This window comes from Schistosoma mansoni, chromosome 7 (genome assembly GCF_000237925.1).
Source record: "Schistosoma mansoni strain Puerto Rico chromosome 7, complete genome".
Classification (NCBI taxonomy): domain Eukaryota; kingdom Metazoa; phylum Platyhelminthes; class Trematoda; order Strigeidida; family Schistosomatidae; genus Schistosoma; species Schistosoma mansoni.
Window position 1 is genome coordinate 2104970 of NC_031501.1, and position 123041 is coordinate 2228010.

Genomic DNA, 123041 nt, shown 5'->3' on the forward strand with positions numbered 1-123041 from the left:
ATACCCATTCTACAACTGACCAACGGCATGGACCCAGTATCAAAATGGATAACGCTTTGTACATTCAATCCGAAAGGTATTGGGTTAGAACACCAAAGCGAACAACAACTCAAATACATCTCAATAGTATGTAACGAGTGTCATGTGTTCTACTGCTGTCTATGTCCCGTGTACTCTGTATATAAAACTAAGAAGATAAGTATACTTCTTTTATTAACAGGTTTTTTTATTGCTATCTGTGGACAGGTTTCCACATTTCAAAGTTGATATAGATTATAAGCAAGAACGTAACTTTGTTATCAGTTCACATGGGGGATTAGTTGATCAGTAAACACTTCAGTTTAATTCATCTAACAACAACAGATGAGACTGTACTCGAACTTGAAGCCTAGTGGATGACTGCCAAATCACATAACCATTAATCAATTGATCATTATAAATGAAAACATTATTATTATTACATTTTTCTAGCCTTCTTATTATTACTCAGTCTCTGTTAATGGTCTCCTTTATTGAATTCTTTAATTTACTTTTAAGATAGTTATTATCAGAGAAATTCCATACAAACGTCTCGTCATGGTTGGGACTTGTCAGTTGAATGTACCAATATTCTATTGCTGATGTTGATAGTAAAATTTGAATTCAATAGAAACATCAACATATTATCTATCTACGGAGTTTGTGAAGATTGTTGAATTTCATAGTTTATATCACTAACTGACTTTGGTGCGATAATCATCAAAAACTAGGTAGCATTGAAAAGCTACTTTGTCCTAGTATGGGACTTACCATTGAGCTCTAACTTCAGAAATGTAGAACTCGTCGAGAGCGCCTAACATTTAGACTATTTTATCAGCATCCAATCGATCGAAGATCTCATCCAGTCATCTTCTAGTATGATAGATGCATGATTGCCTCATACTCAACATGGTTGAATTCCACTGATTACACTAAAATAACTGGGATTACTTCTCGAAATTTTTTATTAGTGAACTCATGATTATCATCAGCACAATAGTGGATGTGTATCGTCTCAGTGATCTAAAGATCAAATCCTTATCACAATACCTGAAGGACTTCAATGTGATTCCTAGTGAATACACACCTCTGAAAAGTTTCGTACTAGGACTAAACAGTTTTCCAGTTCCCTCAGATATTCAGTGATCGCTTAACTAAGATCGATCCATGGTTTAACCTATGACACTATCAGTATTGTTATATATATGAATATCACTGTTTATTTCTCTACTCCTACAATGCATTCGATAATAATGGATCTTAGAATAGAACTAGTTGAATGCTATATCGAATCATTCAACACTTTTGTCGACAGATCTAATCCATATTCATAATAGATATAATCATCTTTCAAACTGCAGCATATAAACAAATTAATACTAATTCATATATTTAGTTCCCTTGTCAAGTATAAATAAAACAATTTTATTCGATTTCAATACTTTTCATCATTTACAAACAACTAAATCATGAGTCAATTGAAGCTAGACCACCATGGAAGACCTGGAAGCACTGGACGGCCGTTTCGTCCTATTGTGGGACTCCTTAGCAATGAACACCCACGATCCCGCTTCGCGAGATTCCAACCCAGGACCTATCATTCTCGTGCGCGAGCGCTTAAACTCTAGACCACTGAGCTGACATCCAACGGTGTTATTGTCTAACTTCAACCAATCCACGAAATTGAGCAACCATTCACCATTTGTCTTCAGTGAGTTGATATATTCTAACTGCTTCAATTGACTCATGATCACAACCATTTTAAAAAAATCTCCACAAAACCCCCTTCTGATAAAAACAGCTAAATATCACAAAGATTAATATGATTATAATGTAAAGCTAATGAATTTGAGATGTATATAGAAAATAAAAACTGAATTTCATAATAGAGGGGATAGAACACAAAAAGGTATGAATCAGTCACATTATGATTGATATGTATTGATAATGTTGATATGAAAAGCCATTCAGATGTGGAGAAGATGAGGTTACAGTTACTACTACTACTACTACTACTACTACTACTACTACTACTACTAATACTAATACTAATACTAATACTAATACTAATACTACTAATACTAATACCAATACTAATACTAATACTACTGCTACTACTACTAATAATAATAATAATAGTCATAATAATAAGTTGCGTAATCATAATGAAACAGATAAATGATTACATAATTAATTTACATAATTAAAGCCATAATCAGATAAAGCTTATGTAAGAGATAAGAAACAGTATTCATTCAAGTTACATCAAGGATATAAGTATATTAAGTAAAGCATAGATCCTTAGTGATTTATTTAACTTCATGTAAACAGTTAGTAGACAAATCTATGCAAGAATCATGATATGAAAATGAAATATGAACGAATATACATTAGTGAGTTTAAAGATCTCTAGGTTAATCTCCAGTATCATTTAAACCATGGATCGATATAAGTTAGAAAACTATTAAGAATCTACAAGGATCGGATTGTTATTTACTCCTAGTATAGAATTCTTCAATTCTGTAAATCCATGATCCGACAACCAGGAATCGAACTTGAATGATTAATGATCATTTGATGTCTTAAACGGCGTTTGAAGCGAAAGGTAATGGGTTTGAGTCCCAAAGTGATTCAAACTATGTAAACTAGACAAAGCTTAATAATCTTTATTAGAAAAATGAATAAAACAATGCGTACAACATTGTCTATTGAGTGCGGACAAATGAAAATAGGTGATGACTTTCTCTCCCTCCCCCCTCTCTCCCTCACTCTCTCTCTCTATATATGTACTACTGAACGATGATTCAATATACGGGATGACAAACTGACTCCAACCTGGACATAAGGATAGTAGATAACTCATTTACCCGCTTGTTAACATTATTATGAAAGAGGTTTAATGAAGAAGTTTTTGAATTGTTAAGCAAATAACTTCGAAGTATACCCCTGAACAATTTGAGATCAAAGATATGTTTATGTGGAAAACATATATTGAATACGAAACTAAATATAGTTAGGAAGATATAGAAACTGTAGATTATTCATTCTCTAATGGAATTACTAATGAACCATTAAGTATCATTTGTGCCATTTCATATATATTTAACCTGAGGAGACATGATGTATCTATTCATCTGTAAACTTTGATAAACTTTTAATTTTAGAAAGAAAGAAAAAATTGAACTTTTAATTAACAACAACAGTTTTTTAAAACAGTTTAATCCTATTGGAAACTAGGGACTATCGAAAGTTAGATATGTGAAGCATTTGACTCCGAATCTATTGCAGGAACGAAACGCGCGTCCTAGATTCCACTGCTAGCCACTATCCATCTTTGCTTATAATGCTTGTGAATTAAGGCGATATTGAGGCAATACGCACAGTATGCACATATGCCAATAAGAGACTGACCAGTTGCAGTCCTAAACATCAATGGGAAGATTCAAACAAACAATACTAAGTAAATTTAAACTTCACCTCATCGCACAAACAAGTGGCTATCAGGACTCAGTGGCTGAGTGTATAACGCAATGGCGTTTGAAGCCAAAGATACTGGGTTCGAGTCTCAGAGTGAACATCAACTCTGAGATGCAGATAAATCCAGCTGACGAGTCCCAAATAGGACGAAACGCGCCTTGTCCTGGATTCCACTGCTGGCCACTATCCATTTTTGCTTATAAAGTTCTGTTTTCAGTGGGTTCGTGAATGGGCACTGCCATTAAGGGATCTCATACTTGAAAGAAACAGCTGTTCAGTGTTTCTAGGCTTTCAATGATCACCTATCGAAGGTTACTATATGATTTATAAACTAATAACTTAATAAGAGTATAATGTACTGTTGTTTATTATATTCTTTATAACGATGACAAACTTCTACCCGAAGTTTGTGGTGATGATGTCGTTCAGAAGGACGATGAAAGCTCCACGACCAAATCATCCAGCTCAGAGAATAAAACTCCATTAAAAAGTATGATCACTACAAAGTGTATCCCTGAATTGGTATTCGTTGTTTATACATATAAATAAAGACAATATTTAAGAATAACATTTTCAATGAACTGTAATCAGTATTAAACCACCACTGAAAACGTGGAAGCACTGGACGACCATTTCGTCCTAGTATAAAACTTCTGAGGTACGATAAAATGGCTGTCCAGTGCTTCCATGTTTTCAATGGTAGTTTAAGATTGATTTATTCATGATCTCAATCAAAACTCTACAATCTTTACAAACTTATACTGACAAGGAATCTAATCAATTGTTGATAAAGTATTTGAACTCTGCTGATTTTGATTAGTTGTGGTTTTTCATTACTTGTAAGAAAGTCGTTTATCATTGTTTTTTACATTTTCAAATAGGGGTGTCTAATTATTCATCTATATTTTTAACAAAAGAAAAGATTCGTAGTTTATGTGGATACTCCTGGTATTGCTAAATTCTTCAAGCTAGTTGATTTAATTGTGAAGTTTACGTTGTTATTACAGTGAACAAAATGGCGTTAGGTGGTTGAAGCTAGGCAACAGAAAACTATGTTCGACTTGTTGATCGTGTTAGTTGAAAGTCATTAGAAAGGGAATACCTACAATCTTCAGAAAAGTAATTCTTTATGTGAGACTCCAACCCGAATCACTGAGTATCACAGTTTGAGATTTGGTCGTTATTCAAGACGCAATTGACCCACTATAGGACTGTGATATTTGTAATCGATTGATCACTCAATAATAACCTATATCATACTTGTTCAGTCCTTCGGTGATGATCGAATTCAACCAATCAAGTTGTCTTATGACTTCTAATCCTAAAGATGTAATTTGTAGGAAATCTTTAGCATCGCTTTCGTTCTAGTTTGCCTATGTCAGTAAGGTGTACGTATACTTCTGAGGGAATTAAGACTGTAACTATAATTGAAGAACATTTTGAGGCAAACGAAAGCTTTTAAAAGAAACTATACGGATATAAAACCATTAGTAACAACTAATTAAATACATGTGGAATAATTAGAAAGTTTAATTCTTGTTGCCTAAAACAATAATAAAAGCTTCATGACTAAATCACTCAACCGGGTCTGTTGTGAGTTCGTAACTCACGAAAGATAATGGTGGACGATTGCTCAATTTCGTGGATTAGTTGAAGATAGACATTAACACCGTTGGATTCCGCCTCAGTGGTCTAGAGGTTGAGCGTTCGCGCGCGAAACTGATATGTTCTTGGTACGAATCTCGCGAGTCGGGATCGTGAATGCACACTTCTGAGGAGTCCCACGGTAGGACGAAACGGCTATCCAGTTCTTCCTAGTTTTCCACGACGGTCTAACTTCAATCGGCTTAAAATTCAACTATAAAATGACTAAAATCTCCACAAAACCCCCCTTCCGATTAATCGTTCAGCCAAACGAATTTAAAATTACCAAACAAAATACTATAATGTAGTTTATTTATTATTTATTTATTTAAACACATAAATATTGGTACAAAGGGGAGCCTCACAAATCTCATTTGATTTGTGTGAGGGCTATGATACTGCCCAAATTGAAGCAGGTGGTTTTCTCAAGGGGCCACATCTGGAGCCTTTGACCTAAAGGTCGTGAGGAGATGCAATCTCATGGTAGCCGGTGACCAACGATTGATTCATACGTCATTTGTTCCCTCAGGATCCTGGAGCCCATGTGCACCATTGGTTTGGAATGAGGGTTTTCCAACTCTCCTAGGTGGATACTCCATGTTCACCAACCCGGTTAAATTGCCAGACATTCGCTTTCGTCCTCTCAATTTCGTAAACAACACCCACGCCACGAGAAGGCAATGAGTAGGACTTCCCTGTTAGAGGCTGTATACGCGTGGCCATGTGAGAGCATTTGAAGAGGGAGAGCGGACTCTCCACACTCTCAGCCGTACCAGGGCATTTGGGGACATAATGTAGTTACATGTACCCTATTCACTTTTTTAACATGTAAAAGAAAGTTACCTTACAATACCAGCAATCATTGGAAAGAAAACCCAGCATTCTTAAACAAACAAGTCACACCGTCGAAAAACCAAAAAAAAAAGAAAAAAATAACCCGAAAATTAACCAGAAAGAAAAGAAACGGGAACATAAAGTTAACTGTTGATACTTTCTCTTTCTCTTTTTCTTACTCTCTCACACACACACACAATGGTAAATGGGATTTCAAGTTTTTGTTCTCAATCATTTAGTAATAATAATCTTAATATTAAGATGTGACCTTTCATTTAAGCTTATATTAATAATAATATTATAGATATATATAATGTCCTTAGAAGGTTACTCAATCTGTTCCAGATAAATAAGATATATATTACTATTATTATTATTATTATTATTATTATTACACAACTGTATACCCTTTCATTATAAAATAGAATGTAATTAACTTATTCCACCCGGTACTCACATCCCCCCTACATACATACATACATACATACACACACAACTCCTTGTCTTTTAATATGTAACCGGTTAAAAAAAATATTCAATGGCGGCAACAAGAAAACTCTTTAAAAGGTAGTAAGTTATACGGTTGGATAAGTTTAATAATAGTATCAATATAAATACTACTACTACTACTAATAATAATAATAATAATAATAGTAGTAGTAGTAGTAGTAGTAGTAATGGCAATAATGATCATAGTAACAGCATGAAATATAAAGCAACACGATATAAGCTGAAAAACTAAAGAGAAACTTCCCTTAGATTTATGTTTTTTAAGTTAATTTTCTTTTAAGTCAAAGTTTATTTCCTTTTTAGTCTTATCGTACTAGATATAAATGAATAATTATAGAATAGATGAGTGATAAGGAAACAATAGAATGTGATATGTATGTTTCATCTTAATTATGATTCATCAGATGAGTGTATCTACAACACTTCAATATTACTTACTTACTTACTTGCTTACGCCTGTTACTCCTCGTGAAGGAGCATAGGCCGAACCCCGGCATTCTCCATAAAACCCTGTCCTGGGGCAATACTTTGCAGTTCTTTCCAGTTAACATTCATTCTTTTTCATATATCTACTTCTATTTTCCGGCGTCATGTGTTCTTTGGCCTTTCTCTTTTCCACTTCCCTTCCGGATTCCAAGTTAAGGCTTATCTCATGATGTTAATATTAAGAAATTTGGATTCGGACCTGGTATTGTTCACTTAGAACATCAACATGTTATTCACTAAGCTAATGAGTCTAGATTGTCGTTAACTTTTTTCAGTTACGATATATTGATTTATGTTGTATAAGTAAGGGTTTGATGAAATCAAACAACATACCTATTGAACAAATAAGTAGCTATCTGAACTCGATAGTTCAGTGGGCAATGTATTGGTTACTTAGAATTAAATATATTAGGTCCAAGGTTCAATATGGATATCAACAGCAATGTTGCAGGTGAATCTGTAGTGAACAAAACACTAGTTGGGGACAATCGAATGTATTTAAGAACAAATTACAGACTATCTCGCTATAATCTGATAACCATACAGTCAATAGTTAATTTGCAATCTATCAATCAACTGTCTCAATCTTAACTGTTCCTTCTTCAAATATCAGTCCATCTTCTCTGATTTCATTGTTCATGCGTTTTCGTACAGATTGCGCTTCATTTCTGTTTGTTCCTTATCGATCTTGTGCCAAAATACATTCTATGTCTGACCCTCACCATATGCTACTTATATGGATATAAATAGACCACACCACACATCCAATTGATTAGCACTAAATTCAATTAACTGCTATCCGCAGTCATTCTATTCTATAAAACTCATGACAAAAGGTTTATATTTAGGCAGTCCATAAAGTATGCACACATGTCAACAAATGCTGACCAGATTTCGGTCTTGAATATCAATAATGGGATAATTCAAACCCAAACTTCTAATGATATCAACAAAGTACATTACGTGATAGGAATTCACATCAACAAAAAATAAATAGATGTATTGTTAGTCTACTTGTAAGTAGTTGAACGTATTGTGCGAAAGTATTTCGTGACCTTGATGTAATGTACTTCCTTGCATATTTTCTAAGAATGAAATTTCTTTCTCCTTTTCAGATAAACCATTCAAAGTTTCTAACTTTTAAGAATTTGAGTCAGGGGGTTAAAATAGAGGCAGAGGTTGCATTATTTACAAAATAATATTTTTTGTAAGAGCAGTGAAGTTTCATCCTTGTGAATAAAAAGATTACTGTAGATCAAGGTGACTTCAATACAGTTATAGGGTACATTTGAAAATATTGGCGGTAAGCCATGACAGTCGACTATCAGATATCACTTCAGTCATGATAGTTTTACACCATTCAATTGAAATTTCATGGTTCATGTTTCTAAAAACACTCAATTCGTTAAGTGTCATGATGATCAGTCGATGGCATTGATCATAATAGATATAGTCATAATAAAATCAAGGGTCATTTGAAATATTCCTGTATTTTTATCGATTCACAAGAAGCAGTACTCACTTCAGTAGTCAGTGAAATACATTTTTCAGGATTGACGACCCAAAGTTTGAGACCGCTGATCTACTTGATCAAATCAATCTACATTTAAGCCCAATCACCAACTAGAATCATTATACGTCACAGTCTCAAACCAAATAGCATTCTCCACCATCAGTTATGACTTCTGATAAAAAAGAACTCTAAAAATGTTTCATGAACTTGGTCACCAATATACACATCACACGTATTCAAATAAAATTTTATTAAAGGCTATTCACAGATGAATTCAATATTTGAAAGACTGAAATTGGCTAATTAAATAAACCTACTATACCATGTTTATTTAAGGGTGTTGTGAAGATGACTGAATTTCATGACAGAGTTTTCATCGTTTGATATTAATTGGTTAGCCATTAGAAATTAAGAAACCCTGAACATCTTTATCTTCTCAGTATAGAATTTTTCACAGAGAGAGAGAGTGCATATCAAGGATCACTCTAAGGATCAAAATCAAGATATTCAAGTGTCTTAACGATCATTTATCCTTTAAAACATTAGCTTAATAATCACACTTCAGCTGGGTGATGAATATACATTCTCACCGACAAGTCCCGTACTAGAACAGAACAACTATCTAGCACTTGCCAGTTTTTAATTGAGTTTATTTTTCAAAATTAAAATCAATTTCAATAGTTGAGATCATGAGTTAATTGAAGCTAGACTACCATGGAAAACCTCATGATCTTAACTATTTAAAGTACTATAATATCCACAAAAACCCCTTCTAATATTATTCAACATATGCTCACTAGTGACTAGCTTCAAAAGGTATTTCCTGGAGTTCTAGTGCGAAGCACTGAACAGTGGAGTTCAACTGGGTCTGTGCCCCCAAATTCCCTGGTACGGTCGAGAGTGGAGAGAGTCCGCTCTCCCTCTCCGAATGCTCCAACACGGCCACGTGTATATAGCCTCTAACAGGGAAGTCCTACTCACTGCCTTCTCATGGCATTATTGTTGTTTGCGAAATTGAGAGGACGGAAAGCGAATATCCGGTGCTTTAACCGGGTTGGTGGACACGGAAAGTTCACCTAGGAGAGTTGGAAAACCCTCATTCCAAACCAATGGTGCACATGGGCTCCAGGATCCTGAGGGAACAAATGACGTATGAATTAATTGTTGATCACCGGCTATTACAGGACTGCGTCTCCTCACGATGCTCCACTGCCTTGTGGACTAGACCTTCAGGTCAAAGGCTCCGAGTGTGGCCCCCTAAGGAAACCAACTGCTTCAGTTTGGGCACCTGGGCAGTATCACAGCCCTCACACAAATCAAATGAGATTTGTGCGGCGCATATTTATCTGGTGCTTCCTTATACCAATATTTATGTGTTCAAATAATAATGATAAAAAACCGGGTCTGTTGTGAGTTAGTAACTCACTGAAGACAATAGTGGATATGTCGCTCAATTTCGTGGATTATTTATTTGAAATCAGACATTAACGCCGTTGGATGATGGCCATCTCAGTATTTCTATAGGTTAAGTGTTCGCTCACGAGTCCGATAGTTTCTGTTTTGATATCTTGTGAGGCAGGATCGTGAATGCACAATGCTGACAAGTTCACAATAGGATGAAATGACCGTCTAGCATTTCCAGGTTTTCCATAGTAGTCTACCTTCAATTGACTCATGATCTCAACTATATAAAATTATTATAATCTCCAAAAAAACCCCCTTCTAATATTAAAATCAATTCTTCATATAAACCATAATATTTTATTCGAATTAAAAAAAAAATAAATCATCCATACAATATATATATTACTTAATAAGGTCATATGTTCAATAGTGCATTTATTCATTCATTTATTCAATGTTCAATAATAATTATACTTATGTATACAGATAAAAAGAGAAAAACGGAAAACCGTAAAACAGGGGGGGGAGGGACAAAATGTGAAAAACTTTTTATTAAAACTAACAAAATTAATGACAATCAAAAATTTCTACATTTTAATCTAAAAAAAAAAAAAAAAACTCAATTCAACTAAAAAAAAGAAAAAAAGAAAAAAAAGAAAAGAAAAAACGAAAAAACTTTATGTATGTTTGTGTTTTTAATCATGTTCAAATTTACCGCTTTCTTTCTTTTGTTTTTGTTTTTTTCAAAAATATTGGCCTACATCAAACCATAACTCATTACGCAATCATCATCATCATCATCATCATCATTATACACTTCAATAAGCAAATTGTCTATTTGGTTAAAAAATTTTTTTCGTTTTACAAAATCTAATTTTATTATTCAGTGTAAAATTTCACCTTTTGATTATTTCTAGTTGATTTAATTTGAAATGATTTCTCTTTTTATTCTATAATTGAAATGTAAAATTGTAAATGTTTCAATGTTGATTTATCTTAATAGTTGAGATTATGAATCAATTGAAGCTGGAGTACCATGAGAAACCTCGAAGCACTGGATGACCGTTTCATCCTCATATGGGACTTCTCAACAGTGAGCATCCATGATCTCACCCATTGCGAGATTCGAACTAAGAACCTATCAGTCTCGTGAGCGAATGCTTAATCTCTAGATCACTGAGATGGCCATCATCCAACAGTGGTAATATCTAGCTTCTACTAATCCACGAAATTAAGCAACACATCCACCATTGTCTTCAGTCAGTTACTATCTCACAACAGATCTGGTTGAACTTCAATGGTCACTGATTCTTACTAGAACTTCAGGAAATACCTCTTGAATCCAGTCATTAGTGATCATATGTTGATTATTATCAGAAGGGGCTTTTGTAGATACTAAAGTAATTTCAATAGTTGAGATCATCAGTTTATTTATTAAGCTATTTGACTTTCATTTTTTTCGGGGTTATACAACTAGCTAAGAGCATTATGCAAAGTTTCTATATTAACAGTGTGATTATTTTAAAATTTTCAAAGTGAAGTATTTGTTGATATCAGTCATTTGCTATATTGAAACCTGTAAGATAAGGACCAATGTAGTGAATGACAACACTAATTGAGTCACTGATTTAGAACCTAATGGTTAACATTTTGAAAATCATTCAACTTATAACATTGAAGAACAATTATTCAATACCATCAGTGCTAAATCCTAACATCGTTAAATTCTAATTCTTACCCTGTAGGGTTAGTCAAAGTCAGTCAATTAGGTGATGATATTATCAATCATCTAAGTGACTAAATATTTTAATTCACTTCAATGCGATGTTAAGCTACTGGAGACAATATAACTGAACCCTGACTTGATAAATGATTTCATTCAATAATGCATATTTCCAATATTAACTTGACCAACGCTTAGTGTAGGATTCGAACTTGCATCATGTATTGGATATGAATAACCACCATCTATACTGTGGTGTTATTTTTACTGTCGTAAAATTAAGCTGAGAGAAAACTAGGGACATCTAATCCAAGAAATAGCATTAGTCCATGAAGTCATTGACTATTGGATTAAACCAAGATGATAGATGTAGACTATTTGGTTAGGGTTAGCGTGAGACATTGAGTAACGCACCTTAGAACAGCTCACAATGATAGTGACGAGTTTACTTTCTACCTGAACTTCAAATTCTGAGTTTAAAATTTCTCATACTTTTCAATTTCATTTGCAAAATACCCATTAATTGTCACCAATCATTCTCTGTTTTCGTTCTCTTCTCTTCGATTATCTCAACTTTCTGCCTCCAGGTACTCCACTTTCGATTGGTGATGCATACTACTTGTATCTATCGACCTCAGGAGCATACACCACAGTATTAGTATAAAAATATGTGTATAGAGGATTTGTAGGGATAGTTGGGTCTTATTTTCAATTTGTTCACCATATTAACAAACATTTTGCAGCGCATTCAGTGACTAATTGACTGACACTATATGATTAAATTCCACTGTTCATGGTTATAATTAGTGAATTTAGGTAGGCAAACCGTTGAATACCAGATCAGTGGTCTCGTGGTTAAGTGCTTGCAACGCGATTTAAAGCTTCTGAGCTCTATAATTTGGTAGGATTATAGATGTACACTAGTGAGGAATCCCATACTAGGGCTAAATATCTGTCAACTGTTTTCTGGATTTTAATGAATGTTTGACTAACGTCAGTTCATGTTGTTAATAATTGTAAAATTGTCATGAAATACACTAATATAAACTCTGCCTTATACATATTTAGATGTCAACGATATGTTTAAACAGACAGTATACCAACACTGGAATTCGTTAACTAACAAACTGTCAACTATCACGACACCTTTCCTTACACTCCCCTAACTAAGTCATTTTGGCAAGTTCAAAGATCATAATTATTCTATACGTTATAGATTGAACTTGCAGAGTATTAAAGACATTTATTAGCTGGTTAAATCTTCTAATTTCGTATCTCGTTGAAAGTATCAACTATTACCTGACAACATCATTAGAGTAGTTCAAATATTTTAATTGCCGTAACAACTAAATTTATTTTGAAAAATAATAATAATTGAAAGCATGAGTCAGTTGAAGCTAGACCACCAAAGAAAGCCTGGAAGCATTGGACGACCGTTTCATCCTATTGTGGGACTCCTCAGCAGTGCACATCCACGACCTCGCCTCGCGGGATTCAAATCCAGAACCTACCAGTCTCGCGCCAGAGCACTTAACCGATAGACCAATGAGCTGTCATCCGATGGTGTTTATGTCTAACTTCAACCAATGATAATAACAAAAACGAATATACTCACAAAACATCTTAAAGTTTACAAAAACAAAAGCGACAACACCAACAACAAAGAAAGAGAACAACGGAACAGAATCAATCATAAGAATCTCAAGATGACAAATGAGTTACATGTTAAATGTATGAGGAAGAATAAAACAAAAATGAAATGTAGCCTAGTGAATTATTATTTCAACTTGTCATAGTTCCTAACTAATGATAAACAGATCATTTATTTATTGTTCAAGGGGGCACCAGATATATACGCGCCACATAAAAATTGTCGTTTCATTTAATTGTGTAAGATCTAGGATACTGTTGGGGTGCCCAAACCGAACTAGGTGTTTTTCCTAGAACGCCACTCCACGAGCCTTTGACCTAAGGATCTGATCCACAAGGCAGTGGAGCATCGTGAGGAGATGCAGTCTCATGGTAGCCGGTGACAAACAATGAGTTCATACGCCATTTGTTTCCTCAGGATACTGGAACCCATGTGCACCATTGGTTTGGAATCAGGGTTTTCCAACTCCCCTAGGTGGATCCTTCATATCCACCAACCTCGCTTAAAGTGCCAGACATTCGCTTTCATCCTCTCAATTTCGTAAACGACACCCGTGGTGCAAAAAGGCAGTGAGTAGGACTTCCTTGGCAGAGACTGTATACGCATAGCCATGTGAGAGCATTTCGAGAGAGAGAGAGAGAGGGCTCTTTCCACTCTCGACCTTACCAGGGCATTTGGGGGCAAAGTGGCTGCCACCTCCGGATAATCTAATGTAGATAGAATTTAAACTGGGAAACAAGAAAGATACACATTAAAGAGATTGGTAATAAAATAAGACATTTTTTATTTTTACTCTACGTCGATTAGTAGCTAAAAGCTGAATCTAGGATGTACATATCCTACTGTATCTGGATTCGTCAACTGCATTTACCTGGATCTGAATATTGATTTTACATCATGACTTGAGCCTACTACATTTCACTTCAAATGTTCAATGAGCTATTCATTTATCTGCTGAGTCTAAATAGCATCTAGCTTATATAATGGGGGTTTCAGTACATTCGGCTGAAGATTCATAAAAAGGAAGAAAAGCGAGTCCTGGATCCCACTGCTAGCCATTATTCAAACTTACTAATACTAATAAAATGTATAAATAACAATCGCACACTGGCCTCCGTTTCTACCTGTTGTAAGTGAAATCAGAAAAAAACTGAGGAAGGAAATAAACCAACTACTGACTGAAGAAGAAATTAGAAAAAAAAAGTTGGAAGTGGATAGGACATACATTATAGAAATCATTAAACCGCATTACGAAACAAGCTCTAACTTAGAATCTTGAAGGTAAACAGAAAAGATGAAGGTCAAAGAACACACTGAGTTGAGAATTGGAAGTAAACATGAAAAGAATGAATAGCAACTGTAAAGGATTGCCCTGGACGGAGTTGGATGGAGAATGCTGGTAGGAGGCCTATGCTCCTCCACGAGGGGTAACAGGAGTAAGTAATTAGTCAATAACATACATACTAACTCAATACATGTATCCGTTATTAGATTTTTTTATGAAAGAAAAAGGAATAACGAAGCACATATGTCTCTTGTAACTATGCATTAGATAAACATCACGTCTTCTTTTTTTTCAAATGAACGCAATGAACCGCATATCTTAAGTGGTTTTTCCTTTATACTTTCTAATTTAAGAAGGAGAAAAAAGGAGAAAATAATATTTTCTTCATTTTATCAAGGTTATTATTATTTTTGTTTAAATATTCGTCAAGGTTACTTTGGTGATTTTGCCAAAATTTCAAAAATACAAAAACCAGTAGTGAATGATGATCATTTTTACTACGTGAATATTCTTTTCATCTTTTATTATGGAAAGAAGAAACAATTTGACCGGTCGATGTGTTGAAATTTATGCCAAAAAATTAGTTATATTTGATCAATTGTGATGTGGTCTACTTATATCCATATAAGTAGTATATGTTGAGGGTCAGGCATTGAATGTATTTTGGCAGAAGATAGGGGACAACCGAGTGTATTTGAACACAACATTAGAGAATCTCTAGGTAAAATCTGAGAACCATAAATTAAACTCTACACTTGCAAAATATTCATCAACTGCCTCACACTTTGTTGTTCCTTTGTTTCCATACCAATCACACCCTGTTGTCGTTCACTTCTCTTCGATTATATCAATCTTCTACCTCCAGGAACTCCAGTTTGGATTGGTGATACATACTGCTAAAATCTGTCGATATCGGTGGCACACATCACACTTCTACTATTCTGGAATTTTCCATGGCAATGTCATTTAGCTGTACTGGCATTATGTAGCATTTTGAACTGATACTTATATGTATCACGAACTATGTAACTTTTGTCTGATATTGTTTATTTTTTCAATCACAATAATTCATGTTACAACAGAACCGTATGTGAGTAACTGTCCTACACTCGACAAGATTGATCTCCACTAATCACAGCTTCTCACTAGAACTTCAGGGACTGAACCTTAAATCTAATAACTTATGAGCACAGGATCACTGTAAGTATAGAAGACAGAAATTCTTGGGTTTGATGCCCTTCACTGAGGTCAAGGATGTGCATCGCCACTGTGGAGTCCCATATTAGAACAAAAAGCCGTCCACTGTTTCCAGCTTTTCAATGATGATCTAGCTAAAATTGGTTCATCTTGTAAATTATCAGATTTCTATAAAATCTACATAAACCCCTTTAAAATTGGTTTTCCTCAAAAACAGTAATGATTCTTAATTAAATCTAATAGAAAATTATTATTTAAATCTATTAAAAATAACTAGAATAGAGGATGAAAAAGAAAACGAGAACGAAACAATAGAGTTAAATTTTATGAGTGTTTGCTAAATTAATTATTTCTATGAATCCGGTGTTCATCTTGTTGTGCTAACGAGGTATGACAACTTGGACCAATGCATAAATGTGCCTGGTCCAAAGTTGTAGCTGACTAACTGACTGAGTGTTTCCTACCTATACTTTACAGATGACCTGGCTCTTCTATCTCATACACACCAACATATACAGATGAAGACAGACAGTGTAGAAGCAGCAGCAGCAGCAGCAGCTTCTGCATCAGTAGACCTCAACATACACAAGGGAAAAAGCAAGATCCTCAAATACAACATGGAGAACAATACAAGAGAAATTCTCGAAGAGGTGGATAGTTTCATGTACGTGCACAGCATCATCGATGAAGAAGGAGGATCTGATGCAGACGTAAATGCAAGGATTGGCAAAACAAGGACAGCATTCCTGCAGTTGAAGAATACATGGAACTCAAAACAACTATCTGTCAACCAACATCAAAGTCACAATCTTCAATACGAACGTCAAGACAGTTAGTTCTGTTGTACGGAGCTGAAACTTCAAGAATTACAACAACCGTCATCAAAAATGTACAGATATTTATAGACAGCTGTCTATGCAAGACACCCCAGACCCATTGACGAGATACCATCAGCAACAGTCTACTGTGGGAGAGAACAAATATAGCTTCGAACTAAAGATGAAATTATGAAAAAACGATGGAAGTGGATAGGATATACATTACGGAAATCATCAAACTCCATCTCTAGGCAAGCGCTAACTTGGAATGCTGAAGCGAAATGGAAAGGAGAAAGACCAAAGAACACACTGTGTTGAGAATTGGGAGTAGACATGAAAAGCATGAAAAGCAACTGTAAAGAACTGTAAAGGATTGTTCAGGACAGAGTTGAATGGAGAATGCTGGTTTTGGTCTGGATACCCGGGCAGTATCACAGCCCACACACAAATCAAGTCACTTGTGTGGCGCATATTTATTCGGTCCCACTTTGTATCAATATTTATGTGTTCAAATAAGTAATAATAATTGCTCATGAAATGAAACCGTGGTTCAATTAAATTACTACATACACACCTACTATTTGACCAACCCAACTGTGCACAACAGACTGTGCATGAGGCTAAATCTTCAAGAAGTCTAACTATGTCAAATGCGTATTTATAAGTTGCTGGACTGACTAAAACAGACATATGTGTGTCCTTAGCTAGGTTAATACATCTGTACATACAAATATATACCTGTAACCAAGTTATCATTCACTTCGAAATATTATATGATATATCCTGTTTTACCCTATATGTTTCGCCGAATGTCATAGATTGAACATCCTTAAAAGTAGTGTTTAATTTCTGTTGAATAAGCATTCAGATACAATTACTTCCGCATGCTTTTGCCACTGAATCTTAACTTAATATATTTCATTGCACCTTGACAACTAAGCACCAATATTAACATCCCTAGTTCAACTTATATCATATCGATAGGTTTGAATCCATAAAAAACTCTTTATGACTATCATGAGTTGTAAAGGTTGGTATTATAATGTTGTTGTTAATATTCAAGACGAAATTGATCAGTCATTGTCAGTCAGTCATAATCAACGTAAAACCTCATATTCTTGTATATCAACTCAAGTTGCTACACCCTATCAGTATAGTGAGATAAAAATCATAGTAACAGAAGTAACATCAGTACCAGTAAAAAGAAGTAGGTATAGACAATATGATTCGATGTTTATGAGTGAATTCGAGGAGTCCAAGGTGCAAAATGAAGATCTGAAGGAGGTTTAAGAGTGAATATATCTACTGTAGTCAGCTATGAACAGCATCATTCAACGTCTCCAACCACTGATCATAGTAAACACGATAACCTCAACAAGACAGTTTATAACTATTATCATGACTCAAATCAAACATCACATGACCACGCGTATATAGCCTCTGCCAATGAAGTCCTACTCACTGACTTCTCGCACCACGGGTGTTCTTTGCGAAATTTAGAGGACGAAAAGTGAATGTCCGGTGCTTTGACCGGGTTGGTGGACACGGAAAGTTCACCTAGGGGAGTTGGAAAACACTGATTCCAAACCAATGGTGCACATGGGCTGACTCCAGTATCCTGAGGGAATAAATGGCGTATGAATCAATCGTTGGTCACCGGCTACCATGGGACTACATCTCCTCACGATGCTCCACTGCCTTGTTGATCAGACCTTTAGGTCAAAGGCTGTGGATGTGGTCCCCTATGAAAACCACCTGCTTCGGTTTGGGCACCTGGACAGTATCACAACCCTCACGCAAATCAAATGAGATTTGTGTGGCGCATATATATCTGGTGACCCCTTGTACCAATATTTATCTGTTTAAATAAATAAATACGAATCCATTAAACAGACATGAATTCATTTTATTTTTCATTTGTAGCTAACAATAGGATGTAAAACGTTTGTCTCCTTTTATTTCAAATTCTGCAACTGGATAAACTAACATCCGATTGTTATTATTTACACGGAGATTTGAGCCCAGTAACCTATCGCTTCACAAATATCAGGAATTTATTGTTTCATTCATTAATATCGTAGTGAACGAAAACACCAGTAGGAACAACCGAAAACATTGGAGAACAAAATTACATAACCTCTTAGTAAAATTTGAGATTCATACATTATTTTATTTAAACGCATAAATATTGGTACAAGGAGGCACTAGATATATATGCGCCACACAAATCTCATTTGATTTGTGTGAGGGCTGTGATACTGCTCAGGTGCTCAAACTGAAACAGGTGGTTTTCTCAGGGGGCCACATCCACAGCCTTTGACCTAAAGGTCTGATCAACAAGGCAGTGGAGCATCGTGAGGAGATGTAGTCCCATGGTGACAAACAATAAGTTCATACACCATCTGTTCCCTCAGGATATTGCAGCCTATGTACACCATTGGTTTGGAATGAGGGTTTTCCAACTCCTCTAGGTGGACTCACCGTGTCCACCAACCCGGTCAAAGCACCGGATATTCGCTTTTCGTCCTCCCAATTTCGTTAACAACACCCCCGCCACGAGAAGGCAGTGAGTAGGACTTCATTGGCAGAGGCTATATACGCTTGGCCATGTGAGAGCATTTCGAGAGGGTGGGCCCTCCCCACTCTTGGCCGTAACAGGGCATTTGGGAACAACAGATTCACACAGTAAATACTTCATTTGTAAAATATCAATCAATCGTCTCAGACTTCATTGTTCTTTCGTTTCCACACCAATCATTCTCTGTTCTCGTTCCCTTTTCTTTGATCTTGTTAATCTTCGATTGATGATATATACTACTTATATCTGTTGAAATCAGTAGCATACACCACAATATATATATTACAGTAAAATAAACAACTTAATTAGTATTAATGTTGGCATTAATTTTCATATGAAACAAAATTTTCACGCTTAAATAATCATCCATTTGAATCAGTCATAGTAACATAGAATTCCTTTCTTATCCCATCTCTCCCTTACTCTTGCACTCTCTCACCCTCACTTTCAATTTTTCCATACTTCATTAATAATACTTTTAGTTATAATCATAAATTTTAATTAGAATGCGATAAAATCGTTTGAATTAAAGAAAAGATCTTAATATTTAGATGAACCTTTCTGTTTCTTCAAGAAAGAGAGAAAGGGTAGGGTAGCAAAGAAAACAGCAGATCAATTTGATATATCTCGTACTTAGATTTCTTAGTCTATCTCATAATACTTGAGCAATCGAACGCTAGAACCCTCTCAAGTCACAAATCAGAAGACAGAAGACAAATAGAAGGAATGTTATTCCAAACAGTGTCGATTATGGTACAAAATTGTCAGATATTTATAGTTTTTAGTAGAAACAAAATCATCGTTATAGTTATCCAATCCGCACACAGGGAGTTATCAGCATTGTCCAATAGGGAAGCTACATGTAGTGATTCTAGAATATTCCTTCCAAAGCTGATTGGATGGAATATGTCGGGCTCCTTCTGGGCTTCTTAGAGCTTGCTCGACTTCACCTGTGGACCATCCTCACACAATTAAATATAGTTTATTAAATAAATTGATTATTAATCAGTTTTAATTAGTCGATAGAAAAATTGTAGAACAAGATTTCATGCTAGTTGATCCCGATCAGTAAAATGTACTTGTATCCAAGTCATAGAAGAACTAATACTGATCCATAGGTTAGTTATTTTTTGAAATTTTAATTTGTCATTTAAGATGGTTCCCATTTTATCAATGTAATAGTTTTTATTGAGAAGAACCACTCCTGAACCTTTGTCAGGTTTCGTAATCAATAACGTCTCATCCTTTAGGAGTACGTTAATAGCTTCCTTATGCCTTTTTGTAAGAATATACTAGCTGATATATTTCTAGCTAAACTAGAGAACGGTCCTCTAAAAAAGATTATTCAAGAATTCAAATTTTACTGCAGATATATGGACGACACATTCATCCTGTGTAAAGATAATATTTCACAACAAGATGTGCTTAGGCAGTTTAACGAAGTGCATCCAGCCATCCAGTTTACATCGGAGGAAGAGAGTGATGGCCGATTAGCCTTTTTAGACGTCCTCTTAACTAAGAGATCTGATGGATCGTTAAGAAGAAACATGAACAGAAAAAGTACTTGGACTGGACAGTATACACACTTCCTTAGCTTTGTACCTCTACAGTACAAACGAAACCTAATCAAAACCCTTAGCTATCGAATACGCACTATATGTTCGGCGGATGTAGTTGACAATGAGCTAAACACATTGCATAATGCTCTAAGGGAGAACGGGTATCCCAGAAAATTTATAATTAAATATATGATCTTTAAAGTGAAAATAGGCGAATTCCAAACGGTCAAGAAAAAGTCCTTGTTCATGCACCTACAATTCAGGGGGGATGCCGCTGGCGAAATACTTGCTCAGAGATTACGCAGATCTATCCAAAAATCTTTCAACGCAGGTGAACTACGTTTGGTGTTTTCTACGCGTCCAATGGTGACACCGAGGCTTAAAGATGAAGTTCCTAGAATGACCACTTCATTTTGTATTTATCAGTTCGACTGCTCCTGTGGAGCAAGTTATATTGGTCGAAGTTCTAGGAATTTACATTTTCGTGCTCGTGAACACCTCCCAGCGTGGCTAAGCAAAGGTCTGATGAGGAAAGTAAACAGCTCGATTTTGGCCCATTTAGTACAAACTGGTCATAGTGCCAGTATAAACCAATCTTTTTCAATTATTTATAGGGTCAGTAACTTTTTGCCTAAGCTTGTCAAGCTTAAAGTCCTTCAAACGGCGGAGGCAGTAGCCATCAGAATGAAGAAACCTGAACTACGTGTACAGAAGAAATATCTCCAACCCCTACTTCTCCCTTGGCCAACCACAAGGCCAATTAATGAACAATCATCTTAGCTATTGTATGACCTAATTTGACTATATACTTACGACCTTTCGTAGTCAAATGTAATTGTCTCTCTTATCTTTATTCACAAATCTTTGTATCTCCCCTATACATGATTCATTCACATCGCATTGATCCCTCCTTATTACGTCTCACTAATTTTTCACACATTTAGTCTTCCACTTGATCGAATTGTAATTGCACTATCATATCTCTCTCACCCTATATCTGACCCATATTTATATTCTGATCACAGATCTTAAATTTTCACTTTACATATATACAGATTCAAGTGTCAACATTCTATATGAGTCATATCAACATTAACAATTTTATTCTATTTGATTTGACATTCCTAAATTTACATGCATTAAACGATGTACTTTGCCTTTAACCTGGCCTTTTTTTCGGATTATTAATTTGGATATATAATTGTAGAACCTGAAGAGAATTTATCGAAAAGAATATTCTTCGTTCAAATACACAATGATAATCTAATGTAACTAACTCAACGAAGAACAAACGAGTCACAGATTCCACAATTCTATAATATAGCACCTAAGATGGAGATCAAGAAGGAGCGCACGTTTGTTTATGTCCTCAATAGAATAATGGCTCCTCTAGACGAAAGTAGTCAATCATAAGCAACGTGGAATCTGGTAAATAAGTGTGTTAGGTCACATTTCCATGTTATGTCAGTAGAGAGATAAAAAACTATCAAGCTGTATATCATAGTAGAAGTTGTAGTATGAGTGGTAGTAAAACGAAATCTGAATGGAAAATGAGATTCGACAACGAACTCAAGGGATAAAAAGTATAAAGCTGTTTTGAAACTCAGGATATAAAGGAAGAAAAAGTGAATGGATGTACTATGGTTGATAGTGATCCATATCACCCGTCTTCAACCATCGGCCAGTTTATTTATTTATTTATTTAAACACATAGATATTGGTACAAGGAAGCACCAAAAAGATATGCGCCACACAAATCTCATTTGATTTGTGTGAGGGCTGTGATACTCCCCTGGTACCCAAACCGAAGCAGGTGGTTTTCATAGGAGACCACATCCACAGCCTTTGACCTAAAGGTCTGATCAACAAGGCAGTGGAGCATCGTGAGGAGATGCAATCCCATGGTAGCCGATGGTCAATAATTGTTTCATACGCCATTTGTTCCCTCAGGATACTGGAGCCCATGTGCACCATTGATTTTGAATCAGGGTTTTCTAACTCCCCTAGGTGAACTTTCCGTGTACACCGACCCGGTTAAAGCGCCGAACATTTACTTTTTGTCCTTTCAATTTCGTAAACAACACCCCTGTTGAGAGAAGGCAGTGAGTAGGACTTCCCTGGCAGAGGCTATATATGTGTGGCCGTGTGAGAGCATTTGGGGAGGTAGAGCGGACTCTCCCCCCTCTCGGCCGTACCAGGGCATTAGGGGGCTATTATATTTTATTACTAAACATGAAAAGTTCTTACCAAAACATTAAAGCAATTTGTTTGTTTTTTTTATTTTGACACATCTGTAAAAAAACTTCATCTTTACAAAAAGTTTTATTTGTAAACTGTTTTTCTAAATACATCTTTTATTCAGTATGAGGATTTGTGAAGATTGTAGTATCTTCACAGAAAAAAACACAGGTCAATCTAAGCTAGACAACATTAGGATGTAATGGTAGTTCAGTTCTCCCAGATTTTCTATGGTGGTCTAGCTTACTTAAATCGACTAGTGATATCAACTGTGAAAACATATTTTATCATAGGATTTCATCAGTGAGGTGATTTTTGCCATACATTTTAAACTACTAATTAGTAGTTTAAGTTTTATAAACAGTTTTTTTACGCGTACCATGATGAATTATTTGAGCTAATAGTAGGTGGATTCATTAATAACTAAGAAAGAAGGATTTCTGATAAGCGATAAATTATGAAGTAACGGGAGACATATTTTTATTTATCCTGGGAAAAGCATAAAATTCTTCAAAAAACCAAGGATATTATTCAGTATATATTACTTACTTACTCCTGCCGCCCACCAGCATTCTCCATCCACCCTTGCAGTAGATATTAGGCACTACTAATAAGAGATTACTTTTAGTTGTTTCGTTGGTAAACTATCAAAAATTAGACTTCATTATATATTCGATCTCTTGTGAATGTCCACTAGTGAGCAGTTCCCATACTAAAATAAAACATCTAACCAGTACTTGAGAGTTTTCAATAGTTTACCAGTTGAAATTAGTTTATGATGAAAATTATCTGAAAAGAAAAGATTCTTAATGAAAATTTTACAGTGAAAATAAGAGGTTTAATTGTAATTTCAAAGCAAATATACAGTTCTGTCAACAATAACAACGAAATACCAAAAGCCTATTCACCACTGTTTGAATAATGATTGAAACAAAGAGGTACTTGATACAAACATATTAGAGATTAAAAGCTTTTAATAGATCACTATTTATTATCAGTTGATTAAGAAAGTTAGTTTACTTTAAAGGGATATTAAGTATTCTCCAAGGTCTCAATGCACATTATATGCAATTCTATCCGAAAAATGAGTAGAAAAAAAGGTTTATAATCATCAACAAACAAACACACATGGTCAACACAGGACCTAGTACAAATGTGTATTGACCCAAGAGATCATGCTACATTAGCACAATGAGATGAACTTCTAAAGAGATCAAAATAATATAGTAGCGATGAAAATAAGATTAATCATTGGGAATATACTTTAAAGAGATAGAGCGGAAAGGTGTTTATGAGGGGATACTGAAATTCAAGAACGAGAGGAAGACATAATCGAGTGAATCCATCTTTATCTCTAATAAGTGAACGTAATTATTTGGCAGACAGGAATTAGATAGTCAACATCGGCCAACATGACTTAGAGCAATTGTCAATGACTTCACAGATTGATAGAATGTTGCGGTTTGGAGGCTTTTAGCGTTTTTTTAACAAAAACTTACACCGGCAAGCATTGTCCATTGAAGCAGGCCAACTCTTTAATCGTGTGATCACGGGGGTGTATATCAGTTCCTCTTAAGAAATAGTAAGTACCTAAGATTGACGAGTCCCTATTAGTAATTGATAAGAAGGCGGATTGACGAATTCTCTCTAACTTAGTATAACATTTTACGATACTACCTTAGAGGCAAAAACGAACCATGAATTCCATTTTCTTGATGTCCGTTTGAAAAGAATGTCTGATGGTTATTTATAAAGATCTATATATAGAAAACCTACTTGGAATGAACAATACACGAATTTCCATAGTTGGATTCCACTGAGTCGAAAGAGGAACTTAATTCACTCTTTATCCTCTAGGATCAAGCGAATCTGTTCCAATGACACAATAAATGAAGAACTACTTCATCTTCGACAGACCTTCATCAAAAACGGTTATCCACCTAGGTTCGTCGATAGCAACTTAACACCTAGATTTTACGATAAGTTTTATTATCCATGTGGCATCGTTTTTATGCTTAACTGATTTTATTCGATACAGTATTAATTTATATTCAGTATGATGTTTGACATTTGTCAGGACAATATCGAGTTTATATTTTCTAGCGTTACATTATTTCACATCAATTAAGAGTAAATTATGTTCAGTGTAAGAGATGTGAACTACTTACCATACAGTGTGATAATCATACTATTTGTATGATTCGGTATGATAGTCGTTAGTGTTTTACATTGACCCTGTGTATCTTTCTGTTGTGACTATAAAATAAGAATGCCGTATCCAATTCGTTATGATTTTATATCCGGCTTTTTACCACGTGATTTATCCACCAATCGGAATACGACTTGTCTAATCTTAACACTGTGCCAAATCAATGACTTTGACCGGTATGAGCAGCCTAGTGTCCTTATTGGTCCCTTGTCCACCTAGCCCTTCCAATTGAGTCCAGAACACCAACGACAGCTTCTGTTATGTGAATCATTTATTTCAAGCATAATCGGTTTATGTACCAGACAGACAGACAGACCACATCACACCATAAAATAGAAAATAATGTTTGTACAAGATCAAGCCAAATGTGACTGTGAACGTCGGAGACAATAATCAATAAACTAAATATAATTTACAGACAGTAATTCGTATAATAATAATTCATAGATCAGAATGAAGCTCATAATAAGATGAATATAGATATACATCATCTAATTACTCAATAGTTAAACAATAAGAATATATATAGAATAATAGTCCATTAATAGGTCCTGAGAGTTACCCGTACTTATGTCTTCACCAGGATATAACACTTTCCATTTGTATACTGTTTGTAAACTAAACATCAATTGTATATAAAATCCGTATATAAATGAGTGTGTTCGGTTTAACGACAATGTGATTTCAGAGATTTAATAAACTTTCATTGTATCAACTTTTGTATTCTTACTCTATCCCATAGAAATTACAATGGTTACCGATTATCAACTGAAAACAGTAGGAACACAGATACTACAGTAAGAAACGTAAGCCAATTAAGACTTCTTGTTGACTATTACTTATCAACTAACCCTACCACACACCCTTAACATCACAATCGATTGATCACTAGGTGGTAATCAATGTCATGCATGTCAAGTCCTTCTTAGTGCTGATCGAATACTATCGATCAAGTTGCAATGTGGCTACTAGTCTAAATGGCTCGACACTGCGTGCACTATGTTGAGATACGATGGTGGTTGAAGGTGGTCAACAGGAAACCCTGGACCCGGGTTTCGTGCTACTTGGCACTCGTCAGCAAGGTGTACCTGTAATTTTGAGGGAACTGGTGCTCCCTGACGGACTCGATCCCGTGTCACTCAGAGACGTTACCACTGAGCTACTCGGGCCTATCTATAAGAAATAAGCAAACGATAATGAAAAAAACTATTCTTTATTCTCCATTGAATAAATATTAGATTATACATATATATACTACTAATGTAATACATACTACTAAATAATCGAGAGAAAAAAGAAACCTAGAAAATCTCAATAATTAAGAAAAGTCAACATGATAGAAACATAAAGATTGAACGAATCAACGTTTTTTTCTGAGAAAATCAACAAAGAGAGAAAAAAGAACTAATCGTTTCTCTCAAATTATTTACTTGGTTGATCAATACGTAATAAATGTTCAGCTATTGAAAAATAACCACGATAGGAGACAGTTGGACCATGCGTATCAAAATGACAATGTCCACAATTTGTTTGATCTTGATTAAAACAATGAAAATGTTCTAAACGTAGGCCAAGATGATGCTGGAAAAAAGGAAAAGAAAACAACAACATAAAATTAGTTTAATTCAAGAGGTTTTGTAGAGATAGCATTGAAAACCGGGGAACGCTAGACAGCCGTCTCATCATGACATATCGAAGGTAAAACATTTTTTCCACCAATATCATAGGATGACTGTCACGCTATATCAATGAACTGATTGAAGTTCGAATAATACCACTAGACACCAGGATCAGTGGTTCGAACTATGAAGTATTAGCCACGAGATCTGAAGGTCCTGGGTTCAATTCCTAATTGGGCCAAAGGCGCACATTATTAAGGAGTACAATGCTAGGACAAAATGGACACTCAGTAATGTTACATGTCTATACGATGTGGACAGAAACATGATCCTAATCTTTCAGTCGTTCTGTCAACCGTATTTGTGACCTTGAGTGTGTGTATGATAACATGTGCATGATAACGTGTCTCCATGCTATCTTGTATCTCTCATGCCTATAAGTGTTGTCATGTTTTGATAAAATCGAGTAGGTTTGTTTACCTTCACCAATCTGCATCGCTGATCGTCTATTCGCCTTAATTGATGTCTGAAACATACGTATCTAAACGTATCCTCATATTTGACATTTGATATATCATTGCTATAAACGTGTCAAGTCGGCAGAACACATATGGAGCCAATAAGGACGTATATGTTTTATTAGCATCAATATCATCCGATCATTAAAGAAGTTAGACAATAGGTATTAAAAGCGTGTCCTGATTTTCAATGGTACATTAAATGAGATAAAACTGAGACAAACACAACTGAAAATGAGAAAACATAAAAAATGGGTAAATCATTAACTGCTAGAGAATAACTTTCGTTTTTATTCGAGTCAAACTAATCATAAAGCAGTCATCCTTCTAAAGACAGACACAAAGTAAAAGTGAATCAAAACCTACTGATGGAAAAAATAGTTTACTTTCTCTCTACTGTGGAAAGTATTGACAGTGAGAAGTAGTGGTCCACTGCTTAAGGGATTCAGCTTTCAACCAGGTTTGAATGCACGCTCCATTTATTTCAGTTTGAGCACCAGTTAGTATCATTGGCTCCCTCACATCTAGAATATGGTTCATATCCGAAGTAGCTTGTGAATCAGTTAATTTATCTTTATCATTGTCAATATGTCATATAACCAGTTAGTAGAATAAACGTTCAAGTATTGAAGAGAGTTGGGCTCAAATTTCCGGTTAGATATAAACTTCCATTAATTTATTTTATTTTAAAAGATTTAGGTATATTTTTAACCCTTATAAGCTATTTTGGCAGCCTGCTTGAATATGAATATCCGGGCTACCTGTTCTTACTATTTAGATATTTCAACAAATTATCAGTGTTTTTTCCTTTGTTTTAACACATCATTATGTCTGTTAAGCTCATAACCTATTCAGGAGTGTTTATAAAAAGCTGACAACCTTTCACTGTACAAGGTACAAAAAAGTATAATCACAGACATCGTGATGGCTGTCAATATGCATTGGAAAGAATGCACATTATTCAGATGTCGATTACTGAACTGTTAACATCTAACTGGCAATCACTCATTTCCTTGCATTGTGTATAATTAGAATATAGGAACTTGAATTGACTCACTGATTTGTTTTAAGTACTATACTGACCGATAATAACATAACATCAGGGAAAAAAATCCCACACTGAATATCATTATTAACAGGTTAAATCAATTTCTTTAATTAAATATAAAGAGATATGTATGTAATAAAGGAATAATATAATCTACTTACAGGATCGTGTGAAACAGCGATTCCAACTGAGATCACAGGAGATTCCATTTCAAACATTTTAATCCAATTACGAAGTTTTTCACCTGAATCAAGAGGTTCTTGTGAGAATTCAGGCTGGAAATAAACAAAGTTGGGGGGAATCAATGTAGGCCGGTTTGAGTGCAGGCCAAAAGTAAAACAATGAAGAAAGAAACTTTGTAAACTGCAATTTCATCCTAAAGACTTATTATTAATTACTATTTTAACACATAAACATTGGTATAAAAGGACATCAAAATATATTTGCACCCCGAAAAGTAGTTGCCATTAAATTTGTATGGAGCGGAACACTGAACGGGTACCCAAACCAAATCAGGTGGTTTTCTTAGAGGGCTACTCCATGAGCCTTTGACCTAAGAGTCTGATCCACAAGACAATGGAGCAATGTAAGGAGATGGTTGCCGATGACCAACAATAAATTCATACGCATTTGTTCAGTAAGGATCCTGGACACCAGGTGCACCATTGGTTTGGAATCAGGGTTTTCCAACTCCCCTAGGTTGATCCTTAGTATCCAACCAACCCAGTTGAAGCGCCGGACATTCTCTTTTCGTCCTCTCAATTTCATAAACAACACCCTCGCCGCGAGAAGGCAGTGAGCAGAACTCTCCTGGCAGTGGCTAAATACGTGTGATCATATGAGAGCATTCCGAGAGGGGATGCAGGCCCTTCCATCCTCGGTCGTACTAGGGGATTCGAGGGCATCTTGAAGACCAGGGGAATTGACTGTTGATTTCCTTTTTCAAGACAATCCTTAGTAAAGTGAGCAATATTTGTACTAAAATGTATACAGGTATTTGCCGTAATTACGTTGAAAGACAAGACTAATCCAGTAAACGAATACTCCCATAGTTTCTTCCTTTTCTCCTAGTTACCTTGTAGGACTTATGAACAGAAATGATAAAACCCGTAAGTTGATGCAAACCACCCATTAAATAGTCTATTCGAACTTTATTTCATTTCACTTCAGCTTGATAGGCCGACTGGTAGAAGTGAATGTACCAAACAAGTCTTCACTGGGATTTCACTGTGCTAGTTCGAATATTATTCTTTTCATTAGATGTCTGCTATTCGAAAGCTCAAATACTCCTAAACTTGAGCCCCGAATAAAAGCTTTACTTTAAGCTTAATTAATGTACAGAAAACAAGGTGATTTATAGATTTACAGATGACCTAAATGTTCTAGAAGCTTCTGGAAACTCACTAAATTTGATGACCGAATATTATAAAACTACCCCATTAAAGGGTGACAACCTTTTGTTTTGAAAATGTTCTTGGTTTGATCGAACGAGATATTTTCGGTCTTTTCATGACCTGTGGAGACTTTATCGAAGAATCCTTGGAAGTTTCCAACATATAGACACATATTACACACAAAACTAGTGGTGCATAGACTACTTACGTGGATTCATATTTACTTGACATTGTAAGATATATTTACCAAGTCTAAGTTTATGTACTAGAGACCTTAATCTAAATTATTTGCATAACGGCTAGTTTATAGGAAGCGATTGAAGGAAGTTTAAACGCTCGACTTGAGCCAAGAAGTTTCTAGACCAGATCTTTATTGTGGTCATAGATGTGTACTGCCACTAGTGAGCTTCATATACTAGAATGAAACAGTTGTCTAGCTGTGCTTCACGGCTTCCAATGGCTGTCCAATTCAAGTCAAACCATGATTCAAAACATCTACATTCAACAACTTTTTCAAAGCCCCCATGGTAACAATATTATGACAATTGGAATTTTTGTTAGAAATAAAAAAGGCGCACTTACAAGTACATGATATAATGATTTGCCTTGTTCTTGAACTATAACACCACCCAAACCAACAGCATTATTTAAATGACCATATTTTACATGTAATGCTTCACGAATCATAGCATCGAATTTTCCATCACGAATACGCCCAGATACATTCAATTCAATAACCTTTATTTTAATAATAATGGGAACAACAACAACAATAATAATAATTTATGAAACATTAACTACTTCAAACCAGAATGATAATGATTAATCAGCTTACACAGTTGTGAATTTGCATGGTATAACTTGGATAGACACACATGCATATATATGCGTACCCTATTTTATACGTGATTGGTTTCTGTTGTGTCCAGGGTCTTATTTACTTATACTTATATTGTAACTACTACTGGGCTACTAAAACTAACGATGGACTGGGGTTGAAATCGGCAACTCAATAGATAAAAATTGACTGTGTTTACCCACAATTTTTGATCTAATAATGCACACCAATAAACATTACCTCATCTTGTTATATTACAGAAACTTTCTGATACATTTAGTGAATTAGATATGGACTAAATAATGAATGAGAAATCCTGATGGGACTTAGCTCCACTTTCTGAGGAAATAAACAAGCTACTGGTTTAAAATACGGCTTTATTTTCTGAGGGACATGGATCTGAATTTATGAAAGAGTTGCGCATACATTCTCAATCCGGTTAGCCAATAAAAGCTTCCTACTGAGTCTTGATATTCTTACTTAAGTAGCTGGTTTCTGTACCCGTAAAAAAAGCATACATATCAGCGGCAGAATAGAGCGGTCTTTACAGTTTTAAATTATTAATTCCATTTGTGGTAGACCGATTCTAAAATAGCTGTTATTTCACTTACTTTTAATGACCCTATTCAAACCCATACGGTACTGCTTGATGAAATATGGACTTTAACCAGTCACTACTGATTTCTTTCTTCCAACTAAGTCCACATAGAATGCATAGAAATTTAAAACAAAAATGGGGGGAAGAATTAAAATTTTAGTATGGATTATCGTTATATTCATCATTTCACTTACCGGTCCAGGTTTACCTTCACACATGAACATTTGACCTAACAAAGCAAATTTGGTATTATCAGCTTTTGTTAGTAAAGGTTTATTATTCTAGAATAACAATAAAAGATTGTCACAATATATAAAGATAATCAATTATTGAAATATATTAAAATTTTATTGAACTTAAATAAGGGTTAACAGTGAGATTTGAAAACCGTGTTTCATTCTAATACCTGGGACTGGTTAGTTAAATGCACCCCCAAATGCCCTGGTATGGTCGAGAGTGGGGAGAGTCTGCCCTCCCTCTAGAAATGCTCTCACGTGGCCATGCGTATACAGCCACTGACAGGGAAGTCCTACTCACTGCATTCTCGCACCACGGGTGTTGTTTACGAAACTGAGAGGACGAAAAGCGAATATCCGGCGCTTTAACCGGGTTGGTGGACACGGAAAGTCCACCTAGGGGAGTTGGAAAACCCTGATTCAAAATCAATGGTGCACATGGGCTCCAGTATCCTGAGGGAACAAATGGCGTATGAATCAATCGTTGGTCACCGGCTACCATGGGACTGCATCTCCTCACGATCCTCCACTGCCTTGTGGATCAGACCTTTAGGTCACTGGCTTTGGGTGGGGCCCCTTAAGAAAACCACCTGCTTCGGTCTGGGCACCCGGGCAGTATCACAGCCGTCACACAAAAGTCTGGCGCATATATATCTGGTGCCTCCTTGTACCAATATTTGTGTTTAAATAAAATAATAAAATAAATATGCACCCCCACATCTCAGTGTTCATGCCAATAATGAGACTTAAACCTAATATCTTTTTTGCTTCAAATAATGGATGCATTATCCATTGAGCTATCAAGTCCGGATAGCCACTAAGCTTATGCAATAGATGTGAATTTTATTTGTAATAGTCTGTTAAGGACTACAACTGATCAGTCTCTATTAGGCATACGTAAATTTTGAAGAAATTGCCTTACCATGACTTTTCAATGATTAGCACTCCCAATAGTAATCCATCAACCTGCACTCTTTAATATCAATAAAAAGATAGTGCGAACGACCATCAATGGTCTAGAGGTTAAGCGCTCGCGAGCGAAACTGATAGGTCCCGGGTTCGAATCTCGCGAGGCGGGATCGTGGATGCGCACTGCCGCTGAGGAGTCCCACAGTAGGACGAAACAGCCTTCCAGTGCTTCCAAGTTTTTCATGGTGATCCAGCTTTAATTAATTCAATCTCAACCATTAAAACAAAAATTTATGTTGAAAAATTAAAAAATCTACAAATAGTGAGAACATTTTTCTTTTGAATCCCAAAAAATATTTTCCCAAACCTACTACTACGAACTAGATAACTTTTAAAAAGTGAGTTGACCGAATCATTTAACTGAATACAATAACTTGTAAGTCGATTTGCTTTCCGTCTTTATTCATCAACAATTGGAAAATTGACTGACAAGAATAAATGTGTTTTTATTAACATTTAAGGGATACAATGACAACAATTCAATTGATAACCCTATCCCAAATAACAGGCTTTGGTGACTTGGACAAGTACTACGAATATCACCCAGGAAAATCCCACATTGTGCACTATATGCCGACGTGGACGATGGCTAGATAGGAGGAGAGGTGTAGTCCCAAGGTACGAAAGAAAGCAGCGAAGGACTGGCATCTGTCGGTCTGTCATAACAGGACGAATGTTGTACATACATATGTTGTCTACTATTCAACAGTCTAATACATACAACTACGAGCTACAATTCTGCTTAGAAACATTATGGATGTAGTACTAAATATTTACATGTGCACACACTGACCCAAGATCTTGAAGAATTAACTAAACTTTATTATAGCGCAAACTAGTTGAAAATGTGACATTAATTACGTATGTCTAACTACCACGTACCCAGACGTGTAATGCTAGGTGGTATTTGAACAGGTTAAAAGAAGGCTAGACATCAATTTAAGACGCTGAGTTAATCCAAGAAGTTACCAGCTACCTATTTGAACTATGTTCGTAAGTACCAGCGTCTTTAGCGAAGCAGTAAACAATTAATCAATATTAGCAAGAATGAAACCCGAATCTACAATCCCCTGTCGGATTTATCTTAAACGGTAGTCATACGCTATTGATGACAAACTAACCCTTTTACGTACAAAATTATCAATCTAAATTTAGTCCTGTACAAAATTATCGACATTTTAACTAATAAAAGGTGAGAATGCATAAATACACACTTACTTCTTTATCGTATGATCCAAATAAAGAACCATTTTTTACAACACCATTTTCAGACGAAATATTTATGACCATCTAAAAGGTAAGTAAATTGTCAAGAGAGGAAGGGAATGGATAAGTATTAAACCACAGCAAGTCACCCTAAACAACTTTCAAAATAAAAATTAAGACCGAAATTATTAGCAATTAACGAAAACAAGGACAAGAACTCAAATGCATCAACACCATGAACAAACAAAACACAAGATTCTAGGTCTTGAATTTCTTTCCGTCTGGGACTAGTTAGTCGAATGTGACCTCATCTCAGCATTAATGCTCACATTGCGACTCTAACCCGGTACCTGATGATTTGAATATTGATGCGTTATGTTCAAAACTGCTGAGTTCAGATATTCACTAATATGTTCAACGTATAGAATGTTCAGTCGTAAGGGTCAGCCCATAAATTCCCTCGTACGACAGATGGTGAAGGGCTCTCTGTCTCTCAAAATGCTCTCATATGGCCACGAGTATATAGCCACTGTCAGAGAAGTCCCACTCACTGTTTTCTCCGACCGCATGTGTAGTTTACAGAATCAAGAGGACGAAAAGAGAATGTCCGGCACGCAAATCGGGTTAATAGACACGGAGGATCCACTTAGGGGAGTTGGAAAACCCTGGTCCCAAACTAGCGGTCAACACAAACTGCAAGATCCTGAGGAAATAGGTGGCGTATGAACCTATTGTTGGTCACCAACAACCATAGGACCATATCAGCTAACGTTGCCTCACTGTCTTGTGGATTAGACTTCTAGATCAAAGGCTCAGAGAGTGGTCCCCTAGGAGAACCACCTGCCCCAAATTGGGCGCCCAGGTAGTGCCCCGTTTCACCCCCAAATTTAATGATTTATTGTACAGTGCAAAAATTAGTAACCCTCTGCACCAATGTCTATGTTTAGATAAATAAAACGGTTGGCATCACACCGCTGTTGATTACGAACGATCTATCTCCAACAGTATATTTTCAAGTACATTCAACCAAAAGCCTCAAATAAGGCGGGGACCGTATCCTGGGTCCTACTCCTAAACATGGTACAAATACTGCTAAAAACTATGAGTAATTATCAAACAAATCTGCTCAGAATGAACAACCGGCAAATTTCAATATTTAACATCAACAGGGAGGAAGCACAGTTCCTAACGAATACTATTCTAATTCACCTTAAGTAGAGGAAATTAAATGACAATTGGAAATTCCACCATAAAAAAAAACAAGTCTACAGAGGTATTTCATTTGGTTAAACCAATTCAACCAGTTGCGAACATAGGATAAATACGTCGACCAAATATTGTGTATCTATAAATTAGACGCTCTTTATCCCCACATTTACATTCAATATTTTAGATATTCAGTAGAACGAGTTACGCCTCTGAAAGAATAGTTTCGGAAATATAATGGTACCAATATTGCAGCCGACTAGTATCTGGAGCTGATTAACCTAGAAATTTCATGCCATTTTATCGATGTCCGCGAGGAATAAAGGCATGTGGCTACACATACGGTGATTTATTGGTTGCTTAAGCTAAGTTCAACTGGATTAGTGAACACAGGTACCGTATCATATGAGATTATAATAGGAATTGTATTAAGATTAACATTACCTCAGAGTTCGATCCAGTGAGAAAGAATGGTCCAGCACCAGCCCCAATTACAGCACCAGCAGCTACCCCAGCGCTTCGAAATACATCTAAAAGGTCATAATGCTTTGCCAATAAATCGGACAAAACGATACATACTTTATCCTTTTTTGGGACAGGCAAAAGGTAATCAAAGCTCCCAACATCACAAATTACTCCTTCACCACTCAATCCTTCAGAATTATGGGAATAATTCGAAAACTTAGACACCTCTTAAGGTAAGGCCATATGGTGAACTTGTCAAATCAGGACAATCAGTAATCGAGCACTTGACAGTTTTGAAACAATTCTTTAAATGACCTTCAATCGCTGAGGAACATAGCCTTAGATATTTAGATACTACCAGATGACACCTCGAGGAGAGAAGGCTTATGAAGCTTGTATAAGCTCATGACATTCAAACGACAACGCTTCGGGTGTATCGTCCAAACCAAGGTCACGGTTGACACTAAGCGCTTTCTTTTTGTCCCTTATTGAACATCTTTTTGACGAGCCTATATAAATTGTCTGATTTTCTTTCGCCCACTTCTTCTTGTTTCCATACAGTCTTAGGTCCTTAGAAATGTTCAGTGGGATTCGTTTAGCTACTAAAATGCAATAATTCCAGTCAATTCGGTAGTTATATGTGGAACTGTGTACCTAGTAATCTGAATGAGTTTATCTCACGCCGGTAGGGTTTATGGAGCTAGCAGCTACTATACTAATAGACAGGAGTTTGACAGGCTTCAATGTGAAAGAGTATGAAGAAAAAATTCTAATCCATAAGCACTAAAAGAAAGTGACTGTCTGAAGAAACAAATAAATGATAAGTTAATCACTAATGAAAACGAGTGTAAGAATAATGGGTAAACAGCGAATATAAAAGTCAAGGTAGGAATGAGTTAATTTTACGTAGTGATGAAGTGGAAGGTAAGTTATGTGACATTCATCAGGCAAAGCTAGTCAAAGAGAAAGATGGCAATCTATGTCTGTCAAGTCTCCTCTCAACGTTATCTATCGAGTGAGCTGTGCTCACTTCATCTAGAAGACCATTTAGAGTGTGAGAAACTCCTAATAAGAAAAAGAGAGAGCCTGACTGAGTTCCCGACCTTTGATATGTCATTTTTCGGGAGTTGCCTCGCGGAGCCAAATAGGGTTCTGGTACGATATTTGTGTTGAGGCAATGTGGAGTATTAAGTATATCACTTACTAATACCAGATCACTCCTGATGCTCAGACAGCCCAGCGTGACTAATCTCAAGTGTCAGAGACCATTTTTGTAAAATCTATTCTTCAACCCTATCACCGACTTCGCTCCCCTTCTTCATGCTTGTTCGACATTGTGAATATTGTTGTGAGGATGCGTGTACATTTAAGTGTCAAAAGTAATTCTGCCGTGATAGCCCACACCACCGAAGTAGGTGATCCTTGTAGGTAATTGCACCCCACCTGAGTTAGACAAGAATGATGTGTCTTAGATTACGTCGAAGTCACATCTCACAGTTAGTACCTAACGTAGACTTCCCTTTTCGCGGTAACTAGGTACTGTGGCTACTTTGGTAACCGTATAGAACGAACATGATGTTACGGAATAAATATCTTGGTAAGAGTATGTTTAAGGAACAAAGTGCTTTCAATGAAGCACGGGCTAGTCTATGGCGTGCAATCGATCAATCCACGTTAGTCATCCTTGAACTTAACGACGTTCAATAGACTGCTTACGATCAGCAGTCAAGCGTCTAACGCAAAAACTACTCAGCATGTTGAGATTTTTGTCTGGAGCTCAATGACTTTTCACTGGCCCTACAATACAACCAAATTGTCTTCATATAAAGTGAAAAGTAGCTTTCACAGTTTAGTCCACACTCTCTATGGTTTACAGTCCCGAAAGGGCATAATAGGGTTACTAAAGTTATGTGTGCCTGTTGTTTTAGGAGTAAATAATGTTGCTAACTGTTGATGATGAGAACAACAATTCAACTGTTAAAAATTTTGAATAACATAAATAGTGTGCTGTGTAGAAGAAATGGCTTAAATGAGAAAACATTACTTTACTTTCACCGTAGTTATAGCGTATCTAGACTTAAAGTTTTGTGTTAATAAGCAACAAAACGATTGATACTGTACTATTTTCGATGAACATAGCAACCGAACTGTAATCAGACCTTAAAAAGTACTTACACTTTCCGTTTGTACAGGAAACATGGCATTCCAAATAATCACCGTATACAAACAATTGAAATCGATGTATTGCCGGTGACAATATAACGATTCCAACAAATCTTCGTGACGAGAAATTACACATAAATAAAGGACTTGTAGTGTCTACTACAAATACACACTCACATAATTCATTCTAGCTTTCCAGTAGACTTCAATAACTCATGTGACCATTGAGTCATTTTCACCTTCATAATAGCTCTATTCTTCTCATAAGAAATTGTGACCTTCAGCACACATACACCTCTTATTTTCATGCCCTTCTATTTCTACGCTCATGTGTCCTGTGTGAACTTATGTGCATGTATATCACCTATTATTATGTCCAATGTCTGTCTCTTTGCCATATTACCCATTATCCATCTTCAGTTATACTAATGCTTGTATTCAGTGGTGTAACGAGTCGAAATGTTTGTCTTCTCCAATCTGCTTAATTTCCCTCATTGTCTGAGACAACGAGTGCATGAATTATACGTATCTAAAATCCATCCTAGCTATTTGACCTACCTAATTTTCCTTAAAAGTCCCTAATATCTTAAAAGACTAATATATGAGTTGAGAATATTCTTTTCAATAAATTCTCTTCAGCTTCTATAATTATATATCAACAACCATATAACATCAACAATTTTATTCTATTTAACAATCCTATATTCACATACTATAACGCTAAACGATTCACTTGGTTCCAAACCTGATCATTAGTCGGACCACTAATTTGGATATACAGTTGAAGAATTCAACGAAAACAATATTCCGTGTTCGTATATGAGTCTTCAATTTAATTTTGTTATTCTCTAATGAGAATTAATTCAATAATTATATACGAGGATTGCCATTTCAGATGTTATGATATCACCTTGGTGCTGACAGGAGAAATGTAAATCAACCCAATAACAGGATGAAACTTAGCTGCTTCTCTGTGGTGTAGTCAGCTTACTTGTAGAAGAGACCAGAGACAACAGTGAAATATACGATTGCACAAGCAGCTTGAAAAGTCTCAATATAAACAAAGGGAAATGCAAGACTCTCCGATACAATAGAGCATGCACCAATCGAATTGCACTTGAAGGAGGAGCTTTTGAGGATGTAAAAACCTTTACATATCTGGGGAGCATCATTGATGAACACGGTGAATCTGATGCAGATGTGAGGGTGAGGATCGGCAAAGCGAGAGCAGCATGTCTACAATTGAAGAACATCTGGAACTCAAAACAACTCTCTGTCAGTCAACACCAAAGTCAGAGTTTTCAGTTCAAATGCCAACATAGTTCCACTGTATGGAACGGAAACTGGAGAAATACGAAAGCCACCATCCAGAAGATACAGGTTTTTATTAATAGTTGTCTGTGCAATACACTTCAAATCCGTTGGCCATACAGTATCAGCAACAACCTACTATGGAAGAGAACAAACCAGATTTCAAAGGAGGAAGAGATCAGGAAGAAGCACTGGAAGTGGATAATAATATATTTCTGCAAAGGCGGGTACACGCCATTTTTACAGGCATGATCTACAGGTTACAACATATACTGGCTCACAGTATGCATCCCAAGCAGGGTTGATAAGTAAATATCTATAAAAGTTAGTAGCGGTTCATTCGTTTAGATATACTGCGTATTCTTCAAAATATTTTTCAGAGCGGCGTCGCGTCCACGTTACACACTAGATCCAATCTCGGCGAAAATTGCATTAATATTTTTTGTCGTGCTAAGTATTTATGTAACGCAGTCACCGATAATATACCAAAAAGAATTACCACTACAAAGCTAAGTGTCTATTTCAAGATATAGGCCTGATCATTCTTTGTAGCCTATGCCTTTTATTCACATTAAATATACTGTTCTATCTTCAGCCTAAATGTGTTCTCCATCACATATTAGTGATTGTTACGATACGATGAATCGGTATAGACAATGATGTGACTTCCACCTAAGGTCTTATAGATTAAGTCTTTTATTCGATCAGTATTAATAACGAAGTAGACAATTATATCCCTTTCTTTACCATTGATACAGTGGGACAATAGACATTGAATGTAAATGTGGTTACATATAAAATGTGAAAAATAGCAAAACTTATGGTTTTTATTTTTTCGTTACAAAAATCATTAAATATACGTTACAACAAGTTCTTGACTTATTGGGATTATTAGGTATAACAGAAAGAATAAGCTAAAATTTTCATTGAAGGCGCTGTTACTTTGCGCTGTCTTGAATCTTAACTTTTGTCCAGCTCTCTTGTAGGCATCTTTTGCTGTTCAGTCTTCTTTGATTGCTTGCTAAAAGTCATTTTTCGAATCTGCAAAGACATATATTCGACGCAATCTTATTGGAAATGATTTTATTGATTCTAATATACCGAACACTTGTCGATCTAACATTCCCTCAGCTGCTCAGCACGCCCTTTTTGCTAGGAAAACCTTTGCCCGCATAACGCAGACTGCACCGTTCGATGTATCTTGTACATCGGATATTCAAGCGGTAGATAAATCCTGTAAAATTTGGATGGTGCTTGTATTTCGGCATGATTTAACAACAGTCACTCAAAAATGCTTTCTGTTATTGACAGAAGTACGTGGTTCGGTCTGACCGGATAAACTTTGGTTTTTTAGCAAAGCATCGAGATCAAATCCTGGAAGTTAGGGTCGTTACATTGGTATTTCTCCGGACTACCTCACGTTCACGTTTGGCATCACGGTCCACACTACTCAAGTCACTTGAGTGAACTGTCTATCACCGCTGGAACTGGAAGATTATTCTGAATGTTTTGACGCCTTGTGTTCATCACATTACTTCAAAGAAGTTGGTATCCCGGCTCATTTCACCACTGCTATCGGTAGATAAGCATATAGTTTGTTAATAAACCTTGCATATATTAGAAAACATATTCTACTTCCGTCCGACAAACTGGCCGATTATTTCCGCACAAAATCATTTGAAACGAATAGAAGTGGTCAGTTCGACGAATTAGTTCTTGCTCCTAATCAGACTATCAGAAATTTCATACGACAGCTTCAGGAACCAGCTTTAAAGTGCGATTACGGTGAACCGCTGCGTATCCAACTTTGAGACACTTGAACTGCTAGTTGAAATAAATCTAAACGAGAGAGGACTGCTTTATTAAGCACGTTCGTGAGAACAGAACAAGAATAAACGACCATGTTTGTATCGCCAAATCAATAACAAAAAGACAAAAAATGACTATAACTAAATAAACAAGAAAACAACTTATTACTACGATGAGATATGTTGGTAAAATAAGTGTTCATGCAGTAATGGCTTAGATTGGTGCTACGAACGTCTCAAGTGCAAAGGATAACCAAATAATAATATATATACGTATATACAGAATGAAGATAAAATGAGTCTGAGAAGTTCATTTGAACGTAACAGAGGATATTGTTTTAATTACAAACTTCGGATACTTGAGAATAGTATTTATTTATAAGGAAAAGCGAAAAATTCAAATGAACACCTATTGGAAGGATTCAACTATGATAATAAAAGTGCAATGAATATCGAACTCTGAAGTAAACCATTGTTTAATTGTTACTGATCAAACTTTCAAAGGTCCAGGAGGGATACACACGAACAGTCCGAGTGGAAACATTACTGAAAGAACGGTGAATTAAATATTTATTCATGAAAAGATATCCAATGTACCAATAACTGAAAGTGTAACTCATTTCACCGAAAACGTTTGAAAATTGGCTTATTGGTATTGGACGTCGTCATTTATGGACAGCTCCACGATATTCTCAGTCTGACCGTTTAGGGGAAAAGTGAGTTCAAACATCAGAGTGTGCTGCCGCATCAATGCGATTGAATTATTTCGAAGAGCTAGAAAAATGCAAAAGTCACAATGGTTCAGCCTATTTATTTTATTTACATATACTTCGAACACATTTAGTGAACGAAACATTAGCAGAAATACAGTTTTACCGAGTAAATGACACTGCTGAAATTACGATTCAGAGAATGGATAGTCGGTTGATAAAAGTTTCTTGTTTAAATGACTTTGTAATTCAAAGCAGACACGTAGACCAGACGAAGATTATTGGTGTTCTAGATTTACGGGGATTAGTACAGCTTTGTCGAACTATTTCAGGTCAACGATCTCATTCCCTCTGATGGTCGTGTTTTGCCGAACACCTTCTGTTTGATCTACCAATTAGTTTGTGGTTTATATGTTACCATTGTTTGAAAGTTTTGCTTGTAGATGGTATCGAGTCGCGATTGACTATGATCACCAATACAATAAGATTGCGCGCCAAATATCGACTTGAATCCCTCGATAGGCCAAAACCAGAAGGCTGTTATTGGTCCGGATAAGATATATTTATTGGCGATCTCGTGGTATCGAAAGAATACCGAGACGTACCAAAGAGTACAGGCAAAATGGCAGAGCGTAAGAGAGTTCGCACGAACAAGATGGACAACGGAACGAAAAGTGTTTTATGGTACAGTTAAATAAACAAGTACAGTAAAACAATCACTGGTACCATTGGTTATAATAATAATTGTTTCCATTACACCAATTGCGTTCTCGTCATGAAAGTAGGTCACTACAAGGTTTTCATTTATTCAGTGATAAGTTTCATTCATGTTGCTGCTCAAAAGTGACCTAGTGTAGTAAATTTGTCGGTACTTGATCAGTTTTTATGAATTTCAGGTTGTTGACTTCAAATTTGGAAATCTACTGAATTTTTCGTTTGGATCAGTGATACTCTACTTAAATTTTTTTCATGTTCTCGGTATATTGACGAGGCATTCTTGTTTTCAACTTGTTGGCATATGCCCCTCCCCCGCAAATTTTCGGAGAGAACATAGCATTTTTGCAACTGCTTCTTATAAATCTTCTAAGACATAAAACCTATTGCTTAAATTCACCGTGAACTCATGAAGCTTCTTAGATTCTCCAAGAAAGTCTCTAATGAACTGTGATACTGCTCTTTTCGGTATAGGAACTTGACACTTCGCATCTCAAATGAAATATAATCGAATGTATATGACACGTTAAGTACAGACTATTTCACTAAAATCTGATAACCATACAATAAACAGTTAATATGCAGAATACCAACCAATCGTCTCAATCTTGACTGTTCCTCCTGGAAATATCAGTTCATAGCCTCAGATTATTATTGTTCATGCATTTTCATACCGTTTGCGTTTCGTTCCCTTTCTCTCCTTGTCGATCTTCTACTGAAATACATTCAATGCCCATCGTTATATGTTACTTGTGTGGATACAAGTAACGCACACCACACTGGTTTTTAAATTTATAGGACAATAAATCGGTGATAAGATAATAAAGGGCTGGACAAATAAGATAAATCTATGCACAGTAGATGTAGACATGGACATCTGAAATGGCTTAATTGCTCAAAAAATTGCTATATAAGCCTTTAGAATAATGTTAACCTAAGGAGACGATGCTTGTTTAATGCTCCAGATAAACTGGTCTCTACAAACACAGACGTGAGAAAGCAAAATAACAGGAGAACTCAAAATACTTGTTTAGAGTGTATGAACTATGGAATTTACAGTTGGAAAATATATTAACTATTTTTTCAGACGATCTTTAAAAGCGAAGGGCTCTGAGTAACTTTACAGAGGCTCAATGAGGTGTAAATTTTTAAAAATCAAGTTAGCGTCAAATATATAACCATTACTACAAACCTTTTACCCTTCAGTCTTTTAGCCATTGAAATATTGAGCAGTCTGAGAGTGCTGAGACACTGAGAACAGTAGATGATTTGCGAATAAGTGAGCTCGAACTAAACTGCATAATTTAGGAAGTCCGACGGCGACCACCCAGCTATATGTACGAACCAGGACTAAGTCTCCCATATCGAGTATTGTGATACAATAAACGCATGAGAACTTCAGCGATATTTATTGACTCATAAAGCGAATTTGTCACATAAAATCAACAGTTGTCATCTAATTTGGTGCTTTTAAGCTACTTCAGCTGAATAATCATTATCAAGCCACTACTTTTTTAACGCTTTATTTGCTTTCTTGAGATTCGAAAGAGTTATTGGCGGGTTCCATTGAGAGCGCGGATATTAAGTTCGTGATCCTTCTGGGGACTTTCTGGTATAAGGTGGTATTAATGTACCAATGAGTAAGTAAACAATGCTGTAAACTGCTAAAAATATTTACAATACACTTTTTTGTTATCTGGTTTTACGAAATATGAATAATTGAACCCCATATGGTAATACAAACTGGTTGTAATTTCAAGCCTTATGTTTTAGTTTCAATTTGTCGTCAGGGCATTTTGTCTGTTTTGCATGGCAGCTGTAATTCAATGTGGGCTTAGTTTTTATAAATGCTCCTTGAGAGTTTCGTACTCCGAAACATTGACTCAAACTACTCAAGACGACAAATTCCGAAATTAATGACTAGAATATATGGATAAAAATACAAGCGATAATGTTTCAGACCTCCTCTACGGTATAAGCCTTATTTCTTTACTCACACTGCACTACTTTTGTCTGTTCAATATAACTTGACGAGGTTTTGAAAATCTGTTGGAAGGTGGTTGAAGTACCTATTATTTTGAGCAGCTTTTGTCAAACGTAGCCTTACCGCACTATTGCTAATAATCCGTCAGAAAAAATGATGAACTTCTATCTGTCAGACGTGAAGTCAAGTGTAAGTTTGTAGGAAAGTTTACTAGGTCCTCGTTATTCAAAATAAAAAAAATTAGTGTGTTAGCCAAAAGGCAAAAACACAAACTCATATTTTAAAAGGCAATGTTAAATGTTTAAATGTACATAAAATGACTTATTACACTAGTGACTACCATTCACCCTTTCGGGCCGTACTGGATAGTTCCAGGGGATTTCCTACAAGACTTATAAAGAAACCCATTAATACCATGAGTCCTTGAAGTCAGTTACTGTTCGGCTAAATTATATGTAAAAGTGCGAGATGCGTGACTAGAGCTTTCGTAGTAACCTCAATCCATAGTTGTCTATTTTACTTAACATGACTCAGAACCAGTCACATATCCACTTAGTCTTTCTTCCTTTAATTCCAGAGCATAAAAACATCCGACTTTGGTTTCGGATTAAAGGTTTTTCACTTCTTTTGATTTTGTTTTCGCCTCTCGTATTTTGCGTTGGTTTCCCGTGTGAAAGCTCAGATTGATACAGGAGTATCAGATCCTACCTTTTAGTGTTTATTTAGCAACTCGAAATCATCCATTCATAGCCTCTTCCAGGGAAGTCCTACTCACTGCCTTCTCGTGGCGTGGGTGTTGTTTACGAAATTGAGAGGACGAAAAGCGAATGTCCGGCGCTTTAACCGGGCTGGTGGACAAGGCGAGTCCACCTAGGGGAGTTGGAAAACCCTCATTCCAAACCAATGGTGCACATGGGCTCCAGTATCCTGAGAGAACAAATGGCGTACGAATCAACCGTTGATCACCGGCTACCATGGGACTGCATCTCCTCACGATGCTCCACTGCCTTGTGGATCAGATCTTTCGGTCTAAGGCTCCGGGTTTGGCCCCTTAAGAAAACCACTTGCTTCAGTTTGGGCACCCGGGCAGTATCACAGCCCTCAAGCAAATCGAATGAGATTTGTATGGCGCATATGTATCTGGTGCTTCCTTGTACCAATATTTACGTGTTTAAATAAATAAATAAATAATCCATTCATACAGAGTTAATAGGTAGTTGTTACAACGGACCTATGATACAGTGTAGTTGCTTTATAGCTGTACTGCTTTTTCATTTGACGTAAACATAATGTATTCTATCTTCTATGCAGACAAACCAAACTAGTCTTTTACAGCCTTTCCGTTATGCATGACCTTGTAAATTCTATTCGTGTTTTTATGTATGCTTGGTCTATGCGTATGGTGTTTACAATCTGCTTATTTGTAGTTTATACCCTACTCGCCTTACATAGATTATCTTACTCTTTATTCACTGATTTTTGGCTAGATATCAAAGTTCTACGTTCACTGTTCCTTTGTCGTCCATCTACTTCCCGTATATATATCTGAAATACATGAATCCCTAACGTATTTCGTAGTCGACTTTTGGTATTTATGTCGTATTAACGTGATCAGTCGACAGAGTGGATGCGAAGTTACGTCGTATTGCTATTTCATTAGCACCATTCATCATCATCATCATCATGGAAGCAAAGCAGTGCCCCATCACCTAAATATGACACATATTTGTCAAACATGCATGGTCGAATTTTCGGTTGCTATAGTAACCCCGAAGGGCTAGTTCACATCGACACAGAAAGTCAGTTGTGTTGTGCCTATCAATCTTAAGCATCTTAAGTATCTGGGCTAAAAAAACTTTACTGGGATACACTGGGATATAATCAACTCTTTTCGTAAGTTGTTTTGTGATTGAAATACATGCTTATTATCAGTCGAAGTTGGGAACTCACTAACTATTGGTGTGAAACGTGTAAGATACTATACACGAGCTGATCACTGGTTGTATTAGTTTAGTAATAAGCTTGTCTCAATAAAATGGCTCAATAACTACCTGTCCATGCGTTATTGTAAGCCACATATAGTGGATTGGCGTCAATAATACTACGAAATTGCCAAAAATGGAATAAAATACCAAATGTGAACTTGTAATCAATGGCACCGTATATTTATTTCCTACTTTAAAATTCGCACAAGTTTTCATGAGTAGTGACAAAGTGAGGCATGCACTTTAATTTGTTTTTTGTTGATTTTCAACGTCTTGCTATCAGACTTCATCCCCATTTAGCAAACCCATCAACATGTTAATATCAGTCCGCATCTAATACTTTCTTAGTAGTCAATGAAAGTTTTCTACTTTACATATTGCCAGTTACTTTTTGCACTCACATATGAAACATCAATGTTTATGGTCAACGACAGCACAAATAGTTGCTGACATTCTATGCAGATGTAAAAATTGGGAACATTAATTATAAGAACTAAGTTATATCCCACAATCTATTTCGCTTGAAAGTGAAACATTCTACGGAATCAGATACAGTTTACTTCGAACCAACAAATTCAATGATGAAACCATTATTCCTGTCCAGCCCTTTTGAGATCCCCATAATTGTCACACCTATCACCTACTAAAGTGGTAGTGCGTTCGTGAGCGAAGCTAGTTTATATTGACTCCGACTCCATTACAGTGAACAGAACTAATTCTCTTTTTTTCCTGCCCGATTATCTAAAGAAAGAAGTCCGGTTTCATAATGGAAGCTTTGTTAGTAATGACTCCAGTAGAATTCAAATAGATTTTAAGGTAACCGATTATATATCAGATATAATGATTAAGGTTTCTAAACGGAGTTATTGTCACTAAACACAACCATGCTAAAAATGCATTGAAACTCCATAGGGTAGGGTGTCAAAAGTTGATCTGAAATCCACCTCGTGTCCACTGTTATAGATCTTTTTTGTTACGACCCAGCTACTCATTGCTTAGTATTCTTCGGACACGATTTCACTCGAAAAGTCTCCAAATCAAAACGCGGTTGAACAGGAATGTACTTGTATTCCAAATAAACAAGGTCGATTGGGATTAAGGATTAACAGTAAAAAACGTTAGTATATCTGTAATTTTACAAGATTAAGTTCTAGAGTCTTCTCCAAGTGTCCGCTAGCGCTGATCGGCTAAGAACTGACCAATTAGCCTGCTCCAACATAATCCTGCATGGAACACGCTTTAATACAATCTATATCTTACTAACAGATTTCCCTCATAAGTTGTATTTAGCGATCTCACATTCGCGAAAGATGATTGGGGCTTGTGTTTCATATGATTGAATACTGTCTTCTTCGATGGGCAGTGTTGTCTGATGCAGTAGTGGGCTGGAAGGTAGGGGCGGCCAGGTCAAAACATGGCATCAATCCATGAACTCATTGATAATTGAACTAAACCATGTAAATAGATGCGAACCGTCGAGTTGCGTTCCGCTTGACTATCGTAACCCATGTTTAGGCTTCGGGTAACATGACTCGGGATCTTTCACAATGGCGTAGCTACATTTCATCCTTGTCTTCCTTCAGAACCTGAATCTCGAAATATCATATTTTCCCTTTTCTACTATCACTACTTATACTGCTACTAATTCTACTTATTTATTTAAAACATAAACATTGGTATAAAGAGGCACCAAATAGATATGCGCCACATAAGTCATTCGATTTATGTGAGGTTTGAGATACTGCCTGGGGCCCAAACTGAGGAAGGTGGTTCTCTTAGAGGGTCACACCCCGAGCCATTGACCTGAAAGTCTAACCCACAAGGCAGTGGAGCAACGTAAGGAGATACGGTCCCATGGTAGTTGGTTACCAACAATAGGTTCATAATCTACGCCCCCAAATGCCCTGGTACGGCCGAGAGTGGGGAGAGTCCGCTCTCCCTCTCCAAATGCTTTCACATGGCCATGCGTATATAGCCTCTGCCAGGGAAGTCCTACTCACTGACTTCTCACAGTGGCGGGGGTGCTGTTTACGAAATTGAGAGGACGAAAAGCGAATGTCCGGCGCTTTAACCGGGTTGGTGGACACGGAAAGTCTACCTAGGGGAGTTGGAAAACCCTGATTCAAAATCAATGGTGCACATGGGCTCCAGTATCCTGAGGGAACAAATGGCATATTAATCAATCGTTGGTCACCGGCTACCATGGGACTGCATCTCCTCACGATGCTCCACTGCCTTGTGGATCAGACCTTTAGGTCACTGGCTTTGGGTGAGGCCCCTTAAGAAAACCACCTGCTTCAGTTTGGGCACCCGGGCAGTATCACAGCTCTCACACAAATCTCATTCGATTTGTGTGGCCCATATGTATCTGGTGCTTCCTTGTACCAATATTTATGTGTTTAAATAAAAAAAATAATATTTTCCCTCAGGATCCTGGAGCCCATGCGCGCCATTGGTTTGGAATCAGGGTTTTTCAACTTCTCTAGATGAGTCCTCCGCATCCACCAACCTGATTTACTTACCGGATATTCACTTTTCATCCTCTCACTTTCGTAAACAACACTCCATTCGCGAGAAGGCATTGCATAGGACTTCCCTGTCAGCGGCTGTATACGCGTGGCCATATGATAGCATTTGGGGGCACTATCTATATACACTAGACTCGCTTAAATTTCTGAGTAAAATCTTTACGAAAATAACTAAGTCAAGTAAACTTTGTGACATATACAGCCATTGCTTTTAGGTTTAAAATCTAATCTAACATTATTGTTTGCAGAACACTAAATAATCTCCATAGTCTTAAGTTAGAACCTATCGTGTCTCAATCTTAGCAAACTTTTAATCAGAATGAGCTCCCGTATTGTGAGTTTTATTTCAATAGCCTTGGTTTAACACAGTAGGTGCTATGTAGATCTATGTTTTGGTTTGGACATTTTATTTCGAGTGGTTCTCTTTTGAATTCCTCATAAACACATCGATGGGAAGATTCAAACAAACAATACTAAGTGAATCATAAATTTATTGTTTTGTTTTTATTTCAATGACTTATATTTTATTGAATCGTATCTTCGATACCTAATCTTTTCTATTACCACTGGTACGGTTATTACCGCTATCATATGAGTTTAGCTTAATAGATTCACCTCTCTCTGCTAAATGGGGTATAGCAACTCGAACTGATATACATACGTACCAGGTTCTGCATTGAGACTGACTGGCTAATTTTTTTTTCAAATCCACCCCCACCATATTTTAACAAAGGTTTATAGTGGTATTACCGAGTGATCTATCTTCACAATATTTGTGTTTATCCTCATTAACCTAGTAGCCTAAAATCATTTATGGTAAAACGTTCCTATTAGTCAGTCATGGTCAAGTTAGAGCCTGAGGCAAATATGCGTTAGCTCATGTTGGGATACCACATTAGCATGACGAACTAAAACTAACAGGACGAATAACAAAAGGATCGAAATAATGTAGTAACAGAGACAATAAAGATGACTGGTTGTTGAGAATATGGTCCGGAAAGACAATGAAAAGGCATGTATTAAGGAAAACTGAAAGTTAAAGGGTGAGCTTATTTGCGCCACTGTGAGCGATTCTAAGCCATGTCACCCCATGTCTCCGATTGTTGATTGGAGTTATCTCGCGGACCCCAATTAATACTTCAAAGACACAAATAATCAAAACCTGGGATTTACTCATATCTTCTACCTTTACATACTGTCTCACAGCCAGAGTAATAAAAAGCAGACTGTCCCTTTGGCTGGTATATTTAAGCAACTGTGTGATTTCTGGTTGTGGAGTGACAGTTGAGATCATTCAACGTATAGTGAGAGTTAAAGTAGCTTAAGCTTTTCTGGGCAATCTATGGCGCCGTTATTATGCTAGTTTGGGCGTGAAAAGTCATGTGTACGACGCACCTGACTTCATTTTCAGACGAGAAAGACGACTATACCTTGCTAAAGCATTGAAGCCAGTCAGCTAAAGCTATTGATTAGTATGAGTTACATCCAATTATTTTTTTCGACCAGCAGTATGTTTCATGGTTTAATAGCTAATGCAAGCTAAGAATAGAATAGTTACCCACTAGTAACAGTATACGGTAATGACTCCGAATCAGAATTTCGTTGGATAATTAGATTATTAATGTTCAACATAGTAATTCAATTATATTATGCTTCTCGTAAAACCTAAATCTCCTAAATTCAAGTCTACGTGATAACGTGAGTGTATATTACCGACGGTCTTAAGCAGAAACAAAACAATTATCCAGTAACTTTACTTGTCATCCAACTAGCATCAGTTCATGAAAAATTCTAAATTACACTAATTTCTTACATTATCGCTTTAGTTAAATGCTTGAAAACGTTTGTAATTATCTTCCTGATTAGTAATAAACCTACTTGGAGCCCGGATCAAGTTAATCTTAAATGCCCTGTCTCCAGATAGAGGCTCGGCATTTTATTTTGGTGCGTTGAAGCTTGTGATAATCGTTTATCGGGTCTGGCCGATCGCGTAGTTTTACCAGTATGGAGGCCGTCGGATCATCCCCCAAAAAATTTACAAAGTAATGACCCAGTGGCTAAGCCGCTCTGCTTCCAGCCTTTGAGCCCTGGGTTCGAACCCCGCTTCACCCACTTTAGTTTGGTTGACCGGATAGTATCACTAACCTTCATACTTAGAGTTAACCTCAAAGCCAAATACACTTCTGTATCTAATAAATGAATTAAACTGACTTATTAATTATCTTTAACAAAGTACTTATCTGAAGCATTACAATACATTCTGCTTATTGATTACATCTTGTCATCGGTGCATTGATGTTAGTGATTGTTTATTCCAAACAACTCTAAATTCAATTTTTCTTTTTTTCCCTAAAAGTAACACTGAAACTATTTTTAAACTGAATTTTCCTACTATGGACATATCCGTTCATGTTCTATGTTATAACCATATAAATGCTTTAGTCATACATATCTAGCATAATACATAAAAATTCGCCAATAATATCTGTCACGCATGCATACAATTTATCTTTTGGATGACTAGTCAGTGTTCTGGGGAATTGTTTTTTAGGTGTGTTATATTGACTACTTGTTACATTATTTTCAGGCCTACTGATTTAAACAATATTACTATTAGTTGATGTATGCGTGAAATTCGTTACCCTTATTTTACCAACACACATACACATACATTGTGTATCTATCTTATCCCACGGTTCCAGTGTTCATGTATGGCTTTTTGTTCAAACAGCGATGTTCATATGTGCTAGAAAAAACACACTTATTTCAAGCATGAAACTTTAACTACAGTTATGTGGAAAGAGTTTGTGGTTGTTTATTTGCTGTTAGTTACGTATTCATAGTAGTGTACCAAAACATCATGCTGATGAGCTTACGCCATCGTACAAACGAAAAAATTGAAATTGAGTAAATTTGGTCCGACTTTGATTTGTTTATTTAAATATTGTTCAGTAAATTGAATAGTCGTGTGTCGGATATTTCAGTTATTTTTGTCATGTTATTGGTACTGTAAAGAAATGTTATGGTGACTTTTTTCTCAGGTCATAGTGATAGTTGTGTTTAAGAATGAAGCCACTTAATTTTTCTCTAAGTAAGTAAATGAATCAGTAATCTAAGCATTCAAATTTCCACAATCGAATTTTCTTGAAATCTTGGATCGATCTATGACAACCATTAAGAACCTGGGAGCACTGGACGGATGTTTCGTCCTGGTATGGGACTCCTTAGTAGTGAGCATCCATGATTAGAATTCTGTACTAATGTCTACAAATCTTTGGGAATTTTCATCTATACATTTCGAACTTCTTTCTACCTCTGTCGTGAAATACATATATATGCATTCATTGTTAGGTGGTTGAAAGTAGTCACTAGGCAAACCCTGGGTTTAGGTTTCGTGCTAATTGGTACTTCTCAACCCAGTGTACTGACAAGCCTGTGGAAACTGATACTCACTATGGGACTCAAACCCACATCACCTTGACAGTCTGAAATGATAATACTGGACTATTCAGGCTGCTATTGAACTGCGTTATTTAAATTTACATTGATTTCTATCTGTTTATCTAGTAAAGTTTTATTAGTATAATGCGAATGTAGCTATGTAGTGTTCTTTTTACCAACATGAATCATGGTCATAATACTAAAATGAACTTAAATTAACGAATTGATTGGAATTCTGTCAAGTTTTTTCCAAGGAAATACATTGTTTCTTTTCATACAATGTGAAAATGTTTGCGAAATATCTCTCATTTATACAGTCTGTATTCATCACAGATTCTTCTAGTTTTATTAAAAAACAGGAAGCACTGAACAGATTTTATCCTAGTATGAGCCTCCTGAATAGGCTGGACACATGACCACCCCTCTGGGGATTAAATCTAGAACTACCAGATCTCACAGCGAACGCTTGACTATTCTTGTTTTGTTGATCTACTTCTTTTTTTGGAGGGTAATGTTTTCGAAGAAAAATTCAACTGATAAGTTGGTAGAAAACAGTGATATCCATGTGTACAACTTTTAACGCGTTTATAGATGATGTTTCATTCAAAAAATCCTATAACCATATTGTCATAAGTTCACCAATCTATTGGTTTAAAAAAATCTACCTTGTAAATGTTATGTTTGCTACTTGATTAACCCAGAATACGGTATATAACTACGGCACGCAAACGTATAAAACCCCACAATCGCAAAATTAGAAGACAGAAGGAAACTGGGGAAATGTTTGTTAGGTAACAATCAAAATATACAGAAAATCATGGGTATTTATAGATATTCGTGTTTGTTATAACATCATTATGATTCAACCAAATCCGCAAAGAGGCAAGTTATGCTACTATCCAATCGTAGCATACCACATTAATATTCTAAAAAGCTCCATCACGTTCTGATTAGATGGAAACTCTTCGGCCCCTTTAGGGCCTTCGTTTGGCTTTTGCCAACTTACGTCACCTATAGCGAAGACGAGATATTCGTCTATCAATTAAGGGACGAGTATACTGCGCAGCAGTTCTCTCTGTTCTACTTTACGGCTGTGAAACATGGCCATTAAGAGTAGAAGACACTCGCAAGTTACTAGTATTTGACCACAGATGCCTTAGAAATATTGCTCGCATCTGCTGGGATAACCGGGTAAGTAATAGTGCGGTTAGACACAGGGTATTAGGGAATGATGGTAAATCAGTTGATGAGGTCATGAATCTTCACCGACTGAGATGGTTGGGCCACGTGTTACGTATGCCTGAACACCGATTACCACTACGCGCTATGCTGACTAGTGTTGGCAATGGTTGGAAAGGAGTTAGGGGCGGCCAAATCAAAACGTGGCATCAGTACTTGAAGTCACTAACTTCTAGTCTAAGACATGTTGGCAGATGCAGACTACTTGGTTGGGGTCCGCGTGACTATCGTAACCAATGGTTGGAGACTCTAGGTGTCATGGCTCAGAATCGATCACAATGACGTAGGTGTATACACTCTTTATCTTCCCTTAAACCTTGAGATTAAAATTGCTTCATAACTTTCTTCCTTCCTGTACTATATCCTTATATACAACCTTTCCTTTATTTATTACGACCACTAAATTAACTACTTCTATGAATTCGGTGTTCATCTTGTTGTGCTAACGAGGTATGTCAACTTGGACCGATGCTTAAATGTGCTTAGTCCTACGTTGTAGCTGACTGACTGAGGGCCTTCGGAAGCTCTGTCTTAATTCTCGGAAGTCGTCTCAACAATAAAGTGCTAAACTTTGATTTATTCGTTACATTTTCTAAAAAAAGTTTCACCAACTTCATTATTAGTTTACTAGATTCATAGAATGAAGTACATCGAAATATATTATTTTCTTTATAAAAAAATGATCCGAGGAATTCGACTAATTTAATATTTTTAAATAATAAGAACATAAAATCCCAAGGTTTTTAAAGTAACGAATTTCCTGCATTTTTTAAATTTTTTTCCAACCGACAATAAAACCAGAATAATTTTCTGGTTTATTACAGTTAAACAAAAAATTCAGCTGTCTTGTATTAGTTGTTTTATTATTTTGAATAATAAATCATTATGAAAATATTTACCATATTAAGTTGTAATTCCTGATACAGAATGATAAACATAGTGGTGCCTTGGTAAGAAAAGATGGATAGTGGCTAGCAGTGGAATCCAGGACGCGCGTTTCGTCCTATTTAGTGGCGCCTTGTTTGTAGGAATAAGGGTCATGTTACGAGTGTCTAGATTCAATTGATTAAAATCTTCAAAGGTATCATTACTCACATATAGGGTTGATAGAATAACTTCTAGTAGATAATGGAACGAACATTGATTGGGTTCCAATGTGTACGTATGTTTTTATTCCCAACGTGCTATAGTATAGTAGGTGAAAATGTCAGTCGTCTATCACGCTCGTGGCTTTTTATTTCAAAGTGAATGGTATTTACCACAGAATAAATATGAATATATTTCGTCTGTTGTAACGCTTGATACAAACTACTTTCGTCACATGTTATGTATTAAAATGTCTAAAGTCATGCATGAGACTGTTGATTTAATACATTCACAACTGACAGCGGCATACAAATATCAAGCTTAATTATAACTTGATTGTAAAGAAGACCTTTTTACTGAATTGCTTATTTGTTTTATCGAATGTTTTATGTGCGAAATTGTAAAGTTGTCAAACATAAGCTTGTGCTCAGATCATGAACCAACCAAAGTTAGATAATCATTGAAAACTCAAAAACAAAAACATTGAACAATCGTTTCATTGTAGTATGACTCCTCAGCAGTACACATCCACGACACTGTAAGTCAAAACTAGGACCGATTTCACACATGAACTCAACCTCTAGGGCACTGAACCAGAATACAATGGCGTATAAGCGTAAGGTGGCTACCCAATGTTATGGGTTGGTTGGAATTGGATATCAGCCCAGTGGTATAGGGGTTAAACGTTTACACACGAGACAGGAATTGCTGTCTTGGATTCTCGGTGTTGGGGTCGTATGCGTGCACTGCTGAGGAGTCTCATACTGAGATGAAATGATCATCCAGTGCTTCCAGGTCTTCAATGATTGTCTAAGATGGATTTGTAATCTCAGTCAAATTCAACAGTCTCTACAACCCTATCCTAATAAACTTTTATCTCGTACGAAAAATTGACTTTTCTGTTGGTGAACACTACCGAAATTTTCAAGGAGAATGATACACAATAGCAGGGTTTGTTCTAGACCTACATTTCACATTGTCTTCTGAAAGATTGGCCACAATTTTTGGATCTCTTTGTAAATCGTTAATTTTTTTTGCCAAACAACACATTTTACTATTTTGTTTCATGTGTAAACTTTGTTTAAATCCACATTTATATCTCTACTATCTTGTTACTGTTTAATGTAAAATCTCTTAAGTCATAAAATAAATCTTCAGGATAGTTATAATTTCATCATTTCGATCCTAAGTACTGAATTAGTTGTTTACACATAAATCTTTCTGATATAATGAGGAGGGTCTTGATTCATCCAGTCAGTCAGTCACAACGTAGAACTTCGTGCGTACGCACATCAGTTCGAGTTGCCATACACACATTCATCCTGTGTTCAAGTGATTTAAAAAACTGACTGTAATACTTACGTAAGTCTACTCTTCTGCTAATATTTTGTGCATAAACAAGTAACTTCATTCGATAAAACCCTATCCTCTTGAGCGGCTTTATTGTCTTCTAATGTCATTTCATTTAAGTGTTCTCTTCAATAATTCAGTGTCGTGAGAACAACTAGCACTCGGTCATATTGTATCGTAACCTATCATCTGTCGATTAGCGTTTTTTTAAATACATTTTTATGGTCGAAAGTTTGCTTATGAAATCCTAACTCTACAACACTTTCAGTCATCATTAAGTGATGAATTTAAACTAATCTTCACCTCTTACAATTGAACCAACCGACTAGTAACATCTGGAATTCTCGATGTCTAGACATGGGCTTCCGCTTAGTTTATGTATATATAAATATCATTTACTTCACATTATGTTTAAACTTTGCAAATTAAGACATTTTTATGTCTTACTCTGTTCTTCATTTATCTCATAAAGGCACCAACTCTTTATCTGGGTCACTTTATAGGGTACTGACAACTTGACTAAGATCTACACGGTAATCGAGATCAGTGGTTGTAGACGTCGGAGGGGGGATATTGACATAAATAACAAATAGACTCATTCACTAGGTACTTGGAGTCACACTCTAAGTGTGCGGGCTAATGACACTACCTGGTTGCCCATACTGAAGTAGGTGGAGAGAGATTCAAATCCGGGATCTAGTGGCTGAAAGTCAAACGTTTTGACCGTCAGACATGGCTCAAAATCAATCACAATAATCCAGATGCTTTCACCCTTCGTCTTCCCTTCTATCTTGAGTTGTAAAACTATCTTAGATTTTTTTACCCTTCAAATCTATTTTATCATGTCGAATCATATTATTTATTATTACATTTTCTACTACCCTTGATTTTTCTATTACTTTCATTTAAACACATAAACATTGGTACAAGGAGGCACCGCTCGGGTGCCCAAACCGAAGCAGGTACTTTTCTTAGGGGGCCACTCTACGAGCATTTGATCCAGAAGTCTAGTCTGCAAGACAGTTGAGCAACGTTAGGAGATGCAATCCCTTGGTAGCCAATGACCAATAGGTTTATTCACCATTTATCTATGCAACCCTCACAGGATGCAAATATACCAACTAAGATTAGTAAACATTCGAAATATGAACAACAGGATAACTGAATCTATTTCAAGTTAAACTGTCAATTATTTAGTTTTTCTTTTTGTACGTTATAGTATTTCATTGTATATATTTGTTATAATTTCCTCTTTTTAGGAAACCCAATTTCACCGTCAAGTAACTAAGACCATTATTTTTCTGAAAAGAAAAAAAACACATTGTTTTTGGAGTTATCGTTTTCAAATGAAAATGTTTATCCTATTTTCTACTCACTAATTAACAATTTCCTCCTACGTAGACCAAGAGTGAAAAAAAAGAAAGGAATCTTATTTTCAATGTTAAAGTTATCAACAGCATCAGTTCTATCATTAACACTATTATTAGTACCACTGTTGTTGTCATTATCATTGTTAATCCTTCTTTACACAAAATGACTATTTTAAATAAATTTGGATGTCTTTCAATTATTCATCCAAGTGTACTATTACTTATTCCTCTAGTGTTATTAAATAAAACTAGCGCCAGTTTGCAGAGTAAGTAATTTTAAATATGTTCTCTTTCTTGTACATTATAGTTATTATTTTCATATATACATGAGGCTAACTGATCAGTATCATGTATGTTGTGTTCTGTTTAGTATGATCTAATACACCTCAGTTATACTGGAGGTCAGCCGCAGCCCCGTTAGCTCAGTGGTAACATCTCTGACTGTGAAGTCGGTTGACAATAGATCAATCCCACCAGGGAACATCAGTCCCCTCAGAATTACAAGTACACCTTTCTGATGAGTTGTGGCAAATAACACGAAATCCCTATATCGAGTAGCATTTCATGTCGGCTACCTCCAACCACCACCTTTACATGACTAATCACTGAGCAGTGACTGACGTCGTCGGGCTTGTTTAGCCATCTCAGTAGGGCTGATTAAATTCTACCGATCAATTTGCAATGTGCCCATAGGTTTCTTAGTGAATCGACATTGTGTGTACTATGTTGAAGGTGATCGACAAGGTTTCCTGTCGACTACTTTCAACTGCGTAACAGAGATACGTATATGTTGTCTCTTGCAGATGAGTAAGAAGTACATTAGTAAAGGTTTGACTCATTGTCTTAGATATTCATTCATAGGGTAACATCTTTGGTTTTCACTTTGTTCAGAATTTAGTAAGTTTAACATAGAACACAAGTGTGGCTTATGGAATGAGGTACAAAAACCTTAGATTTGTTGTTGGGTTAGACTCATCTTATTATGAAGTTCACCCAATAAATACAACGACTAGTAAAAATTAAAGAAAATGTACAGTGCATCACTTTTCTTTACTTCAAAATACTCATTTTTGATGATGCCTCTGTTCTGTCTGCATTTCCTTTGTTCATAACATACCTAAAAGTCCTTAGAATTTGTACTCTTCATCTGCCTCATCGTTTCACATCGTTTTTTCCAACTTCAAATGTTTTACTGGAATCGTGTGTACAGACAAATTGCCCATATACTATAATTCATCATCAATCATCCGGTCAGGGAATTAACTGTCAGAACAGACAAACCGTCTACGTGTACGTCAACGTTTGGGACTATGTTTGCAACCTTTTTGGTTTTATACTGTTAGCTTTAATTCACTTGAATAAGCTACCTACATAAACACTTATCAACAGTTCAAGTTTCACGAAATATTTTAACAGTTCGGTTTCTATAGTGACTGGACAAAGTAATATGTGTAGTTGTGTATATATAGGAAAACTATAAACACAACTTAATTTTCAGGAAATGAAGTTAACCTATCAGTTTTTTTCTGTTGATGAATATCATATTATACAAAAATGTACAAAACATTTTGTGGATTGTAAAACCCTTACTGATTTCTATTGAAATCACAAACCGATGTAAGTTAAAAAACCATTGTAAACCTAGAAGAACTGGATAACCCTTTTGTTCTAACGTAGGATTCCTCAGGAGTGTACATTCACGACCCGGAGACCGGGAATCCAAGGCAGGATTTTTAATCTCATGTGCAAACACCTAAGCTCTAGACCATTGAGCCCAGGATTCAGTGGTATACAAGTCTAACTGTAATCAATTCATGATATTTCTTGTCCATTTTCTATTGTCTTCGGTGTGTAACACGTCCTTCACTCCTCCAACATGATGTATTTTGTATATTGTTTTAAAAATTCTTTTATTTTTTATTTTTATTTTGTTAAAACATAGTTATACCGCATTTTACCAGCCTACCTCCATCTATCTCACAATTTGTGTATCCATCAACCGATGGTACCAGTTTCCCACCACTTGAACTTGTATGTCGAGCATGGCCACCTAATTCTAAGCTGCATATTTTAGCCCAACAATTGACATCACCGGGATTCACTGATCATACATTTGGTGCAAATCCAGTTGTTTCCACTTCATTGATTGCTGTCAATCCTAGTCATCATATTAATAATAATAACAATAATAATAATAATGGATTAATGCAATTACCTTATGGTCTTGGCAGTCAACGATATGCTATTTTATCCGCTACACAAATCACTAATTCTTATCATCCAAATTTAGATGGTACTATTTCTAGTAATAGTGGATATCAGTCAGTTAATCCACTGATTATTCATGAAACTTTAACTGATGCAATTCGTGACAATCCTGCAGCTGGATCTCATGATGAAGTTGCTATTCGTCTTATAGTTTCTAGTCAATCAGAATTAAGTCAAATGGAATTAATACGGTTACATTGTTTAGCTACTACTTCATTTGGTCGTAAATTAAGTGCACCATTCCGTGTGCTTCCTGCTAGTAAGTTTCGATTATTTTTATTTTATTGCAAATTAGTTTAAGAATTCTGTTATTGTTATGAATAAAGGCTTGTAATTTCCTGGTTTTGATATTGTGAACTGTAATTGATTAGTTTCTGTTAATATATTGTACAGCCTGAGCAGATTGTATCGGAATAGTGTTATATCGCAATTGTTATTAGCTGTCTAAACTCAGTACCTTAATGGATAACACGTTGAGTGTTCGAGGCGAAAGGTACTGGCTCCGAGTCCTGATGTGAAAATCAATCCTGAAATGGAGGTACATCCATCCGATGAGTCTTAAATTTAACGAAGTGCTCATCCTGGATTACACTGTAGTGAACAGAACACGACTGGTTGGGGACAATCGAATGTATTTAAGCAAAGATTACAGACTATCTCAATAAATTCTGATTACCAAACAATGAACAGTCAATTTGCAAATTAACAACCAATTGTTTCAATCTTCACTGTTTCTTCTCTTATTCCATTGCTCATGCATTTTCCAGACGTTTGCGTTTCATTTCAGTTCTTTCCTCATCGGTCTTCTGCCAAAATACATTCTATGTCTGACCCACACCATATACTACTTATATGGATATAAGTAGACCACACCACAACACTACTAGTCACACATCAAATATGCTAAATGTTATATTTTATTAGTTATACGCAACAGCTTTTCTGTATTTAACAGTTCTTTTCTAACTCAATACTTTTTAATTCAACTTTAATTGGTGTCGTCACTTAGTGATTAGGGCGTTTGAATTTCAGCCACTAAGTCTCAGATTCGAATCTCGCTTCATGTACTTCCGTTTGGGCAACAGGGTAGCATCATTACCTCTCTCACACTTAGAGTATGCCTCTTACCCAAGTACCTGGTGAATGATTCTATGTAGTGTAATGTAATCTAGACTACTCGCGCATACTTTCCCCTCATTTAATGCATAATGTTTCCAATTTTCTTGATCTCTCTCTTCACCTTGTTGCTCTCATACACTAAGTCTTTGCCATCTATTTTTTTCTGATGTCTATGTATTTGTTCCTTTTTTCGATTTCTTTAAAGGTTTGGGTTCATTCCCAACTCCTAGAAATGGTGGAACATCTTCATCTCATACTGAAAATGTCGAATTTCTGCGAGGGAATATTGCTATTGTTGACTGTTATTTACCAACTAATAGTTTTCCTAAACCAATAATTGAATTTGAATTAAACAACACGGTTATAGATCTTACAGGTAAGTAAAAATTCTTTATGTATATATCACGCGTATTCGGAACCAACTTCTAGTTCTAGGTTTATTGAAATAAAAACAGTTTGGAGGAAATCTAGATCACTAACTATTCGTCTAAAATATGGTGGTAGTTGCAAACTATCTGGTTTATGTCCCTGATTAGTCGCCGCAGGCTTTCGATGACACAACTCAGGCAGATGCACTCACTTCTTATCATCCCCTCCATCTTAAATCCTAATGTTCTTACGTAAACTCGGTCTTGCCGAGTCTTATTTATCATACGTCATCCTTTTCATTGTCATTACTACTGAAACTATCCCGGTCGCTTTTTTACCATATATCTTGGTAAATTCATCTCGTTGTGCCATATTGGTGGGGGAGGGCTTAACGGCTTATCCTCACTACTCAATTACCGTTACTATATATAAGTCCCAACGGTGTTTGGATTCAGAAGGCAATAGGAAGCGGCGACTACAGTTTATTAGCGGATAGCACAGATAACAATGTTACAAACACATCAAGCAAATTGGAGCAGAGGGGCTAACATTTGTATGTGAGCTAACACGGAGGTGAATTTATGGTCAAATGGAATGAAGACACAGCGAGGCACGACAAAGGCTATTAATAGGATTCGAGTAATGGTTCATCGGGAGATATTTGTGATATTAATATTCAAGCTAGAGAGAGATATGTGCGTAGGCTTTCATATGTGACCAAGTGTGCACGTTTATACAGATATGATAGTGATCATAATAATATAGAGATATAGACAAATTGTTACTATCCGAATAACATTGTCTGTTAAAAAAGTTAATAGAAGGACTTGATCAAAATCAGCCGTAAGCGAAATTAATTGTAGGAGGGTTGCTTTAGTGGTATGGCTTATTGAAATAAAAACAGTTTGGAAGAAATCTAGATCACTAACTATTCGTCTAAATATATGGTGGTAGTTACAAACTATCTGGTTTATGTCCCTGATTAGTCGCCGCAGGCTTTCGATGTTGCTGTAGTGGTATGGCAACTTTGTGCAACGTATATCTGTACCAGGCTTTACGTTAATAATAGTGACTGACTGGCTGGCCAAGTTTACAACCAGCTTTGCTTTATCTATCTCGATTTTACCAGCCTGACCATATCACTAGCTCCCATTACGAAAATCTATGACTCAAAAGAAAATCGTTTTTTATTAATAACGTGTTATTACCAATTTATTATTGATATTATTATTATCATTATCATTATTATTGTGTATCAAGATAATCTAACTGAATACATGGTCCACTTAGTAGCTCATGACTTTTCGCTATCCTCAATAACATAATTGTAAGACATCAAACTAGCCAATTACCGTATTAAAATGTATATGGTTGAAGTATTGAAATTTTCAAACACCTTACTGTATACTGTCTATTTCAATTACACAATTCAAAATTCAACCATCATGTATTCACCTGTTCTTAGCATCATTTTGCGAAACTTTCTAAGAGTGGTTATTCTTTAGCATACAAAATTACAGAAAATATATATTGTATAGTAGTATATTATAAATACCATAATATACTGACTCCGTCCCATTTTATTATGAGAAAGCAGCATCACTAACAATGCTGGCTGGCTGAATGAAACATCTCATTGTCGTCACCTCCGCCTAGTATATTCACATAAGTACAACTTCAACCTTAAACTCTGGTTTTATTTATATTTATTTATACACATAAATATTGGTATAAGGGGGTACCGGATACATATGCGCCGCACAAATCTCATTTGATTTGTGTGAGAGCTGTGATACTGCTCAGGTGCCCAAAACGAAGCTAGTGGTTTTCTAAGGGGGCCAAACCCGGAGCCTTTGACCTAAAGGTCTGATCCACAAGGCAGTGGAACATCGTAAGGAGGTGCAGTCCCATGGTAGCCGGTGACCAACAATAGGTTCATACGCCATTTGTTCCCTCAGGATCCTGGAGCTCATGTACACCATTGGTTTGGAATGAGGGTTTTCCAACTCCCCTAGGTGGACTTTCCGTGTCCACCAGCCCGGTTAAACCACCGGTCATTCGATTTTCGTCCTCTCAATTTCGTAAACAACAGTAATGCCACTATGAGAAGGCAGTGAGTAGGACTTCCCTGTTAGAGGCTATATACGCGTGGCCATGTGAAAGCATTTCGAGATGGAGAGCGGACTCTCCCCACTCTTGGCCATACCAGGGCATTTTGGGGGCAAACTTGGTTTTAGTCTTAATGGATCTGTCTGGCATAGTAAGACTTAAAAAAACAAATGTTGCATACAATATGACTCGTTTCTATAAGATACCTATCGACATGAGACATAGTGAAACACGTCTGATTTATACCATTCAACGATTTTTGTTCTAATCATTTTATAAGTAATATTGACACAAACAATATTTGCCGAGTTGATGTTTGTATCTGATAAAATATGTAGTTCAAACTTGACAATTTTTAAACAGGTTTTCTAACCATTCCTATCACATAATGTACACTCTCATACGTACATACATACACACGCACACATACGTAGATACTTGATAAGTTATATCATATTATTATTATTTTCTGAACTACTTATATTTTGGCAACTTAAGTCAGTACACACTGTCAAGTTCTTTAATCCTCGTCTTATGTACACATGTACATACTTTTATACCAAAACTTCATTTACTACTTAACATATCAAATAAGTTGGTTCCTAATCACTTGTATTTACGGCATGAAGTTTATCAGAACAAACTTTTATTCGACTATGAAGAGCGAAAAAAATAAGGTTATCGATCATTTAAAGATATTCCACTATCTCTATTATCTACAACGATGATTGTTTTCAAAGATAGAGAGAAACTTGTGGTCGAAGAAAAATGGATTGACTATTTGAAAAGATATAGAAATCCGATTGTGTTCAATAATGCTTTTGTTGTTTAAACACATAAATATTGGTACAAGAAAGCACCAGATACATATGCGCCGCACAAATCTCATTTGATTTGTGTGAGGGCTGTGATACTGCCCAAGTGCCCAAACTGAAGCAGGTCGCTGTGGTCTAGTGGTTAGGACATTGCGTTGTTCAATAATGCTGGATTGAAATAAAGCGTTTTTCGATTCGATTTTTAAGAAGAGCGTACGTCAAGTATGAGATAGATAGTAACTTACATACAAATCTTTTTCCAGTCGCCTCAAAACGATTAGCTTCCACTATACTATACAGATTATTGCAAAACTTATCAGGAATAGGTCGATTTTCGATCAGATCATGAATGTAGTTTTTCATTTTTTATGTAGACATCAAGTGATTATTGGCAACTCTTCTGAGGGGATCTAAATTTGTCTAGACAATCTGCAATTCATTATGTTAACTATATGATGGTGAAATTTAAACTATGTACAAATTGTCCTTCTGTGATTCTTTGTAGCTGTTTCCTACTTTAACCTAACTGCTAAATATTACTACTACAAATACTTCATTGTTTTCTCCCCATAGTTCATATATATTTTTGTAAATTTAACTCATAGCATTGTGGAGCGGTGACTTAGTTTTTAATCATTCGGTTCCATCTTCGAACCCCTTAACACCTATCTTGATTTTTATGCAACCTAACAATATTGCTAACCCTCAAACATGAAAAGCATGCACCAAAGACAAGTATATAAACTGATACTTGGTAAAAATAAGTTGTATTATCGTTTTATTTATGGTCAGTCCTTAGAGATTTAACAAAACTAGATAAATCTCCATAGTTGTGACTCAGTGTAGTATACATACTCTTGAATTTTAACCATTGTATCATAAACTTTAAACCACACCTTATCTGAAGTGTTTATTTCAGCAACTTTCTGAATAATAGGTATATCTTAAAACTTCATATTAACTCTGCTTGATAAAAAGCCTAAAACAGGGAAGTCAGTATTGGTTAAATGAATCATTAGGTAAATATGCTTGTAATGTCTTATAAGATGTACATTGAATGATGTATAGTGATTGGTAATTTAAATAGAACGCCTATGTACGTCTAAATCGCGTAATAAACACAATATAGTTTATTAGTTAGTTTGTAGCAGCTAAAGAAATTTGGATACTACCTAGTTGAATTATCAGATTACTTATTAGGTATACACCTATTTAGCCATCTCTTCACACTCAAATTGATGTGGGTATGTGTATGTGCTAAGTTCATTTTTCAAAATACATTTATACGTAAGCTATCATTATTCATGCGTGTACACATAAAACCACAATTTAGCCTTGTAAAAATATAGGATATTAAAAAAAAGAAACTAGATAGAATAGTATGTATTCACATATCCCGATCATTAACTGCTACTTTGACGTGGTAGTCGGGTTCTAATATTATGACAACCCAGTCAAGGTATATTGGCTGGAACGCTTATTCTTCTAGGTCCCATCATACCAGGCAGTGCCCCCATAGCTAATTAACACCATCAAACGTTTACAAAGTAGTGATGGCGGCAAGGTGTTTCCCTTAGACAGACAACGTTTGCAGTGATGCTCACTTCTCGAAACGGAAAGAAGGTATCAGGAAACGTCGGCCCTAAAAACAAAGCTCCTCGTCTTGCCCTACTAGTTTCTGCTGGTGTTAGTTTGGCATTGAAAGTATGGGGCCAACACATCCTAAACTACTCACAGAAGATTGAGTGTGACCAGCCTCAAGCTGTTGTCCCTTAAGCACTGCAGTCATACTACTAATTCACTAAGATCACCCTCAAATCTGTTTGCCTTTCAGTTGCCTTACTAAGAATTAGCCTTCCATAGTGTGGGCAACCGTGAAGTGACAACCTCATATCTCTAACACTGTCCTCGGTATACATATATCTAACGATTGTTTACACATCTTCACCAGTGTTATCTATGGTTTTGCTGTTGAACTACTTGGAATTGTTGACCTCACATTAAATACTTTTGTTTCAGTTAAATATCTACCATACATAACTCGTAAATTATTTATCATCGATAATACAGGCAGAGTGAACCTCGAACTTATGAGTTAGTGGTTGAAAATCAAATATCTGAATCATGTAGCTCATTTTAAAAAGAAATCAAAACTGGAATTCGTATTTATTTCCGTTAGCATGAAGTAATGTTTTCAATGGGTTGTATAGTTTTGTCGCATCTATTACAGAAGTTCACTTTGTTTTTTCTAACAAATGCATTTTCATTCATAAATCATTATTTTGCTTCCTTGTAGCTTCACAAAATGAAAAATACCGACAAATTACCCGTCCAGACGGGAAAAGGATTAGTTTATTAATACAAAATTTTCAACCACGTGATTGTGGTATCTATCGTTGTGTAGCAATCAATCCATTAACTAGAGAAAAGAAATATTCACCGGATGCAGTAAATTTAAAAATAATCAGTAAGTCTTCTTTTTTTGTATCTTCCTATCTTTCTGTATCCGTCGTCTTTGTTACTTCTTTTTCTTCCATACTTTAAATGTAGTCAATATACATCTATCTCTTCTGAATGTGTAAGCATAGAAGTAGATTGGAAGAAAGCTAAGAGATAGTGGCTAAACGAAGACACAGCATCGACTTGTCAAGTTATTAACTCCTAAAATAAGTCATAAAGATGAATGTCGATTGCTAACCTGGTCGGAGTCTGTAATCAATGTCTAGAGATACTGTGTGACATGGCTGATAATCGGTTGCTACAAGACATGTATTCCCTCTTTGTTTTCAGTTTTAATTGTCTTTAATTGTGAATACATCTCAGTCGTAAAGGAGATCAGTCACGGCCGCGGTAGCCCAGTTGCAACATCTCTGAGTACGAAGTTGTGTGACATGGGATTGATTCTATCAGTTAGCATCAGTTCCTTCAAGATTACAGGAACACTGCTGATGAATGACAGATAACATGAATCACAGGTCAAGCAAGGTTTTCTGTTGACTACTCCTAAGCAACACCTTACTCTTTATCTTCCCTTATATCTTGAGTTTTAAAATTGTGTTTCACTGCTTATTTCACGAATTCGTCCTTGTTGGAACAGGTGCATCCATTCTTTGCCTCCCCCCAAATTCTAAGCTTCTGAATCACTCGTATTTTTTATTTCGCTAATTTATATCTTCTTGAATCATATCTTCGATCCCCAATCTTTTTATCACTACCTATTGTTACTAATTCTACTACTCTGGTACTTGCTGTAACAATTTCATCTCTCTGTGCTAATGGGTTTCGGCAACTTGAACCGGTGTACATACGTATCAGGTTTTACGTTGCGACCAACTGACTGAGTGATATGGTATGGGAACTTGAACTAATACACACATAGGCTGAAATGACACATACTCTGACGACATATTGATTCTCTCGAATTCATAAGCCAAACAAACATTTTAGTTCAAGACCCTGCAATATTGTACACATACAGCAGCTCTGTTAGGTATCGAACTGGGAACTTTTAGGTCTCACAACAAGCACGATACTTTTGAATCATTAAATTACACACTGTTCAGTTGATACCACTTCGTGATGTTAGTTATATTCAAGTTGCGAGAATAATTCAAAGTAACGACACAATTATTGTCAGTGTAAAGGGTTTATGGATTTATTATGGCCACTGGAGTTTAACCACATAAAGTGTGATAGGCAGTTACTCATCCGTGGTATTGGTAGTTGATTCTGGGTTATCGTGAACAGATTAAAATTATACACGTTAACCATTGAATGTCAGTTTAGTAGTTTGAAGCTTTTAAATGCTCTCCGAGAGACTTGAAGCTGTTGACTTCACCCTCCCCCTTGCAGGTTGGCGAATGCGTACTAATACTATAAAGTCCCAAACTACACAATGCCTTCTGGTTTTCAATATTCGTCCAACTAAGGTCATTTTGTGATGTAGGCATAGTTTTTTTTATAGATATTACTTAAAAATAAACTATCCAAGTTGCGTTAGTGTTCCTTACATATTCGAATCATTTTTCTAGATAATAAATTTACAGCAAACAAAACTATTCCTTCTTACCCGCTCCCGTAGCAACACAAATATACATATACTTTCATATATATATATATATATATATATATAGAGAGAGAGAGAGAGAGAGAAAGAGAAAGAGAAAGAGACATGTAAGCTTACCCACTTTACTCTCCTGTCTAATATAAAGATGACATTGTGGCGTGTGCTACTGACGTCGACAGATATAAGTAGTATGTGTATCACCAATCGAAAGTGAAATGCCTTGCGGCAGAAGGTTAAGAAGACCGAAGAGAAGAGAACAGAAAGTGATTAATATAAGAATGAAGGAGCCAACAAGTTTGACATTTTGCAAATTAAGTATATACTGTATGGTTCTCAGATTTTACTAAGAGATCCTGTAATTTTATATTCAAATACACTTGGTTCGCCCCATTTGTATTCTCATTCACAACAACATGTCAGCCTATATTCTCGTTTATAGACGTAATTATCAATAAATAATATTTATGACGGTGATACTATCACACTTTCTCCTCTCATTTCATATTTCATTCAATAACGATAAATGATAATTTGTAAACTAAATAGTTTTATTCGAAACAATTCGTACAGGATGCACATATGTTCATGAGAGATCGATCAATCGCAGTCTTACACATGAATGGAAAGATCTAAATAACCAATATATACAAATCCCCTTTATTTCCCTTTATTTTTATCTATCATCAGTGTTCATTATACTACTTCATTACATTTGTGTCTGTTCTCGAGACCATATTCAATATTGTATCTCTCCATTCCCTTATTTATTTTAAGCGATAACAATAGCCCCTTATGAAATAATGTAAATAAACGAGTTGAAGGTGTTTCTAGTGCTTTAATTATTTCATCTACTTTCCGGTATAAAAATGTGTAATGTTTTTTATACCTTAAAATTCATCTAAGGCTTCATCCATTCCCGAATTACTGTATTTCTGTATAGATCATCAGTTTCTGTATTCATGTTGTTGTATTTCCTACTTTCTATTATATATATATATATATGCGCCACACTTCATTCGATTTGTGTGAGAGCTAGAATACTTTCGGAGCGCTCAAGCTGAAGCAAGTGATTTTCTTAAAGGACCGCTCTCCGAGCCTTTGACCTAAGGGTATAATCCACAAAGCAGCGGGGCAACATTAGCTGAAGGGCTTCCATGGTAGCCAGTGCCTAACAATAGGTTCATACACTATTTGTTCTCTCATGTTCATGGAGCCCATGTACACCATTGATTTGGAATCAGGGTTTACTAACTCTTTTAGGTGGATCCACGTTATCCACCAACTCGATTTGCGTGCAGGACATTCTCTTTTCGTCCTCTCAATTTCGTAAACAACACTCCATTTACGATAAGGCAATGAGTAAGATTTCCCTATCAGTGGTTGTATACGCGTGGAGGAGCTGACTCTCTCCACCCTCGTTCGTACCAGGGCATTAGAGGGCTAATCTTTGAACACATTGCCTCATTCGACTAAATCCTAATCTCAAAACACTAATTTGATGAGGACGAGAAATATATTCCAAAATGTGAATAGACAAAGCTAGAATGGTAAAAACATAAGAATATTCTTACATTTTTCTAACTCATCTATACAGTAACTGTAGTGTTAGCTAGTTGCAAAATGAATTGATCCGTCATCATGTTCCGACACATGATGTTGTCTAGAATGTGGATCAATCAAAGCTTTTGTCCTACCAAGAAATAACAACTCTTTGATTGATGAGTACATTTTTTGTTATTACATTGTATACATTCATTAATGTAATCTTCTGCCGTAAATTTATTTCACTAAGACTTATGCACATGGGCTGTAGTATCCTGAGGGAACAAATGGCGTATGAATCAATCGTTGACCACCAGCTACCATGGGACTGCATCTCCTCACGATGCTCCACTGCCTTGTGGATCAGATCTTTAGACCAAAGCCTCCGAGTGTGGCTCCCTAAGAAAACCGCCTGCTTCAGTTTGGGCACCTGAGCAGTATCACAGCTCTCACACAAATCAAATGAGATTTATGCGGCGCATTTATATCTGGTGCTTCCATGTATCAATATTCATGTGCTTAAATAAAATAAATAAGTGCATTATGCATAAATTTTATTACTCTTCGTATTTTTTTTATCAATCCTGTCTGAAATATATTCTAAAATAGAGTAACGTAAAAATCACGTTCTTTAAGAAAATTTATGCTTCAATATCAGAGTGTTTGCATTTGTTTGATAAACAGCTTATCTTTTTGTATTATTTTTATAATTTAGTCCCAGATGTTCCTGTTGCCGGAAAAATTCGTGTCCCTATGGCGTCGGAATCCATAGATCCTCGGAGTTCAGCAGCATCCCAAGAAATAGTCGTTCGAGAAGGTCAAAATGTTACATTGTTTTGTATTATTCAAAGTGCTCCACCTCCCATTGTCACTACTTATCCATTTGAACAAAATTCCACTGCACATAATCGTTTTCATCGAAATAATTTATTTGGTAAGTAGTTATTTTCCTGTTATATATTCTAGCTGGGATAGAAAATGGTTTGGAAGTAGGTTAACTCGAACCAAACCGAGTTATATCATTAGTTCATGGAGATATTGACTTTTGAATAACTGAAACATACTGGTAGATGCAAACTCCTTATCATCTGGTTGTGTTTCATACGGTAATAATGATTAGTGATTAATGTTACTTGTCCAAGTGCCTCGACATCGCATCCACTATATTAATATGTTAGATGGCAATGTTTGGAGGTAGTCGACAAGAACCCTCCCCCTCAACCTAGGTTTCATGCTATTTGGCACCCATCAGAAAGATGCACCTCTAATCTCAAGGGGACTGATTCTCGTTGGTGGACTCGGTCATGTGTCACTCAGCTTCATAGCCAGAGTCGTTACCATTCAGTCATTCAGGATGTGGCCCGAACCTGCATAACGTGAGATTGAATCCTTCATAAGCCATCAGTCCCCTCAAGATTACAGATACTTCTTACTGATGAGTAGTGCGAATAACGCGAAACATAGGTTTGGCGGGGTTTCCCGTTTGACTGCTTCCGAACACCATCTTTTTGGATTAGTCCGGCTTTAAACGTTTGATGGCTGTAGCTTCGGAAACTTGAGAAGAATAGAGTTCGACTGTCGATTGAGAATCTTGAAAGATTTCGGTATATCAACCTGATGTGCTGTATCAAAGAGGTACTTTGAAATAGAACTTCTGAAAGCCTTTAAAATCCCTCTTTTACTTAATCTAGATGAGTAATATATATATATGAAATAAAAGACAATTGAACATTGATCGTTCCCCAATCTACGGTATATATATTAGTTTCATATTTTGTTTATTTTCTTTGTACATTACATCAGTTTCCAAAAATTATTTTTCCAGACATCTACGTTTATTTATGATGTACACGCAAGCCAATATAATCTTAATGTCTCAGTATTCTCTTTCATTATATTCTCTTTTTCACTCACTATTTTCGGCTAATAAATATTTTTTACAAGATTAGATAGACCATATGTTTGTTAGAAAAAAAGAAGCAAATGTAGGACACTTGTCGTAGCTTCTGTAATTTATTTTCCTTCTTTATAAACTTGCACTGCCCTCTCCCCGGCATATTACCACAGTCTCCTTTCATTTGATCCAGGCAAAATAATTTGTCGTTATTTTTATGATTAGTATTGGTATCAAGTTATTAATAAACGAGAAACAGCAATGTTATCGTTTCATAAATACTGTATTTTGCTTCCATTTATATACATATACTGTCATACAATATGCTAATGTAGAACGTTTCACTGTCCAGTTTTAATACATAGATTAAACCATATATGTGTAGTTGTAGTATTTTTGTATTGTCTTGTTTGAATCTTCCCATTAATGTGTAGGACTGCAATTGATCAGTCTCTTATTGACATATGTGCGTCTCGTGCGGATTGCAATATAAGCAGAGATGCATGGTGGATAGCACTGCAATCCAGAACGCGCTCCCCTTCGTCTTATTTGGGACTTGTCGGCTGGATGTGCCTGCATCCTACAATTGATGTTCACTCCGGGACTCCTTGCTTATGATGCTTATGACTTGTAGCAATATCGAGACGATTCTCACAGAACTCACAAGTTTCAATAAGAGATCGATCAATTGCAGTCTTAAATACTAATGGAAAAATTCAAACAACCAATGAATTAAACTTCATCTCATTGCAAAAGCTAGTGGCTATCTGGACTCAGTAGCTAAATGGATAACGCGATGGCGTTTGAAGCAAACGGTACTATATTCGAGTCCCGGAGTGAGCATCAACTCTAAGATGCAGGTACGTCCAACTGATGAGTCCGGAATAAAACGAAGTGGCGCACGTTCTGGATTGCATTGCTAGTCACCAACCGTCCCTCTTTATATTTATAGTAGTAATGAATGATGGATATTTTGAAATTATTTATCAATTAAGTCCATGTTCACATACATTAATAAGAGTGCGAATGATCAGGTTATTGATATCCAGATGATATTCAAACCATTAATAATAAAAGAAACAGTTTACTAGCTATACTGAACTCTGTAACTCAGTGGATAACGTGTTTGGTGTTTAAAGTGAAATTTACCAAGTTCATGTTTCAATATGAATATGAATAACATTGAGCTGATGGTACAACCTGTTGACCAGTATGAAATAGTGCACTGAATTATACTGTTAGCTACGATCTGTCTATTCTATGTGTATAGGGATGTTTTGTTTTTTCATTAGTCGACAATTCAAAAGTAATCGTTTAAAATTAGTTGACTTTTGAACGGAATAATTGTGCATTCAATCCTCTTTACTCGAGCTTACTTAATCTTTACAGTTGAATTGTTATAGTAGTATCATTTGTCGTAACACAGAAGTGTCTAGGATGAAACTTAGTTACATGAACATTTGTACTTAGCCATTAGTAATAACAGTTCAGTCGGTAACATAATAACTCTTAGCTTTTAAGTTCTACTTGTTCGATCATTGTATATAAATATTCTTTTCAACTGAGTATGATGTAATATACATTTACACCCCTTTTTTGAAATTGGTGTTCAAAATGATATCTAGTCCATTCGTCTCTTAGTGTGTATATTTAGACTACACTAGATTAAAGGTACATCTTAACTAGCGAATCGTAAATGAAACAAAATATACATCCTGTATTCTACACTTACTAACTTACTTACACCTGTTACTTTCAATGGACCATAGGCCGCCGACCAGCATCGTATTGTATTCTACACTGCTTATCATAAATGAAAATCTATTGAAAATTTGTTATAGTTATCGTTTTAATATCAGTAAAATAATTTCATCTTTATTTTATCATAATTTTATATCAAATAGGATTATTAGAGATAATAAATGTACACCCTAGCGATGCTGGTATCTATATTTGTACAAATCGTCAATTAAGTTCCACTGCTCAACTACGTGTTCGAAGTGAGTTGTTCATGGTCTTATCGTTTTGATTTGAATTGTTGATTAGTATAATTTTTAATTTGATACTTCCTCACGAAACACCTTAAAAGGAGACTGGATCAGCAGTAATCTTGGTAACCTGTAAGCCTGACCGCAGTGTCCAATGGACAACTGTCTAAGGTTAATCACATAGTTTTTTTTACCAAGAAGTTTGTACTGTGTTAGCTTGTACTTTCAAAGCTTTACTGCCGGCGATACCAATCTGTAAGTCAAGATGAGGTGTGAGGAACGAGTCCTTCTTGTTGTTGGAAAGCGGCATCACTGAAGATTTTTGTTGTTCGAGGGGACATTTTACCATCATCACACCTCAGTACAGTCTACACAACAACTTCAGATCTTAAGTCTTACTGTCCCCCACGTGATCAGTCTGGTTTGGTAAGAACTAAAGGACCAAGTGTTGCCACCAGTATACTTCGATTGGGTTACCACAGTATGCAACTCCAACCACTACTATCTTCTGTAAATTAGAAAACACTGAGTAGCTATGTCGTCCTAGTTCACTAGCAATCTTCATGCTGCATTTGTAACCCCTTTTTAAACCACTCGATCGGAATTCCGTCCAAATTATCAACTACGGTCAACTCGTTTGATTGACTTCGATCATAATATAACACATTCAATGAGTCACTGGACTATTTTCAACATGGTTAACTCTATAGATAACTGGCCTTACTAAAAGTTTTGCGAATCCCATCTCAATATATATGGTTATTATGTAGTAATTTAATTTTCTGTGGAGATTATGAGGTGATATCGATAGTTCTTCAGAAAAGCCTTTGAAAACTGAAAAAATGCTTAAACCACTTTGGCTAACCAGCGCTTCTTAGAAAATTCCAAGCGAATTCTAGAAAACGACGGATTGTGTCATCATTTTCTGACTGAACATTAATCGTTTCTGCTGTTAATTTTAGCACATTTTCCAGAAACTTCTAGGATCTTAAGGTTATATGTGGCACCTTTTTGTTTTCTGTTTAGGGTTCAAGAGTGGAAATTTTATGGGTATAAGAAGTGATTCAAAAGTCAATGTCCAAGTGTTCGAGTTCAGAGATTATTATGTGTTTATATCGATGATCGAATGAGTTCGATCAGTCATCAACCACTAGAATAAACATTAAAAATGAGAAAATCACGAGCTAAAACACACACACATACGTTACATCTAGTATCCAGCATATACATTCAGTGGGGGAAAATGTTTACACTTGAATAAAAACTAATTTTTGTCTTCAGAAGTTGAAGTAACGTTTATCTTCCCTGAATGATAAATGAATTGTCAACAGTATTACTTATGTACTCCGAGTACATATTAATTTACTCATGTTTGAGATATATTGTTTTTATATACGAGCTGATAATCCTAGAACCCAGTTGACAAAGTCAAAATAGAGGATGTGAATTGTATTTTCGAACATGTGATACATAGTTTTTTTTAGGAGAGTTGAATTATGACTAGTAGTGGAGAAGGAATGAGAGAAGTACATAAGTACTATCTTATTTTATTTTATTTAAACACATAAATATTGGTACAAAGGGACAACAGATGCATATGTGCCGCACAAATCTCATTTGATTTGTGTGAGAGCTGTGATACTGCCCAAGTGCCCAAACTGAAGCAGGTGGTTTTCTTAGGGAGCCACACTCAAAGCCTTTGACCTAAAGGTCTGATCCACCAGGCAGTGGAGCATCGTAAGGAGGTGCAGTCCCATGGTAGCCGGTGACCGATGATTGATTCAAACGCCATTTTTTCCCTCAGGATACTGGAGCCCATGTGCACCATTGGTTTGGAATGAGGGTTTCCCAAGTCCCCTATGTGGACTTTCTGTGTCCACCAACCCGGTTAAAGCGCCGGACATTCGCTTTTCGTCCTCTCAATTTCGTAAACAACAGTAATGCCACGAGAAAGCAATGAGTAAGACTTCCCTGTTAGAGGCTATATACGCGTGGCTGTGTGAGAGCATTTGGTTAGGGAGTACGGACTCTCCCCACTCTCGACCGTACCAGGGCATTTGGGGGCACTTAGGATACGTCACCTGTGATGCATCTGTTACATCTCAGCGTTGTTGAAATCCATACTTGTGCTAGAGCTGAGGGGATTTGAATATTTTTTTTCTCCAATAAAGTTTTTAAATAGAACACTAGGTCTATAGAAAAATAATGAAACTTTTCCTCACCGATATCTACTCTAATTTATTTTTCATGTACGTTGAACAATACAGAACGTTTACGTCTAACAACAAAACCTCAAGATGTACTAATCAATCATTTCGGTGAAAATGTCCAATTCAAATGTACCAGTTCAAATGAACAAGTTATACCATATTGGTTATTTAATGGACAACCAAAAATTACAGGAATTGGAAAAAGTGTGTTTCTTTTTTTTAATTTTTTATTTGTTCTCAAAAATTGTATCATGAACATTGTTTTTTATTCGTAAAATCTATTCTTGTGAGCTAATCCAAGTAGTCTACATTTGCTAACATGTTTGAGACTAACAATAAGCGATTTTATGAGGATGAGGCTTTGTCTTGATTTAGATCTTCTCCAGCTTTGTTCCGACCTACCTCTATGCTAGTTAGCATTATACGTCTGGGTAGACAGTACTTATATGATATATGTTTCAACTGTTTTTGGTTAATCAAGATTTATTTTCCCATCAATTGATTTCTCATATGTATCTACTCGGTTGGAAGAAAGTTAGGGGCGGCCAAACCGAAACGTGTCATCGGTCATTGAAGTCACTAACTTCTGATCTGAGCCATATTGGTAGATGTAGACTACTTGGTTGGGGTCTGCGCGACTATCGTAACCAATGGTTGGAGACTCTGGGTCGCATGGCTCAGAATCGATCACAATGATGTCGGTGTATACACTATTTGTCTTCCCTTAAACCATGAGACTAAAATTACTTTATACCTTTCTTTCTATTAAATAATTCTTTCTCCCTGTATCATATCTTTACATGGACTGTTTTCTTTTACCACCATTGAAGTAACAGCTTCTATGTATCTGGTGTTCATCTTGTTGTGCTGATGAGATGTGGAAACTTAGACCGATACATATATGTACCTGGTCCTACGTTGTAGCTGATTGATGTACCCACTTTACATGTTAATGAAGGTCGAAAATATTATTGTAGAAATGAAATTATCACCAATATAATTGCTTGACATCTTTGTCATGAAACAAATCTATTGATATCTTATACTATAATGTCGCGTAGTTTTTTTCATGAGAGTCGCTCAAACCGTACCAGGTGAAGCAAGGTTCGAACTTGCAACTTAGTGGAAAGTCGAACCTCATAACTAACAAGTCCATCAATGTCTTATTTCTACGTTCTCATCATAATAAAAACAACTAATTGTTAAGTATACATTAACTTCCCCATTTTTCCCAATCACTTACTTACCCTCCAACTTGCTTACAGTCACTGGCTTTAATCAATCAATTTACATTATCATTTCTGGTTATTACACTCTATAATTCACGGTAATTACCCTGTCCTAAATTCTTTTCTTGATATAACAATAGTTGCCAAGTGCATTACTGGTAAATTTATGAGATCCTCGAATATATATTTGTTTTATGTCATAAAGAATTATCAGTTGCCATAATCTCGTTATGGGAAAAGTTTTTTAAAATATGGATCTTAACGCAATGCATTCGTATATATTTGTGTGAATCTTTTGATCGGTTGTTGTATGCGTGTGTGTGTGTGTGTTTGTTCCTGTTCAGTAATTTTCAGCGCGTTGATCAAAAACAGTATTTTCACTATTGAGTTGTAGAGGTTGTTGAATTTCATTGAAATCATGAACCGATCTAAATTAAACCATCATTGAAAGCCTGGAAGCACTGTACAGCATTTCCATCCTAGTATTGGGCTACTCAGCAGTAAGAATTCATAAACTTGCCACTGAGAATCAAACCCATAACCATCAATCTCGCAAGCGAACGCTTAAACTATAGATCACTAAGCCGATATTCAATCGTGTACAAGTCTAACTTCAATCAATCCCAAGATATTGAAAACTCGTAGATCCTCACTACTAAAGAGTCCCATACTATGCTGAAACGGCTATACAGTACTTCTATATTTTTAATGATTGTCTAACTTAAATCGATTCATAATTTCAATGAAATTTTCATTGTGGATTATATATGTATATATATATTATTTCATAGAGTAAATATTCACAGCATTCAATAATATTTTGATATATATAAGATCTCTCTCTTAAATAAACATTTTTTCCCTTTAAATATCTAACATTGAAATCAATCATAATTGACAGGTAAGTGATGAATTAAGTTACCAACCTTACAGGACAATATATAGTGTTCAATGTATATGTATGTATGTGTGTGTGTGTGTGTCAGAAAGAGACTTGGAGTTTAAAGAGTGACATTTTTTATAAACAAGTTGGTTATTATACATTTGCAATGTTGTAACTAATCTTTATCTAAATAACAGCACTCTGTCATAATACTACTAATAATAAAGTGTATTGAAGTGAATCGGACCAATTCATTCTAATGTTATTTTTCTCGCATGCTTTCTTTCTTTCTCTTTCATAGATTATGAAATAATTCATAGACTGTTTGTAATTTATTTATTTAAACACATAAACATTGGTACAAGGGGGCACCAAATATATATATGTGCCACACAATAACAGTGAGATGAGTAGCAGTTATCATTGATTTGTGTGAGGGCTGTGATACTACCCGGGTGCCCAAACTTAAGCAGGTGGTCTTAGGAGATCACACGCTGAGCCTTTGACCTGAATGCCTAATCCACAAGACAGTGGGGGAAAGTAAGGAGATACAACCCCATGATAGTCAGTCACCAACAATTGGTTCATACGCCATTTGTTCTTTCAGGTTCCCAGACCCCATGTGCACCATTGGTTTGGATTCGGGGTTTTCCAACTCCCCTAGATGGATCCTCATCATCCACCAACCCAGTTTGCGTGCCGGACATTCTCTTTTTGTCCTCTCAATGTTGTAAACAATACTTTTTTAGAGGGAAAGCAGTGAGTAAGATTCCCCTGTCAGTGGCTGTATATGCGTGGTCATGTGAGGACATTTGGATAGGAAGAACGAACTCTCTTCACCCTTAGTCGTACCAAGACATTTGGGGCGGAGCGGTTTTTTAGTATTAGTTCGATTGACTTAATGTATTCAATTTTTAACGATGATTCTTGTTGTAAACTATCTCTGTCCTAGTGCCAAATCTGAGCATATTTAGAGAGAATATAGAAGTTCAGCGAAGAAAATTTTCTTTTCTACGATTTCATTTACTTAAACTGTACAATCATATTTTATAGTCAATTTAACTTACTAGCTGACTGTGTCATTTCTAATCTCGAAAACATTATACTTAGACCAATAATTGACAGCTATCTATATAAGATATGCTCAGATGACACTCATTATTTTTGACAAAAATCTAAACGTCAATAACATCCTGGATGGGTTCAGTCATTTTCATCAATCAATTATGTTCACAGCCAGACTCGGAATTCCACTTTTTAGATGTTTTGGTAGAAAGGAGATCTGACGGTTCCCTACAAAAATCGATATACAGAAAACCATTTTAAGCCTAACTTTTGCATGCAAAAAACAGTAAGTTCAATCCATCATTCTTCCATGGCCCTAACTTCAATTTCTATCTCCCATAATCTATCGTTTTCATTTTATCATTCCTTCTTAGCAATTATTTTCACAACTATTAATTAGCAATTATTATAACTTCTAATAGTTCTGTTCTTAATAGCTATCAAGTGGACAATTATTTCACCTCACCACTTTTTCACTCTCGAATTATTACATAACTTCCTTTCAATATCTGTTTTTCAATTGTTGACAACATACCACTTCAAGTTTTTTAAATTAATTAGCACCTTCCTATTTCACTATAGAACACTATTTTAGCAAATAAAATTTGACTATAAATACGATTGTACAACTTAAGTAAATAAAGTCGTCGGAAAGAAAATTTTCTCCGCTGAATTGCCTTCCTTCTTCTTCAGTGACACAATGGGTCTCTTCAGTGCTTTAATATAAAAGTCATTGAACACATGAATTATTCAATTTATTTTAAGTTTGATCATAATCAGTCAGTCAGCTACAACGTAGGACCAGGCACATATATGCATCGGTCCAAGTTGCCTGACCGTTGCTGCTACCGTGATGTGGTGGTCGGGCTTGCCTATCGTGATAAACCAATCGAGCTATACTGACTGGAACAATCGTTCCTCAAGGTCCTACCATGCCAAATAGGTCGGTTGAAGAGCGTTAAGACTAAAAGGAGCAAACCCAAGGTCCGAAGGCGAAGTCGTACTGCTGACTGTACAGAGGTGTGACAGCAGTAAGGTGTTTCCTTCAGACAACCAGCATAACAGCGATGCTGCCTTCCCACGAGGAGGGGTGGGATTAGAAAAGGTCGACCCTAAAAATGCACACCTCGCTTTATCCCACGGATATCCGTTTCCGGCGGTAAGATCTCAACAAGCACGGAGTTAACACAAAAACTACCCGAAAAGGTCGTGTGTGACCGACCTCAAGCAGTTGTCCCTTGGGCAATGCGGTCACGCTTTCAGGTCATTAAGACCACTTTTAACCTAATTTCCTTTTCAGGTACCTCTAGAAGAACCCTTCCACGGTGTGGGCAACTGGGAATTGATAACTGCCCTCATACCTTTAACAGCGCTCAAGATCACTGTATTCTTGATCATAATATCTAGTGCATAATTGTGACTGAATAAATTTTCAGCATAGTTAATTCTCCTGTTTGTCAATTTATGTACTGTGTTGTGTAGACGATTATGCTGTTGCACAATAGTTAGCTGTTTGAATTTTCTATCTGTAAAACATGATCTTCTAAGGTAGATGATACACATAGGTTACTAACAGTTTTGCATCTTAGATGTCTCTGTAGCATTATTCGCTTACAATGGAACAATTGAGTGAGTAATACTAAGTTGATACAGATTTATGGTTGATATTTAAAGTAGGTAAGAAATCAATTTTCGGTAGCTAAATTAGAATGCAGCATCTGATCATCCAATTATTGCTTACTGAACTTAGCTATGTGAAGGAGATACAGACTTCCTGGACAAGATAAGTGGTATAATTGTGTGGACTTATCCGTACTCAGTAGCTGAGTGGATAATTAGCTATAGGTTCCAACTGATAGAATTCACACTAGGATTCTAATCCCAAATGTATTGATCAACATTTGTGGGAAGGGCAAACTAGATAAAATATATATTCTTGATTTCACTGTTATCCATTATCCAACTGCTGTAACATGTCCTGTAAATTGTTTACAGAATAATTGGCTCATACATTAATTACTATCGAATTGATTGACTGACTGACCTTAATTAATATAATCATATTTATGGTATAACCACATCAGTGTTATTGTTTGTTTGTGGTTGTTTAAATCTAAATATGTATGCACTTTTTTATGGTATATATGGGTTTATACCGGATCCTATAATTTATTAACAGATTTTATATATCAGTATAGGGTTATGGAGATTCTTGAGTTTTGATTGACATCATGAATCGATCGACATTAGAACACCATTTAAAATATAAAAGCACTGGACGGCCGTTTCGTCCTAGTATAAGACTCATTAGCAGTGAGCATCCACGATCCTACACACGGGATTTAAACCCGGAACTTTCGGTTTCACGCGCGAATGCTTAGCCTTGTATGTTTTTTCTTCTTTCTAAATATTACTTTTCACTTCATTTTTTGCAGTAAAATTTCCTTTTTTAACATTTGGTTTAGATGGATCAATGATATGTTTGCTTTATTTTATTTTTCATTGACTGTTTATTTGATTTATCAGTAAAACAACTATTCTGTCTACGATTTAAGCATTTCCTTGTTTTTTTTTTGTTATACCGCTTGTCTTTCTTTTGTTGTTGTTGTTGGTTGATTATTCCTTTCGTATTTAAACCGACTGTTTAATCACAGTTATGTTCTTAATAATCTATTTGTCTACTGTTTCATAGTGATTAATGTATGTATTATACATGTGTGTATATGAATGCTAAGATGGCGCGCAACGTTTTAAGCGTTGTATGCACTTTTTCTGTACAAGTTATTTTTATCAGAATTAGTTTTTTACTGTCTATTAGAATATTTATTTGTTGGTATGAATGAAGTTTTATACATGTTTGGTTGTGTATGTATGCTTGTATAAGCATTCGATTGTTTGAATGTTTTGAACATCCTTTACCTTTCCCTCTGTTACTATCTAAAGTAATCCAGTTTGAGAGGTTAGGATGCGTAGAGTAATAATAACCCCCAAATGCCCTGGTACGGTCGAGAGTGGGGAGAGTCCGCTCTCCCTCTGCAAATGCTCTCACATGGCCACGCGTGTATAGCCTCTAACAGGGACGTCCTACTCACTGCCTTCTCACAGTGGCGGGGATGTTGTTTACGGAATTGAGAGGACGAATAGCGAATGTCCGGCGCTTTAACCGGGTTGGTGGATACGGAGGATCTACCTAGGAGAGTTGGAAAACCCTGATTCCAAACCAATGGTGCACATGGACTCCAGGACGCTGACGGAACAAATGGCGTATGAATCAATCGTTGGTCATCGGCTACCATGGGACTACATCTCCTCACGATGCTCCACTGCCTTTTGGATCATACCTTTAGGTCAAAGGCTCCGGGTGTGGCCCCCTAAGAAAACCACCTGCTTCGGTTTGGGCACCTGAGAAGTATCACAGCCCTCACACAAATCAAATGAGATTTGTGCGGTGCATATGTATCTGGTGTCTCCTTGTTTATATGTTGAAATAAAATAAAATAGAGTAATAATAATAATTCTTTAATACATTAAATAACATTTGTGTTTCATAATTGACACATGTTCGTGCTGACTTCGTTACAAATTCTTTTTTTAGTGTCTTGATTGCTTCGATAATTTTCTTACCCTTCCAAAAATGACTGTAGAATGTTACTCATAAACGTTTTTTGAAATTGGTTTCCATTACTAACAAAAGGCTAATATGTGTAAAAGAAAAGACTTCTCAATGAATAAATGACATTTAAGCACAATGCAAAATAAAGTATTAACTCTAAAAATGTTAGTATTCAATGAATTATCTCTTTTTTTCTTCAATTCAACATCATAATTCCTCACTTGATACTTGGCTGAAATAACTAACCAAGTCAGTAAGTCAAGGTTTGAGTCTGCTATCATTCAGCGTATATAGTTGAATTCTGAACTGCTTCTTGAAGTTCATTTATTTCATTAAAAGACTTTCCTGAATCAATCTCATGTTAACAAAACTACTACTGGCTCACCTAATTTTACTATCAGGAAATCTCAATCAGTAAGGATTCTTCCAGCTAGAGACGTTCTGTTCACTTATATGAGGAAATCCAATAAAAGTTACAGACTCTATTCTGACTTATGTCTGATAACATTAAGGTGCTGATTTGCACCATTACTGGTACCCTAACAAGGAAATCATGAAGTATCAACAGATTCCAGTCTTGTATATCTCTTTCTTTCATACCACGACACTATGTCATATACTGACTACCTGCACATTTTCAAACCAGTTTCCACGTCTGAAAATAATGCAGGATAAGTGGATTCTCTGCAACAACATACACATAACTACGAAATTATGTATTTGCTAAATTTGCAACAATCTATTCAAATTCCCCAAGTTCGCTTACTATCAGTTGGTTGGTATCATCTTATGGTTGAAAATGTATGACAAATTTTTAAGCTCTAGTTTATAATTAGTTTATTTACCTAACCTACAAGAAAAGAAAGTTTCCAGTCTGTCAAGCTTCTTAAACATTAATTTCAGTTAAAATATATTTTATCGTAAACTGTTAACTTATAATCTTGTATTAAACAATAAAATTGGTTGTTCCCGCCTGTGTTCTCGCTCACGACACACCCAGCTGATTAGTTCCGAATAGGACGAAACTTCCTGGATTTCACTGCTAGCCATATCTTTATGTATTCTATACTAATTTGTATCATAATTCGCTATATCGAGGCGATACCCACATTCCAGCCAAAACTGATTAAATTTTGGTAAGAATATTAACAACAGAATATTGCAAATCACCACAAATCAAATTAAAATCGTAAACGTGCATCATATGTCTACCCCCTCCCCCTCAACCTGAATTCTAGGTGTTTGCTGGTGTAAGTTAGAAGAGACTGAGGGGCGATCAATCCAAGCTATAACTTTTGTCCCTGAAGTCATTAGCAAGACATGTATCGTGTTGCTAGGTGCGGATTATCGGCTTGAGATCCACACGATTATCATGACTTAATTCAGGATCTCACTTAGTGGCTAGGAAGAATCCACTTTTCGTCTTCCCCCAGATTCTTAGTTTCGTACTTATACTTTTTAATTCCACAAATTCATACCTTCATCTCGAATTATATTGTCAATGCTAAATATTTTCTACTAACACTGATACTACTACTATTTCTGCAACTCTGACATTTAACCGTTCTACGTTATTTATAATTAGCTTGATTTAATATATCATGTCTATTAGTGTTTGACAACTTCAATCGATGTACATACATACCAGGTTCTATGTCGTGACTTATTGACTGAGCATATCATCCCTTGTACAATATTTATTGTAAAACCTTTTGTTGCCAATTCGATTTTTTTCCCCATTATTTATGTACATATATGTATTTATATAAATATGTACAATCTTCTAAGGTGCCTACACTAAAATTCATGGTAATCGTAAGTTCACTGAATAGATATAAATATATTGGTCAATGTCATTTGCATCCAGTTTATTACTTATTTCAGTTACATAAAAGAAAAAAAGGAGAACGTTCTGATTATTTCTTGTTTGATCTGCATGGATGATCATTGATTGATTGATTGATTGTAAAGAACTATCCTGACTCTAATACAATGTAGACAGTTTTTTTTCTCTTCCGTTTGATTTCTATTTCTTACTACATGTCATTCTGTCTTCAATGCCTTTTGTTAATTCATTTTGAAAAAAACCAGGTTTCTTTTTTTAGATTTTTACTTCACGAATGCCATCTCTATGTGTAATACTTTCCATTCACGTTTTTTGATTAATGGATTCATTATGTTTATTCATTAATTATACTAATGTAATTGTATTGTGCACTGTCTAAAGATGGAATTACTATTGGCGCTACTCTTTATTCTGATTCATGCATGTTTTTTTGGAACCATTCTTCTTTTCAAATTCCAGGCTTTGAAGAGCGAAAAGATATATGCATGTTTCCTATTATAAAGTGATCATATCCATTGAAATGGTCTCTCTCTCGGAAAAGGGACTTATCTAAAATTTCTTAAATTAAACCTTTTTTTTGAATGTGGATAGATCAAAACTCGGATGATTAGTATACACTGTCCCATTCCATGTATGAGGCAATAGTTTTTAGCGGCCCACTAATCTGACTCCGATTTGGATGAACAAGTTAATATGTCATGAATATAAGTCTTTCATTAAGTATTTTACCTAGCTTAACTCCGTTTATGCGACGGCGGTAATAAGAAGCCTAATGCGGTTTGATTTGAGTGAATTCATTTCAGATACACGTTTATTCAGATAGGCATTAAGAATAAGAAGCGGGAAAAAAGAAACGAAACGAAACAGAGAAAGCAAGCTTCACCCTAGATTTGTAACCAAAAAAATAAGCTAAAAACATTTAATAAATAAGGTAAACGATACACACATATACGCTCGTATAAAAACAATCAAGGTTATAAGCGAACAATTGACAAGGTCAATATATGGCTGAAGAAAATTAAATAAGTTGGTCTGTGCGGAAGCCAGAATAGCCCATATAGGTTTGACATAGTACCAGACACTACAAGTTGCCCATCTAAATCAGTAAAATTTAGTTATACGATGTCGTAAACTGATTGAAGCTAGACGTGTACAACGTCAATTCTGGATTTGGTGTTCTAAAAGTTAGGCGTTCTTTGTTTAAGTGATGATCCTTGGCCTGAATTCCTGTTGTGATGGTCGTGGGTGTTCATGGAAAAAAACATATGTTCAGTATTTTCTGGTTTTTAGTGGATGTTGAACTTGTTTGGATTTATAATACTAATGAAAATCGTAAACTACGCCAACATTGTTTACTTATCTCCTCTTTGTAATGATCGAAATGGATTGTATTCCAGTACTGAAGTTACCAAGTAGTATATTTCAATTAATCACTAATTTTTTTTAAATAATTTACTGGCTTTATTGAATTTGAAATGTAATCAGTTGAAAAATATCAACAAAAAAGATAATCCAAACCATTTCAAATCAAATTACTGGTTGTATCTGTTGCACAAGTGAATGGCTATCTAGATTCATTAGCTAAGTGGATAACATGATGGTGTTTGAAACAAACGCTACAGGGTTCCCAACTGGGAGTAGAGATCAACTCATTTCGAGTTGCAGATACATCCAACTGACTCATCCTAGATTCCGCTACTATCTACATTCTGTCTATTCTATATATTATCTGACTTTAGTTCCCGTAATAAGAATTCTGATCCAATTTAATCTGATGTTTAATTAGTACATGAACCATTTTTTGTAAGTAATAATGAACTTCAGCTTCGATCAATCATTCATCAACACTATACCAGTCAAATGATGAAATAATATTCATATTTCACTTAAATGAATTGTCTTGTCACTGTATATTTCTCATTTAATACACATTGACTATCGTTCGTAATTCACCCGCAAACAGTTGTGCGTTTTGACTTAATTAACCTTTTAGTTATTTTGTAACTTTTATTCATAATATGCTGTTTGTTTTTTTCTTAGCCCATCATAAAATCGTAACTACTTTTCAGTAATCTGACAATATTGTACTTTAGATTGCATAGTTTGACACTTTATTATTATTACTATTATTGTTATTATAATAATAATAATAATTATTATTATTATTATTATACTTGATATTGGTGTATTCATCGAGCACCATGTGTGTTGCCTGAGTATTGTCTTAACAGCGTAATGTATGTGTATATAAACAAAGCGATTTTGTTAAACAAACGTAGGTGGATAGCAAAGATTTTCACATAAACAACATTCAACATAGAAACAATATTACACTAGATAACTTTTGAATACATAATACATTGTCTAGATTGATATTTAGTGGGACACAATGCTTTAGTTGGTACATTTATGCTAATCTCTATGGGTTTTTTATCCTTCAACTCTCTGTTACGGCCGAGGTTGGGGAGAGAACGCTCTCATATGGCCACGCGTATACAGTCACTGCCAGGGAAGTCCTACTTATGCCTTCTCGCGGCAGGGGTATTTTTTTTACGAAATTGAGAGGATAAAAAGTGAATGTCCGGCGCTTTAATCGGGTAGGTGTATATGGAGAACCCACTTAGGAGAGTTGGTAAACCCTGATTCCAAACCAATGGTCTACATAGACTCCAGGATCCTGATGGGACAAATGGCGTATAAACCCATTGTCGGTCACTGGCTACTGTATGGCTGTATCTCCTAACATTGCTCCACATTCTTGTAGACTTGACTTCTAAGTCAAAGGCTTGGGGAGTATCTTCCCAGGAAAATCACTTGGACACCCGTTTAGTATTCCAGCCCTCACATAAATAAATGTTTTGTGTGGCACACACATATTTGTTGCCTCTTTGTACCAGTGTTTATGTGTTTAAATAAATAAATGATTGTTCGTCTCTTTTTCAGTGGAACTTTTAATAATTCTTCTATCATTACAAAAATGATGGTAGTAATTGTAGTAAGATTAAGTAAACTATAAATGGATTTTCTCCACTTTTGAAATTTACACAATTTATTAACATCGTATGCCAACTTGTTATAATATTTCTTCATTGCACAGAAATTGATGGTGAATACATAAAATCCAGGACTCAGGTTTCGTCCCACTTTGAACTTATTTATCAGTTAAATGTAACTGTACCGTAGCCTAGTGTTTATGTTCACATTGAAACCTGAACCTGACACTTTTCGATCCAAACACCAATGCTAAGCTTATTATTAAGTTGAGGTACATACTAATGTGTACAATGTATATGAATGTCATATGTTAAGAACGTGTATGTTCCCTTCAATAATGTTAAGCACTTCTCATGGGGTGCACTTATACAGTTGTTTTAACATCAACCGCGGAAAAACGTAAACTATGTTTTGAATGTTTGTATTTACTCATTTTTTAAATCCATAAATTCTGGCCGTTTGGATTTGATCGCATTTATTTTTTACTATTCTAATTTGTATGTTGTACATAAACTGACCTTGGAATAAAACGTTCCTTCCTCACTTCGCGCCTTCATTCTTGTGTTCAAGTTTCCGTGTAGATTTAACCTGGGATTATTAGAAGCGGCTAGGAAATAGATTTGGACCTTCATTTAGAAGACTTATCAGATCTGACACTTGGTCGACAAGATGTACCTATAATCTTGAGGGGGACACATGGTGCTTGTTGTATTTGAACTCGCATCACTCAGCTTCGTAGTATGAAACGTTACTTCTCGAGATGTTTGGATCGTCACCTAATACGAATCATTAACTTATCATAAATTTCAAGTTTAACATTAAATACTGTAATCTCATTAGGTACTTTAAGTTTACTATCAGGGGAACTACTTACGTTTGTTTCCGGGAGCCAGTTACATTCAAATATGTAGGACTGGGAGCTACATTATCAACATTTTCAGTCCATAAACATCTTTTTTAACGAAATTTTCAGTAGTTCTTATTTAGAAAATGATAAGGAGATTCTGACATGTATGAATCAATGGTTTTGTAACATAGACTACAACTGTTTTCCAACTCTACACTCAAATTTTGTTATTGTTTATTTACACTAGTATTTGCAGTTATCCATCAATATATGTATAGAACAATTGTATGCAACTAACTGATTTCCACTGTTTGTGTGTGTATGTTCATATACCTGATTGTATTTGCTTGCTTCGTCTTGATTTCATCTTTTTTGTTCTGTATGCATAAAGACTACTCATTTCACGATATACTATATACTTATATATAATTGGATTATCTTGACAAGTCATGCTTATCAAATCCAAATTAATTGTTCTCTTCTCTTGGTTTCATCTTTGTTTTCCATCATTCTTATTTTTTTTTGTATTTAGACAATACACTAACGATAACTAATGTTACTGTACAGGATATAGGAGTTTATCAATGTATTGCACATCGATGGGATCCTGATCCAGACCAAGAAGAATGGGTATCAGCATCAGCTGTACTAGCAATGAGTTCTGATAAACTTATTCGTACACGTAAGTTGTATCATTTAGCTTTTGTTATTAACTGAGATGGATAGTGGCTAGCAGTGAAATTTAGGGTCTGCGTTTCGTCCTATTCGGGACTCATCAGCTGTATTTATCTGCATTCCAGAGTGAATTGGTGTTCAATTCGAGACTCCAGCTCAGTATTGTTTACTTCGAACTCCATCGCGTTACTCGGAGTGAACTCTATCATCCAAGTGCATTTAGCTGACGATGAAACGCGCATCCCAGACTTTACTGCTAGCCACCATTCATCTCTGTTTATAAAAAATGTTTGTGACATAATGCCAATATCGAGACGATTTGCAAAAGATATGCCTAAAAGTGACTGATCGATTTCAGTCCTAAATATCAATGGGGAGATTCAAACAACCAATACAAATAGCTTTGCTGTTGTTGTTTCAGATATTTATTTCAGGCTAAAGTGGGTTTTTGGTATATACACATATATGATCGTACACAAGTGTGTGTATGTGTGTTCACTTACTCTTTTGCACGAGTGGACATGATTTCTATTTATCTAAGCAGTTGATCCCATCCACACATTGTTTTTCTTCCATAATTCAGTTTATCCATCGTGTTGTAAATGTTTAAGTAGTATGTTATATCCAGCACCCCGCACGTGGAACTCGAACAGAGGACCGTCGGTTTCGGAAGAACCCTTAACTGCTAGACCTCTGAGCCGGGATCGTACGGTGTTAATATCTAACTTCGATCAATCCACGATATTGCATGACCATCTTGGTTGAAGTTAGACATTAACACCATCGGATCCTGGCTAAATGGTCTAGATGCTGGAGGTTCGCATACGAGACCTAAGGTCCGGTGTTCTAGTCCCGCGTGCGGGATCGTGGATGCACACTGCTGAAGAGTTCCATGCTAGGATGAAATGGCTGTCTACTGTTTCCAGGTTTTTTAGTGATGGTCAAACATTGATCGGTTCGTGATCTCGATAGAAACTCAATAATTCCCTCAACCGTATACTTGAAAACATGTAATCACACACACACATACACAAACACTCTTCTTTGTGCCTATATATATACGCTATTCCGTGACTATCTATCGCTAGAAGAGTTGTTGATTATGACAACTGTTCAGCTTGGATTAACTAATAGCTAGCGATAACAATCATAACAAATGATAATAATGTAGATGAAAATTTCATTTCTTTCCCACATACGCATTTGTTTGATAACTTAATTTTCGCTTTTATTATTCTTACAAATATTTACACATTTCCGTATTCATTTATATATATGTATTTTTATTAATTAGCTCAAGAATTAGCTTTATTACTGCCAACATCGAAACAGGCAATCATGGAGGTGAAACCACCAGGTAATATTTTCAATCAAATTAATGTTTCATTTTTGTTAAAGTTTAACAAAAGATCTATTTGTGTAGCTAGGTTGAGATTGATGTTTCTTTCATCATAAAATATCGTGAATTATCCTTAGTTGGATATACATATATTAGGTGGTTGAATGTAGTGAACTGTAGACTCCAAACCCAAGTTTCGTGCTAGCTGGTACTCGTCACTAAGATGTACCTGAAACTGTGTTAGAGGACTAGCGCACCCTATAAGATCATAAACTGATCTTATATAGATCACTATTAAAATTCTGGGAGAGCTAAACAGCCGTTTCATTGTAGTATGGAAGTTCTTCAGTAGGCGGTCGACATCCAAGAATCGAATCCAACACCTTCGGTCTCACGCGTGAATAATTGACTTCTAGACCACTGAATTAGTATCCGACGATGTTAATTCTTAACTCAATATTCCCTATTCTAACCGGTTATGGACCGAACTAGAGCGAATGTTGACAGAAATGGTATAAATGTACTGCTTGTGGGTTGACTAAATAGACTATAAAGTAATATTTCTTACTTCTGAGATAGAAAACAGTGTTAACATAAAGCTCTATGTTGCATTTTCACCTACATAGTCACAAGAAATTGCTAGTGAGCTACTTAGGCTGTGACTGTCACGAGTTCTAATGCCATAGGGGAAAGCACCAGTTCAGCCCTCAAGTTTGCAGGTGTTTTACCTTGCTGATGAATCTCAACACCAACGAGTAATCTGTGTCCAAATTGTCTTCCTGACTAGGATAGTTTAATACTGGCAAAACATATAAATGTATTGTTTGCTATTGTGTTCCAATTTCAATCAGTCAGTCACAACGTAGGACCAGGCACACATATGCATCGGCCCAAGTTGCCATACCTCGTTAGGACAACAAGATGAACACCGAATTCATAGAAGTAGTTAATTTAGTGGTCGTAATAAATAAAGGAAAGGTTGTATATAAGGATATAGTACAGGAAGACATATGAAGCAATTTTAATCTCAAGGTTTAAGGGAAGACAAAGAGTGTATACACATACACTTTTGTGATCGATTCTGAGCCATGACACCTAGAGTCTCCAACCATTGGTTACGATAGCCACGCGGATCCCCACCATGTAGTCTGCATCTACCAACATGGCTCAGGCTAGAAGTTAGTGACTTCAAGCTCTGATGCTACGTTTTGGTTTGGCCGCCCCTAAATTTCTTTCAACCATCGCCAATACTAGTCAGCATAGCAAGTCGTGGTAATCGGTGTTCAGGCATACGTAACACGTGGCCTAACCATCTCAGCCAATGAAGATTCATGACCTCATCAACTGATTTACCATCATTCTCTAATACCCTGCCGTCTAACCTCACTATTACTTACCCGATGATACCAGCAGATGCGAGCAATATTTCTAAGGCATCTGTGGTCAAATACTAGTAACTTGCGAGTGTCTTCTACTCTTAATGGCCACGTTTCGCAGCCGTAAAGTAGATGTTCCAATTTCACGTTATATAGTTAGTGCGATTATATAATTTCATAAATTTTCTTATCCCGTATATCGTGTTGGAAGGGTATTTTGTCTAGATTACTTTTTGCCTCCCATTGTTTTATTACATTTTTTTTCTTTTGCAATGCAATTCAGATTTGAGATAATAATACGCCAGTACGTTTTTATACAACAGGTGTTTACGTTTTTTCTTAAACATAGATACAGACACATGGATAACTTATTTCAAACCAAGCATTCCATTGAATATTCATTATTTCTTATTTCATTATATTCATACATCTGTTTAATATGAATAGTATAATTGGATTTGGCATAAAATGTGTAAATTCTCTTTATTTGTACACAAACTAATTTGTATGCAAGTTATGAGGTTAGACTACATTGACATATATATTCACAGAAAACATGTAGATATCGGGATGAAATCATCAGTGGAGAGTACACTTTTATATGCCCCCAAATGCCCTGGTACGGCCGAGATTGGGGAGAGTCCGCTCTCCATCTCTAAATGCTCTCACATGGCCACGCGTGTATAGCCTCTAACAGGGACGTCCTACTCACTGCCTTCTCACAGTGGCGGGGGTGTTCATGAAAGTGAGAGGAATAAAAGCGAATGTCCGGCGCTTCAACCGGGTTGGTAGATACGGAGGATCTACCTAGGGGAGTTGTAAAACCCTCATTCCAAACCAATGGTGCACATGGGCTCCAGTATCCTGAAGGGACAAATGGCGTATGAACCAATTGTTGGTCACCGGCTACCATAGGACTGCATCTCCTCACGATGCTCCACTGCTTTATGGATCAGACCTTTAGGTCAAAGGCTCCAGGTGTGGTCTCCTAAGAAAACCATCTACTTCGGTTTGGGCACCCGGACAATATCACAGTCCTTACACAAATGAAATGAGATTTGTGTAGCGCATATATATCTGGTGCCAATGTTTATGTGTTTAAATAAATAATAAAGTAAATAACACTTTTATATACAGTATTGACACACTTAATAAGTGGGAAACTTCTCGAAATTTCTAGTTCTTAACAATTTTATTGAATATTGAAGAAAGGATGGTTATGCTCAAACAGTCCAATAATATTAACCATTAAAACTAGTTGTAGTGGACAAGAACTCAGGTGAGGACAACCAGTCTATTATTTCATACGAAATTACAGAATATCTTCGTAAAATATGAGAACTATACATTAAATGCTTCATTTGCAAATCTTCCATCAATTATCCTTTACATTCTGTTTGATTCTTTCAATTCATAACTCCTTACTATTTCCCTTCCTGTTTTGCTGAACTCGACTTTCTTAGCCTTCTGTTGCCAGGTGTTCCACTTCGGATTCATGTTACATACTTCTTATATCTGTCGACATAAGTAGCATTCACCACATAGTTATTGACTAAATTACAGTGAGTATTAAAAAGGATTTCATGTCTGAACTGATTGAATAACTGCATGATAACATTTCTCACTTCTAAACATAAAACTTCGTATTGAATACAATATAACATGTTATCAAGTGTCCTTCAATGTCAAGGATCTACATCTTGATCATTACTCTACAACTTTTCATTATCATTATGACTCTCTATCTCACTATTTCATGATTTGTCTCAACTAATCCTTTTATATTAACTGTATACATCACACTGTGATCTTTGACGAATTAATATTTAAGTTGTTAGCTGTCACATATTCTACTCTTCATCGTTAATCAATAATCAGTCAGGTAGTCATAGACAACAATTATTATATCAGTCCGCATTAACCTATCAATGTAATCAACAACTGGGGAAAATACACACGCACATCAATTGTTATGTGATCAATAAATGGGTAATGTATTACTACTTCATAACATAAAGTTTAAAGCTTAAATGAGAAGAAAAGAAATGGATGTCACAACCACAACATATCAACTCTAGATATAATGATTATCTTGTGAACGTGCACGCAAGGTTGTATATGTGTCTACACTACCATCTGGCCTACCGTGATTCTAACTAACTTTGACAATTCATTGGTCGCGTAATATCATGGAAACCGATAAATTTTCGGTTCAGTTTTCTGAGGGTTAAGTGTTTACACATGGACCCGAACATCCTAGGTTTGATTACTTGTGATGGGGTCGTGAATACACGTTACCACTAAGAAGTCCCATACCATGACGAAACAGCTGTTCAGTGCTTCCAAGTTTCCAATAGTTGTCTAGATTAGATCAGTTAGTGATCACAATAAAACTTGTTTCGAATTCGCCCACCCACGAAATAGAAGGATTCTTACAACAAAATAAGTTTTTTTTTCTGACTGTTAGTCATTTTACTTACATATCCCCATGTTGATTTGTAAATTTCACAAGTTTTTGCGTGCTTTTTCACTCAAAAATAGAGAGAGATATGACTAATATCATTGATAGTAATATTGATGGTATTGCCTTCCCCCCTTTTGATTTATTTTTCCATATTAGTATTAACGTGTTACAATTAAAACCCTATATTTCTATTTGAATAGAGTGAATGTATATTTCCCATTTGGGAGGAAGTTTCTATTTCTGTCTTGCTTGGATATTTGAACGTGTACCTATGCTATTTGTATTGAATATTATTTTGGCGTATAGATAAAATCGAATCAGTAAAGCCAAATATAAACTTTTTGGCAGAAGGAAAGGAAGGATACCCAACCTTCTAAATCCTCTCTCTCGTATACTTTTAATCTCTGTTTTATTTACACTCCCCTTTTTACCTCCTATGCTCTACTAAGCTGACTAATCAATTATTTATTTATTTAATTCATTTATTTATTTATTACCTATCATTATTACGGTTATCATCACTTTGTACCAGGAAACTTTGTTGTTAATGTGTTTATGTATGTATGTATGTATGTGTGTGTGTGTGACTCATACCACTGTTAATTTTATTAACTTTGGAAAAACAACAGTAGAATATACTTATGTATATCTTATAAATAGAGGAAACTAGAATGAAGATAGATGTTTCGTTCTGTATGAATGTCTATTCCTCTGTTTTATTGATTTTTATTAAGAAAAACAGTCAGTATTCATTTTCGTCTTGTATAAGAACATGGTAACAAGATATAGAGTTAGTCATGTTTAATGAAGATGGTTCAACACTTGAACTATTGTTAGAGAGTAAAGTAGCCAGGTGCCTAATGCACTTCATTTATCTCAGACGTCTCATCAGCTTCGATGAATTAGTGTTTCAGGAAATCTGTTACACATTGATTCAGAATGCTTGTTTGATTTTTGTCAATGTACGTTATTTGTAGCATTGGCGAAATATCCGTCTATCAACATAAGTTGTGTACTGATGCATTTACTTATTGTCTTCTTTTTGATTTTGAATTTCAAAATCATCATGTACCTTTTATTCTTCAGAGTAATACTTTATTCTCAAATCACACTCTTAATCTCACTAATATAACTTCTTTTAATTCGGTATGGATCTCGATGTACTGATAATTGTATGGCGACTTGGACCGATGCATTTATATGTCAGGTATCTATCTCACTTATGACTGACTATATATTTAATTCGTCTCTGTTCAATTATAAAATGGTTGTACAATCGGACTGATTGACCATCAAAAATGGTCGATTTTGACTATCTCTGTTATTCCTTCTTTGCTGTTTTCTTTTAACTGAATTTCGACTGTCACGTAGAATAGGTATTTTGCTGTTTTAAATATCTTAATGTGGTTCCAGTTGACATCATTTTCACATTGAATCCGACATCTTTGTCCAAGCGTTTTTATGAAATTAAAAGTATTTCACTTTTGAGTTAAACATTCCGATTAGTTGTATTTTAAGCACACTAAATTGTATACGTATTTGATTCATATATTTACTTTTACGTCATGTTTTATGTGGTAGCTAGCTGCGGGATCCTAGTGTTCCGTGATCTAGTTATAATTGTATACTGGTGTTGATATTCATCTTAAGGACTGTAATCCACTACATATTTCCTCAAATTTCAACGGTTTACACCCTGAGCTACTGATTGATGATATTCACCAGCTTACTATTTGCATTCGTAAATATAATCAACGAGTGAACACATAAAGTTTACAAATAAATCTATTAACATTTGAAGTGCCAATACTCTTGTTATGTATTCTACACTGATAACCCTCTATTCAAAAATATCTGTATTAAGGTTGTGATATTAAGATATCGGCTTCTCTGAAAAGAGAAAGAAAGCGTATATCCCAAATGAGTTTGATGAAAAAACTGATTATCCATACTGTTATATCCTGAAGAGAATTATGAACGGTAACTGTGAGGACTATTTATGGACCGATGTGATACATATGTTTTTATTGTATAATTGTTAAGTAACTAAACTATTCATATTCATGTTCCTCTTACTATACGCTTTATTTTGACCTATAAACTATTATACGATTTACTGTTCTTGAGTTATCCCCAGCCTATTAATTATTGTCTCCCATATTCACGGCCACATTTGGCTAAGTCTTGTACAAATCTTGTTTTCTATTTTATGGTATGATATGGTCTGTTTGGTTGATATATAAACCCAGTATGTTTGAAATAAATGATTCATATCGCTGAGGCTGTTATTGGTGCCCGGGACTTAATAGACAGGGCTAGGCGGGAAGCGATAATCGATAAGGACTCTAGACTGCGCGTACGGGTTTTATGTGTCATTGGTTCGATCGATAATTCACTGTACTCTAATTGGCGGTATCGTCACGTCATATATTAATTGGAGTACAAACCCACAAGATGTAACACATACCAATACAACAATAAAACACGAATTCCCGATAATCCATTAATCTTTTGATCAGATAATTTTATTTCTGTCTTTCTAAACTTATCTACCTTATTTTATCTAGTCCTGAGTATTTTGTTCTCGTTTTTCTCTTCCTCTTATCATTTAGAAATAATCACTGATAGTTTAACACCGATTGCTGAACCAGTTTATGATAATTTAGCGGTATATATTACATGGAAAGCATATACTATCACTAATCCTAATAAATTGGAAACACAAACTCATCATGATGGTGATAATGATGTTATCGGTAGTGATAATAGTAATAATAATAATGCTGAAAATAACGCAGCACAAATTGCTTACCATGTTGAATATTCCATGCAAATAAGTCCTGTTGAAAGACAATATTACATCAATTCTAATCTAAATAACGATGTTACTGACAATACCAATCATAATAATGGTAGTAGTAGCAGCAGTAATAATCATAGTAATAATAATAATAAGCCATCTTCTGACTTATCCGATTTGCCTGCTTTAATTGGATTAATTGGTCATGAAGCTATCCTGTGGAGTGATCCAACTGCACTTAATCAACAAGTAAGTTTTCCACATTTATTTTTCTTTATCATATTGTGGGTGGATTGATCATGTGTACTCGCTTTAATATTGAATACCTTGCATTAACCGTAAAACAGTTTGTAAAAAATAGATATGGATGTTATGTTGTGCGAGCTGCCTTTGTACGCGTTGATGATGGTGTCTCCCTTTGAAAAAAATAGAGCTCCATTTTGTCAAATAGTGTGCACTTGTCTTTTGAGCCAAATTTCAGTAGCAAAACCTTTCAAAGCAACGTTCACATAATGAGCACATATTACTATGGAGTCATATGCTACATATATTAGATGAATGGTTAGTTGTGGGATCTAGAATCCACGTTTTGTTTTACATAGGACTCATCACCTGAATGAAACTGCATCCCAGTATTATTGACGTTCACCTTCGAATTCGGATTCGTTATATTTTGCTTTCAATCCCCAACGCGTTATCGATAGAGACTTTACTATTGCAATACTTCGTGAATATACATTGGCCTATGCAACATGATTTAAGAAATCAAGTCATAGTTATTCAATACTTTACCAGAATAATTTTCACTACTTAAGATGGCTAGGACCATATAGTACGTATGCCCAGCCACCGCTTACTTTGATGAATATTTTCGTCCGGTGTAGGCGTATATTAAAAGAAATCTAGCATCGATCAAAGAAAAATGTGATATTGGTCCATGAAGTTATTAATAATTTTACTGGGGAATGTGAGTAGTTGCAGGTGTAGACCACCTGATTGAGAGGGGACTTGGCTAGAGATGGTTAGAGATTTTGTGTGGCATAACATAGAATAACTCACAATAGCACAGGGCCATTAACTATTTGTCTTTCCTAACCACCTGAGTCTCAAAATCCCCCTATTATGTGAAATTCTCTTCTTCTTCTCCTTCTACTACTACTCTGGGATTCATCCTGAATTGGTTTTATATCACTGCTATTGTCGTATGGCAACTTGAAATAATGCACGTTATGTGCCAGGTTCCACGTTGCACGCAATCGACTTGATTTACTAGCTCATTCTTATGTTGACTATTGTCAGCTGTTTCGGTAGAATGTTATGCGATCGTTTAAAAATAATTTCAGTAAACATTTCCTTTCTATTTTTTTCTTTTTCAACTATCTCCCCCCCAAATAAAAAGTTTTCATCGGCATATGCTTATGCAACTGGTGATCCGTTACAACCAGGCAGACGTTATCGTTTTCGTGTCATTGCTTTGGACCCATCTACTGGACTACATTTAGTCCCACCATCCGGTTGGTCAAATATAGTTAGTATGGAGCATATTAGTCAGGTGGAGCCACCACAAATCAAAGTGGTCCGACCTATGGTAAGTCTGATTTATTTCATTTTACCCTCTTTTCTTATCTCGACCATCAATATCAATTTAATGGTCATAGCAATTATGTGCTCACTTGGTGATTAATTTCAAGTGGTAATTTACAGAGTTCTAGTAAGAAACTATGTGGTCAATAAAGGAGTTCAGCCATGTTTGAAGTGCGGCAATTACCCACTAAAGGTATTGGATGACGTTTGCTCAACATTGCGAGTGAACTGTAGTTATAACTATAAAACACTGAATGTAGACTCAGTAGTTTCAGTGGTTAAACTCCCTCCCCGAAACCTAGCAGATGCTGAGTTTGATCACTGATAGAGTCACAAATGAAAACTATCTATGAATCCCATACTAGGATGAAACAGCTAATCAGTACTTCTTAGTTTTCTTTTTTTGAATGGTTGCCTACCTTAAAATCAATCCATGATTTAAACTTCGAAATAAATTTATTGTAAGGAATACTACCACTAATCAACTATTTTGACCATTTTGAAGTTCAATTGGTTTGGAATTAATGTTGACACAGAGTTAGTTGCTGAACGAATAACACAGCCTAACCAAAGTTGTAGTATGTTTTGGCATGGTTTACAGTAATTCTAAATGCTAAATGATTGTGAAATTGTTTTTAACTTAAATGCAATATATACGAACTAGATAGATTGGAAAATGAATACGCAACACACTATAAAACAGAGAGGATTTGAAAACTCAGGAAAAAGCTTGATATTATGAGTCAAAATTGCAACAATTCTGTTTGTATAAGCAGTAACTATGACTTTCAGGCACAACAAATAGCGATAACTACTAATCAGTTAACAGCAAAGGTCAGTTAGCAAAGAAAGAAAAAAACTTATTGAGGTTTTCCTTCAACATCGGAACTTTCATTCATTAAATAATTTAATTTGAGGTCTTTCTAGTTAGTTGCAAGATGTAAGTCATTGAATCACAACCCTCAACGACCTAGATGTATTCCACACTCTACAGTAAAAATCTAAATCCCCTATATTTTATTTCCTAAAGCTCTAAAGCTCTTGGATTCGATTCCCTGTAATAGGGTCGTGAATCTACATAACCATTGAGAAATCCCATAACACGACGAAACGACCGTCCAGTTCATTCAATTTTCCATTGCTAAACTAACTGAAATCCGTTCATTCATTAGAGAAATCCGTGAAAATTCTACAAATTCTACATATCCCCCCACACTAAATCTCTTATAAATTAATCACTGTCTTTTTTTATACCAAACTGGATGCACTTACATTTACTTAAAAGTTTGAAATGATAAAACTGCACAATTTCGCTACCCTTATTTTTTTCACATAAATAACGTACACCTTAGATAATATAATTGAATCCATAACTCCGATATACAAATTTGTTTGAAAAAGTAATTATTTGATTCATCTAGTGTATGTGTGTGTTTTGTTTCATGGTTGTTTTCTTTAATGTTGTTGTATCCTGCTGGTATTGACCTATTTTTTTCTTAAAATAAGTGGGGTAAGGGGGCTTTTAAAAGAGAAGAGATGGTGACCTCCGATTATAGTAGCAACGATCAAATTAAATGTATAACTTGCTTGTTCTACCCTCACCCCTTATCCTTATCTTTTTTTTACTTATCTGATTAATTTTTTTGTTGCTGTGTTATTGTAAGCACTTTGAATAAAAAGTAATAAACTTGTCTTAAATCAGTTCAGAATTGAATTCTTTTTGTCCTACTCCCCATCATCACCACCACCACCACCTTATGTGTAAAAAACAATACAATGTTGAACTGCTACTTCGTGCACTCGTTGGTCTCTTAGTGTATTCACTGAAACCGAACAAAGACAATTAAGTTTGTTTCTTTCAAGTATATAATGAATTAGTTTGTTTTTAGTTTAAATTTATTCATCAAAAAAACCGTTATCAATTATTTTATTAGGATGGGCAATTTTGCGGTTAGTGTTCAGTTTGAAATAGTAGTAGTCAACGTTACATCACGGATTGGTTTTAGCTAGACAGCTATTAGAAGTCCGGGGATTTATGAAACTAGAGAGTAGTATAGAACTTCACAGGAGTGTATACCTGCAGACTCACCTGAATTTATTCAGGCCCATCGTATTGAGGTTGTTACTTTCATGATTACTGAAATTGTAACAAATGATTGACAATTATAACGTCAGTTCTCAACATTGTCTTACTATTATCCACTAGTGATATTTGTCATATATATGTATTAGTTGAACTCCACTAGTCGTGGCTTTTCACTAGAACTCTTCCAGATGAAAGTAATCACAATTTGTATTTCATTGAAATTTATTTCCAAACAAAGATATATTGTTGCCGAGATAACCATTGGGAACCTGAAAACACTGGACGACCATTTCGTCCTAATATGGGACTCCTCAGCAGTGCACATCCACGATATCTTCTACTATCACTGATACTTTCACCATTTCCTCTCTGTGACATATTTGTCCTGTTAATTTCATCTCTTTGTGCTATTGTAATATGTGGTAACTTGGATCACCACATATATGTACCAGGTTTTGTTGTACTTATAACTGACCGCTAATATAGTACACCGTCACTATAGAACAGCATTATTAATGTTAATAGTTCATATTTTTTTTTAAAAAAAACTTTTCTTACGAGTTATTTGCCTTTCTCGTTTCCCTCCTTCCCCGCCCCACAAACACACACTTACTCCATGAATCTCAGTCGGAAGGTCGAGTTCATGTAGTATGGATGTTCAATGGTGTTGGTGATGTTCCATCAAATCCTAATGATTTAAGTATCTTATCCAAATCATCAAGTTCTTCAACTCAAAATAATAATAATATTGGTTCATCACAAAAAGATAAATCATTAGAAATTACTTCTAATTCTCTAACTACTTTCGGTGATACAACGCCATTATTTCTTAAAGACTCAAATAATGAACAATTTATCGCTGATCATTTTCTTATACTTGCACGACCTGTAATTAAACCAAAACGTGGTTCCGGTGGTACTATTGAATATGGTGCTTATTGGGCTACACAAGTGAATGGTTCTAATGCTAGAGTAAGTGTAATAGTTTTTTTAAAGGCAAAAATCAATTTTTATCGCTGATTCCTGACCGTAGTTGTTAAATTAACATGATCACTATGTTACATATCATGAAATCAAAGGTTATAAGTCTATGATCTATTGGTGAAGTTATACTGTCATCCGTTTCTGGATTTTATTGTAGAATATTTCTTTATGGATAATTAACATCAACTCTGAAATGCAGGTACATCCGGCTGACGAGTCCCAAATAGGACGAAGTGGCGCGCGTCCTGGATTCCACTGCTAGCCACTATCCATCTCTGCTTACCATGCTTGTGAATTTAGGCTATATCGAGGCAATACACACAGTATGCACACATGCCAATAAGAGATTGACCAGTTGCAGTCCTAAAAACATCAGTGGGAAGATTCAAACAAACAATACTAAGTGATTTTCAACTGTACTTTTTCCCAGCTCATAGAAGAATTGTAAAAGGTTGATTTTAAAAATAACACACCCTACTTTGTTTCATATATTTACAGTGCAGATAATAACGCATAATTAGTACAAGGTGGATACGTCAAAAGCTAATCACGAAAAGATCTTATATACATTTGGCTTAAAGCCATTGTCTCTTGAAGTTTGCATTCATGATTCCAAGTCTCAAGATTGATACCTCACGAAGAAATATCTTTCCACAGTGTGTACAACTGTAAAGTGACAACTATCTACACATACCTCTAACAGCAACTAAGCTTATCTTGGTTTTATAATGTCAATTCAAATATTTTATTTGTAGTTCCTATGCTTGCGCACGTAAATCTACAATCAAATCAGTAGGCTTGTGATATCTACATAAACTGAATTATGTTACTTCAGATTTGATTTAATTTGATCCATTCACAGTTATCTGTTATTAGGGTTTCCAGAACATTTTTACAGTTAAACCATCCAGTTAGAAAAAAACACGACTCTCTATCCTCAAAGATCCTAATACTCATAACCTGTTAGTACTACTCAGGTGCATGATGATAATCATCCATTCATTTCATCCTTGATACCATACAGAAGGTTATATCATTGTACTATCACTTCATACCACTGTCACTTACTGTTTATCTATTTGTTTAAATACATAAACATTGGTATAAGGACGCATCAAATATATATGGGCTACACTTCGTCATTCGATTTGTGCGAAGCCTGGAATACTGCCCGAGCGCCCAAACTGAAGCAAGTCTGCCACTTACGATATGATTCATTGTGTCAAATGTGTAATATCTCAAAAATTCAATGAACTGCTACTTACCTTTTGATTACACTGAGACGAAATTCTCACTACTTTTACCTATAAATTCCTACTTTAAAAAAATTAATTCAGTCGTATATAAAAGAAAGAGAAACAACGTTGGAATTTAGATGGACTCCATCTTCTAATTGTTCCATCGAAATTTATAAAAGGGACTACTTGTCTTGAAGTTGCGAATTCTATTTCTTCTTTTTTTTGGTACAAATGTCTTTATCAGTTACCGTTGAATGATTCTCATGTGAAATGATGGCGGATCGGTAACCCAATATTTCAGATCTTCAATTTTTAACTTCAAAGTCCCTAGTTTTGAACTTCATTTGTAATAAAAAATGCGCTAGTACCGATAGGCCGTCACAAACCATTTATACTTAGTAACTAGGTTAGTAAGTACAATTAAAATGTCTTACATTCTCATGAAGAATATTGTTCGTGTATTTGTGACTTATACATATTTCATTTACATAGTTGGAATCATGAGCCAATTGAAGCTAGATCAGCATGGAAAACCCTGAAGGCGACCTTGGACCGGCCGTTTTCGTCCTTATCTTTGGGATCTCGTCGGTTAGTGGCGCATCCACGAATCCCGCCATCTGGATGCCGGCTCAACTGGTCTAATCACTTTGAGTGCTCTGGCGCGAAACTGGTAGGTCCTGGGTTCGAATCTCGCGGGGCGAGATCGTGGATGCACACTGCTGAGGAGTCCCACAACAGGACGAAACGGCCGTCCAATGCTTCCAGGTTTTCCATGGTGGTCTAGCTTCAATTGACTAATGATTTCAACTTTGCAAATACTGAAATCTCCACAAAACCCCTTCTGATATTTCATTTAGTTGAATAATCGTTATTAATAATATTTTTCTATTTAATATTTCTTATTTAATAATGAATAATTCTATGTTTATTTTCTTGATTATACAGGATGGTTTATTGACAGGTTTGAATAATACTGCAAATTATCAAATTATAGTTTATGGAGTTAAAGGAACTGGTGACAATCGACAGATTACACGTTTTTCTAAAGCAGTCTATGTAAATATGGCTGTAAGTTTTGTATTATCCAATGTATAAACATCATCCATGTGTGTGTGTGTGTGTGTAAATGATCCCAATATTATTATTTTAATCGCAGTTGATGAATATCGTTAAATGGACTAATCTTTTCTCAGATTGTATACTTAGACTAATGATGATCACCTTATGTGTAACTTGACCGATGAAATTTGACCGATAACACCCAGGAGACCATTAGTTATCGACAAAATCATTGGTTTTTAATACTGAATAATATATGATTAATCAGTCTAAATATCTTAATTCTACATGAATTTCAATCACCTCTGGAATAAGATTTCTGACTGTCAATGCTGGCTGATGCGAGCTTTTAAATGTCATGAAGAGGGAGGGGAGAAAGAGAGGAACATCAGTTCTTTTAAGTGAGCAGAATGATCTTTTGAGAGAGTGCCAACTAACATGAAAAGTGGATTAAGTATAGCATCTTATCGATTGCGCTCAACTATCAATATTTCCTATAGAAAAAAACATACTTTATATGTATCAGTTATTAAGTAAATTATGTGCAGGTACATCCAGCTGACGAGTCCCAAATAGGACGAAGTGGCGTGCGCCCTGGATTCCACTGCTAGCCACTATCCATCTCTGCTTACCATGCTTGTGAATTTAGGCTATATCGAGGCAATACACACAGTATGCACATATGTCAATTAGAGACTGACCAGTTGCAGTTCTAAAAACTATCAATGGGATGATTCAAACAAACAAGACTAAGTAAATATGTACATTGTTATTACATTTTAACATTCTAGCATGAAAGTCTGGGCCTTCTTTCCAATGTTTACCCTCAGTCTTATGTTGTAAATAGTTATATGACAATCGCTTCCGTCATTTGAATGATTCAATGAGCCTAATTTTTTTTCATGAATTACTTTTTACATGATAACTGGCTCAAAAGACACCAATCGTCGGGCAAGCCTAATTATGATATTCTTTGAGGTTACGTCTTGTCATTCATCTCACCTAATTTTGGAAAGTAACTGAGATCATGCACACTACGCATCTGAAATATTTTGTTAAGTGTTTGGATATAGTTGTCAGGATACCATGTTGGATTTCAGCTTCATGCTAGTTAGGTTTTACCATGTAACCTTTAAGAAACTGATGTTTCCTATAGAATTCAAATTCACACTGGCCAGTTTTACAGTCTGGAATGGTTACCATTGTTAACTATTATCCCCCCCTCCAACTAACTTCATGTAGCACTGAAATGTGTATACAATTGATTGATCACTGTGTCGAATTCGGTCAGCACTAAAGTAGAACTTGACACACATGACGGTGACCACTGCCCAATGATCAATAAATTGCAAATACATCTCAGTCGGATGAGAGGCCAGTCGCGGCCCGGATAGCTCAATGGTAATATATCTGACTATGGAACTGGTTGGTACAGAGTCGAATCTGCCAGGGAGCATTAATTTCTAAAACTTCACAAGTGCACCTTACTGACGAGTACTGGATAGCACGAAACGTGGGTCTAGGGTTTCATATCGACTACCTCAAACCACCACCCTATATTTCAACATAGTACACGTGATATCGAGTTACTTAAACTAGTGGTGGCCTTATTGTAGCTAATTCTAGTGATTTCATACAGCACTAAGAAGGACTAATGAAACATGACATTGGTCTTTACTCAGTAATCAATCAATTTTAAATATTAATGTCGTGTCTGTCTATTCCTTTTCATATGTTACTAATTGAGTTTTAAACTATTGGAAATGATTATTTCTGTAATGAGTTTTGTTTTCATCGTTCTATTTACTCGCACCTTTTTTTGAACATACTTCATTCCAAAACAGTCAACTGATTACACTGGTCGTTACAGTTTACTGGATACTTTAAATAATAATCGTTTATTATACATAATCTTGGGTGGTATAGCTGGTGTAATGTTTCTAGTCATGTTCATACTAATCCTGTTGTGTCTTTGTCGTCAACATCAAGATCGTCGTACACATAGTCAACGTAAAAAACAAAGTAAGTGTGTAAATAAATATCCTGTTAAATTATTTTGAATTGATTAGTTTTCTTGACTTACTGACTTACCGTCAGCAGTGTCGGTATTTTAGCTTAATGTCTTCATCAACAGCTATTAACTAAACTCCACCAGAATACTAATGGTTTAAGCTTTGGTCTGATTCACTAAATTTCTAACTATGCGTAGATCTGTGCAGACCCTTCATTATTTATCATCACTTCCAGGCTTCTCAGTTCAAAATCATTTATGTCAAACTTAGTTTTCATCTTGAACTCAAAGTTAGTAGATGTGTTGCGTGACCATTTTGTTTTCTGAGCTGAGAGCTGGTTTGACTCCAATGTAAATTTTCTTATCGGGAAGTATTTACCATCGTCGTTTCTAACTTGACCCTCCATTCTATATGGTTTACAAGTTCATAGCTTAAGTTGTTTTAAACATCACTAATGGATAGTATGTACTAGAAAATGCAGAGCAGATCACATGCCGTTCCAAGAACCCATGGTAAGTGAGAAATACAAGTGTCGACTGAGCCACTGTGGCTAACTCAAGGTGACGACCCACATTTCCTTGGATCAGTTATATATATATATATTCAGTTTTTGGTAAAATTGAATTGTGTCTAACAGTGGAATCTAGGAAAAAGAAAAGTACGTTCACCTGATCAGTCCGAATAGCACGGAACTCTCATATTGAATACAGTTGAAAAAGAAGAGTGTAGTATGGAAGTATTAAGAAATTCCCGAAGGAAAATTCAGTTAAAATTTCCAAAAAAATGTAAATGCAACAACTGCAATCACTTCAGTTTCATGTGTTGTTACTTAATACTTCTAATCACCGATTACGATTGTTCTCCAACGAAATTACTTTGCATATACACCAACGTGACTAGTTTGTAAGTAATAGGGTCGTAGGGATTGTGGAGTTTAATTGAAATCATTAACTGGTCAGTGTTAGACCAACACTGAAAACTTGGAAGCGCCTGTTTTGTCTTAATGCGTGACTTATTAGTGTTTGTGTGATATACGGCTCTGCAACTGGAACCCGAACCCAACACTTTCGGTTTCACACACGAACGCTTTACTTCTAGACCACTGAGCCGTCATTCAACGGTGTTAGTGTCTAACTCCAATCAATCAGATATTTACACCGTTGAATACCAACTTAGTGGTCTAGAAGTTAGACGTTTTCGCGAAGGACTGTAAAGGTTCTGGGTTAGATTCTTGTGTGCGAAGTTGTGGATGCGCGCTGTACACTGAAGAGTTCCATACAAGAGCGAAATGACTATACAGTGATTTTGAAATTTTCAGTGGTGGTCTAATATTGATCGAATAATAAGTTCCATGACTAAGTGATAATAATAATTATTATTATGAACCTGTGTGTTTACTGATAATTCTTCCAATTTTTATTATTTAAAGATGGTTATGTACACGGGTATAAAGATTCACCGGATTTTCATCATACTATTGATGGAACAACTAGTGGAATAAATAATCCCCAATTATCGCATGGTAATATGATATCAACTAATCAAAGTAATAATAATAATATGAACTCAAATAATAATCCTTCTGGTGCTCTCACCACTAACAATAATACTACTCTTCCTCATAGTAGCAGCACACATGATCAACAAATTATGCCATCGGGAACAATGATGATGATGATGGGTAATTTACAATGTAGTGGTCTATCGGAACATTCAACGTCAAATAATAATCCTGTCCAAAATGAATTACAGCATCAAATGTTCATGCAACAACAACATCACCACCAATCTGATCAATATAATTCCACTTTAGGAATATCTAAAGAGGCAGCGTATCAACAACGTCAAGCTATTTTAGGTTCACAATTACACTTACAACAACAACAACAACCATCGTCATATATAACAAATCAACCATCGTTATCACATCATCAATCGCATCATTCTTTATTACTTCCGTCTGTTGGTGGTGGTACTGGTAATTCGAATTATCATGTACTTCCTGGACAAAATAGTACTAATAATAGTAGTATGCTTTCACCGACGATGTTTCATAGTGGTACTTTACCAGGTGGTGGACCACGTTATTTACGACAACAATCATGTAATTCACATTATTTCGGTAGTCAACAACCATTAGATAGAAATATGGTTAGTCCATCAAATGCAATGGAAATGACTGAATTATATCATCAACAATATCAGAATGGTTATGCTTATCAACAACCACAATTACCGCCGATTCCAGTAAGCGTCTTTTTCTTCAATTTTTATGTTATTCGCGCTAGAAATGAGTTTATTTCTTTGGTAAGCATTTTTCTACTGCTTGGTATAGACGGGAAGCAGTCTTGTGACCGACTTAAGCAACAATTCAGTGATGCTTGGGATATTATTTTCTACCTCGAAATACAAAATATCACTTGAGAATCGACCTGCGTCAGCACCTGACTTGATGATAGGAAGTGAAAAAGTTGAGTTTGTCGATCGCTTCATATATCTGTAAAGTTTCATCAGCTCTGATGATTTGGTGTCTGACAAAGTGTTGACCCATGGATTGATTGAGAAAACTCACTTGGTATATATATATATATATATATATATATATAGTAGTGCAACCCACGCATGTTGCGTTGGATATATTTATCCATCAGTCATATTGGAGCTAGTTGCACAATACCACGAGTTAACTGGAGACAGAATTGACAACCGTTGGATATTGCCCCATTAGTCTCGCTAGCTGTAAGTCCTAATGATTGTCAGTTTTGATGCTTGATAGAACCGTGGATTTCTAAACTAGAACGAAACAGCTTTCCGACGTATCTTGATTTCCAATAGTTGACTTACTAAAATAAGCTTATAAGTGTAAAACTGTAATATTTTATTTTCGTTCTGAAACACTTCAGTAAGTTCGTTTCATCACACACAGCACAAAGTAGAATATACCAGTACATCTACAAATTTCACAGAAAACCCAATACTAGCAAACTATTGACTAGAATTCTAATCATCGTCTTGTACAATGTATGTGCTGTGTGCCCCAAACACTATCTGTACATGTTCATGTGTGTATACCTTACCAAGATGGATATTTTGATTATAGTCTAAGAAATGTAAAATTTAATAGCCTTAACTATTATTGATTATGATTAAACAAGAAGTTGGTCTATAGAATCGACAACAGTGGTTATTGATTTATATATGTATATAAAAGAAATGTTTATTTTTTAAAAAAATATACAATTAATACCTGCATAAACTACTACCTCAGTTATATAATCATTCCGTCAATTATTGACCAATCCCACCACCACACAATGTTTATGAAGTTGGCCCCACCCCTTTTTCAGCCTGGTTTCTTAAAATAAACACATGAAATCGAATGTGTATATTTATGTGTTTGTCTGTAGTAAAAGAAGATGAAATCAATAGGAGTGAGGTGACGGGAGGGGGATATTTCGAATTCCGTTATTTTGACGTAGAGATTGTTTATATACAACTCACTGTTCGTTTTTTTATGCACTGTGGCTGTAGTTATGGTTCTGTATATGTATGTATGTGTGTGTTTGTTAGTTCATGTCCTCATTCAAAAGAGTATATATATATATATATATATATATATATATATAAACACTGACGCCTTATCTGTATATCTTCACGTTATTTTATGGCACCTATAGAGAGTTTGTTTATGTAATAATGCATTTGATAACAAATTACCATTTCTCCTAATTACTGTCTTGAATTGGATATCTTCTTATCGGGTTTTCTTTTGTATGTCTCGTACCGTTGTATGAACATATATCATTGGGATTAGTTTTTTTTTCGTTGCGCTCTCATATCTTTCTATATAAACAATGAATATCTGTAATATTTGAATAATTGTTATAAATAAATGTATGTATGTATTTTTTTTAATTTTAATAAGTCATATTTTCTCGAATTGTATCATGGATGCCTAATCTAACCACTATCTGTAACCCGGAAGAAATGGATTACCGTTTCATTTCATTATAGGACTACTTAGCAGTGCCCATTCACGACCCCACACACAGGATTCGAACCTGCAAACTCTTCACCTTTAAACCACTGAGCTCTCATCCAACAGTGTTTAATGTCTAACTTCAATCAATCCACTATGTTGCTTGACCATGTTCTATTGTTTTCGGTGAGTAACTGCCTCACTCTAGACACGGTTGAACTCCACTAGTGATGGTTCCCCGTTTTCGTTGACGTGGGTATGTACTGCTGAAGAGTCCTATACCAAAACGAAACTGCCGTTCAGTGCTTTCAGGTTTTTATTGGTGGTCTACCATCAATCGGTTAGTGATTTACATGATATTCAATAACCCCCACAACCCGATACTTTTCTAATACCACTGATTCTGTTATTACCCCTTATACAGAGGGATTTGGACTAACAATTTCATCACTCTGTGCTAATGGGGTATAACAACTTGAACAGATGTACATATGTACCAGGCCTACTTTGCAAATAACTAACCGACTAATTTATGTATGTTCCGCTGTTTCAGATAAAGACTATTTCTTATCAAATAATAATTTTCAATACATGTGGAGAAGCATACAAATTGTGCCAAACATCACAGCTACTACTTATTTCAAATTAAGCGTTTTACATTTTGTTGGGATAATTAAACGGTGCATGTATATATTGTATATATCATTGTTTTCTTTTTCATCAACTATCCAAATGACCAAAAGCTGTTCCCTGATTGGTTGGAAATGTGATGTGATTGTTTTATGCTCGTCCCTGTACTATACTTTTGTCTAAATTGAACCACAACGTACTATAATTAAGAAAATACAGTATGTGACAAAATAGCCCATTCAGAGTATTAGATTATGATACTAAGAACATGATTAAGTTACAATAATTTAAGAACAGAATAAGATATGGTGACAGTTTATAGACCAGACGAACGCTTAAGATTTGAAGAAAGGAATTGTCTAGCCTCTCTTAGCTAGACCCACCATTTGAAACTTGAAAGTACTAGGCCGCCATTTTGTCCTAGTATGAAACTCTTCAATTGTAGTGCACACCCACAACCATGCACACGGTATTCAAACCCACAATCTTCGGTTTCACGCTCGAAAGCTTACTGTCTAGACTATTGAGCTAGCATCCGACGGTGTTAGTGTCAAAATTCAATCAGCTTTTTTGAACAGATTGTTACATTAAATATTATGCCTATTATTATATATACAATTTTGATGTCCTATTGTGGCTATTTTGTTTCTATGTAGCATCCACAATCATCGTCGGGTCTACCACCCCCGTATCCAGCACCACTGAGTAACAATGGGACTATAAATCGTCAAATGGTGTTAAATCAACAGCAAAATTTTTATCCTGCTTCAATGACACCTGGCGGTGGGGCTTCGTTAAAACGTGAACCTCCAACTGGTGGCGGCGGGGTCAATGCTGGTGCACTACAGGATGGATCTGGTTATGGTATGTTTTTTCTTCAGTGAATGAATAAATAGTTTTGTTGAGTTTTTGAAAATCTCTTAGTTTTGTGCACCACGGTCACGTCAGTCAGTCGTACTCAACGTTAAAGACTGGCAGCAATCTATGTTGATCCAACATACCACAACGATATGATATATATTTACTGTTATGCTTAGCTTTATTTGTGAAGCTCGTTTTGTCTTTCTACTTACTTTCCTTTCCTTTTATCAATCATAATGATTATCGAAGAATTGATTACAAGGAACTGGGAAAAAATGAAGGCTTTAAAGGTATCTAGGCTCTCTATTAATTCAAGATGAAGGTGTTCAGCATTTCCAGCTGATTTCAGTTTCACAACACGTCCAATCAATACTTGTCACTGTTTGATGACGATGTGATGATATCGTTACTGGGACTTCCAATGTTTATACTTAATATCATGACTTAAGTATCGCTGTTAGACATCACATAAAATATTGCCCAATCAGGATTCCGACTGTCAATTAGTTCATCTATATGACCAACAGGACTAGTAAAATTCAAGCTCACGAATTGACACACCGATTTATGAACAACATCCAAGACCTTATCACTTATTGATCCTCGCGCTCCTTCCAACCCCCAGTATTAGCGAATCAGCAGAGGTGGATACGAAGCAGGTCAGTTTTTTGTCATAATCAGCTCAGTTATAACTCGAAACCCATACAATGACATACTTTAGATACATGACCCCGCAGTACACCAACCAAGAAATCATACTTTAGACACAAACATGCTATAAGTTGAAGAGAGCGAAGCAAACGGTACATAATTAATTAGCAAGAAACTAAAATATAATCAAATGTATAACAATGGTTGATAGGTCCATTGGAAGCTTACAATATGGGAAATATAGAAACTCAGTTAAAGTGTTTATTTTATTGTTAATTGTCAGCTAGTTAAGTACGTATTTGTATGATAATAATTACTCATAAATTATGGAAATATCATTCTCTTTAGTCTGTATCTAACTTTCCTTTGTCTAAAAAGGAAAAACCAAAAAAAGGTGTTTTTTTGTCGTTAGTATCCATGATAACATCTTCACTTTCTTCTTGTCTATATATACAACATACACAACATTCTTAAAATCCAAGCACCAATCTGAAAAGATACAAATACATACATATGTGAATGTATATTTCTGCTTGGATGTTGTAATAACACACAGTAGACAGTAATATTTTATAGAACTATCTTTTAGATAAATATCATTTGGATTATCTATACAAATCAAGGTTCTATTATAGTTAAAGGGTTCATCACGAGACCTTAAGGCCTTACTTTGAAACTTGACGAAGTGACAAGGGTGTAGGCATTGGATTATCTATGAAATCAAGGTTTATTAAGATTGGTAAACGTTTCATTAGTTGGTGTATTTCTCTTTTTTCTTCTGTTTTTTAAGTGTTACTACATAACTTGTCATTTTACATCTTTCTTTGCTATTAGCTACTTGTATCGGATTTTTATGCATGTGTTTATTTATTCAAATGGATGTGTTTGTGGAGATTGTTCGAATTTGTTGAATGTACTTTTCACAAACTGATTTCATTTGAGGTGATCTCTAGTCTTCAATGATACCCTAACTAAGATCTGTATGTGACAAATACAACTTAAAAATTAAATAAATCTTCATAAAAAAACTTCCAAATAGACTAATGAATACCTTTAAGATGTTTTTGAAATCTTAGTGAGTAGTAGTCTTGGGTGTTGGAGCTTAGATGCATTCGCAGTGAGACAGTTGTCATCACTGGTATATTACATATTGATTAAAGTATGAATTTTACCATTAGATCTGTTGACTCAGTGGTACTAAAATGGTTAAAGAGTTTGTCACGAGACTTGAAGGCCCTACTTTGAAACTTGACGAAGTGACAAGGGGGTCTCATTTTAGGGAGAAATAACTGTCTGTTCAGTTCACTTGTATTGATTGTCTAAGCCTTCCCATTGTTGTTTGGGCCTGAAATTGATCAGTCTATTTTTGGCATATGTACATCTTGTAATGATTGCCTCGATAAAGTCATTAATTCACAAACATTATAAGCAGAGATGGATGATGGTTACCAGTGGACCCATGAAGCTTGTTTCATCCTATTTAAGACTTGTCAGATGGATTTGTCTGCATCCAAGATTTTATGTTCACTCCTAGTAACTCAATGGCGTTTGAAGCGAACGGTATTGGTTTCGTGTCTTGGGTTGGACATCAACTGTAGGATGCAGGTACATCCAGCTGACGAGTTTCGAATAGAAAGAATTGCGCATCCCGAGTCCCACTATCCATCTCTGTTTATAACTGTCTGTTCATTTTGTTTTTTCCATTCATATATTTTTATTTTCTACATAAATAATCACCTTTACATTTTACAATAAATTATAGGAACATTAGTCCAACGTGGTGGTGGTCCACTAACTGCTTCCATGATGACTGACCCATCAATTGGTAGTGGCAATAATGGTGTCCCAATGAATGCTGTTTATTATCGTGGCAGTCAACAGGCATTACATATGTATCCTAACGGAATGAGTACTCCTCAATCTCAACAACAACACCATCAAGGTGGTGTTTATCAATCAAATCAACAACAGGCATTCTATATGCAACAACAAATGCAACATGCTCAAATGTATCCAGGTTATTTTAGTCCGCAGCCTCAGTCACATTTCGATTCTATGGGACATATGTAAGTTGTATTTGCTGTTGTTGTTGTCGTCAATTTCATCTCATCATTCAAATTTGGATTGATAAATAAATAAATACAAATGTTGATCTCTTATCAGGCGATTCACCTAGACTTCAGAGTATGTAGATGATATAGTTTTGTGCTTGATGTAGACAGATGTTGACAAAATCCAGTCTTTTGACCGCCTTGGATTTATTGAGAAAACTCACTTAGTATTTGCCTACTTGAGTCACCTATGACATAGACGAGGTATGCGTCTAGTAACGAGAAGACGAGTTTACTAGACATCGGTTCGTTCTTTTCTACTCTGTTCGTGTGAAACATGACAATGAAAAATAGAGGGTATTCATAAGCTATACTAGTATTCGAAGTATCGCTTTTGCGTGCGTGTATGTGTGTGTGTGTTGAGATGATGTAGTGCACAATGAGGAGATTAGGCACAGAATAGTAGATAAATGTTACAAACTGATCGATGATGTATTGGTTGTTGATGAAGTGACATTGTTGGAACATGTGCTGGGTATGCCGATCGAGTGTAAACCTTGACTGATGATGTTGTCTGATTTAGGAGTTGGTTGTAAGAAAAAGTGGATAGGGTCCAATGAAGACATAATGTCAGTGTTTGAGGTTGATGAGAATCGGCCTGATGGATGTGAGTAGTTGTGTATGTGTATGTGTAGGTGTAGAGTGAGTACACGATTTTATGAGTGGTTGTTGGTCGTTATGATAATCGTAATGAATGGTTGTAGATTTTGTGTGACATGTCTGAGAATGGTTTTGTAATGATGTAGTTCTATTCATTCTCTGTGTTCCTCTATAATGTGTCTGAAAATCTCCGTGTAACGATTTTTCGCTTGTTTCTTTACCCAATTATTTCTGTTGTTACCACCCCTAATACTCTGAGATTCAGAAACAAATTATACGATTTGTGTCTGTTTTATCATCCAATCAATATGATTACTTTCCTCTTTTTTCCTTACTTTTACTTAGGCATCATAACTTCAATCATACTGACGGTGAATCGGTCTATTCATATTTTAGCCAACAAGATATGAATCAACCTGGTCCACATCAACATTTAAATCCATTACCTGAAGAAAATCAAGTGGGTTTTATATGATTATTGTTCATTTGAATTTTTTCATGACGTTCAGTATGATTTCAACGAATTTCAGTCTTGTAGATCTAAATGTATCTCTGTTGATGTGTGTTTCCGTTATTTCTATCATATAACTATCTTTTATTATGAATCTGTATTGTACAGCTGACTGATAAGTAACTGTAAACAAATCAGTATTATGGATATTCTTTCCGTTTCCATGAAAGGATAACGCTGTTAGAGCTAGAAGGCACCAAACAGCACATATCTACAACCACCTTCCATTTTGAAAAGAGCTCAAAAACTTCCATAAATTGTGGTATTCACTGTACTGAAGTGATTTAATGATATATGTATATTAACCAAACATTTAGTAATTCATAATATACATATACATAACCCTCATCCAGTGTAATTAATAAGTAGTTGGTCTCACTGTTGAGTCAATTCTCTTATGTATAATTTAATAACTATCCTAATTCAGTTCAGCGGATAAAACTCGTTGACTTTTGAAGCACGATAGATGCTGAGTTTCGTTCTTAGTGTGAACATTAACTTTGAGATGCAAATACATTAAACTGATTACTCTCAAATAAGATGAAACATTTTCCTAATAATCCAATGCTAATCACAATCAAAAGATACTATAGCTTTTAACTACCTGGCACCATCGAAGCATAAGCCAGTGATTAGTAACATAAAACTTGGCAAAAATTCATGTACATCGTTTCAGGTTACCACTGCATCAACATAACGAGATGAATTTATCACTCAAAATCCCAAATCAGAATTGGTAACAGTATTAATGGTAGTAGAAATGTTTAGGCTTAACAAATATGATTTCGAAAGGAATAATGTATTATGTGCATATAAAGCATAAGTATTTTAGGAAAAAGAGTAAATGCGTCTACGCCATTGTTAACTGACAATCATCATGTCATCCAAACGTTGGTCACAATAATACCGCCGATTCTTACCAGATAGTTTATATTACCTACATACCAATAGTTAACGACTTTTAATGAACGAATACCACGTTTTGTTATGGTTGCCTTTGGCTGACAACACTGAATAACTAATCATAATTAGTCAGATAACAATTTCGGTTGTATGTATACACACATGTTTCGTGTGCATTTTTCCTTGTCACCTAGACCAAGAAACAAAATGTAACTCGCAGGATTTGGTCAGAGTTTGAGTCTAAGTTGGTTTTGGGATTCTGTGAAGTCTAGTGTATGTTAAAACTAGTAATTGGTAGCTCCCCCTGGTGAAAAAACTGTCCCAGTGCTTGTCGTATATCTGGATTTGTTGAGCCTAGAAATGGCGTATATATGCGGTTGATGAGTAGAATGAAATGTTTATTATGTAATACTCTTTTATCTGATTGTGATTAAGTCGGATTACACCTACATCATCAAATGTAACGTTCAACCTTTGGCAGCTTTGCATCTAACCCTGTAAGATGTATGCTGAAGTAGGTGAGAGTGTTCATCACAGTATACTTAAAAGTTTAGCCACATAAGTGAGTGAATAATTAGTGCTGTGTCTGGGCTACATAAATACTACTGCTTTGTATAAAATAAAATCTTATTTCTCCCAAGTTAAACCCTTTGCTTATAAATATTATTATTAGAAATGACCAGTTTTTTTAAATCTTTCTTGTTGGTTAATAGTAACGATAATTGCACATTTCGTGTTTATGTTCTACTGTACATAGTCCGATTTTGATACTAATACACACAAGCTTCTTCTAAACGCTAGCCCAACCAACTGCTTGAGTGTGAAGCTTTATTGACGAACACTGAATCGAGACATACCTGTACAGTCATTCCACCATTCAGATATATATCCCCTAAAAAGTAAAGTTGCACGTTTAACCAATGACATGTGAATAGTTCTTTAGAATAGGAAGCCAAATCTTGGCCAAAAGCATGCGTTTTTCATTTGGTCAATCTTTGATTGCCCCACTGTATCAATACAACCTGGTTATTTTGCTTTGTACACGAACTATTTTGGATATTGTTTTTTATTTACCATGATAGTTTGAAATAATTAATAAGAACGAAAGTTAGGAAAAAAATCATTTCAATTTGCAATTGACTGGTCATTGACCAATTATTCATCAAATTCTAAGTCCTATAGAAAGTCAGTTGCCACAAAACGCTGTCCAGTAAAAACATTTTTGACTTCGAAACTGAATGATGCACATGTCCGGATCCCACAGTGACTATCTGTTACCCGAAGATGACAGGTTACAGTTTATTACTACCCAGTGGCAAGTAACACAAAATCCCTAGTATAGCAGAATTTCCTCCCGATCACCCACCATCAACCACACAACTTGATTTACTCATTCTTACTGTGTTCTATTTAAACTAATCTAATTATTTTTCCTTTTCTTAAAAAAAGCTCAATCAATGTGAAAATGGTCCCGGCTACGTGGACTCTAGCATTCAAACAGCTGATATGAATGAGGGTGGTGATGGTACAACAGCGACGGCGGCAGTAGGCACAACTACAGATCCCGGTGGTGGCGGTAGTCCAGTTGCCGGTGGTGGTAGTCATCGCCATCATCGTCGAAGGAGGCGTAAACAGTCACAACAACAACAATCTCAGTCATTATCACAACAACCTGCAGATATGTCGGATACATCAAGAAATGTTGGTGTCGATGATCCTGCTACTGGTGGCGGCGGTGGGATGGTGATGATGGACCGTTTACAAAATCAAGCACAATCAGTTCGTGGTTCACAAATGGTAAAGAAGAAGTTACCAAACTATTTTTCTATCTTTCTCTTTCATGACGACTACTTTTTTCGTGTTTAAAACTTGTGAAGAGTTTATATTAAATATGTCTGATAGGTGGTGATAATTATGATTATGGACATTTGAGAGAGAGAGAGAGAGAGTGAGTGAGTGAGTGAGTGAGTGAGTGAGTGAGTGAGTGAGTGAGTGAGTGAGTGAGTGAGTGAGTGAGTGAGTGAGTGAGTGAGCAAGATCTGTCACAAGCTTTTATCAAGGTTAGATATATGTCTCGTCATTGTTCTAGACTTGTCAACTGAATATAAACCTTTACCTCATTGACATTCGAACCCAGCACCTTTCACTGTAAATATCATTACGTTATCTAGTAAGTTACAGAGTTCAGATAACCAAATCAGCTTGTACATTGAGTATGAAAAAAATTTGTATTTTCCTGTTTTTAATTTTTAGGTTGATCAGTCTCTAGTGATTTATATTCATCCTGTACCAATTACTTCGATAAATATTGCTAATGACAGAAGTTTAAATGTATTTGGTGTGTGGTTAGCTTTGGAATCAAAAAGTACTGGTTCTTCTCACTTTCAACTCATCAACTGAATTTACCTGTCATATTTTTTACGATCATATTCTCTAATTAATTGAATAAACTTAACGTAGTGTTTCAGTTTACTAACCACATGAAAATTTCAACATTATATCAATTGGAAATGTAATTACGAACCTTCTTCCTCTTTTTTTCTACATTATCTGTATAGGATTTAGGTGTAGTACAGAAACGACAACATACTCTATCTCCTGGACCGTATCCCGACGCAGATCCAATAATGATGAACGGTCAGTCAAACATGCCACCTGGTCATCATTCTTATCCACATCAAAATGGATCGATGGAACCATCATCTATGTCAAGATATATTCGTTATGGTGAGTCAAACGATTTTTATAGTGTTCTTTAAGTGTAAAGAGTTGTTTTTTCGTTTTTAAAGAAGATGGATTCTCTAATTTTAATGATCAGCCACGTTTAGAGTTATTAAAAACTGATTACGAATAGTCAATGTCGATCAATAGAATACTTATAGATGGCTATCGTTTGATAACTCCTTATACTAACGTGAGAATTATTGACAGAAGCTATTGAGAAATGAGTCATTATCTAAAAAAAAAAACAGCATTCTGGACTGTTATTCTGTCGTAGTATGTGACTATCAACAGTATACTTCTACAACTAGGGGTATCGGATCGATGTATGGTAGTGAAAGTAAAATAAGATTAGTCGTTGAGCGTGAACAAACAGCCACAGCCTACGGACTATTAAGTATGTGATTTTCCTTCTTGCCATTGATTTCTACTCTGGACTCACTGCATGTGACTGCTTGTAATTGTATTGAATAAAGTATTCTCTAGTTTTAATCTGGTTCTCTATCTTCGGGTCGAGAATCCTGTTTCTAATATAACACGATTAGTCTTATTAACGTATTATCGTAATATACGTGAAAGAGGGAAAATATTGTAAACCATACGTTATATCACGGATCCTTCTAAATCAGTCGTGCGATCTGTTCAGAGTTCAAACGGGCTTTTTTTTAGCACTTACGTCTTGTTAACCGAAATTACAAAAGTTTTGTTTCCACAGTTACCATTGGTTCGCATTCGGTTACTACTACCACCATAGTTTTTCGCTCCAGTCTATTTCGGTTAGCGCGCTACTATCAGAACTCTAGCTATTTGCAATATTAATGACTTATTATAGCTTCCGTCTTATGTACATACATGTATGTATATGAATTTAATCTCTGTCTTCGCTGTTTTTTAGATTCACCGCAACGTGCTCCATCCGTACTAGGTCAATTACCACCCCCTAATCAACCTCCACCGCCACCACCTCCCCCGGCTGTAGCAGCTATGGCATTTGCTGCCCAGATGAATAGCTCAGATCATAGTCGACACAATTCAATGACTTATCAACAACATCATCATTTTAATCCAGATTCTCTTTCGCGTCATATGGGTGGTGGCAGTGGAGTTGGTGCTGCTGCTAGTGGAAGTTCCGGAGTTTATCATCCATCTGGTTCTGGTACTACTGGTCTACTAGTCGGTCCACCACCTCGTATACGTGACTATTCAGAATATGGTATTCCACGGGGTATTGGTCTACCGCCGACACCAGCTGCTGCGGGAGGCGGTGGACAACCGCAACCACCACAGCACAATGTCTTGATGTCACCTGGTGGTGTCAATAATAATACTAATCATGGAAGCGTGTATTATGACGGTCATTATCGTGAAGGTCAAGCATAAATTTATTTCTTCTGAGACCTATTACTAATGATTCTGCTTGTTCATTAATTTTCCTGTAGAAAATAACAGCTTCTGTATTATAATACACAATCATAATTCATTGATCTACATCATATTGCTTTTTCGATCATTGATTAGTATGATTATCATTCGAATTTATTCTACATCATAATGTATTGTCATTTATCTTCACTGTTATTCTTCTAATTGAGTTAATGATGTTGATTCGTTTAACCAGCATTTCTTTTTGTTTGTTTACTTTTTTCTCTCTCCTCTCGCTTGATACGCTTTTGTAATGTGTTTATCCTTTAAACAATTTAATCTCTGTCCACATCATGATCAATCAGTTACGGTATATATACACCATACATGTTTGTATTTTATATGTGAATAAGTTATGTAAGAAAATCCACACTTATTACTCTGTGTTTCGTCCTAATCTTTCTCTCTACATATACACATGGCTAGCTTATCGGCTTGTTCCTTCTCCTGCCTTTGATCATCTCATATGTGTGTGTTTTAACTAGGAAAAACACATAAATCGATCGCGTATTACAATGATTTTATCATTATGTTATGTTTCTATTCATAATCTCATTTATGTTCAGCGGGTCCATCAATTTATTTGTTTTAATATTGAAAAAGTTGCCCACTTTTTGAAATCTATATAATTGTTTTTCTCCTAATTATTCGAGTTTGATTTATGCGCCTTTTTCTTTTTCTATTCAAAAGGAATTTGACCCATACACAATCACTCTAATTAGGATGTATTATTAAATGTAGGAGTAGTATAGCAATACTACTACTACTACCAGTAGTAGTAGTATTAGTCGAAATCAACATCTTATTTACATCGTATTGTACAGGTATTATTTATTTTTTTTCCAACTATATCATCTTTTCAAGCCTATTTCATACGTTTGTATCATATAATTAGCATGTTTTGTGTGTATTCTACCATGTCTCCTACCCTAAACATTTTCACATCTCTACATACTACTACCTATTACTACTACTACTACTACTACTACTAATGGTAGTATTAACGATTACCATAACATTTTAATTATTGTAGACCAATTATGCATGTATATTATTGATTCATTGTGATTCATTGTGTTTTTTTCTGTCCCATAAATATGTACTTCAATTATATGTATTGTGTTTTCTTTTTTTGCCGGTTATCATAGACTACCCCCTCTCTCTCCGCTACCAAATTAACCAAGTAAACATTTACTGTCCACACACGACATGGCTACTTACTAATCATCAGTTCATTAATTACTATTCTATTATGTAATCACTATTGTTTTGTAGATATGTACAGTAATAGTATGTATATATATATATATGTGTGTATGTGTGCTTGCCTATGCTTGCCTATATATGTATGTATGTGTTTCACTACTCTATGTGTATGATAATAAGACCTATATTTGCTTACTTATATTGATATACCATACTCTTTGACTTATTCTTCATGAATGAATCGCCTTAATTGTCCTTTTTTTTCATAGACAAAATTATTTTACTTATCAGTATCTAGGTTCCTTTTTTTTTATATAATCACTCCTTTGAAGAAGTCATTGCATACACATACATACATCAAGTCAAATGTTTTGATCAAATCTCTCTGTTGCCTTTCTTATATTCCTGCTTTTGTTTTTGATCATTATTTCATACAGAAAAAAAAGAACACCAAAACACTATTATCCCGGTTTTATTGACCCTTATTGACTTTGTTTATGTTTACGCAAGTGTATGAGTGCGTGCGTGCATGTATTCTTATTTCATTCATTGCTTATTACATATTACATTAGTAAGTAAGTAGTTGAGTAAACCATTTTGCATTATCCTTATAGTTTACTCTTCACATGACAATGTTGTTATAATGAAGAGAAGAGAAGAGAAAATTCACAACCACACACACACACCCCGTTTTTTTTTTTGAAGAATTTTATTTCCTTTTCTCTTTCAGTTGTTTTGAATACCATTCATGCTTTGCGCGTAGTTTGAAGAGTTGTCTTCTCTTGTTGGTTCCGTTTTTTTTCTTCTCTCCACAAGTCATTAACTAATTCGTTATACAGGTTTTTTGTTTATATATACTTATTTATTAAAATGTAATTATTGTATGCATTCACCCTTTCATACTCTTTGGATCCATTCTGCTGTATGTCAGTTATTTTAATGGTGAAAAAAAACATATTCTTAAGTCATGTATCCATATACTTGTATCGTCGTACGTTCCACGTCTACTACTACTACTACTTACAATAATATTGATAATCATGCTTGTGTATTAGGTGTGTGCAGATTGAAAGTGAGAAAATTGTTTTCCGAAGTGATATTATACATCTTTATTGTTACGAAAGGACTATTTTACAATTTTTTATGCCGTCCACTTTTCTGTTTAGTTTAAATGATACTTTTTAATTAATCAATATGATGTCATTTGTTTTAGTATTTATTTGTGTAAACATATAAATATTGGTACAAAGGGGGCACCAAGTATATATACCCCACACAAAGTATATGATTTATGTGAGGACTAGGATACTGCCCGGGTGCCCAAACAGAAGCAGGTTGTTTTCTTAGGGGGTCACTCCACGATCCTTTGACCTAAAGATTTAATCCACAAAACAGTGGATCAATGTTAAGTGATGCAGCCTCATACCTTCAAGCATTTTTCTACCTTTATTCCAAAAAGTCATCGACCGACCTATTATTGTATTTCAATCACCCAACACACACAAAAGTCACCTTAAACACTCATTAGCTTATTTACACGGACTGAAAGGTTAACACAATCATTCCATAAGTCGCAGAGAGCAAAGCAAACAGTACATAATTAATTAGCAATATTTAAGTAATAGTAAAATGTATAACGATAGTTAATAGGCCCACTGGGAGTTTACGATAGGCCAAATATAGTAATGCAATTCTATAGTTATCCATTTATTATACAAAAAAATTTAAATTCCCTAGTTCATGATCTAGTTCTGCCGAGCCCTTGGTAATATGATCATTAGTCCAGATGACACTACATTGTTTGCACTGTGTTGAAATGTTGAACCGATAGGAAAAACCCTGTATCGACCTAGGTTTTATGCTAGTTGGTACTCGTCAGGGTGATGTGCCTGTTTGTTGTATTTGAACAGCCAAAGTTCAATAGTTTTTTTAATACTATGATTGTTTTCTATCGACATGTTTTTGGTTAAACTCATAATCCAACTAAAAATAGTTTAAATAATAAGTAATTATTCAAAGTTGAAATCATGAGTCAATTGAAG

The 123041-nt window shown here is 35.6% G+C and overlaps 2 protein-coding genes across 2 annotated transcripts; one reads left to right on the plus strand and one right to left on the minus strand.

Annotated features, from left to right (window-relative positions):
* Nucleotides 1-26566: 26566 nt before the first annotated feature.
* Nucleotides 26567-33654, minus strand: Smp_010620.1 (hypothetical protein; the record flags this gene model as incomplete). Its single annotated transcript, XM_018798595.1, has 5 exons — nucleotides 26567-26725; nucleotides 28491-28604; nucleotides 30306-30461; nucleotides 31354-31440; nucleotides 33583-33654. The coding sequence occupies 5 exons, from the start codon at nucleotides 33652-33654 to the stop codon at nucleotides 26567-26569; spliced, it is 588 nt and encodes a 195-aa protein (XP_018653522.1).
* Nucleotides 33655-57093: 23439 nt separating this feature from the next.
* Nucleotides 57094-120708, plus strand: Smp_127810 (hypothetical protein; the record flags this gene model as incomplete). Its single annotated transcript, XM_018798596.1, has 20 exons — nucleotides 57094-57196; nucleotides 58873-59457; nucleotides 60523-60693; nucleotides 65907-66077; nucleotides 69934-70152; nucleotides 73017-73112; nucleotides 75368-75514; nucleotides 88320-88469; nucleotides 96254-96690; nucleotides 97841-98029; nucleotides 100739-101083; nucleotides 103279-103401; nucleotides 105237-105414; nucleotides 106834-107651; nucleotides 110670-110877; nucleotides 113288-113591; nucleotides 114582-114696; nucleotides 117100-117447; nucleotides 118209-118377; nucleotides 119267-120708. 20 exons carry the CDS (start codon nucleotides 57094-57096, stop codon nucleotides 119749-119751), a joined length of 5361 nt encoding a protein of 1786 aa, XP_018653523.1. The 3' UTR covers nucleotides 119752-120708.
* Between the last annotated feature and the right edge of the window lie 2333 nt (nucleotides 120709-123041).